Consider the following 128,799-nt stretch of genomic DNA (forward strand, 5'->3'; position numbering starts at 1 on the left):
TTTGAGCTATCACATTTCTGGCACCTTAAAAAGTATTTCTTTTACTGTTCTATCTGTGTTTAACAATCTATTTAATCAATACAAAGTTTGTATTTCGGTAATATATTAATAAAGTGTAAATATTTGATTCATTTAAAAATATATGTGCAGTTTTAAAATGCTTTTTATTTAAATGTGCATTCTGTTTATATAGCATTTTACTGCAATGGATTTCTTCAGCACCCACTGGAAACACCAGACACCACACGTATGTCGCGTCTTCCCCAATTTAAAATAGATGGATTTCTTCTAGAGCTGTTGTTTAAGATACTAAAGAGCTTGAACTGGTTTAGAATGTGTTTTACTTGTGTTTTAAAAATGTGTGAAAACCGTAAGATTTTACTTCACCTCAGTGAAATAGTTTACCTTTAATTGCATTGTAAAGTGTTTCAGATGATCAAGAAACCAGTTTTCTGTGCTCTCAACAGCAGTCCCTGTAGCTGGATTTTTCCTTTCTATTATGTGTTTGGGCTTTTTGCCTCTTTCAGTTTATTAAAATCAACTGTTGTTATATAAGCAGGCCCTGGAGGCCTGAGGTCTGATAAAAACAATCATCGCATGGATTCCTTCAGAAAGCATGTTTTAAGTAGATAAATCAGCAAGTTTCATCATAAGATTATAGCATTATTTATTATACCATTAAAGTATAGAAGTTGTTAAATCTAGATGGCCACACACATGAGGTCTTTTTAGAGAATTATTACAAGCTCCTCAGTTCTAAATAAACTATTTCTAGAAGACAGTAGGGAACTCCACAATTCAGATATGTTTAGTACAGTCAATGTCACATCTGTGGAAAGTCTGTAGGAATGCTGACTGTCCTCCTGGGGAGCTGAAGGTCTGTATCCAGGTATCCTCCTGGGATCTTCCTTCCAGTCTTCATGGAGCCCCAGAAGGGACAGTACAGCCCAAGGAGCTGATAAAACCAGCTGCAGTGGGTCCCTGGGCTGTGACAGAAGCCAGATGACTCTCCAGGGATCCTACAAGCGCACAAACTGGACAGACAAAAACAGTTGGAAGAAAGAACAAGAAATATGATCTTGCTTGGACAAAAAAAGTGGAGGAGACAGACTGACCTAAACTGGTATTTGTTTACAAGTGACATTTTATGTAAATTACTTATCCAATTTGCACATAGACCAATTATCAGACAACGGAAACTTCAACATTCCCCCAGGGGTTTATGCTTGTGTAGACCCAGTAAGAGGCCTTTTCTCTTTTATTGCTCCCCAGATTTTCACTGCCCTATGAGAAAGCCTGGTGAGAGTCTGTGTTCTTCCCTCTTGGTGAGAGAGCCCATCCTCCCACAGTCCTGTCAAGTTTGGGTTCTGCGGAGTCAGTCCATTAAGTAAGGCAAGGTGACATATTAATGCTTAGGTCATCAGAGACAACCCATGCCAAAACCTGATTCCCACAGCTTTGGAGTTGTCTTTGCCAAGGATTTTGCTTTCCATCATGACTTGCATGACAAAAAAACAAAAAAAGCAAAAACGAACAAACAAACAAAATTGAATTTCAAGCCTATAATAGCTTATGAGGTTCAGCAGAGTTTTCCCATTAGATGTAATGTGATAATGATCCAATAGGTACAAATAAGGTTTATTCAGTCTCAGTCATCTGCTATGAGACATGCTATAAATCTTTATGTTTTAGTACACCTAGAGCGTACCCTTCCAGACACAATGGCTCCTTCTACAGCCAGAGATGTCAACTATATGCTAATTATTCATGCGTACTTACATTCTTTGTTAAATATATTGCTTCTACATGACAGAGTCTGTGCCTCAAAGGTTCAAAAGTAAAGCACAAACATTCCAATCTGGAGAGCTCTGTCAGCTCTGCCTTGGAATCGATAATACTGGTCCTTCCTTTCAGGACACAGCTTCTTCTTTTCATTTACTTCTGGAATTTTATCACTTTTTCCTATGAGTCTCAGCTCTCAGTAAAGGAAATCCTATGATCTGTAAAATTCTTCCTGATGTTAGTAACTTTTTTTTTCTTTTAATCAAGTATATTTTACTGACATCATAATTTTTCAGCTTTCATAGCAACAACAGTTCTGCATTTTTAACTATTTCTTTTCAACCTGCCATTCAAAATCTCACAAACTCCCTGCTGAGCTAAAATGTCATCTTGTGTTTAGGTATCTCTGCAGTCATTCCTGGAGCCACACAGAACTACAGTGAGAAGCAGCTGCTTGTGAATTGTGTCATTGCAATTAGCTCCAGGAAATTAAAGCTCAGCTGCCACATAACCAGTCCTCAAAGTCTCGAAGGCTCGGTTCCCTTGTGCATTGTGTTCATCACATTGTAATAATTATTTTCTCCCATCACAGCTAAATACTTTCCTTGTTTGCTGTTCAGCTTGTTTCTTTGCCTTCTCTGGAGTCAGATCTGATTTTAAGCCCAGCATCACCCCTGCAGGCAGTGCCCAGTAGAGCCCTTGGGCTGCTCACTCACTCCCAGAGCCTGGCCTCTTCCCTGTGTGCATCTGAGTCCCTCATTGACAGCCCTGCCCACCCAGCATTTCATCTCTGCCCCAGATGCCATAATCCTGATGATTTTACCCTGTTCCACATGGGCCCTTTCCTCTCAGGGCCCTAGTTTCCCTGCCTGGAGGACCGTATGATTTCCAGAAAATGGTTGGATTTGGAGGGAGTATGGTTTGCTGCCATGTGGAGACCTGACTCCATGTGATGTGTACCCTAAACCAGAGACACCACATGGGTCACATCCACAGCAGTGATGATGAGGCCAATTGAATGCTCCTGGCTTCCTCTCCTCCTTTGAGCCAGACCTAAGCACTACCCCTTAAAGACAGTGTACTGCTCTGGGGTTGCAGTGTGCCCTGCTGCAGTCCCTTCCTCAGGCAGACAGCAAGGCTGAGCAAAGACAGTGTAAAACACTACCTAGAAGAACCTAAGGAAAGCAGTGACAACAACAAAAAAGCACTGTGGGAATTCTTTAGCTTTTTCCATTCTTCTTTGTCTCTCAGAGAAGGAAACAGGTGGATTTATTGAACTTTATTTGATAAAGGTATCACAGAAGATCATTATCTATCTATCATCTATCTATCTGTTTATCTGGTAACTCGAGTATAGTCAGAACATTATGCTGCCTAGAGCACATTAAATGTGGAAATCCCTGAGGTGCCCAGGAAAGACCGATGTTCTGCCTGGGTGCTGCTGCAGCTCACACACAGAGGGATAGTCCTATAAGGAGGTAGTGAAAGTCAGCACAGAAACAGCAGCAGTGGTAGATAAGAGTGATGAAGTCTGGTGGAAATGAAGAAAGTGGATTTGCGGACAGGACTTATGGAATTGAACACTGCCAGGAACAAGAAAGGATGTTGCAGGATAACAAAGCAGACACACCATTTAGAGGGAAAGGGTGCAGAGTGGAGAGGGAGACAGTAACTGTAGGAACTCAGGGAATAACCATTATGAACTGCATCAGCAATCCGGGTGGGAGAAGAGCTGGCTGGAGAAGTACCTGGATGAGAAGATGCCCTTGGATGACATAATGTGTGGTGGGAGAGCAAGTAGGAAAAAATGGGGAGGTCAAAAGGAGAATCATTTACTGGAGGCATAGTGGGAAGTTAAGGGTTTGACTCTGAAATGAGGCAATGAGATAGAGGAGTGTGTATGGTCAAGGCAGGAACTGAGGGACCTCAAGGAAGTGCTTGTGTCCAAGGGTAAAGGGGAGATGCTGTCTTTGCTGGATGAGCAACAGGTAGGTGTGATTGTAAAAAAAAAAAAGCACAGGTCAAAAGCAGCAAAGGCAGCATCTGTGCAAGAAAACCATTTAAACCATTTGCGCTTGGAGCCATTGCCTATTGCCATTGCCGATACTTCAGTGATTACTGATAGCTCCACACATGGATTGTAGAGACGACTTGGTATTTTCACTGTTGTAACCACCTCATTTGTAAACCAAGCCTGTGCCCAAACTGCTTCTCTAGGTCTTCTCTCCTGTACCATGCCATAGAGGTAATGCTATGGGAAGGTTATATGAGTTCCAAAAACTCATGGGAGACAAAAAAATCTGTCAAGTGCTGTTTAACTACAACACTGACACTGCTGGGGAAGAGAGTACCTCATCAGAGGGTCAAAGTGTAATCTAGGGATTACATCACAATGTATTTCATGTGTTCCTTACAAAGCTTTCTTCTCCCGCCCTTCTCTAAGAATCTGGTGCGTACTGGTCACTGGCATGCCAGGACACTGGACTATATGGACCTTTGTTCTAATCCAGATTTTTACTTTTCACAGACTTGGGAGGTAAGAAATGAGTTTGCTTCAACAATAGAGAAGACTGAGGAAAAGCATAAAGCAACAAAGACCAAAAAGGCATTGAGCACACATCTGCCTGTGATATATGTAAGCACCACAGCAACCAGACTGTTAACTATGCTCTTAAGCACACAGCTGCACACATTTGCAGGCATTTTCGTGATAATGTGAGCCAACATGAAGGATCCCTGGGAACTGTGAGCAGTGCTAAGACGGCATCCTGACTAAACTCTCACATTTTCACATTTCATCAGTGTCATCCAGCAGCCTTGCTTCCTTTTACATGGAGAAATTGAAAGGGCAGTGGGAAGAGCCCCTGAAGCCTGTACCTGTGATCAGAGCCATGACTGGTACTGAAGAACTCAGCTTAAAGAAAGACATCCAAGAAGCTGATATAAAAAAAGAGTCCCGGTCTCTGAACAAACAAGCAGACAAATGATACAGTCTTGAAGCATTTGCTAAGTCTACCAAAAAAAAAAAAAAAAAATCATAGCTCTGTAAATAAAAAGACTGTAACTTCTGCTGTAGCTCACAGACACTTGAGTGTTTGGTTTTCTACTTTAGAAAACAGTAAGTCAAAATCAAATCAGAGATGGATGTTTTCATCCTCTGCTGTCAGGGACTTGTGAACAAACCAGTGCAAACAGCCTGGAGCACAGACCAGTGAGGCTGGACTGTTTGTGCCTACAATAAATACTTCACTAGAGCATGTTTGTAATTTTTTTTTCATTTGTATAAGGACTGAGACAGTAATTTCCAGAAGTGAGATTGAGTAAGAAATGTGACATGAGTATTTCTGTGGTTTGAGTCGAGCTAGAAAATTCTGACTGCTGAAACCTTCCCTGTGCATGAGGTTAGTTCAATATAAGATGTGCAAACAGCATTCCTTGGGCCATTTGGTCTCAACCATCAGTTCAGAAATTGCCATATATAATGAAACCAGATGACAGAAATGGTGGTTGGAACCTGTGTAGCAAACCAGGAAAGATTACAAGAGTTGGGTTAAACCAATTGCTTTAACTTTGCGCATAGCTTTACTTTTTAAGGGCCTCATGCAGGACACAGGTCACATTGACCTCTAAGGGTTCAAAACCACTTTCAGCCCATTCAGCTTGTAGAATAAGTTTAACTTCTTCAACTGACTCACAGTAGTAGCTATGACTTCTCCTATGCCATGACCTTGTGTGAATCCTTCCATGAGCACTGCAAATCATCATAAGCATCTGTGACCTTCCGCAGCCTGGTTCTCTGTCCATCCTAAGCCCTGCAAGGCAGTTGTCTCTTCTTGTGTTTGCACAGTGGCCAACACAGATAAAGACAGGCCCAACAGATCATTGTTAGACCTCTAAATGCACCAACAGGACTTACCTGCTCTATGGCTGCCACCCATACTCTCTGCCCACGGTTCCAGGAGCACTGCTTAACTTCAGCCTGAGCCATGTTGTAGGTGTCTCAGGTATGTTGTAGGTGCAGTTACCTGCAGCTTTTCCTCTTGAATGGACCTCAGACCTTGCTTGTAGCCTTGTTTCTCAGTCCTGTCTCTGTCTCCCCCTGACAAAATTCCATGGATGAACCATGGATGAATTCTTTGTCTTGGGATGCCGATGAACCCAGTTAACAGCACCCTGTTTTTTCCACACTTTTCAGACCTGTGTGCCTGATCAGTGAGGGCTCTGCCTGTGCTGTGGTCACTGAGCTCCTAGTTTGTTCCACCCTCACAGAGCAACCCTGACTCTTGCTGCTTCCTGACACCATTGCTGAGCACATTTTTCATCAGGAAACATGACGATCTGCAATGGTTATATAAATGAAACATCAGAAGATGTGAGAAGGAACTGCATTGGGTTCCATCAGAGAATTGTCCAGCATAGGATTAGGTGGCCCCTTTCCAGGCTCGTCATCCTGTCATCCATCTGGCAGACATGCTGGTTGCCTTGGTGCTTCCAAAATTGCAGTCTTCCATAGTAAAAAACTTCAGCATTACTTCTTTCTAACTTCAGGTTATGCCTTGCTCTTTAAGCAAGGTGTCATGTGGTGCCTAACCTCTGTTTTGCCCTAGAAAAATGCTGTAAGTGCAAGGCTTTTCCCTGAAATCCCATCAAAGGTTTCAGGTTAGGGTTAAGAAGTAATGATTGAAGTAAGGTAAGTAATGTGGCTGCAAGTGTCATGTTGCCCTCTGATGACCATACATCAAGGTCATATATGAAGAAAATGATGCAGTTAGAAATATGTCACGTGGCACATCACAGGACATGGCCTGTCACCTCCTCTTTCCTGGCCCTGTTCTGAATTGGGCCACATTGAGGCACTGTAGACTGACAATGATTAAGAATGAGTCAATTGTGGCAACAAAGCCGGATTTGAAAAAGCAGACGGCTTTCACTTTTGTGGCTGAGGGGATGATCTCTCTGCTGTTGGCTCCATCACCATTCCTGGTAATACACCTTGCTATTTTCAACTGCCACAGATGCAGTTCTCTAACATCCTAATCTGGAGCCCTCTTAAGGCAAAGAACGAGGCACACTGACATCTGCTGTAGAAGTTTGTCACTTGCACTCCAAAAACTGCACTGTGAGGCTTTGAAGTGTAGGGGAGTGAAAGGGCACTGGACACATAACCTCAGGGTTTCTTCTCAGGGAGCAAGTTGCTTAAAAAAAAATTCATTAAGCTATGCCTGACATAACATCATAACATCTATGTTCTGACATAACACAGAATCACAGAATCTGCTGATTTGGAAGGGACCCACAAGGACCATCCAGTCCAACCCTTAGCCCTGCACAGGACCATCCCCAAGAGTCACCCCCTGTGCCCCAGAGGATCAGACAAACCCTCCTGGAGCTCTGGCAGCCTTGGGGCTGTGCCCACTGCCCTGGGGAGCCTGGTCAGTGCCCAACCAGCCTCTGGGGGAAGAACCTTTGCCTGAGATCCAACCTGAGCCTGCCCTGACACAGCTCCAGCCATTCCCTGGCTGCTGTCCCTGGTCCCCCCAGAGCAGAGCTCAGGGCCTGCCCCTCCTCTGCCCCTCCCCAGGCAGATGGAACTGCAGTGAGATCTCCCCTCAGTCTCCTCTGCTCCAGCTGAACACACCAAGTGCCCTCAGCCGCTCCTCAAGGCTCTTCCCCATCTTCATTGCCCTCCTTTGGAGACTCCCTAAGAGCTTAATATCTTTTTTATATTCAGTGCCCAAAACTGCCCCAATATTGCAGGTGAGGGCCGCCTCAGGGCAGAGTTGGCCCTCCTGGCTGCCAGGGCACTGCTGACTCAGGGTCAACTGGCACCCATCAGGACCCCCAGGGCCCTTTCCCAGCGCTGCTTTCCAGCATCTCATTCCCCAGCCTGTCCGTACATCCCAGGAGCAGAATCCGGCACTTCCCCTTGTTGAACTTCCTATGGTTGGTGATTCCCAACACTCTGATTTGTCGAGGTCTCTCTGCAGGGTCTCCCTGCTCTCGAGGGACTCAGCAGCTCCTCCCAGTTTGGGGTCATCTGCAGACTTGCTCAGTGTCCCTTCCAGTCCTGTGTCCAAGTCATTTATGAAGACGTTGAAGAGCACAGGGCCCTGTGGAACCCCCCCTAGTGACAGGTCCCCAGTCTGATGTCATCCCAGTCACTGTCACCCTCTGTGCTTGACCCATGAGCCAATTGCTCACCCACCACATGATGTGTTTATCCACCCATGGGCTGGACAGCTTGTCCAGAAGGATCTGAGAGAGACTGTATTGAAAGCTCTACTGAAATCCAAAAAGATCACATCAACCAGCTTCCCTTGATCCAGGTGGGTTACCCTGTCATACAAGGAAATCAGGTTGGATAAGCAGGACTTTCCTCTCATGAAGCCGTGCTGGTTGTGACCAATGACTTCATTGTCTTTCAGGTGTTTTTCAATACCTCCAAGGATAACCTTCTCCATAACTTTACCAGGCACTGAAGTGAGACTGACAGGTCTGCATGTTCCAGGGTCCTCCTTCTTGCCCTTTTTGAAAACTGGGACAATGTTCACCAGCTTCCAGTCTGCCAGGACCTCTCTGGATTCCCAAGACCACTCAAAAATCATCAAGAGAGATTTTGCAATGAAATCAGTAGATCTTTGAGAATTCTTGGATGAGTCCCATCAGGCCCCAGAGATTTGGCGGGATCCAGCTGGAGCAGCAGTTCCCACACAGTTTCAGGGTTGACTGGGAGCTGACCATTCTGGTAGTCATATTCCTCCAGCTCAGGGCACTAAGACTCCCTTGGCCCATCATCTGTGTTGAAGACAGAGGCCAAGAAAGCATTAAACACGTCTGTCTTGTCTCTGTCCCTGTTTGTAAGGTGACCATTCTCATCCTGTAACAGGATGATGATATTTCTATACTGCCTATTTCCATTAACGTATTTGAAAAAACTCTTTTTATTGTCCCCCATATTTCTGGCAGCTTCAACTCCAGTTGAGCTTTGGCCGCATGAATTTTCTCCCTGCAGTGGCCAGCAGCATCTCTGTGTTCCCAGGCCACTTGACTTCGCTTCCACTGGGCACACACCTTCCTTTTTTGCCTTATTTACAAGAGAAGATCCCTATTCAGCCAAATCGGCCTTCTGCCTCCCCTGCTTGACTTCCGACTTTTTTGTTGCTCCTGTGCCCTTAGGAGGCGATGTTTAAAAAGTGGCTGGCGGTGATGGACCCCAGCACCTGCAAAAAAATTTTCCCAGAGGGCCTTACTTACTACTTACCTGAGCAGCCTGAAGTCTGCTTTCCTCATGCCCAGAGCTGAGGTTTTGCTGGCACTTTTCCTCCTGTCAAGAGATTTTAAACTCGATCGCTTCGTGGTCGCTGTGGCCAAGATGGCCCCCAACCTCCACTTTGCTCACAGGATCCGATCTGTGGACAAGCAGCAGATCAAGGGGAGTGTCTTTCTGAGTCGGCTCCCTTAGGACCTGTTCCATAAAGTTGTCATCCAGGTTCTGTTTAGGAATCTTCTGGCCTGGGTTGTACCAGTTGTGTGGTGCTCCCAGTTAATTTCTGGCAAGTCTCTCATAAGGACAAGGGTAGTTGACTTGGAAGCGTCTCATAGTTCCTCAAAGAATAATTCATTGGCATCATCATCCTGGCTGGGAGGTTTATACCAGACTCCCACAGTGACATCTGCGTTATTTGTTTGCCTCTTGATTTTCACCAGAGGCTCCCAACTGTGCCATGGTCAACTGTGAGCTCCAGAGATTCTAACCCTTTTATTACACACAGTGCCACCCCTTCACCTCTTCTGCCCTGCCCATCCTTCCTGAAGAGCCTGTAACCGTCCAACAGAGCACTTCACCCATGGGACTCATCCCACCAGGGCTCACCTATGCCAGTGATGTCAAATCTCTGGGATTGGGCCAAAGCTTGGAGCTCCTCTTGTTTGTTCCTCATGCTGCTGCAGTGGTGTAGAAACATTTCGGGTGTGGTACATTGTAGCCAACACCTCAGGAGGTAGATTGAGGATCCCATTAGTGCTCGTTTTCTCAAGTTTTGACATCCCAGTGCTCATCACTGGCGAGCCTGGTTTTGCCCCTTTCCCCCTTCCAAGTTAGTTTAAAGCTCTATCAACAAGCCCTGCTAGCTCCTGTGGTAGAACTCTTTTTCCCCTCTGAGAACGGTGCGTCCTGTCCTCTCGCCATGATGTTTTTTCTGAGCACTGGCACTATACCAGCACAGCAAATGGCTTGTTCAGTAACTCCCCAACCTGCATTTCAAAGTCATATCAAAGACCTCTACAACAGAAAGTGCTGGTAAATTGCAGTTTAATGTACCACAGCATGTGGAGAGTATTGACCAAGCTGGTCTATACCATGCACCAGAATTTGAAACAGCAATCCGAGATTTTTTTAACAGATCTGGGCTACTCTGGGCAAGGTGCAAAGACTGCCGTGAAAACCAAGCTTCTACCTGGAATTTTTACAACGTCTTGCCTTCAGTGTCTTCTTCTTTCTGAGAAGAGTGTGCAATACCTCTGCCACTCTTCCTACCTCTGTGCACAAGCACGCTGAGTGCTGCGGGATGCCCTTCTGCAGGGGGTTGCAGAAACAAAATTTTTACATGAGTTCAGAACTGGAAAAATTCTTAGAAGGAATCTCCACTGAGGTTTACGAGATGTGTGGATGGGCTCTCTCCAAGGTGCCCGAGTCACACTTTGCTGGAGGGTGGACTTGTGTTCTGCAGAACTGCAACTCCGTGCTCTGAGCTCTGTTTCCACAGCGCAGCACAGCAGGCTGCCCATGTCGGTCACTGCTGCAGGCAGTTGTAGGATTAGACGGGATTTTGGCAGGGCCAATTTTGACTTTGTCAGAAAACCTGTCAGCATTCATGTTAATTCAAATATTCAAAGGAGAACAATTTTTAGTAACAACATTTTATATCAGTGTTTTCAACTAAGTTTCAAGCTGCACGTGAAACTTGCAGGTAAAGGACTGACTGGTTGAGGAAGACTTGCAGATCACTTAAAGCATGAAAGCATGCCCATTCCATGGCAGCTGCTATCAGGCTGCTCATGGTCAGCTTGCCTTGCTTGTTTAAGAACCATTTAACTGAAGGTCGTTTCCGAAATTGTACGGACAGGAGGGACCAAATGCATCTGACTATCATGCAAAGATCTGAAAAGGATAAGTAAAAGTAGATTACACCCAGTGATGTGATTGCAAATTCAAGTTGTGCTAAACTGGTATCAACAAAGTTGTCCATATGCATGTGGCACCCCACACAGTGTCTTTGATCAAACTGCACTCACAAAGTGCAGGGCTCTGGTAGAAGAAAAAGCAATTGGGTAAAGACAATTCCATGCTCAATGTGTCTCTGTACAGTTTATTTTACAGGAGATGAGATGAGCACTATGATGCATATAAACTTGCAGAACAATATAGGAAAATACAGTTTAACCATATGAAATTGTTTTACAGTAAGACAGAAAAATTACATATAGAAAATGCCTTCAACACTGAAGGACAAGATCCACAGCTGACATCAAGTAGCTTCACTGAACTCTGGCAGTTTACCCAAGCTGAAGATCTGCCCCTTAAATCTTTTCTTCATTCAATTTAAGTTCAGTAAGTGATTCCTTCATGTATCCTTAGGGAACAAAAGCCATCCTATCATTTCCACAATGATCCAAGGTTTACTACTTACTCAGACAGAGGTTGCATGATAAATAAACTATTTAAGGGGTCTATTCAGCCAAAATTTATGGGAAGTTATAAAATTTTGGTTAAGCATCTTTAAAAATAAGTCATTAGTACTGGCAAAAGACAATTTTCCTAGAAATTTAGAAGTATTTAGGAAAACTTACACAAAAGGGACCAAATAAGCAACTTTATTTTAGTAGAAAACTCTGATTTAGTGTATGACTGGTGATCTGGCCTGCCTGTGAATCCCTGCTGTTACAATGTCTGCAGAACCGCCCAGTGGAATTCTCACTGTCTTGGGTTGCAGAAAACATGGAAATCATCTAAGGAGGAGAAGAAAATATTTGTCCAGTACTAGTACCTGCTGTTCTCGTAACAGATAGAGGTTTGTTGTCAATGTTTTTGACCTGCCAGAGTGGTAAATGGACATCCAAATTCCTTAGGCTATTCTGATAATCTTAGCCATTCAATCAAAAAACTCCAAAGGAATATGGGACTTCAGGTCAAGCATTCCCAAATTCACACGACTAAGATTATCATGTCAGCAGATATGAGATCCCTGAAATCACTATTCAGCTTTAGAGTTCCAGGACCAGAACATTTCTTCTCAGCAACAGGTGTAAAAAAAAATGTGGTGGCTTTTTTAATTCTTTTCTTTATAATTACTATTTTTATTTATTTATTTTACACAATAAAGTGGATAACTACTCAACTCTTTTATTCAGAATTATCACTGCATCCTATTTTTATGCAGAATTTCCTGCTTAGTCTACTGAGATCCCTACACTGAAGGATGGGCTCGAAGATTAGCCCATCTAATGGGCTAATGCAGTTGCCCATCTAATGCAGTTGCTTTTAAGTCTACATTTTCCTATTCTATTTTCAGCATCGAGAATTTAGGATGCCTGTGCTGGACAGTAAAGTATCAGTGAGACAAAGGCAGGTGTCCTGGAGATGTGGATGTCTGAAAAGAGTGAACGACTCAGAGCAAGGAAGGGGGCTGAGAATCCTGCACAGATTTGTACACACTGGCTGCTCCTGAGATTTGGAAATTTGTAGTGTGAATCTGTGTATTTTACATGCTTGTAGCAGATACTATTTAGAGAGGCACTTCAAGGGGATCTAGTAGCAGAATTTTAATTTCTGATACAAGCCATTACTCAATTACTTGTTACATCAGTAGCCCTAAAAGACTGCGTATACTCAAAACTATAGTCCAATCCAGTCACTGAACCTGAATACAGCAGCTGGAAAGCTTTTGTTCTGAATATCCACTGAGTTTGTTTCTTATGAGACACCTGAAATAGTTCAACTTAATGTAAGTTGAGGGAGTTAAATTTGAATATTTCAAATTTATACATATTTTTCTATAATTATTATTATGTGGTTAACCTAAGACTTATTTTTTTAATGGTCTATGAAAGATTTTATCCATGTACAGTTCTTAGATTCAGATGCATCATTAGGCACAGAAGGTTTCTGCCTTGAGGAATGCCTGGGATTAGAAATTTAAGTCAAATTGTGCTATGTGTTGGTCCCTTCAGAAAACAATGTCCAGGAATAAAAAAGAAACTGTGGCTAGCACAAAAAAGAGTCATTACTTTCAAACCCGGTGGCTGATAGGAAAAATCCAAATTAAAAGACAAAATAACCTCTCCAAAAAGCACTTACAACTCCCAGAAAATACCCAAAAGCATGAAGTTTGGTCAGCATGATGAAACAACAGACATGTTCTATGAAAATTCAAAATTAAAGAAAAGGTTCTGAAAAGTGATGAAGGGCTTGCTACAGTAACAATGGAGAGGGAAAAATAAGAGTTGAAAGATGCACCATTCACATGAATAAAATCTACTGTAAGACAAAGTAATGGATATTATTTACACAATAACGCTTCTCAGGAAAAGACAAGGATTTACTGCAAGGAAAGACTTCCTCACCATTGTGGAACAGCAAGGCTGTGTGCTCCAAGCTCCTGGAGCACAGCAGGCTCGGCACACTTGAGCCTGGTGTATGAGCAGTGCAGTGCGAGGGTGCCGGATGTCACGGTGCTGCTAAATGACAGACCCGCTCTGCGGTTCCCAGGGTGGCATTGGTAAGTACTGGTCTCCCACTGGCACAACCAGGTGCAAGTTGGAAAGCTCTGTATGAAGCTATAGATACAAGGGAATATTTCATCACTGATTTTCATGTGCTAAGCAAAACTGGGAGAGTGATGGGACTCTTACTAGATCCATCGAGGTCTGAGAGAGAGGTCACCCGGGAAGCTAAATATCTTCCTGCCCTATGTGTCTGTTTTTAATCTGAATTAATCCTGTGACTATTGCCCACCTGGTTAAGGTAAATGTGACCAGTAGGCTCCTCTGGTGACATGTTAGACACCTCTGCTGCACACAGGATGCCTGTCGGCCATTCCCCATCCTTGTGCAAGGACGGGAGGAATGTTCACACACCAAGAACCCCTCAGAGCCATGGTTCAGCAATCTCTTGGACCTCATTCTCCTACTTCAACACACACTGGGGAGCAAAAAGCCTACAGGCTTTCTGAAAAGGTCTGTGATCAGAAAAGCTCGTTATTTTGAAAACTGCCTTTTTGACATTGTCTTTTGAAGGCATAGTTCTCGCCAAATAAGAAATGTCAGGGTGACCAGGATTGACCCCAGGACACCAGACTGTGCCTGGATCTCCAGGAACAGACACAGCCAGCTGCACTAGTGCACAAGAACATATGAGATACTATGAAACAGCAAATCTGTTTTCAGTTCAGAAGGAAACGATCAAATAATCACACCAAGAAGTCACTACTCATTCCAGGGGGACCTTCAAGGTGCTGGTCTGGATTTCTTAAGGTGCTTGGTAGTGAAGGACCAACCTGGGTAAGCAATGCCTTTTCTCTCTGCGTGTGACTGAAGAAATAGATGGGCAGAGCTACTTTGTCACTGAATTTTGGATTTGGGTTTTCACAGCTGCATCGGCGGGTGAGCCGTGCGGTGTGCTCTGACCACAGCCTGCACGGGGACACTCCTAGAGCTGCAGTGAGCTGCACAGACAGCAGCAACGTCTTATCTATTAAGTACTTGAGGTTCGCGTTTCTTAATGTTTACTTTATCCATGTATTGAGTACAACTAAGGAAAAAAGAGGCTTGTCCATTTCTGTTTGTTAGCCTGATTTTCAAAGACTTATCACCTAACAGCTCCCTGTTATATTCCAAGAAATCTCTGAGTGTTGAGCGGTTCCAAAGAAGAGGTGAAGAGTGCTCATTTCTATATAACAAGCCTAACTTGCAGTGAATAGTTAAATAATGACATTAAAAACAGGGGCAAATTTAAGGCAGTTCTGACAAAGCTCGAGAAACTACGACTGCTACTGAGCATGTGAAAGTTTCCTGAACAAAAAATTCCAGTTAGGAAAAAAAAAAAAAACAACAACCCAATTGAAAAAAAAAAGCTGCATAAAGGGTAAAGAGAAGCAGAACAAAGTTTGCATGCTGCCTGTTAAAAACTCAAGAAAAAATGCTTCCAGTGCTTACTGTCCCTGTGCAACACAAGGGGGAACACAGTTGCCCCCCAGCAGCTCAGACAGGCCTGCAGAGGGGGAAAGGGAGTCTAGAAACATAACAGGAATTTCCATATGATTTTCACTGCTGTTACAGTACTTTCACATTAAAAAAAAAAAAAAAAGTGAAGGTATCTCTAAAGATTCCAGCATGCAATAATGAAATAACATTCCTATAAGGGAACAAATAAAGTCTTTCAAAAGATGTTCAAAAGATTTCAAAACAGAGAAGTGATGTGAGTGAACAAATGTGAGTGAAAGACATGACTGAACCTGGAGCAGACTGGAAATCTGCATTAGGCCTTTTTGGATATTGCTCCATGAAAGCAACTGGAATCTTGCTGCTGAAGGACGAAGGGTGCATTTGGTCCACATGGTAAAGGACTGACTGCTTTCAGTTCATTAACTCCAAAAAGAATCAGACAACAGCACTGGAACCAGAATGAGTTCTGGTAGGAAATAAGCTGAAAGAATACCACGGAGAAAGAAATCCAACTGTGCCAGAAGATGGCTTTGAAGATGCAGGCAGGTTGGTATGGATGATGAATAAAAAGTTTTCATTCTGTATGGCAGCTGAAGGTACAGCTGGCAAGCACCTCACCAGCTCTGGCACTGGTGTCAGGACATCCAGCAGATCCAAAGCCACAGGAATTCAGGAAGTCCTTTCGTTGAGACAAGGGCCAAGAGAGTCTGGCTGGAGATCACCAGAGAGCCATACAGCATGGAACAAGTGTGTGACAGCATTGCTCAGACAAAGAGGGAGCTCCACAGGGGCAGCAGGACAACACCCAAAATACAGGTGGCCTCAATAGACCTGGGCAAGCAGAGCTACCAGAGCTACAAGGACCAGAGGTAAATTGCCACTTGTACCTCTGCAGGTGAAACCACACAGTACTAATCGAGCACTCACCTTCTGCTCTGTGACCCCAGAGCCTATGAAGATGCAAGACAGTCCTGTAAATCTGATACCCATAGTGACTAAACCAGCAAAAACTCACACCGAGTGTGTGAGCGCCCATCTGCCAGATGAAACAAGATGATGCTTAAGCTCAGTACGTATGCAGGTAAGAGACTTACTCTGCTATTCTATTAACAGTGACGTTGCAGCATCGTCATGCAACATCAACACATGCTAGTTATTTTAACTTAACGCAAAGCTTGATCTTGCTCTGGAGAAGCAGCTGTTTAGGATAAGAACAAGGAAAGACTGGGTTCCACTGCATTTTTGAAACTAGATGAAAGATGAACAGAGCACTGCTGAAACTCCCAACGTTACATCTTTACCTTCTTAGGAATGAACACGAAGGCAAACACCCATGTTTTCCTTCAAACATGCCACTACCTTCTTTGAAGATGCTGTCAGTTCAGAAGCACAGGGGCTCCAGCATTCCCCAATCTCTAAGGTGCAGGATCCATCAGCCAAAGAACAAAGCCAGATAACACTGATCCCACTGTCTACAGTGTTGAGTGTTGTATCATGAAGGAATATCATCTTTTGAAAGAAATATGCTAGAAATTGTCTAGAAGCAACAGCAAAACTTCCTTATCACTTCCACCAATTACAGATAGAAGTGTTGCTGCAGAGGAAGCATCTCACCTGTCACAGAGCAGCACCGTGCATGAGTCTCCTGGAGCTGGGAAAGATCAAGAACCAGGTACCAGTGCCCTCCTCTGGTTATTGAAGTGGAGATACAGACTCCATTAAGAGAATTACTGTTCTGTGCAACTCACACATCCCTAAAACATTTCAAATGGACCAAAAACTAGAATCAGGAAAACTGTCTGGAAAAAAAAAAAAAAAAAAGGTAAAAAAAATTACCAGAAAATACAACTAGGAATTGAGAGCGGCTTAAACACACCTTAGCAGAGGAACCAAAACACATTTCGGTCCTCAGAGAAAGAAACCTGTGCTAATGGACAGCATTTCCAGTCCAAAATAACATACATCTTTATGTATAACATACATCTTTAAAGAAAGAGGAAAAATAAAGTGTAATTGATAACAGATTATTTCAGGTATTTATTAAGGAGAATACTGTATAAAGTGCACAACTAGTTTGGTTTTGCAATCGAAACAAGAATGTGCTTGGGTGTTGTCAAGATTGCTCATTTCAATTTACAATACAGCCTAGAACACTGGGGCAACCTGAGATGCAGCTCTGATGTACTCCCATTATATTGGGCCATTGAAGTTTTAAAAGCTCACCCTGCACCTTGTGGTTTAAAAAATAAAAAAGTGCCTGTCCTCCAAAGTGCAAGGTAAGAGTTAGGAAAAGTATACACTGGTATGCCCAAAAATTAATAGGACAGCAAGTGAATCAGTAGGAAGACTGAAAATGAGAGCTCATCTGGAAACTACCCTGCTCGAGATAAGAAGGCAGAATGAAAAGAGGAGTCTAGGGAAGCATATGTACTCTGAGCTCAAGGACTAAATGATGCTCAGGCAAACCAAACACTTCACTGCTGTTGCAGTGGTCTCTGCAACAAGCTCTTCCAACACCAAGAATAAAATATCAGTCCAAATTCTGAAGCGTGCAGTGGAAATGGTGTCACACCAGGAACAGTGATCCTGAGCATGCAGTAGTCATGACACTACACCTGCCAACGTGCAAAGGTTTATAAAGGTTAATGAGGCAGCAGAGAAGCGGGTAGCAGGAGCACTTGCAAGACAGGAATGAACCTGTACTGATAAAGAGATGGTTGAGAAAAAGGGAACAATAGGAAGAAGCAAGAGAATTCAGTTTGATATAACAAACCAGAAAAATAACCACTGCAGCAATATTATAAACGTGCCTCAGATAAAATTTTACTGATTCCCAGTGATCTAATCACAGCGCTTTGAGGCCGGTGAACAAAAAGTTGGAATAGTAGTGGAACAAAAGAAGGATATAATTCTGGTGCTGGGGAGAAAAAGACAATAACAGTGAAATAAAGTGGAGCATAACTGTGGATCAAATGAAAGACTATGGTTTAGGAAATTGCAGCTAACACCACATTAAACACTGAGTAAAGGCCACAGTGGTGAGAATCAAGGTTTCTGCTGAATCTATATCAAGAATCTGAAGAATCTTTGCATTGTATGAAATGCTGAAAAAAAGATATTAACACCAACACTGAATAATCAATCAGAAATAACAGCAGGAGAATAAAATAAGTGTCTGTTCAAAACCAGTCTCCAAACTACATAACACTATTTGCCAAGAGCAGTATTGAATTCTTGGTGGTTTGCAGTAAGGGTAACATAGAAAAAACCTCAGGTTAAGACTGATAGTACAGAAGTGCTGGCCACCTACATCTAGACTGAGTGCAATCTAGCAGTCACAGATTCATGGCACCTTTGAAAATCAGGCTTCAAAAAGATAAAAGCCAAAATTTAGCTGGACAAACTTGGTAATTAAGGATAGCTACGTCCGTGATATTCACCTGAAGGAACCAACAAAGGGAAGTTTAAACCTAGATCCCAAGTAAACTATAAGGACTGCCTTTAAGAAGATTCTGTGAAAAAAACACCTTGCATGAGCAGGAAAGGTTTTGAACATCTCACTAATTCCTTGGTATATAACCTCCCGTCATTGAGGGCACTCCAACAGCTAATGAGGTAGGTATAGCACAACCAAGTCTTTCCTGATAAAAAAATTGTGATGGTAACACTTTCAACCTTATCGATTGGCCTACAACAGAAATCATAATAATGGGTTTATGTATCCCTGAGAGGGAGTATAAAACAGGAAGAACAGGAGTCTTCTCCACAGATTTTGGGAGAAGGGCCATCACTTCACTGCCATGGTGAAAAACAGTGTTATATGAAATCAATGTATTCACACAACATTGCTGTGAGATACATGTATTTTATAGATAGGGCAGCCAGGAAAGTTAGTTGACTTGCCTGTGGCCATGAAAGCAGCCAGTGATAGACCTGGGATTCATGATCAGGACTTCCTTGCCTCCTGCATCATGTTCAGTTATCTAATCGCTGGCCAGAGGCTCACTGCATGGTTGTTCTAACATACTGTATAAAGATAGTCATGCAAGGGGTGGAGAACAAAGTCACTGAAGAACAGAGCACTTTCTGTACCAGAAAGCAGATTTCTTCTCGAAGCTGCGTGCAATTGGGAACCTCTGGTGGGAAGCACACATCTGGTTTCTTCACCCTGGAATGTCTGGTGCTTAAGGCTTAGCACAATGAGGACCATTGTAATGACTAAATGGAACAGAGATAGCCCATAGAGGCATAAATTACAAGGTGTCTGGTAGTAAAACAACCTCTTCCCTATGCTCTTCTGAACCTTAAAAAACAAACATTAGCCTGGTTAATGCAGTGGACTCATCACATACAACTACAGATCAGTCTATATTTCCATGTCCACGGGTCGGATATCTCCAGTTTTGTGTTCTTTTACCCACAGTTCCCTGTCTTTGGCAGGATCCACTTTCCGAAGCAACTGATCCACAAGTTCTACTGTCTAAAATGAAGAAAACAAGAATCCAAATGTCAAGGGCACATTTCAAGCGGAGTCATTGCTCTTACACGTAGAGCAGCTATAGGCATGCCAACACCGCATTCACAGACAAGTGAGAGCTGCACATACATGAGACTTGGCGGACAACAGCCAGATCTGAATGTGCAGCCTTGTAGTGGGAAGCAGAGAAGAAGGAGATTTAACATCAAGCAGAGACAGGTTTCCTGTGTCAGACATTGGCCAGTCGGTCTATGACTCCTGTCCTGCAATCTGTGCCTTACACCAGATACAACTGTATTGAGGTCAGCATGCATTTCCCATATTTTAATATTTGATAAGTAGCCAGTTTTTAATAAGAAAAATATATCTACTTCCATCTCAGTGAAATTATTTACCATCCTCCTTGCACAAACAGAAGACCTCAAGCAGCAGTGCTTCATGCTGGGAGAGCTAATAATGGCTCATACTGGCCAAATGTACTTCAAGCAGTTGTATCTCTCCCAGCAGAGCTGTGATCCAGCAGTATGAACTGTGACAAGGATCAGAGTCCTGGAGGAGCAGGACTGCAGGGAGGCAGCACAGTACTGCTGCAGACTAACAAGCTGACTGCAGATGCTTCTCACCTGTCCTTCGACACAGGTCAGTTAGGTCAGGAGGGGCTGTCCTGCTCAGCTGAAGGGCAGTGAAGACCACAGAAACGGAACAAAAAGCAGACTTACACTTTGGTTGAACATGTCTGTCTCATGCCGCAGCTGTGTGTACTGGCACAGATGCTGCCGAATCATCTCCACCCTCTCAACTTCTAGTCTCTCAAGCTCCTGGACACGAAGAAAAACAAGTCCATATTTTTACTTGAACCTGAGCTTGAAGACCTGGAGAAAGGATGTCACACAAAAGGCTGCCACTGAGTTCAATACTGCCCCAGGGTCATGTTTTGGAGCTGGACTCTGTGGTCGCACATTCCTCTGCTCTGCAGAGAATCAGAAACAGCAAGCAACAGCAGTCATCTCAGCCTGAACCTAATGACAGGTAAAAAAAGGTCGAAACCTTTCCAAAAGGCTCAAAAACTGAGACAACCAAGGCAGAGAGCGCAGCCACTGCCTTCAGAGAGGGAAGCAAGAGGGAATCTGTTTCTTGCAAGAGGTTCTGCATGCTGCGTTGCTAGCTCTAAAAGTTACAGTGATTCCTTGGGGAAGCAGGAAGCACATTGGGGTGCATGGGTCAGACTGCCCCCAGGCCAACCAGATATTGGTCAGAGCACTTTTATCTGTTCACCAGGTGATGAACCGGGACAAATTTCTCCCTTGCCCAGCTGGCAGTAAGCAGACCCCAGCAACACTTTAGTTGGAAAGGTAGGTGATTTCTATCTTCTGATATTTTTTGCCTCCCTCTTCTGGATTCTGATTATACTATGATTATACCCCAAAATCTGCATTTAGTCCCTCTGGTGTGGCCTCACCTTGAGTACTGTGTGCAGTTTTGGGCACCACAACATAAAAAAGACATTAAGCCATTAGAGAGCGTCCAAAGGAGGGCCAAGAAGATGGCAGAGGGCCTTGAGGGGAAGCCGTATGGGGAGGGGCTGAGGACACTTGGTTTGTTCAGCCTGGAGAAGAGATTGAGGTCAGACCTCATTGTGGTCTTCAACATCCTCACGAGGGGCAGCAGAGGGGCAGGCACTGATCTCTTCACTCTTGTGACTAGCACAGGACTCAAGGAAATGGCTGGAGCTGTGTCTGGAGAGGTTTAGGTTGGATATCAGGAAAAGGTTTTTCACCCAGAGGGTGGTTGAGCACTGGAACAGGCTACATAGGAAAGTGGTCACAGCACTGACTCAGTCGGAGTTCAAGAAGCATTTGGATAGGCACATGGTGGGATTCTTGGGGTGCCCTATGCAAGGCCAGGAGTTGGACTTGATGATCCTGATAGGTCTGTTTCAACTCAGCATATTCTATGGTTTTATGATGGTTCTATGGTTCTATGATTCTGTGATCTAAGCAGCAGCAGCGGAAGGGAGATGCTATGGAAGTCTGCCTTTGGGGACAGACACTGTGGGGCCAAATCCTACAAACCCCGCCTTCAGAGGGCATTTCTGGTGTCCACTTACTGAGCATTACAGCAGAGTGCAACTGAAACATACAAGCAGGCAGGCTGCTACATGGCCTTCCCAGTGCTATCCGCAACTTGTTAAACTTGGGAAACATTCTTCATTACAGCACAAAAATCTCAGGTGGCAGACTATCTGCTTGGGGACAAAGATGAGCAAAGGAGCTTATGGAATGGATGGGCTCCTATTGCTGTTGCAGCTGATGTACTGCTGTTATGGAAAAAAAATAGCCCACTTTAAACTCAGACTCCCTTTTTTAGGGCACAGATATGCAGGACCATAACACCAAACCCAGTATGCTGGTGCCATATGCAGACCATGCACTGTATCTCCACCAGAAACTTCAGCGAGGAAGCAGAAATCTTAAGACCTTGACACTCTCAACTTGGTATTATTCCATATGAACTAATCTGTGTCTTGGCTGATCAGACAAAGACTGTTTTCAATATAGATTTTATATTCATGTGTATCAAGAGTTGCCTTCGAATGCTTGTCAGCCTGAGTTCCACAAATGACAAACCTGCTGTGCAGCTGCAGGCTATGGCTGCCCACTTGAGCCATCTACTAGTGCACCTGCAAGTTGTGCCTTCTCTGGGAGCAAATACGGAGCTCACATATACAGTGGAGGGAGGTGATCCTCCCATTCTGCTCTGCTCTAGTGAGACCCCACCTGGAGCACTGCACACAGGTCAGGGGGCCGCAGCACAAGAAGGATGTGGAGCTGCTGGACTGAGTCCAGAGGAGGCCACGAAGATGCCTCCTCTGGTAGCTTGTAGTAAGTTAGGCTGAGAGAGCTGGGGCTGTTCACCTGGAGAAGAGAAGGCTCCAGGGAGACCTTAGAGCCCCTTCCAGTGCCCAAAAGGGCTCCAGGAGAGCTGGAGAGGGACTTTGGACAAGGGCCTGGAGTGACAGAACAAGAGGGGGTGGCTTTAAGCTGAAGGAGGGTTAGGTTAGACATTAGGAAGAAATTCTTCCCTGTGAGGGTGGGGAGGCCCTGGCACAGGCTGCCCAGAGAAGCTGTGGCTGCCCCATTCCTGGAAGTGTTCAAGGCCAGGCTGGATGGGGCTTGGAGCTACCTGGTCTAGTGGAAGGTGTCCTTGCACATGGCAGGGGGGTAAGAATGAGATCGTCTCTAAGGTCCTTCCAACCCAAACCATTCTCTGATTCTATGACGTATCTGGCCACAGTGGCACAGATGGTCGGTGTCATTTGCATCAGTGAGAAAATGCCAGTGAAGGTAAAGAGGAAATCAGGTCCCTTATGTACAGGAACAGCCAATTTTTTCTCTCTTCTTCTGTTTTTGGGAAAATATCTGCCTCCTGGCACAACAAAGCTGTATCTTGGTGCCTAAACCCAAAGGTCTATGACAAAGGTCTGTGAAGTGTGTTACCTTCAAAAAAGCAAAATAATAACCAAATGGAGAGCCAAGCATGCCTTGTCTGAGGTGGCAATACTGCACAAGAAATTGTAAAATCATGGAATACAAAAATTTATTAAGTGAATTCAGTGATTTATTATGTGTTTTTCCATGTTTTTCTTGTGCATTACTTCATCCTTCCTGAGGACAATTCTAGTGTCCTGGCCCCTAAGCAGTCCTGAACTGGTTTAATGCCTTCTGCAAAGAAACAATTATTTCTTCCTTCCCCTAATAATGAGTTTTTCTTAGCACTGAGAATGGAAAATACAATGGGAGAGATATCACCCAGTTTTCCCCACTGCATTGCACTGAACTAGCTGTGAATGAGGAATGCTGTAGGCCATTACAATTTTGCAGTGTTACAGTGTTAGATGCTATGTACCAGAGTGGTGGTCACCATCTCCTCAAACCACTTTGACTGGGCTTGATTGTAAAGATCCACACAGCGCATCAGGTCATCTCCTGAAAGAGTCAAGATAGCAACACGTTAGCCTTCTCTAGCCAGACCTTAGAAGGAAACTGCAGGTCAGGTTTTGTAGAACAGACCCCGAGGGTTTGAAGATCAGCCCTGGTGGAGCTCACGGTAGTTCTGTCAAATGACATTTGTTACATGCACCAGAATTTCAACTTGCATGCGCTTGATGTGAGGCAAAAAAGCAGGTGATTGGGGTGAGAAAGAATGAGGGGGAAAGACAAACAAATATGAGCATTAAGTAGTATTTTACAGAATGCCCAGAAATAGGAAAGCAAGTTACTTCAGTTAAAAAAAAAAAAGTCACAGACAGAAAGTTATATCTGAAAAATAAAGTAATTAAAATGGGAAATCAATAATAACATAAGTTATGGAGCTGAAGGGTAGCACTCCGTAGGTGAGACTGTATTCTAAGAGGTCTCTGTTTCAAAGGGAAGCAATGCATCAGGCTCCAGCTGTTAGATGAAGTGATGCTTATTTGCAGCCTCATGCATTCTCCAGCCTCTGGAGATGCCCGATTCCAGCCGAGCTTTGGCTGCCTCCTGCGTTCAGGGTAGTAACACAAGAAGTTGTTGTTCTTTCCATTTTTTTCTTTGTTGCAGGACTCTGCTCTGACAGAGGGAAAGGTGGGTGGAAAATCTGGAAGGCGTGTCTCAGAGATTGCTGCTTTTCAGCTAGGAAATTCTCTTGGTTCTTTAAATGAGGTTCAGTTTCGCTTTTCCTAATGGTTTGACGTCTATGTCCAGGGCTCAAATACATCTTACTATTTTAGGTGCAAAATGGTCTTTATACATAAACTGAGGACGAACCAAGCTTTAAGAACAGGACTCCATAGACCAATCAGAGCCAACAATGTAAATGCATCTGGAAGTTTCTCCTGGGCTTAGAACTTCGGGTGGCAACCAAACTCTATGAAGAAGCCAGGATTCAGGGCTCAGAGCTTGGCAATAAGCTCATCCACCCAGGAAGGGGGTGCAAAGTCCAACATGACTAGGTCCAGCGGAAAGTGTCCCTGCACATGGCAGAGAGGTTGGAATGAGATGACCTTTAAGGTCCCTTCCAACCCAAACCATTCTGTGATTCTATGACAAGTCTGAACTAATGGCTCCCACACTCTAGGAGGCTCCTCAGGGGCTCTTTGACATGGGGTTACCCTCCACTCGCTCGAGTGAATCTGAGCCACTGAACAGTCAGGAACAAGAAAGCCATGAAACACATGAACAGTCCATGGGAGCAGAAAGGAACACCACCTATCAGTAACCCATGGGATCATAGAAGGGCTCTGCTCTAGAGCTTTCTCTAGTCCTATCACCCACTTGCCAACAGGGCTCCTTTCAAAGCCAAATGACCACATGCTGCTTCTGGGAACCACCACCTGTGGGGGTGGGACAAGACCTCATCTGCCATGTACCAGAACGGTGGCACCAAGTGGAGAGCAGCAATGGGAAGACTCACAGCAAACTTTGATCCTCAGCTCTCTCTTGCTTGTTCAATAAGTATCCATTATAACCAATTTCTAAGGATGCAAGGAACACAGCGTCTGTGAATCTGCAGGTGAATAAAGAACATCTCTCACGGAGCCTCCTGTCATGAACTCGTAACTTTTATTTCTCCTCAAATGACTGCCTATACACATGGTCACACTGCCAGTGACTCTCCTCAAAACCCAGACATGCTATCCTGAAGTTTTAAAAACCTCAGAACTCTGAAGGACCACTCTACCAAGGAATAGGTCTATGAAGGGATGAAACATGGAAGCCCTAGTTAAAACCTATTTTCAGCAAAGGTACTAATGGAGCTGCACGTATCAGCTTTGCAGATCTCAAAAATGTTCCTGAAGGATCATGCAGATGTGGCTTGAGCCTCTGTAAAATATGCATAGGTCACAGCAAGTAGCTGTGTCCTCAGTGCAACACAGCACACACTACTATCTCCTCAGTATTCCTACAACAGAAATTATTTTAATCACTGAGTAGCAGTGGAAAAAAAGACAAAAAATTCACTTTCAAGGAAAAAGACGGCAATGGCAAGTATAATAGGCACTCACACAGTTGTGGGTGACTGTGATTTAGGAAAGAACCAAGGAACAAACTATGATTTAAGAAAGAAACATCCTCAGCTGAGCTTCTCTGAATCTGACTTGGAAAGTCACACAAACATTCCGTAATCTAAGGAACTTTCACAAAACAGAAGGAAAACTCATCCTGCTTTTACTGTTCTCACCCCAGTTATCAACAATTTGTGACATGTGAGTTGGAAAAACTAGGTTTGTTTCTTCAGAGGATTTAGTATCACAGATTTGTAGCATGGTTCACTTTGTCTTTGTAGCTACAATATTAAAAAACAAGAACCACGTGGAGGGATGGGCAGTTGCATCCCATCTTGTTCTCATGGGGCCATGCTCATTCCCACCGCGGACGGACATAGGTTACTCACCTGCCTGAGTGGACTTTCGTCTCGCCTTCTTGATTTCTTCTTCTGTCTTGTTGCTGAGCTTCACCTCTAGCTGCTGTGTTTTCATTTCCAGGTCCTTCTGTCTCTCTGTCAAGGCTTTCCGGGCCTTGGAGTAATTAAAGAAGAGCCACGTGTTTTAAAGGAAAAAAACTGCCAGCTGCTTTCAGCCATCTAGGACTCCTTCACACAAGTATTTGTCAGTAAAGTCAGTGACTTTGCCTGAAATTGGATCCTAACTGGGATTCAGGTTCTTACAGCATCATGTGGTGCTCAAAGAAGTGTCCTATGACCACAGAGAAGTCGGCACCAACAAATCACAAAAGCACCTGAACTCATTGTAGATTCTTAGAAAGGTACAGGACAAATGGCATCATCAGACTCTCATGTTTCCTAACAGCTTTCTCACTATTTCTGGAAGAAAGGAGAGCTGGAGCTTCTTCCCAATGTCTTAAACAGCATCATCACCAAGACACCTCTTCCATTCACTTTTCTTAGGACTTGAATTGTTGAAATAATTTCAAGTATCTTACAAAATTAGTCTTTAAGCAAGTTCTGGATTCATTATACATCTATCAGAACCTCTAACAATAGGAACTTATTTAGAAAAACTTATTCAGGTTCAGGCCAACAGTTCATGCTGTAGAAATCAAGACCCTGAGGTCTAGTTACAACTGATTACTTGAATTACCTTACTTAAAAGTTCTTCAGGCTGTTAAACATTACAAGCCTTTTAAGGCATTACTGGATTTTTTTCCATTTGCAGTTCTGCAGGGAGAGGGAGCTGCAGGACAGCAATTGGTGAGGGGCTGAGCTCTTCTCATGCACTGCAGGCACGGCTCCTCCCTGCTCTAATTCTTTCTCCTCAAGGCTACTCTAATTCACTCTTCCCAGTGTCACTACTGAGTTTCTTTGCACATATGAGTGTGAAGAACTTACTGTTTCACAGAAAAATGTCTTCCCTGCATACACACAGCCTAATGACCTTGTGTATCCTGCAACAATTCTGCCCCTGGGCGAACTCCTGCTGATCTTTAATGAAAGCACAAGCAACCTTTGGTTTGACTGAGAATGGTATGTTCCTTTCCAACTTACACCCAAGAGCAAACCACATGAGGATACAATTTGGCAGTCGAGGTAGAAGCATCCCAATTCCCGCCAGCTGCTGCTGAGAGATCTTTTGTGGGTCAAACTCCCTACACCACAACCTCAGCCACCTCCTGGTTCATGTTGCTACATTACGCAGCCTATTACTGTGTGCTGCTGCTGTTTGGATTTTCCGGGTGAGGATGTTTCCTGCGAAGGATTTGTGATTTGCTGGGCAGGGTTCGAGCTGCCTTCACCAGCCATCTGCTTTTAGCCACTGCATGAGAGGATGTAGAGCCAGGTGAGCATTTTGCCTGACTCTGCTGCCATTCTAAGGCAAGGTATTTTAAATTTTGAGGGCAATAGATGTGACTTCCAAATGTACACAAACAAGAAGTATTTGCATCAAATGTATTAGAAATATATCGTCCCAAATTGGAAAGGGGAGGATGAAACAAAAAGCCAGTTCAGCAGTAAGATGGTAGCCCTGCTGTAGCCCCCCATTTCCCAGATCTCAGCTAAGCAGTGAACTACGTCTGGGGCCCAGCAAAGCACAGCTAACAGCAGAAAGCCCTCAGCAGGAACAGCTGTGGTTCTTTGTGGCAGAACAGAAACTTTTCACGGGCAGCTGCTTTTCTGCCCAAACCAGCAGTGTCTCAGAAACCCTCCAGTTTGTTCCCTGCTCCCACCTTTTCAACTGCTGTGTAGCGGCTGGACAGGTGCTTCCGTAAGTCTGCAATGTGGTGATCACACTTCTTCATGTCTTTCTTAAAGTTCTCTCTGAAGTTGAGCAGGGGTTTCTCTACCTCACTTTGAAGCTGGTAATGAAAATAAAGGAAGAAATGGCAGTAATGAGGAGCTGGGCAGTTAGTCCTGGCTCTTCACAGAATCACAGAATTGTTAAGGTTGGAAAATACCTTCAAGATCATCAAGTCCAACTATGAACCACCATGTTCACCCCTAAACCATATCCTCAAGTGCCATATCCACATGATTTTTGAAAACTTCCAGGGACAGTGACTCCACCACTGTCCTGGGCAGCCTGTTGCAATGCTTTTAAAACCCTTTCTGTGAATTTTTTTTCCCCCTAATATCTAATCTTAACCTCCCCTGGTACAACTTGAGGCCATTTCCTTCTGCTGAGCAGAGCTCAAGACAAAGAGGAAACAATACACACTCTGCAGCTAAAGACAGACAGTAACACTCCTCTTCCCCAAGAGTGCTCTGAATTAAGCTACTACAAAACTCATCCCTTTTTAGGAGACCTCTGTTAAGGGAATATTAACTGAAGGGAGCAAAAGGACAGAAATTTTGTCTTGCCCCCTCTCCAATAGATTTTTACACAGAACATCAAACAACAGGTAATATCCAGAGCACTGCTTTAGGTGCTTCGATTCTGGCCTAACTGATATAACTTGCTTTAAAAAACCCAACGTACCCGAACTAAAGCCACTAACCCTGGCTGCAGTGAGGCAAGTCCATGGGCAGCGGTGCCACACCTGCATTTCTCGTATGGTGAACTGAGATCCAAGAAGGCCACATTTTATTTATTTCTGTCAAGTATAAGGGAGCCTAAAGAAAAGCCTGATTATTTAGTTGAAGCTTTTTAAGTAGTGGCAAGAAACCACTGGAATGAACTGCATCAAGACCAGACACATGACTTATCTTGACAGCCAGTAATACCCAGCTCTGATAGAGTTTGCATAATTTTCCTCTTTGGCCTTCTGATATACAGTTTTGACAGCTAGAAAACGTGCTCTGGAGGGATTCAGACATTTCATCTCCTGTCACAGTTCAGTACAGTCTTTTATTGGACGGAGGCTACAAAGTCAGCCAAGACACTACAGCACACATTCTAGAAAGGTTAAACAAGTGGAGTCTGTTTAGGCAGATGAAGACTGGCACCTTGGTGATCTAATATGGTCTACAGCTACCTGAAGGTCAGATACAAGGGTTACTGAGCCAAATTCTTCTTCATAGCGCCAGGCAAAGTCACAACAGAAAATTGAGCTTTGGGACGTACAGGAAGAATACAATTTAAAAAAAAACCAAAAAACAAAAAACATCACCAGAATGGTGGCTGGGCACTGGAGAAGGCTGACCAGAGAGATTATGAAATCTCTGTCCTTAGAGATACTCAAATCTCAGGTAGACAGAGATGTAGCTGACTTGATCCATTGTGGGTGACAGTCCTGCTCTGACTGGGAGTGCTGGACTAGAAAATTCTGGACAAGGTTTTTCTGACAGTATCATCAGCATGGCCCCAGGCAAAAAAATAAAGACCTGAAGCGGTCATTGCCATGACAGCCTTCTTGAAGGTCTCCTCGTGTGCCTGTATGTATAGCTGGCATGCCAGGCTGTATAGGCAGCAGTAGTGCAATAATATTTTATGTTCCAAGTACTGTGAGAGTGCTGTCACCTTCTCTGCTCTGTTCCTGACTCTCCATGTAGCAGTGGTATGAAGGACTGTCACAGAGGCTGTTCAGTGTCTTCAAGGCTGGTGTTTGTGTCTGAATGCTCTCAGTGTGCTCTGCATTGCAATGCCTGCTTGTGCCAGCACTGACTGGGTTTGGTCGACTATCAATGCGAAACAGAACTACTGCTTCTAAGAATAGCTCCTCTGAAAGTAATACCAAAAATCAATATGTTTAAAAACATATTATGTTAATAAAGGGAAGCCAAAGCTAGGAACTCCCAAACAGGTATGGGAATATAGAATCATAGGATTGCTAAGGTTGGACAAAACCTCCAAGACCAACCATTAACCCAGCACTGCCAGGTCCAACACTAAACCATGTGCCACATCCACATGTTTTTTGCACACAAACGGTGGGGAGGGTTTAGAGGATGCTATTAGAGTTTCTGTGCAAGGTTTAAACAAAAGTAAAATAATGAAAGAGCTCCTCTACATGGCCTGCCCACATGTAAACACCACACCAGGGTGCATTTCTTCCTCTTGGAAAACAATACAGGAGGACAATGGGGAGCAAAAAGTATTTCACTAATTACAGCCCTGATGTCGAAGTTTGAGGCACAGCAGCAGGTTACCAAGGCAGCAGCTAGTTGCCTGAGTAACCTCTGCAGAATCACTTATGAACAGTGCAGAGCTATAATTTTCCTCCAGAACATGGCTGTTGTGCTGAGATATCTGCCACTGTATTGAACTTGACCACCCACAGAGGTTAACATAATGTAACAGGATTCAAGAGCGTGTCACGTGATGGAAAAAACCCAGATAAATACCATAATTTGTAAAAGAAATCTCCTTGGGCATCACTTGAGAGAAAACCCAAAAATAACATGACATTCCCAGCGTGCTTTTCAGAAAGGCTAACGATACAAAGAAGTCAGAGTTCTGGTTCTCTTAGAGAACTTAGAGCTCTGGTGAACAACCTTTAGAATCAGTTTTTCTCCTTTTTTTATGAAAAATTAAGGTTAGATGTGTTTTAATTTTCTCATCAGATAGATTAAATACACTGATTTGGGGAGCAGTAATAGACAGAGTTTCAGTAAGATTGTTCGCCAACTTACTAATTCTTCTAAATTTGTACCATATGCATGGTGTATGCATATGCAAATGTATTTCCCCCACTACATAAACTGAAGGGAGATCCATATCAATTCAGGGCAAAAATCTTTGGAAAAGAAAGAACTACTTACCTTAGAAGAAAATTTGAGATGAACTTCTGCTTCATCAGCTAGACTCTTCTTGAGCTGAGCCCAAGCCTCTCCCAGTGTGCTGGAAGAACAGAGGGACAGCAATCAATGCCCTGTCTCTTACCCATCCTTCCCATGAGATCTGTCAGACAGATCTGGCACAACGCTTCGTACTATGTCTTGCTGAGCAAAATCATGGAAAAGGGATAACAGAAACCTGAGAAGACAACCAACCCTTGTGACCAAGGCAGAACTGTATTGGCATTGTATGTAGCAGATTTTTGAAAACACTGTTCATAATGATCTGCAGTTACAGAGATGCCACAGCCTCCACAAGCAAGATCCTTCAGTATCTTATCCCTACCATAACAAAGTTTTCACCAACGCCGTTTGTCCATTGCCTCTTCTACTTTACACCCTACTTTTGATGAACAGATTATTCTACTCCTCCTCAGAGAAGCTTTTCAGTATTTGAAAATTTCTGAATTGTCTTTTTCTTTTGGACAGATTATTTCCGAGATGATGGCAGCTGAGGTACACTCCTTCAAACCCTCTACAACAGCCTAGACTCCTCTTAAAGCATCATTACCAAAACTACACTGTCTTCCAGTACAGGTCTTCCGGTTGCTAAACTGGTAACAGATTATTTTGTATCAGACACTCTTTCTTCTACATATCTCAATATGATTGCTTTTTTTAGACAACAGCATGAAGTTGTTGATGAATAAGCTTGTGATTCACTATAGCCAGACCCTTCTCCCACAAACTGTTATGTAACTGTATCTTTCACATCCTGTGAAAGTATAAAACCTGGTGCTTTATCCTCATTAAAATGCATTATTTTTTTTTCCAGTTATTTACTCCAGTTTAACAAAATAATTCTGAGTTGCAATTTTTTCTTCGAACTATACATACTAACCCTCCTAGCTTTGTCTCATCTCTGATTACAGTCAAGCCATTATTTATTCCACCATAGGCCATTCATTAACAAAAACATTGAAAAAAAACCCTGGACTTGGGACAAACCTTATTTGATCTCAGTCCATAGCTACTTTCTCTACTTTACTTTTTGTAAATAGTGGATATATCTTACCTAGTTTTTTTTACTAGGCTTTATTTAGGCCACCATTTCTCGTCTGCCTACAAGAATCTCCCACTGCAAAAATTTACACTAAATTAAGGGCTGTGATGCTTGAGTTACTCTTTTATTCCATCACTGAAGGAATTTAGGTTGGTTTGGCATTGTTCTGTATGCATCTACAACAACTGCTCATCACCTTAGTTTTCCAATAAGTGCTTCTAGGAAGTTTGACGGTTTATTCTACCACTTTGCAAAGGTTAAATAAAGCTGAGTGATCTACAATTCCTGGCTCCTTTTATCTCCTCCCCACACCCCTTTCAACAACAATGACATCTGACCCTTCCTGATAGCCTGAAAAATTGCCTGTCATGTGCAATTTCAAAATAATGGTCTGTCATCTCTGAAATTGCTCCAAGGAGTTGAGTTCTCAAGTATGGTGTTCATCAGCTAAACAACTTAGATTCACCTACAGAAGTGCTCCCAACATTTCCCCTAGACCCACCCTGAGATCTCCTCCCACTGCCCAGTTATCACTGACAATAACCATTTTATCTGATCTATTTAAGAAAAAGGTGGTATTTCAGCCTGATGAGCATCTTCTACATCTCCTGTCCAGCTCCAGTGACTTCAATGACCATGGATTGTATCACCTCCTGTGCACTGTGCTCACAGCAACCCAGACAGAACCACCCTAGTACCACCAATGGGTCCCATCTCGTCACCCATCACACACATGATGGAGAGTCTGCTTATCATCAGAGGAGGGCAGAGGACCCTGGAGGGACAGCCCATACTTTGTGTCAATTCCACAGACTGCTGCACAGAAAAGCTGGAAAATGCTCAGTGAAGTGTGAAACCAGCAGTGGTAACTGCTGCTTGCACAGAGCAGCGCATGGGGTCCCCCGACTCATACCTTCTTGTGAATGAGAAGACTTTGGTGAATGTTTACTGAGTATACAAGGCTGCAGTCTCACTTTTGGCTCCTTCAAATCCTCCTGTTGGCTGACCTCCCTCCCTCAAATTTTTAAGTGGAACTTTTCCATTTCCTGGGCCTCATCAATTCCCACAATCTTCTCACTAGCCTCTTCCTGGCCCTAGCCAGTTTGGCCAGGAGGAGAAATTTCAGCACAACCTCCTTCCATTCTATCACCTTACAACCCCTCCAGGCAGAGCACGACTGGACAGTGCTCTCAGCACCCTGCACTCTGCACAGTGTCCTCTCCAATTCCCTACTTCAACATTTCTTATGATTTGGTCCTCATTTGCTCTCTTTTCATCTATTCTCACCTAGTTTCCTTCCCCTTAATTTTTTCAGGCACTCCCTTCTTCTCCTATTAGTGCTAGGAGAAAGTAAGAGGAAGATGTGAAAGAAAGTGGTTTTAGCTTTGCTCGGATCAAGTGAGCATCCACCCCTAAGGGGAAAGGACAGAAACCATTGTCACTGTAGGTGCTTAGAGCAGTAACAGTCTAGTTAGCCTTCAGCAATTTCTGTCCTTGTATCCTGGAAGCTGAGCAAATACCTTGTGGAGCTTCAGTGCCAGCAGAAACACACTGTGTCAAAGCTATGGTGAGGACAGTAATTTCCAGCCTTGGCTTTCAGTGCTTAGAGGGTTTGTGTTGGAACAGATAGAGCTAACAGTCTCTGATCCTTCAGAAGTGTCTTTTCATTATTACTGAGAACTGCAATCTAGGCTGAATTGCATTGTCTAATACCTTCTTAAGAACTTCCAAAGTGTGAAAATGTTGTAAATAAGGGACAATCTGCTGCTTTTCTTGAAGGGTCAGACCTCCAATGAGAAGAGACTTTCTGTCCTTCCTCTGTCTGTGCTGCTTGATTGTACTGGCATTGACCTTACAGATCTACTCTCAGCAGTATATGTATTCTACATATTCTTCCATTTTCTAAGTAATTTAGCATGTATACATGCCAATCCTGAAAGGACCTAGTCCTGGCTACAACAAGGACAGCATAAATACGATTGGAAATGCAATGTTTCATACATATACTCCTAAAAAATTTATCATTAACAACTCGAAATAATAAAACCAATTCTGAAGCAATTCCACCTTCCCCAACACATCCGGGGTGCTAATCTAAACAAACCTCTACTCGGTGAGAGAGCTGGGGGAAATTATATGTACCTGCGTGGGAGAAATGCCTTTTATGTTAAAATTCATCTTCTGTGAAAGTCACAGAGACACACTTACCCTTCTTCCTGAGCAGCCAAGGAATTCTGAGACAGTTTGGACAGGTTCTTAGCATATTCCTCCTCAATCTTTATCCTACACTCACATACACACAGAGAGAAAATAAAAAGACAGAAGTAAGTAAGCTTTAAGGCAGAAACCCACACACAGAATTTGAAGAAATTCTCTGCATTTTAACAGATTTTGCCACAGGATTTTTTCTTTCAGTCTCCAGGGCTTGGCAGCTGTCTTCTCTCCTCCATATGCTAAAATGCAGTGGCAAGAGCAGGGCTATATGCAGGACAGCATGTGCGATAAAATTAGAATAAGCAGCTACAGTTCTGGAGAGCAAATAACAAGGACAGAGTGTTTCTGCTGTGGAACATGGACTGTCTGCAGAACCAGAAGCATGTGGTTCAGTCTGCTGTGAAACGTGAGGCTGCACATCCTTGAAGAAAAGATGAAGGAATGCAGTGATCCAGGAAAAATCCAAATGAGGTTTGGGGTGCTGGATCGCGCCTTTCTTAGGGACACAAAATGCTTCCTGCTCTGTTACAGGTGACAAAGCTGGAGAAGACGTGGCAGGGTCTTCTGTCATCAGCACGTGGTGGTACAGCCCCTTCCCCTCATTCATTCCACTCACTGCCCTGTCCTTGTCTCCACTCACTCAGAGGCACCACACCAGGAACAGGACCTGAGCTCACCAGTGGCAAGGGTGCAGAAGAGGAAAGGTATTGACACACAACCACTGTGGGAGTGGCTGCAGAGAGAATGAGTGCAGCTGTGGAGTGCGGGGACAAGGGTATATGCTGATGGCCCAGCAGGGTGAAAAGAGCAACTGCTGGTCCAGAGATGATGTGCATCGTGTCTGAAACCATGTTCATCTCCTCTGAGTTCTTCTTACAGTGAAACAGTTGCAAGGCACACATGCTCCCAGGCAAAGCAAACATTTGTCTGTTCACTGGTTCTTGACCCAGCTTGCTCAATATAGCATTTTGAGAGAGCTGTGTGGCCCCTAGGTGGAACAACTCCTGATTATATGCCAATTATGTTTGAAATCCATTTCTGTCCAGTGAGAAGTCAGGAGGTGAGATATTTTTGGCATGTCTGTTTGCAGTAACCAGTTGAGCAAGTGCTCTTTTGCGGAGCACATTTGAGATAAAAGGGGTCCCCCGAGATACCTAAGAGGGATGTGATATTGTGGGCTGCTGAAATATTCTGGTGGATGGTGTGGGAGTGAAAGTGCCACTCTGTTGTTATGCTCACAGATGTTCAGGAGAGGGAGCAGGTATGTGTCCTGCAGCTTCCAGCTCCACAGCAAAGCAGCTGACCGGGCAGGCACTCTGGGGGATGCAGCTGGCTGAGGCCCAAGATGATACTGAGCTTGGTATGGCACAGTACAACTACAGACCTTACTCAGGAGCTGGGGGTCCTCTTCTTCCCCCTCCCATGAGGACAAAACCAACCAGCTCCCCATGCCTGCTCTAACAAGACCAACAAACTGTCTAGTACCCAAGGCTACACTGGGTTAGGACCTACGGAAAGAGCTTTATCCAGACACATTTCACCTGACACACTCTAAATATGCTCCTCACTGGTCCCGGCCTTGGCCTAGGCTTCAAGTTTTTCTAGGGATTTCAAGTGTTACTTGTACTGCAAGTGGATGGCACTACTAAAAGGGTAGACTGCCTGGCAAGGAGAAATAACAATAAAAAATAACAATAAAAAGGTGAATTGTCTATTGCTTAAGAGCCCCAATTATAAGACATAAATTATTCTACCCCAGCCTGGAGTCCTGTCACCATCTGTGGCCAGAAGAGGCTAAAAACCATGATAAACCTCAAAGAGGGGAAAAGAAAATCTGCCTCTTGGCCCTGCCCAATATAAATACTCTGCAAACTCTGGATTGTGGTGACTGTGAAACACCAACATGCCATGACTCCTGAGTCCTGTGAGCCCACCTCCAGAAACTCATGTGGTTGTTTGGCAGTTATCCCACCTTCCCACCAAAAAAGCTCCAAGTTCTTGTTTCCACTAACTTGTTTGAAAACCTTCAGAATTGCACTCCCTGCATAGTCAGAATCGTTACAGGTTATAAATGCATTTTGACCCATACTGTTCTTACTTTATTAGTTCTAGTTGCTATTTGGATGTTTATTTCCTGTTCTCTTATGCTTTTTTTTTTTTTTAAATAAAGTGCTTTGTTTTCCCCCACTCAAACAATTTCAGTCATGCCATGTTATAGTGGATAAAGAAAAATGAGAGAACTACAAAGGGAGGCAAAGATGATCTGATGTGACTGCCATGCAAGAAGAAACTAAATAAATTAAGACAACAGGGGGAACAGGGAGAAAAGGTGGTAGAGGATATATGACAGACAGCTACACAACTGTCGCTGTGGGAAGACCGTGATGATGAGTCTTTTTACACTATTTCTCCAGATTAGAAGGGAACAATGAAATTTTCAGACAACAGAAGCATAATTACTTTTCCTGTAGTGCATAGCCTGCAGAAGTATTCCACAAACTGTTGCAGACAAACAGTGAAAGATGTATACAAGTATCTGCTGAACATGGCAGAAGTTAAATAATCTGCTATTTATTTTGCATTTTCTAAACATAGCACAGCATAATTAAAAGTGAGTGGCCAAAAGCCTAAGACAGTGATTCTTTGCTAATAAAACCACTACTTCTTATACTTGGAGAGACTGGTGCTTCTCAGGGCAGTCTGCAGATTTTCTTGGCTGTTTTGGAGTGCTTCCTTGCATGCAAATACTGGACCTTATTTTCACTTTAGATTTAAGTAATTCTTTCCTTCTTTCATACCCACACTCTTGATCTTTTAGTTCAGTCAATTTATTAATTACTTTCCTCTCTTTCTTAAGGTCTGTCATTAAAATTCAAAGTCTGTATTATAACCCTAACTTTGTCAACAAGAACTGAATGAACATATAATTGCTCAGTCTATGATTGCTATTTACAAGAAGCTCCTGTAAAGCATCTATTTGATAAACTAAATTTCAGTTAGCTTGCCTCTTGTTGTATATTTGATGAAGAAATCTGGTTATCAAGTCGTATTCCAGCTTCCCATTGAAGGGCTGTTTTTATTAGCTGGTTGAATCTCATCTCCAGCAGGTTGATTGTACAGATGAAGAGAATTTTTCTGGTCAGGAAAACCCCTAGTTTAAATGTGGGTCTTGTGTTCCCCAAGGCATCATGAAAATCTTATCAATAGTTCTGCCCTCTTAGCTGGAGATACAGATGGCCTGAGCTCTATTTCCATGACTAACCTCTCCAGCTCAACAGCATCCTCCTCCTTTTCCACACAGAACAATCCTGATCCTTTGTTTCAAACAGATGAAAAATATATTCATCTTTCTATAACTCCCATCTAGACCCTCTTCATACTCAATTCCAAACCTTCTTTGTTTCCAGCACATAGTGAATCTTTTCTGTCTCTCCTCTCTAACATGTCTGCCAAGGACACAGACATGCCCCTCCCCAGAGTCAGAGCTGCTCTCCTTGCTCTCTCTAATTTTACACCAACTTTCCTTCCTCTTGAATGCGCTTTGCTTTTATTTCTGTCAAATTTCATTATATATTACTTTCTTTGGAGCAGCTTTCCCCCTATTTTCCCTGGCCGCAGCTATCATAATTCTGCTTGCCTTCTCATCTTCTCCCTTAGCAAGCCTATTTCTCAATTGTATTTTTAATGTGCCAGGTAGTTCTTTCTTCTACCTCTGGTCACACTTTCTCATGGATTACAGAGGTAACTGTCTTTCGGACTGTCTTACGTCAAAGGCTGCAGAAACCACACATGAATGCTCAGCCGCGTATGTGACCACCTTTATTGCCTGTGCTACTTTCCATTTTCCCACTGCTGCCATATCCCTAGTATGAAAAAAAAGACACGAGGGAGAAAGAAAACAAACCACAAATGAAGCAACTATGTGCAAGTTCTTCCCAATCGAACTGCACACCAAACGCCAACAGAGGGGCCTGTTTTGTGGCCTAGTTCTGTTCTTGCACCAGTGTTTATTCTCATCAGCACAATCACACCATGTCTGCAGCAGCAGAGTGGGAAGGCAACACCAACTCAGCACCGAGTGTCAACAGAGAGACAATAACAGAGGGCAGCAGCTCCTTCAACTGGTGCAACTGCCTCCAGGAGAGAACATCCATCAGCGTCAATGCCCTCCTCCAGAGAGCGAACGCTGTTTGTTCCCTATGGAGTGTTCTCAGGTTTTGAAAAGTCATTCTCAGGATGACTTACACTGGCCTGAACAAATGACAAACCATTTCAAATAACAGTGACTATATTTATGAGTAATGATGTCACATCACCTGCTGTACGTCTCTGAACTGAGCATCTATGCTTGTTTGGTGTTCAGTGCAATTCCCATGTCAGCAGAGCAACAGCCCACTAACAGCACTCCAGCATCTTCTGGTAGCAACATCTGTCTTTATGATTGTGGGTTCAATCTAAGTGGATCTGTTTTAGTGAGTCCAGAGGAGGCCACTAAGTTGATCACAGGGCTGGAGCACCTCTGCTCTGGAGACAAGCTGAGAGACAGACTGGAAAAGCGAAGGCTTCAGGAACACCTTAGAGCCCCTTCCAGTGCCTAAAGGGGCTCCAAGAGAGCTTGAGAGGGTCTTTGGACAAGGGTCTGGAGTGACAGGAGAAGGGCGGGCAGGATTAGATTAGATGCTAGAAAAAAATTCATGGCTGTGAGGGTGGTGAGGCCCTGACACAGGTTGTCCAGAGGAGCAGGGGGGGCCTGGAACAAGATGATCTTGAAGCTCCCTTCCAACCCAAACCATTCTGTGATTCTGCAACTAGCTTAAGTCCCAGGTGATGTCTTTTTACATCTTCCTCTAGGAAACTGTGTCTATGCTCCACGTGAACAAATTGCTTCCCTATTTTTCAGACAAAATACTTCCCTTCTAAATATCATGACCACTCTGGTTCTTCCATGTTCACGTTTTTTCCTTGAAGCTGCAGCTTAAAACCTCGGTTCCCTCTAAACAGACAGCCTGTGTGCAATACAACTGAGACAGACAGAGCAGGAGAGACAAGTGAGAGCTGGGGAAGGCTGGAGAGTGTGGATAGACACTAAAGAAGTATTAAATGTTCATTAAGAATTGGTAGCATACCTTTTATGCAGTTCAAGCGATATCATTAATGTACTGAAGGAATATCTAAATCAGGAAAAAACAACTGCCATAAATATTTGGTAACAAAGTGCTAGTTACCTTTCTCGAACAAACTCTGCCATTTCTTTCTGCATTTGTTTCCCTTTAAGTTGCTTTTGAAGAAGAATTTCAAATCCCGACACCGTATTGTTCCCTTGTGAGTCCTTCTTATCTGCCTGAAAGAAATAAAAGGAGGTTCAACAAAAAGCTATGGGGACTAAACCCAGAAAGACGTGGTTCCCAGCAGCAGCTGCCCAGCAGTGGGGCCTGAGGAACCCTCCTATGAGACCAGCTGACGGCCACAGCACCTCAGTCCCTCTGAAAGGAGTAGCCCAACACTTTCTCTTTCCCCCTCCTCCTATTCCTTTTTTTTTTTTTTTTTTTTTTTATTTCAACAGGGAAGTTTACAGTTATTTTTAGCTAGCATAAAATGATGTGGGGGCCAAAGCAGCAGCACTGCTGTCCTTTCTGCCCATGACCCTTCATAGCTGGTAATGTCACTGGGCAAGTGTCAGCCCCGAGGGCTCAGCTTGCAAAAGAAGGGATCTTGGAGCCAGCCCAGGGGAACTGTTGGGGCAGAGGGGGGACACCGCTGCTCCTTCCAGGGGGAATGCAGCCCTAAATGACCTTTAACGACTGCCAAGTTCGACCCTGATTTGTACTCAGAAAAATACAGCCAGTCTGCATAGATCTGCTGTAGAACAGGGTAAACCAGCAACTTGTCCCATAGATTACCATCACACACCCCATCCTTCACCATTTGTTTCCTACACAGCCCAGTAGACCCTTTGCTCCACTGACTTCAGTGTTGCTACAAGGACCAACAGAGTTTTCTCTCTGCTGCCTCTTTTCTCTCTCCTCTCTATGTTCATATTTCAGTATTTCATTTCCTACCCCCTTCCCAACAAACAAATTCTCAGAGAACATTTCCCTAAGTACTACAGTTTTGCTGCAATCCCTTAGGTGCTGCACAATTGCCTAGAGAAAAATGCCACACTAATCAAAGCTTGAGACTGGTAGGACGCCCCACTGGTGACCAGCCAGCTGAGACAGCAGGAGGAGTGGAGCTGATGGAACAAGGAGGGTGAGCTGTGGGCATACCATGGATGACAAGGCCAAAGCAGAGGGAAGTCCTGGGAGTGGAGTTATGGGAGGATAAAAGTCTGCTGAAGAAAGGCAGTTTTAAGTAGAGTTTCACTGAGAGTGAGATTAACCAACCCAAAGAGCCAAGCAGTGGCTGAGCCCTAATAAAGGCAACCAAGAAAGAGAGGGACTTCTGTAAGAGACGTGCATAAAATCAGTCTGTATGCCATTAATGATTTAGGGTTCACTGGGATCAGAAGATTGGAAGGAACCGAGGAAGTTTTGTGATAATGTGACCATTTGCAAGTATGACAGTGTATTGTAGCAAGTCCCTGATATCAGCCGTCACGCCAGCATTGGGGAAAGCCCAACAGGACGTGCTGCTGGGCATCCAACACCGACACTTTTTTTTTAAGATGGAAACGCTTCAATAACTTATAACAGAAAACACACAAGGAATTCCTAAAATCTTCATTGTTGAATTCTTTTGTAATATTTGTTTACTTGTAGTATTCTTCCCACCCCAAAAAAATATTTTCCAGTAGAAGAAAAGTTTTCCAGTAGAAGCCTTTTTCTATCAGCTCCACACTCCAAGGATTATTGCATCATTTTAATCTGATTTAGGAACCTGAAAGCAGAGCTGAGCATGAGAGGGCACACTCAGAACCAGACACTGAAGACTTCTCATGCTGCAGGCTGTCTTAAAATTACTCAACTTAAGTTACAAATAGGCCTGTCCTTCACAAACCTCATCCTTTAAAAACCTCATTTCTTATCTGACCTCCAGAATATCCCATGGGAGGGAGTTTTAGAATTTAAAATACAGTTTGTAACGATCTCCTTGTTTTAGAAGGGACATCCCCTGCTTCCTTGTGTATCCGTAGCTCTTGTGCTCTGGGAAACACTGAAATAATATTCCCTGTCAGCCACCTTGCTATCCTATGGACCTATGGATCTGTTGGAGCAAGTCCGGAGGAGGCCACTAAGTCGGTCACAGGGCTGGAGAACCTCTACTATGGAGACAGGCTGGGAGAGTTTGGGGTGTTCAGCCTGGAGAACAGAAGGCTCCAGGGAGACATTACAGTTCCTTCCAGTGCCCAAAGGGGTCCTAAGAGAGCTGGAGAGAGACTTTGGACAAGGGCCTGGAGTGACAGGACAAAGAAGAATGGCTTCAAACTGACAGAGGGCAGGGTTAGATCAGATATCGGGGAGAAATTCTTCCCTGCGAGGGTGGTGAGGTCCTGGTACAGGCTGCCCAGAGAAGTTGTGGCTGCCCCATCCCTGGAAGTGTCCAAGGCCAGGTTGGATGGGGCTTGGAGCAACCTGGTCTAGTGGAAGGTGACCCTGGCCATGGCAGAGGTTTGGAACTAGACAAGCTTTACAGTCCCTACCAATCCAAACTATTCTGAGATTCTGTGATTCCATCCCCTTCCTGATGCACAACCCTTCTGCCTGAGGTGTTTTGAGATGTGTGGTTTGTCCTATATCCTCCCCGTTTCCTGACCCAATCCATCTCCTGACAGATGTGCTTGCCTTTCTGAACACTTCTCTGATGATCGCCCACATCTCAGACTGGTCAGATGGTTTCCACAAGATCTTCACTGGCATCGCCAGTCTCCCTGGTACTGCCCTTACACACTGTATCTCAGCCCAAATTCTCCTTTACCTTGTGCCACAAATCAAGCTGTTTGTTCCACTTTTTTGGAAGCTCTGGAGCTTCAATATGGCATGTGGCTGGCTGCCTACTTACCCAGAAATAATCACAGTAGCTCCACTCTGAAGGTTTCAGCAACTGCTGCTCTGGCATTACGTCAGGGTGGGGGAAAGTCACACAGTTGATCTGTTAAAAAAAAAATAAATAAAAAAAGGGAGTTAGACAGCAATGAAATTTAGCTGTTGATGAGAAATATGCAAGTGAAAGTTTATATCCATGCACTTCCCATCAGAAAATCTGCAGTGAATGCATGCCAGTGAAGAAAAATTCCTTGTTGCATGGAAACAGCAGCTAAGTATTCCCAGAAAGCTCTTCTATGCAAGCAGGAGCGTCAGCTCAGAGGAAAATAAACTACCCGTTTCACATGAGGGAAACCTACTGGATTTGGAAAGCACCATGTGGGGAGTTCTCCCAGATCCCTAAGAACTGTGGTAAAAAACTTGGATGTGAAACACCCTGAGCACACCCTCAACAGAGACAGAGTGAGCATCAGAAAGCACTGCAGGCACGAACAGCGTATCTCAGCAAAAAACCTCGGCTATGCCAGTCTCCTATAGGATTACAAAAAACAGGTTATTTTTTCAGTGCACAGCCCTTCCATCTATCTCAGAGACTTTTCAGATGAAAGTGATGGTCCCTGCTACAAGGAACAGGGGTTCTCTGAGGTCAGCGAGCCTTCAGTGTGCAAAAACCACAGCAATCCGTGAGGCAGGACTCATCACATGGTCATTAAACAATGGCATAAAAAAGCCCAAGTGCTCATTAAGTTATCGCAGTGGAACATGCAGCCTGATAAAAGCACAGTGAAGGCTAAGAGCATGACAGCTACTGCAGAACATGCTGCAGAACAACTCTGGACACAGCCAAGCCCTTCAGAGGATGCACCAGTAAGAGTCAGAGCTCACTGCCAGTTTATAATGCTTGCCCCAATTCCCTGCTGAGCAGGTCCCTAAGATCAGTCCCTCTCAGTGCACCCACAGGGTCACAGGACACTAAGAGTACTTGGGTATTAATCAAGGAGATACTGGGGATGGGAGACTCACAGATATAATTGTATGGGTGTGGGGTTTTGTTTTGGATCAGTTAATGCTCACAGGAAATCCATACACAAAGCTGTGGGCAGGGTTAGCACAGTTGCATAGGCAGACCCAAAGGCAGTGCTTACAGGCAGTGAGTCTGCCTTTGGGCTATTGAGAGAGGATCAGAAAGGATGCGGGTGCTGACACAGTGCAAACCCCCCATGCCAGAGCAAAGCAGACAAAGTCTTTAGCTGATACAAGGCTGTTCCTACAAACCCACACTGGCTCTGCTGCCATCTGCCCAGGTTGGAGGTTCAGCAGTTTTCCTGTAAGTGATGCAAGAGCTTGCTCTACATAAATCACTCTGCCCAGAGCACGCCAAGTCCACTTCAAAGCAGGCCGAGGACCCTGTACCTACACTGTCTTTGGTTGTCACCTCAGCTAGATCCTAAACCATGAGTCTTCCCTTCCAGCTTCCATCAGGCTTCAAAACTGATCTGCAGGAGGTCAGAGATCAAGGCTTTGCAGGCAGCAGCCACGCACTAGTGACCCTGCACCTCCAACCAGAGCCAGCCTCTCCAGCCAGAGCCTGTATCATCTCCAGCCAGAGTCAGCCTCTCCAGACAGCACCAGCCTCCACTGGCCACGAGGTCTCAGCAACAGACAACGCTGCAAATGCCCTCCCTGCTCCCACATGTTCCCTGTCAGAAGAGTTACATCAGGAGTTACAGAACATCAGCTCAGTTCAGAGTGGGATGGCCACGCAACAGCAGTGCCAGTGCTCCCCATCACCCAGACATCTCCCTGAAGACAAGCCAGGGGACATACCACTGTAGTCACACTCAGCTGGGCTTGCCTGTGCTGCTGCAATGAGCCTCTCAGCCCCCATGCTGACTTCTGTCACCACTGCAGCCTCCATGAGAGATGTTTCACTGAGGACACCTTCTATCTCTGCTGAAGTTTTCCTCTCCTGTCCCTTCCCTGCCAGCAAAGTTCTCTCAGGAAAACTGCAAGCCCATCTTGCCCTTGCCCTGTTTTTTTTAGATAGGTAGGGTTACCTTCCCTTCTCCATTCAGGGATATCATGGCCAGTCTTTGCGAACGAAGATTTGGGAAAGGTCATTACCCTTCGAGCCTGCGCAGTGGATTTTTTAGGTGAGACACAGTGTGCGCTGAACTGAGCCCACCCTTTAATCCTGAGGTTCATCTGCCGGGGCCGAGCGAGCTTGGACAGTGGCAGCGAGGTCCTCAGGACGTAGGTTTGTTTAGAGTGACCTTCTCTTAGATGGATGGCCTTACAGGGCTGACGAGCTCCATCTGCCCGGGGAAGTCCCCTGACCGGGAATCGAACCTGGGCTGCGGCGGCGAGAGCGCCCCATCCTAACCACTAGACCACCAGGGGGCCCCATTCAGGGATAACCAAAAAACTAAAAGCCCATGAGCAGATCTCCCCCAGGAGAGGAGCTGACATCTGTCCCCCGGGCACAGCTGGCGCAAGCAGGGGGTTGCAGAGATGCCTGCAGGCTCTGCAAAGCTCTGGCATGAGCCAGTAAGCACTGGCTCAACACGCCATTAGGGGACTCCTCTCTCCCCTGCCAGGAAGCTTCAAACTGATCATCCCAAATGTCTTAAAAATACTGTCTGGAAACCTTCAGCAAAACTATTCCTTTCAGGCAGTGTCTGATAAACATTGGCCTGGACCACTACTGGGCTGGTGAACAAGGCCTGACAGAACACAGGCTTCACCTCGCTTCAGAGATCATCAGATCCAGAGAAGCTGTGACTGTCCCATTGCTGGAATTGTTCAAGGCCAAGTCGGATGGGGCTTGGAGCAACCTGGTCTATGTCCCTGCCAAGGGAGGACAGAGAAGTGGAACAAGATAAGCTTTAAGGTCCCTTCTAACCCAAGTCTTTCTATGACTCCTCTTATGATCCTATGAAATCCAGTGCCACTGCTGAGCATGGGCTGCACTGGTACTTGGTCATGCCTCTGTGCTGGCACAACCACACACCAGTTCTCAAATAATACCACATACTGCAGTTAGTTTTGCCTCAAAAAAATGAGATGGCGTCCAGAACCCCTGCACAATCACTGTCACATATCACAGAAGGCAAACTGACTCCCGTGAGTGAGTAATGTTGCAGCTCATCCTCATGGAGAAGGGGAGATGCAGCATTGTCAGCAATGGCAATGTTACAAGGAACCACATTAAGGTACATGGTGTCAAGACAGGTTTATGCAGCTTCTGGATTTGAGGATTTCTGTCTTTGATGCTGTATTTCATATTCACTGAATAAAAATCTGTATGATCTCATGACATCTGCATGCCAGCACTTTCAGCCACTCCAGTCCCTCCTACCTGGCAGCCTGCACGAAACACTGCCCTGAGCACAGCCATTCTGTATGCTTACAGAATACACCTCATGAGCACCCAGGACAAGATGCTGACTCTCGAGAGCAGACTGCCAAGCTGCAGGAACTCAGGATTTAGCTCAAGTTAAAAACAGTTAGCAGCACAAGGCAAAAGAGTTAAGGAGACTGCATGAAGTTTTAGGATGCTGGAAGTGATTCACATCTCCCCACTAGAAGCACCAATACAGCACTGGTGAAAGAACAGCTATTCTGGTTTCCACTATCCTCATACCGGTGGTCTCACAAAGAATGGCTGGGATGTCCACTGTGGAAACACAGTGCTGAGTGTGCTTTGTGTTGTCCAAGATGACTTATTTCAACTGGGAAATGACCAAATGCTTCCCGTGAAGACAGCAGTGTTTTCAAGGCAGATTTCTAGGGCCCAACATTTTCACACTGGATATTGAGAAGGGGAAAACAAGCACCTCCTAAGTGTATTTTGCAAAAGACCAGAAGACAAGGCATCACAGAATCATAGAAACATAAAATATCCTGAGTTGGATCACTGCATCATGGCACTGTGCACCAGGACAGGGAGGTAATGTGCAGTGGGGAGCGCATACAGTGGCACACAAGTTGTTCCCTACAGTGTAAAAATCTGCATAGACAAACAGCAAGGGAAATTCCTATTCTCTGCTGAAGGCAGTGCTTGTTTCACAAAAAAATAAATCTGTGTCAGTTGGAAACTGCTGATTAGTGATATCACAGTGAGTTTTAAAGTTAATTTCCTGAAGCACTAACCACAGAGTCATTGGAAATGCCCAGGCTGGGACTCGTGACGGTGCCCCACTGCAGTGGACTGAACTCCACGCATGCAGCAGGAAGAGGAACAGTGAGTATGCACATCAACAGGTGATGAGAGTAGGATTAATTCATATGTTTCTCAAAGAATGTCATCAGACTCAAAGATTCAGGAATAAATCAAACATTCTTCACTTCTCAGAAGACTATCTAGAAATGATGCTGAATTGTCTGGACAGAGTCATGAGGCCATTTGGGTCTAGTATCACTTTTAAAAGGGAACTGATGTCAGAATTAGAAAACTAAAATGCAGAAGCTTTTGCAGTCTTACAAAAAAAAAAAGAAAGAATTATTTGTGTGGTAAACAGAACTTAACCAAACTTATACCTTTCTACACTAAGTCCTAGCAGGGGCATGGAAAGTTTCAAAACTCTAGAAATATTACTAAAAACTATATATGACTGCATAGGAAATCTCGTGATCTTTCTCTCCTTTCATCATCACAGATTTGTTATATTTAAACAAGAGCTCTTGGATTTGTATTTCCTAACAGTTCTTAAACCTCTCAGGATTTCCCAGCAGGAGGGGAACACCAGGTTGGTAGTGAGCAAGACACAGCCACACACCAGTAGTGGTGAGAGGGCATGGCATTCCCCCTCTCTCTGTTCTCCCTCTGAAATGCTACTTTTCTTTTTTCTAAAAGCAAAGAGAGCTGAAAAAAGCACTCTATTTCACCAGCTTAGTCCCACTGATGAGCTTTTTGACTGATGGTAAAGACAGCCAAAGCATCTCACGATGATGTCCCCATGTCTGACAGCACTAAAAAGCTTGATCAGTCCCACGAACAGTGACGTTCCCTCCACGAGGGACCACTGCCCTTACTAATCGTGAGGGACCACACTCTCACTAGTCACATCCCTGACAGCTGGGCAGGCGCTGTGCAAGGTCCAAACTCAAACCCATGGCAGTGCTAATCTCTCAACAATGCTGACTCACCAGCAAGGCCTAACAAAAGCTTGCAGAAGTTGACTATTGCAGGTGTAATTGCCAGTAAAAAAACAAAACAAATTAAAACACATATCCTCAGGTAATGATGGAGTCACAGAACATGAAGAGAAAACAAGGTGTGATGACCTGCATTACATTCTCACAGACTCCACCGGGACAGCCAAGGTGATAATCAGCTCCACCATGATATTAAGTTCTCATCCAGCCTCTTCACTAATAAAAATAATGGCTGTTGTCAGCTTGCAGCAAAGGGAAATTAAGCAGGGCTAATTCCCAAATATGAGCTGAGCAAATCTTCCCAGCAGCTTGTCCTTCCAGCTGCCCCTGGCCATGCTTGGCACCAGAAAATCTGTGAAAGAGCCACTGGATCATGAGGACAGAAAAAGGTACAGAGTTAGAGAAGACATCCTGATAAAAACATGGTGACAACAAAGCTTGGTGGGACACACACACATATACACACACAGGATCAGAGAAGCAGCACAAATTGATACATTTCTCTTGACAAGCTGTATGCCAAACTCAATGGATTAAAATACTTTTGCCTGTGTACTGATCGTAATCAAATGCAATTATACTCTTAATAGCTAAATATTCCAGCTCCTATTCCCATGAGCACGTTGGCAGTCATGGTAAAATGAGCTGTTTACATTGTAGGTGACTCTTCATTATGTTTGAGACACAAAAGGGTGACAGAAGAGGAAAAGACACAGGGAGCCAGGTGAACGCACAGGGTTTGCACAGAAGCAACAAACTTTTTTGGGTTGGACATGCACATTAATCTCCTGGATTTCAAAGTCTCTGGAGGCTTTGAAGTTGCTACCAGCACTCACCAGTAAATGATACATTGCCAAGCAACATGAATAAAACAATAATAATTTGATCAAGGCCTAGATAATCAACTACATGTTTATTACATAAGATACTACATAAATAAATTAGTAGACAGCGGGTAAGCTTACTGTGCCATGGTGAACTGACTAAAGCAGGGCAACATTTTTGCTCATTTCTTCAGCTTAAAAATGCACATTATTTTTCCTGATTTCTGCACATTCACAGCACCTTAACACAGCAAAGCTGTGCCAGACTGCCTCACTTCCGTATCTTCTTTACAATGTCATCTGAGACCCCAAAAGTACAACATCCAACTCCACTAAGTCAGTTCATATTGCAAATGGAACCGTTTGGGTAAAACAACCAAATGCAAAGACTGGAAGAGATCTCATAAGAGCTTGGGCACAGATAGAGGCTTGGGCAGTTTGAACTCTCCCCAGACAGGGAAGCCCAGGAATGCCTGCCTAGGCTGTGTCTAGGTAGCTTCAACATCATTATTTTGCCTGTGGTTTCAGCGCTGGCAGGGTGATGCTGCAGCTACGGTACAACAGGAGGGAAGAACAGACAACCAAAGTCCTCATTGTTAACAAATGCGTTGATTCCTTCCCATCTCAAAGGGAAGATTCTGCCAAAAGTGTTCAGGAACCCTCTTTACTTGGTCTGTCTGTAGAAAGGTTCAGAGGTGATTCATCCCCCTGCCAAGCCAAGGGGTTTCTGACAGTATCTACCATGCAGTCAGCCCCAGGGCAGAGGGGAGAACCGTGCTGAATGTGCAGCCTCACCCTGCGCTCATCACAACCTTGCATTCATTAACGTTGTGTCAGATGCAGAGCACAGCAGCAGGAAATCCAAAGTTCCTGCACGTAGGCTGCCCCTCTTCCCATCTGCAGCACGTGTTCATTGATGTGTCCAACACATGCAATCCGAACACCAGCACTTTCCAAGTCTTGCACTATCTTGACAAGGTACTAGAGAATTCTTCAGAAAGAAACCCACACTCGGGAACACCTTATAATCAGGCAAGTTTCTTGCTCTTCAAGTGATACGTAGATCTGTTCCTGAGTTGATATCCCCCTGCATATTCTCCATTTAACTCTCCCTCGCCTATCATAAATGATCTCTTCTTCAGAAATCAGCTAGCAAACCATCCAGCCTAAAAGTAGTGAGTGCACCTTGAAACTCACTGCAAAACCAGCAGACCACACATCTGCACTGCTGCTTCTTAAGTAAGCAGCCATATTCTGTGCAACCAGCAGCTTCCTAACACCTCTGATACACCCTGTTGGGGTTTCCCTTCCAAAAAAATGGAAGACTGTGTTGGTAACATTCACTCACCAAAGAGGAAACACCAGATTATTCTTCTTATTGGGTGCACGTAGATGGGAAATACTCCAGTTCACACCTGCCTTCAGGATTTCCAGAAGCTGTGCTCCTAAATGCTGGTTGGATGTAGAAGAGCGAGATGCATTCTGAAGAAGACGGGAACGAGCTCCCACTCCTCCGCTGAAGGCAATGACGCAGCGACAGCTTGGCTGCAGCCGCTGCTCAGAGTGAACATCACCTGATGTCCACAGCTTGTGTGCCAAAGGATTCCAGTTTGGAGGGAGGTTTGATGGACCAAGAGCCTCAAAGCTAACCATAAAATTCCCCTCTACAAGAAGAGGTTCTGCCTGAGCACAGCTACAGACCAAGGAAAAGCATCTAACAGCATGCTAAGGACATGCCCTGCAGCTCTGCTAACTAGATCATCCACACATCAGCTCGAGAGGCGCTGAGCAAACAGAACCTCCTAGGAGACAGGGGAAAACCTTATATTGTTTTACAGAGATTGGTTTTTCACAATGCTGTCTTGATGGAGGCAATGGCTTGGAGCAAACAGCTGTTAAAATTAGCTTATTTTTTGTCTGTCTGATGCATTCTACTTGAAAGCTTTGGACTTCTGCTGGAGAAATGCACGCTCAGTGACCCTGACATAACACACACTTTCTTGCTTTGCAGATGTTACCTGATGGCACGTGGGCTAGCAAATATGAAAAACCACCCTCAATGAACAGCCTTGGAAACAATGGGGATTGCAAAAAACCAAGCACTCCTGCTCTTGTGCTGTGCCCTGCAGCCCAGTGTAACCCACCCTGTAATGATGTCTAGTCCCTCTGGTCACCATGTTCAGCCTATGATTTGCTCCTACCCCACTGATTTGAGCAGGCAAGGGCTGCATTTGGGGGCTTGGACATGCCTCCTCCTCCAGCCACTGTAGCCCCAGGAGGAGCTGATTCCCCAGGACACCTGCGAAAATGCCCAAACCAACAGATTTATACTTATTTCAAACCATACCACTCTCCCAATACGCTAATTACAGTAATAACATTTACAACAACTGATTTTGATAATCAAGTATCAAAATCACTCAAGGGGTTTTTTCAAAAACTGTTCAAGATTTTTTCTCCCTGTAGAAAACTGTACCTGCATGGCAGTGACTGACCCACTCTGCAGTCAGAGACACCTGCATGTGCACCTTTCAAATCCTGGTCTCTGTCACCAGCAACCCAGCCTACTGATGAATAAATCCACAGGCTGCGTGCGATAATATAGACAATTATCTCCTCCTTGTAGTAACGTTAACAGGGATGTATAATACTGAATTATTCCTTTTGCTCCTGTGGATCTGATATCCTGACAATGCTTGCAGCTGTAAGTATGGTTATTGCCTCACCTTTATCACTGTAATTAATTTATCTATTCATTTCTTTCGATTTCCATTTAAATAAAACTTTCTTTTCCCAGCCACTTTCATTCATCTATTTTGTTTTCCTTTCTGTTTTTAATTGTTTGTCCTACATTGAGGGGCCCAGAAGTGCAAACTGTGTTCCAGATGAGGTCACCAAGCACAGAAAAGATATTAATGTCTGCAATCATGATGCTGAGAACATCTTTATTCATAACATAGAATCACAGAATGGTTTGGGTTGGAAAGGACCTTAAAGGTCACCTTGCTCCAACTTCCCTGCCCTGGGCAGGGACACCTTCCACTAGACAGGTTGCTACAAGCCCCATCCAGCCTGGCCTTGAACACTTTCAGGAATGGGGCAGCCTCAGCTTCTCTGGGCAACCCGTGCTAGTGCCTCACCGCTCTCACAGGGAAGAATTTCTTCCTAGTATCTAATCTAAACCTACTCTCTTGCAGTTTAAAACCATTGTCCCTTGTCTTGTCACTATGTGTTCTTGTGCAAAGTCTCTTCATTGAGTCAATTATATTTAATCAAATATTAAAAGCAAATGTAAGATTAACTTCATACTGAAACTTAAAACCTTTGCCTATACTACCTATCAGAAATCTTCATTTGGACACTGGCACAAGAAACCTTCTGACACCTCTTTGAGAAAAAAATACAGATTCTTTGAGAAAAAAAATAAACCTCCTGCCCTGGCAGAGCAACGATCAACCTCCGCTGTCTGTATTTCTCCAACCTTTCAGTGCTTTTCCCGATACAGAAGCTGTTGTTGGGGGGGAGGTGATCAGATGAAGTTTTTTCAGGACACCTGGTTCACAGTCTGAGGTACCGCGTTCCCTCCCGCTCATCCTAGAACCAACGAAATCAACGGGAAAATGCGCCTGGACTCCTGCCTAGGACAGCGATCCCAAAGCCTCCCTGGGTTTCTTTAGGGTTTAAACACCAAAATGCCGAGTGAAGGATGCTCTCCCCGCCCGCCTCCCCCAGCCCCACTGCTCGGGGAGCCGCACGGAGCCCCCGGCGGTTCCCCCCGGCCCGGTCCCCCGCACTCACCGTCAGGCTGCTCTCCTTGCTCTGCCGCCGCGGTGCCGCCGGGGACCCCGGGCTCTGCGAAGAGAACCGGAGCGCATCATCACGGCCGCTCTCGGAGCCCAGCATGGCTGCGCGGGGCGGGGGAGAGGCGGGTCCCATGGCACGGCACGGCTCGGCACGGCCCGGGAGGGGGAGCTGGAGGAGGCACCGGCCGGCGCTCCGCCCCCCGCCCCCGCCCCCGCCGCGCGGGGCTGCGGGCGGCCCGGGCTGAAGCGCCGTGGGGACGGAAACCGGTTCTGCTGTGCCGTGCGACGATGGCACCCGCTGTCGGGGACAGGGATGGAGACAGTGTCCTCCTCTGCCATGGGATGAGGCGGGGACATCACACACCCCTGAGGACAGGGACAGGGGTCCTGGTGTCCCGTGGGGTGGCACTTTGCCCTCCTGGATATGGGGCCAGGAACAGGAATGGTGGCAGGGTCTTGCCATGCTGTGGGATGGTGACATCCACTGCTAGGGACAGGAATGGTCACAGTGTCCTGCTGTCTCGTGGGATGCCATCGTGCCCCCCCTGGAGATGAGGACAAGGATCCTGGGGTCCACAGGGTGCCATTGTGCCCCAGTGGGGACAGGGATGGTGGCAGTGTCCTGCCATCAGACAGTTCCTGCCTGCCTGTGGAATAGTGGCATTGTGCCCCCCCTGGGGACAGGGACACAAAAGTGCCCTGCAGTTCCCCTAGGCTGACAGTGCCCTCTGTCCCTGTTGCAGGGTACATGCTGGGATCCCTGGTGGAGCTCAGATGCTGTGACAGCTGATCTGCAGCACACGAGTCGCTCCTGGCATCATCACTGGGCTGTGTCGGGGACTCCCACCCCATATCCTACTGCCCAGGCACCCAGTGCTCATCCTGGGACTTGATGCCCAGCAGCAGCATCATGCCCAGCACCGCACACATGCAGTTCCATGGCTGTTCTGCTGTTCCCTTGGTGGCAGCTGTGACAACCTGAACAGGCAGCACTTAGCTGCTCTCTAGGAAGCCATAAACAAGGGCTGGCCCTGCGCCCAGCACAGCACAGCTCTGCGTTGTTCTCAGTTGTGGCTTTTTCCCCCCTTGACCTGTTTCCAAGAAATGTAGCTGAGCTTGCCAGAGGGATCTTGCCAGCGTTTGTTTGCATGGTGGCTGCTACCCAGGTCTAAGAAAGCACCCCAGCGAATGCCTGGGAGCTGCTCCACAGTGGGAAACAGCCTGTACTGGGAACACACAAGGAGGCAGTCAAAGTAAAGCAGTTTGGGATGGCCCAAGATACACAAGGAGAGGGACGGGCCAAAAAGACTTTGAGGGTGTAGAGCACAGCTTCTTGCAAGCAAGAGTTTATGATCAGATGTTTTCCCTACTAAGGACTCTTCTGCAAAAGCTGCCACAGCTTCCAGGAAAAGCAGGTTCCCAAGTGGGCGTGGACACAAGCTGTTCTGAGAATTAATGACACCAACAGCCAGTTAAAGATTCAAAACTAGTTCAAAGCAGGTTCAAAGTAGGGATGAAGCCAGGACTTCCATTTGGAAAAACCTGTAATAAAGGACCAATGGAAAGAAAATATCATGGAGACGATGAAGGGAATGAAAAAAGTCATGAAAGGGATTTTTGACAGGCTGGTGGTTGAGTCATTTGAGCAAAGCAGTGCATAGCACTGAAGGGCTGAGAGCTGGAGTTGTTCGGCCTGGAGAAGGCTCTGGGGAGATCTTAGTGTGAACTTTCAGTACCTGAAAGCAGCGTACAAAAAGCTGGAGAGGGGCTTTGGATGAGGGACTGGAGTGATAGAACAAGGGAGAATGGCTTCATACTGACAGAGGGCAGGCTTAGATTAGTTATTAGGAAGAAATTCTTCCCTGTGAGGCCCTGGCACAGGTTGCCCAGAGAAGCTGTCGCTGCCCCTCGATCCCTGGAAGTGTTCAAGGACAGGTTGGACAGGGCTTGGAACAACCTGGGATAGTGGAAGGTGTCCCTGCCCATGGCAGGGAGTTGGCACCGGATGGTCTTTAGACTCCCTTCCAACCGAAACCATTCTGTGACTCTGTGACTCCCCACGTATCTCAGATGTGAATTTGACTAAAAAGATGTCTATGAATTTGAGTGAGACTCAGCATTGTAAAAACAGAAGGTGGCAAATGTTGCTACAAAGGAAGTTCTGGAGGAGTCAGTTAATCTGACCTGTGTTTCAAGCCTACTAAAAAACCATGAGGGTTGGATACCATGAGATTTTTTTTTTTTTTGCACAAGGATTAACAAGGGTTTTTTGAAGGAAGTCACACCCTCCAAGTTTATTTGGGTTCTCTGAGGGAGTCACAGCAGACATGCGGACAGGGTGTCTGGTAAGTTTATAAAATGCTTTTGCCCTAGTTAAGGTGCTCACTCTGTCTCCAGCCTGGGCAAAGTGCTGAGAGAAGCAGCAACATGGGCAATTAAGTGCAAGATGTTTGATGTGGAACAATCAGGGTAGTCAAAGTGCTGGACTGTATCATGAGAGATGCCATTAACCTAAACCAGAAATACTGACCTAGATGACACAGACCACCTGAGGGCCAGGCTGAAGGCCACCGGTTAGAAGGCAGTGTTCGAGAAAGGGGGTTGAGGCAAAGAGGGGCATTTGGCAGACAACACACGAAACAGGGAACATCAGAAAGACACTGACAGCACCAAAGCCACACCCACATGGCAGCAGCACACCAGTCAAACATGCATTTCCCCGTGGGTATTTAAGGAGTTGCACTGCAAAGGAACTGGGGGACTGAGTGGGTGAGGAAGCACAACCCAACTGGAGTGCAACCCACCAGCTGTGGTAGTCACATGGTAATACGGTGATGGCAGAGAGCGAAAAGTTTCATGGGAGGAGCTGGAAGAGGGCCCTGTGCTGCATCTGCAGACCTGCTGGGAAGACTCTCGCAGGGACATGATGTGGTGCAAGAAAAAGTGCAGAAATATTTATTGGAAATTTGGACAAACAGGCTGGGGGAGGCTGGCTGTCCACGGGTTGTAGGTTAGCCCAGGGTGATGTGGTGGGTGAGGCACTGAGGAGGGGCTGTGAAAGGACAGGCCGGAGTAGATGAAGTCATTGAGAAAAAAGCTTTGGACAAATTCTTTCTGTATACTGTCTTTGGGACAGAAAGCTGGAGCTGCAAGAAAATACAATGAGGCACAGACATGGGCAGATGTGGGAGTGTAGAGAGAGGACTGTGCTGGACACAGGCCCAGGCTTCAGGCTGGAGCGGCAGGAAAATTCGTAGGGTTGTTCCTAGTGACTGAAGTGGCCTCGTGGATTTTTCAGAAAGGAGTCATGGGACAGAAAAATCCAAAGGGTCTTGGCATTTTTTACTGTTTTACCAGCTGGACACAAGGACTAACTATTCCACATGCAACAAATCTGTCTGATCTGACAGGTTCTAAAAGAAGATGGCTCTTGGCCACCTGCTCTGGGTGGATTCTTAAACTACTTAAGTGAAGACCCATTTATTCTTGGATACTGTTGTTTGGCTTTTTCCCAAAAACTTACCTGGGGATCCCCACTGGCTTTTCGGAGGCTCATATGACCAGAGTCAAGTTGGTGTACCGGAGACCCAGAAATGTAGTAGCCATTCACTGTAAGAACAGATGGAGAGTCATCAGGATTGCTGCTGGTAGCAAATAAAAAATTGCACATTTAAAAAACTAATCTCATAACTCAATATGCAGACCTAGATCACAGTGCCTTTTCTGATTCAACAGTGTTCACTGCCTCCAGCCTAAGAAACTACGGATGCTTCCCCCCCTCCCAACAGGCTGGCAATGTGAGCCAGACAGACCCCAGAACCAGACTCTGCAGAGGGACAAAACAGGCAGTTGCCCATGGGCCCACTCTGCACTCAGGACCCTGCAGTGGGCTCTTATCAGAAGTTATGACAGGAGTTACTGAGCCGGAAAAAGCCAAGAAAAAGACACCTCCAGACTCAAACCAGTTCCCATAGCACTGTTTGGTAAAATGATGTGTTTGAACAAATGGGATATGTTGCGCTGTTTTTGTGCAGCCATGTTTTGCTAGGGGGCATGCTACAGGGACAGTGTCTCTGAGGAGCTGAGGACCCATGGAGAGAGGAGTCCACACTGGAGATGGTTTGCTGGCAGGACTTGTGACCCATGGGAGACCAATGCTGGAGCAACTTGTTCCTGAAGGACTGACCCCATGGGAAGGACCTATGCTGGAGCAGCCTGTTGCTGGGGGACTGCACCCTGTGGGGACCAGTCTGTGAAGAACTGCAGCCTCTCACTTTGGAGAAGTTTGTGGAAGACTGTCTTCTGTGGGAGGGACCCCATGTTGGAGCAGGGAAGAGTGTGAGTCCTCCTCCCCCTGAGGCGGAAGGGGCAGCGGAGAAAATGTGTGATGAACACATCCCTCCATTCCCCAACTGCACCACTGAGAGGGGAGAAAGGAGAGAATTCAGGAGTGAGGTTGAGCCCAGGAAGCAAGGAGGGGTGTGAGTGAGGTGTTTTAAGATTTAGTTTTATTTCTCTTTACCCTACTCTGATTTGATTGGTAATAAATAAGATATATTCCTGAGTGGAATCTGTTTTGCCCGTGACAGTGATCAGTGAGTGATCTCTCTCTGGCCTTATCCTGACTGACAAGCCTTTTCTCATAGTTTTCTCCCCCATTCAGCTGAGGAGGAGAGTGACAGAGTAGTTTGGTGGGCACCTGGCATCCATAAAAGGCACTAGTTTAATGGATTTGGGTTTTCACATCAAGAAGGCAAACCTTGTAAGATGTTTATGTTTCATGTATGCAGCTGTAGGTTGCCATTTCTTTTTTAATATACTGAGCAAAGAATAATGCTCAAAGTACAGTTAAAACAAGATAGTCAACTACATTAGAGATCCTTTGTTTACAGCAAACTGCACAATTTTCAAGCAGATTTTCCACTCAGATCTGCTGATAAAGAGGGACATCGATTTGAAAATTTCTATGGAAAACATCCTCTTGCCTGCATTATTTACAGTCAGCTGGCAGCAATGGCCTTTACATATAATACTTTTTATTCTAGAGTAACTTTTGCTTTGCTCTGTCATTCTGCAGTACCCAGAGCTTTTCAGTACAGTTATGCACCTGATTCTGTTACTTGATTTCCTGCAATCTCAAGTCAGAACAGAGGTGATGTGGTCAGCCCTGTTGCTATCACATGCTAAAACACTTCTCTGTGTATGGAAGAGCATCAGCCAGCCCATCTGCTGCTATTTAATTTCCCTGCCCCATCAGAAAGCAGGACTGGGAAAGGGCTTGTTGGGCTACCTTTTGCCTCTGTGTTCTGAGGGGGAGCCACCTCAGCTCTTAAGCAGACACTTCAGACACCCAGCCAGAAGATGGACTGGCACGGAAACAGCAGTCAAGAAGACATATCAGAAGGGAAAGCCCCACCATGTTTGCTTTGCTACACTCTCATGACCATGTAGCCTGGTGAAGAGAAGGGTCCAGGGAGAACGTAGAGCCCCTTCCAATACAGGAAGAGGCTATAAGAGAGCTGGAGAGGGACTTTGGACAAGGGACTTTGGACAGTGATAGGACAAGGGAGAATGGCTTTAGGCTGAAGGAGGGTAGATTTAGATCGGATATTAGGAAAAAATTCTTGGCTGTGAGGGTGGTGAGGCCCTGGCACAGGTTGCCTAGAGACACTGAGGCTGCCCCATCCCTGGAAGTGTCCAAGGCCGGGTTGTACGGGACTCGAAGGAACTGGTCTAGTGATAGGTGTCCCTGCCCATGGCAGAGGGGTAGAACAAGATGGTCTTTAAGGTCTCTTTCAACCCAAACCAGTCAATGATTCTATATGTACATCAAGTCTACATCCCACTGTATCACAGCATTTTCTTTTGCTTCGTTGAGTAGCAGAGAAGCAGATTCACATATTGCATAGTGGTCAAGCACAGCATCAAACACTACCTGCAGAACTCTTCTGTGACACAGGGCTCTTTGGAGTCCCAGGCACACTGCTTGGCCGCTCCCAGGTTGTTTCTGTTGAAGGGAAACATCAGCGTAAGGGTGATGGAGGCCTTGCACACATACCAGAATTATGACAATTACATACATACCTGTGAATCTGACCCTTAGTGTCCTCTGAACCAGACTCTCACCCTGTGAGGAAGATGCCTGCACCTCCCTGCACTTCCTATCTCCTCTCATCTCTTCCTGCTGTAGCTGCCAGCTGGGATGGGTGGAGACAGAGCAGATTGGAAGCCACATCACTGGTTCTTCCAGAGCAGGAATGCCCAGGGCATCACTGCACTGACAGCCTTTCCAGGTGGCATTAAATCCAGCCCAGAGTGGGCCCTACCTGGGGCCCACAGCAGCATCGTGATGTGTGGCTACAGCAGCCGCAGCACAGCCAGCCTGGTCCTCAGCCTGGGCACAGGGACCAAGTAGTGGCACTGCCTCTGCCTGCTCTCCACGTGAAAGGCAGGTGTGAGTGACTCACAGATGTGGTTTCAGTGACATATACACATGCCGAGATGCTTTCCCCCCAAAAAAACTATTTCCTGTAGGAGGCGTGTCCAAGGCACAAGGGACGTGCCAGGGCAGAGAAGCCCAAAGGAGCATGTGTCTAAATGGATAACGCTACTGGTTAAGAAAGTCACATGATACCAGGGTATAAAGGGAAGCGCCAAATTTGAAATAAACCTCTTTGTTTCACCACCACCACGAAGAGTGTGTGTTTTCCTTATTACATAAGGACCCGTGCCCCTACCTATGGCGCACCCTAACTTGGGACTTTGAACTTATATTAAGTCAGTTTAGCATATCCTGAATCAGGCAAAAAACTCGGTAATTCTGGTATCGTCTCACTTATTTCAAGACGGGAATTTTCTCCGAAAAAAACACAGACGTCTTTAAGTCGTTGTCTCAGAGCGTCTGAGAAACGCAATCCTAGTTTAGTGAGCTCCAAAAATATTAGGAAAAGTCATCATCATGGCTAGGCTTCGCGAACGAAGATTTGGGAAGGCTCTATCCACATTTGCTGCAGGCACGCTGGTGGCTTATGAGGCCAATACGTGACAGACAAATCCGATTGCAAAAGGCACAGCAGAAAGGCTCCTTAGATGGTGTATTCTGCAATACACGGTTCTTTCTGCGTTGCCTTTTTTCCTCGAGGGTGATCCTGCGTGTGTTCTCAAAGGAGACAGCTGCGTTATAGATGGTGTGTCTCCAGGCCTCCCGATTTGAGGCCAGAGTAGACCAGTGATGGTGATCAATATGGCCAAGGCTGAGATGTTGTTTCAGGGAGTCCTTGTATTAGGAAAAGTGCACAGGAATGAAAAGAAAAGAAGAAAGAAGAAAAGAAAAAACCAACAGATCGAGGCAGTCGGAGAGGCGGAACGGGGTCCAACATACACTGGAGCGGTGAGTCACGCTGAGAGGCAGCGCCAACATCCCACGCCGCAAGGACTTTTCCCTAAGCGGTGCCGTGTCCGCAGCTCGGAGACCCGGGCGGCGGAGCACCTTAAAACTGACGGAGAAGCCCCACTACCCGCTGCTTGCCACGGCTCGGCCATGTGCGTAAAAGCGGCTCCGCCGCTGCCACCTTCTAACATCCTCAGCGCCACCGCCAGACCAGCAGAAACTGCTGCAGCTCACTGCCGCAGCCTGCCGCATCCTGCCGACCCCTGCCTGTCTGTGACGACAACGTAGACCCTCCAAGCCGAGGAAAAACCACTCAGAAGCTGCGGAGACCCCAAAGGAACTTTTTGCTGCTTTTCGCCGCTTTTTGCTGCCAGACCAGCGCTAGGACTGTCCGCCGCCGCCGCTCGCCTGCCGCCGCCACGCACCCGCCGCAGCCACCCGTCGCAGACGCCACGTGCCCACAGCCGCCGAGCCCGCTGCAGTCGCCAAGAAACAGCGCCTCTGCCACCCACGTGGACCCAGTCGACCAAGAACCGGGAGAAGCCAGCAAATAGACAAACACTTTCCAGCAGCGCACGTCTGCAGCGCCAAGACTTGAAGGTAAAATGGGAAATTTTTTCTCCACTGAGATATCACAGGACACAGATGCACTGGCTATCCTGCTAAAACCATATCATATACAAACCACAAGGGCGGAATTAACAGAACTTGTACGCTTTATTAAGGCAGCTGTCCCTGAACTGCCATTAGTTGAAGCCCTTCACATAGCAGTATGGGACAAAATAGGAAACCTTATAAAACTGAAAGCCCAGGGGGGAGACCCCCAAGCTAACAATGCTTTTCCAGCCTGGCAAGTCATAATGTCTGCACTAAGCAGAGCACACGAATGGACAACACATGCATCCAACGCCAACACACACCCCCCCCCCCGCTCACAGTGCTGGCAGCAGCCCGACTTTTAGGTGTAGGAGCTCAAACACACAAAGTCCAGTGGGGGGAGGGAGAAGAGCTGTTCGTGACTTAAGTTTCGGGTCAGGGACCGGGAGCCAAGGGGACGCAAATCGGCAGGAGGGGACAGGGCCTGTGATGTGAGATCCCAGCCCATGGGACCAGCGCAGAGGGCCCCGTAATAGGGATGGGGGGGGGTAACCCAGCATATTTGCTACCCCGCACCGTGGATGATCGCCGACCACGTGCCCAGGCATGGGTGCCACCATCTTGCCCGCCACATGGACCGGAAACTGACTCATCTCTCCCGACCCCAGCGCCTCCCCACCCATAGGCACAAAGGGGGAGGTAACCTCGCCTCCTCGCCGCCTCCACCACCCACCGCCACCCCCCCACAGGGAACCGGGTTCGCTGGGGCCACGGAGGGGAGGAATAGGGGGATGAGGAGGAGGAGGAATCCGGGATGGTTCTGCCGGGAGCGAGCGAAGTAGCAAACAGGGAAGGATCGGTTGATAAGTATGCCACACGATTGGAAGACAACGTGTGGCTAGCCGATTTTAGGGAGAATTGCTCTGCTTATGCCAGTGACCCACAGGCAGGTGTAACAGCACATCTGGGGAGGGCTTAGTTGCTTAGCAACCTTTGGTACCCCAAAGCAGATTAACACTAATAATAAATCGGCTTCACTTCCTATCAAATAGGAAAATTCTTACATCACAAGCATTCCACACTAACCCATAAGACAGGCGATTATTGCAAGAGCACATCACACACTGAAACACATGTTCAATGAACAACAAAAAAGGGGGAGAATCTGTATAGCCCGCAAGAACATCTGTAAAAAGCTATGTATGTTATCAGTTTTTTAAATTGTGACAGCACTGAAAGAAGCCGGTATGAAAAGCAACACAGGCCCCAGGCTTGTGCCTCTCCCAAACCACCGGTCATGGTAAGAAACTTGAATTCAGGGCAGTGGACAAGACCGTTAGATCTCGTCACTTGGGGACGAGGCTACACCTGCGTGGCTACAGGAAAAGAACTTAAGTGGATTCCTTCCAGGTGTGTAAAACACTATTTAGGTACACAATCCAGCAGCAAGAACCAGAGTAACGCAGAAGTTATAAAAGAGTTATATTTATGTTTCAGGTTTCAGGTTTACATTAAGGGATGACCAATGTGGTAAAAAGCAGTCTGTAAAAAATCTGTGAATGTGTGTGAGATGAATGAGTGGCAGCCGCCAATGAATGAGAAGAGTGAATGAATAAAGAGAGTTGTTTGACTGAACAAATATTAAAACACAAAACACCTCACAAAATAACATTACCCCCACCACAAGGTCACTTTAAGAAAATTTAGTTTTGCTAAGCTTATCCTGTTTCTTAAATAAAGTTGAACTCCCCAGTTATTTAAAAACCCTCAGATTAATAAAGGTTATAAGTTTAAACATAGTTGGGCTAAGGCCTTTAGGTAAATAAAGTTATTTCTCCAAGTTGCACTACCCTTTAGGAATATAAGAAGGTTTTATCAAGTTTACCATAGAGATATAAGAGGCCAAGCAAGCGATGTGCTGGGTCATTGCAAGCTTTGGTGGTTTACAATGTACTGTTCTAATTGTTTGCACTGTTGTTTTTGCACTGTTTTCATGACTTCCTTAGATAATTAAGAGGGGGGTGATGTAGGAGGCATGTCCAAGGCACGAGGGACGTGCCAGGGCAGAGAAGCCCCAAGGAGCATGCGTCTAAATGGATAACCCTACTGGTTAAGAAAGTCACATGATATCAGGGTATAAAGGGAAGTGCCGAATTTGAAATAAACCTCTTTGTTTCACCACCACCATGAAGAGCGTGTGTTTTCCTTATTATATAAGGACCTGTGCCCCTACAATTTCCCTGGCAAATTTCCTTTTTACCACACAGGTCATTTAGCAGCTGGGATATGCAAACGTCTGTCACACCAGTGAAACTCCAAAGACTGCTGCTGCTTCCCTCCCTCAGTTGCCTCTGTAGTTCAATCGTTCTGCTTGTTTGCTTACTGAATGGAAGGTTATTTTTGACCATATGCTAAAGACAGAATATTTAATTGCAAATCTTTGTAAAAGTTCTGAACAGCAGATGATGGAGTGAGAGCAGCAACTTCTGTAGAAGTCCAGCTAGAAAGCCCAAGCCGCCATTCCTTTTGAATTAACATATCAGTTCCAAATCAACTAAACAATACTGACTGTCAGATGGTATCAAATAAGAAAATAAGCAAGTCATTGTAATCAAGTCCAAGGACTACTTTGGCCACTTCATTTGAAACATTTGATTCCCCAAATCTGAACCAACAACCATATAACCCTGCCAACGCCTGAAATCTTGCATCTCTGTCAGTATTCCGGATGGCCGTGGTCAAGTGGTGATGGAGCAGGGGAGGCTGAGAGAGCTTTTGGTGGTAACAGTTTAGGACTGGCAGTCCGACCCTCCCTCAAGGCATATCAGGCCTCCTGTCCTGGGTCAGTGCTTATTTGGGCTCCAAAAAGGATGCTAACATGCTTCAAGAACCATAAAAGGCCTATTTTTACATATACATTCATGCACATATGTATATACATATATGTATATATATATATATATGCTTACGTATATCTATATATATATACATGTATGAATGTATATACACACATAGAGATGTCCTCAAGGGTTGCATTAGGTTCCTTATTTCAGGAAAGGAGTCAGGATATGGATTCCAAATGGAAGCAGGTGCCTTCCCCCCCCATCCATGATGCCCCTGGGATACATGCCCAGCCCTCCCCTCACCCTTTCCCCAGGTCACGGCACACACACAGAGCCACAGCTTGCAAAGAAAAATACTTTGAGCTTTTTTTTCCCCTGCAAGTGCATAACCTGGTGAACTAGAAGCTTTAATGAATCACGAGGGAACATTTAAATTTTAGTCTGTTTTTGTGAATTGGGTAGTAAGTAAATAAATTCCATGCTAGGTCAATGAGGAAGAATTGGAATGTGTTTTAACTAAACAGAAGCAAAATCAAATGCTAAGAATTGTCTTTTATGAGTCAGCTTGTCTTGCCTTAAAATCCACAAGTGCGTGGTTAAATAATGACAAATTCCACTTTACTTTTATTGTAATGCAAAGATAAACAATGCAGTATGCTACCCATGTTTCTTTTAAATTTTTTTCTAATGTAAATTGCTGATTAATGAGTAATAGCAATAAATGAGTTGACTTGAAGACAACTGTTTCAAAGACTGTTTTCTGGAGATCTATGGGGAAGGGCTGTGATGATCACTGATGCTGTGCCCCAGTGCAGTCAGTAAAGTAATGTGTTTTTGTCAGCACTAACTTTGACATTAGCAGTAAAGAAAGTTACTTTCATATTTGGCTTGGGGCTTTTATGCAAGCGTATCTGCCTACAGTATTTTTGTGACCATACAGATGAATGTACCTAAAAACCTACCAAATATATTTGAAATGTAATTAATCAGTTAAAATTACCAGCTGCTTCTTGTAACTGGTCTCTGTGTTGCCTGCTCGCTGCTGTGGAGCTGTGCAGTGCCTCACTCTTCCCCTCTGCCACACAGAAAGCCCAGATACATAACTTGAGGGCAGAAATTTCACACATCAAAGAGCAGTGCCCAGTGGTTAGCAGATTTGTGAATTCAGCGTCTTGACAAATTTTCCAAAATAAAGCGATCGTGGAGTTAAACACATCAAAAATAAAACAAGAAAGTGCTATAAAATGCATAAAATAGAAATAACATCTTTTATTGGGTAGGAAATGAAAAGAGCGAGAGCGTTTTAACTCTATTTATTTTGGGTGCTAGGAGAAAAAGAAGTCCACTTCTGCGCACAGAGTAACAGGATTATTTCAGCAGCCCAAGCAGGGATAGGAACTAATCTAGATCAGGACTGCACTGCTGGAATGCCATCTACTGGAAGCAGCTAAATTTACCAAGGTAGAACTGCAACATTACAAATTTCTCTGCAGCTTAGTCACAACTACAAGTGAGAGTGGAGATTAGAAGTGAGTGGGGGGATGACTTTCTTCCACAGCAACACAGGAAAGGCTTGTTGAGAGATAATGCACTGTCTGACACAACCAAGGCAGAGACTCATCTTGGAGCCTTTGATCCTGGTGCTTGGAAAATCTGAAGACTACTTGTAACCCTGTGGTAAAACAATGATCACAGCTATTAGGAATAGATTCAATATTGGCCTAGAATTTTATATCCCTCCCAATTTTCCAGAGAGCATGCTGGAGTCAAGCTAAAGCCTTGTACTCTAAGAGCGCAATTTAGCGCTGGCAGAACAACACCAACAAGTTCTGCCCTCTCTAATCAGCCACATGTTAATTAGTTAATTTAGTTGGTGAGGGAAAGGAATGACTAGTAGCTTCTTTGTCACCCTCTGGACTGGGAAGGAGGTTTGTCAACAAAAAGAAGTCCTACAGCCCTGGGAGATATTCAAGGCCAGGGCTTGGAGCCTTCTGGTCTAAGTGCAAGGTGTCCCTGCCCATGGGACACCTGAAGCTATCCCCTGCAGAGGCTGGTACAAGGTGCCTTCCAAACCAAACCATATGGAATTAGGTACTGAACAGCAAGGCAGAAGAAAACCACTTGTGCCAACTTGTGCCAACTGAAATGACGTAGTAAGAGTTAAAATGGTTACATGATCCAAGCTATACTTGCCAATGGAACCAGAGAGGGTTTTCACAGATGCGGTTAAACATTTCCTACCAAAGGAAAGTGAAAACCTCTGGTGTTTGGGGGAAGAAAGTTCACTTTGCATCTCTTTGGCACAATGAGAAATGACATGATGTGTCAGGCCTTCAGAGAGCCACGCATTTTGGGATGTCATGTTAGTCAAGAAACACAGTTCGTGAGGAGGTCTTGAGGCAGACGATTTTTGGGATCAAAGTGTAGCATATGAAGTGTGGCAATGGATTTGCCATATGCAGGATGGAAGAAGTCCTGTCAGAGATGGACTAGTGAAGAAAAAGAAGAAAACAGCTCAAATGTTATAGAAACAGAAGTTTTTAATGTGGTTTAAACATGTTTCAAAATGGCTTTTTGTATTTTCTGCAAGATCACTGCTTCTTCTTCCCGACACCCCCTCTGAGGGACTTGTCTCTCATACAGGAGTATCCTGGGAAGGTGTCCTGAGGTGTTTCTCATTGGTCCTTGTTAACCCCTTCCTATTGGCTGTTGACCCCTTACCTGATTGGTTTTTTCTGTGTGCCCTTGAACTTGTGATTGGTCCCCTTTTGACCCTCCTAAAAGCCTTATAAACCCCTTCCCCGCAATAAACTTCCTCTTTCGTCCGTCCCTCCCAGGTGGTCTGTGTGGGCTCCTTGCGGGGTCGCCGGCCACGTGTGGGGGCGAGGGGAAGGGCATTCACCTCGCAGGTAATGGGGCTGGCACTCTAAGGCCTGGAGGTCTCCCCCATCCAACTAATCCGCCGTAATGAAGAAGAAATTTTTTGACCTCTTTCCATGAATCCAGTAGGACTGAGGTCAAAGCAGCTGCTTTCCAGTCTGAACATACAACATCAGTCAAACATCAAGGCTTTATGTTCTAGCACAATCCCTCACAAGTGTGCTTATATTGCTTTCAGGAATGGATTTAGTACCTCTTCCATAGTGTCATGTGTAGTTCTATTTTAGGAGCTAAATGCTCCACAGTTTCATTGTCTAAACTACGAGAATGGGGCAGATCAAGCCAGAGGACCTCTGAGTCTCCTTACTGTGCAGACCTTTCCTGGTCTTAAGGATCCGTAGCAGCTGCCATGTGTCTCCCAACTACTGGTGCTAACTCATGTCTTTGTAAATAGGTTTGGAGCTTGTTTTGGCTTTAAGAGCAATAAATTTGTGATGCTGAGCAGCTCCAAACCCAGTTTCTGCCCTGAATAACCCGAAGCTATGCAGGCTGCACAGGCCAAGGATGAACATGCACAGACAAGGATGAATAACAGCAACAGAACATGTCCCTCATCTATGCCACAAGAAGAAACCCTGCAAACTTCTCCCAAACTGTTCCTGAAAACAGGAAGAACTAGAAGTCACGTTTGCAGAAGGGTAGAACAAGTCCCCACAGCCTTACATCATCTCTTTTGGATTCACTTTGCTCTTGCCAATGGCAGAGAGGAAACACCTCTCTGTGCAATTTGCAAACCTTCCATAGCCCTCCTCTGCTTCTCCACTGCATCTCCATAGGCTCTCAGCAAGGTCTGGGGCCTGCCTGATTGGTTGGCCTTGTGAGTCAGAGGGGAGGGCAAATAGCCCTGCTTTGGAAAGGTTTCCTTTAACAGCACAGTACCACACTCCCAGCCCAAACCTCCCATTTGCCTAGAGCCATGACACTCCCAACCTCACCTCACCAGCCAGGAGCAGAGACCTGTCAGGGGTCCTGCACCTCATATCCCCTTTCTGGCTAAGATCTTCCTGACATTTGTGATAAACTGGGGTTTCAGGACACTTCATCTCTTGACACTGTGTGTGGGAGAAAAGAGCCCAAAGGAATGGCCAGTGGAGTGTGGGGGTTTGGACATGTAAGGAGGGAACAGGGCGCTTGCAGTGCCCTGAGACTGGTGTGAACCATACAAAACTTTTGAAGCAGAGGAGAGTACAATGAAAATGTTTTCCTCTTGTTCCAGACGATGAGTAGCACAAGGAGATTTTGTTTCTTGGAATGAGGAGGCCTCACCTCTGCATCAGTTCACAGAACTGACTCAGACCAGACCTGACCTCCTGCAGACCCTATAATATACCATATGGGATTCAGTACTGCAGGGCTCACTGAACCAAAATGTGGGAGCACATTTTTGTCTCACAGCTTCTATGCAATGCCACAGCTGAGAGCACTGGAACATTATGATGTTGCAAGCTCAACTATTCTTTCCTAAGACACATAATATTTAAGCATTGTAATCACATAAAAAGGATTAAATTGAGAAGCACCAGGTGCAAAGGAAACCTCCCTACTGCACCACTGCAAGCTAGACCTCAATCAAGAATATGAAAGCAATTTTCATAATGCTGCATTTCACTGGAGGATTGGAGGAAGATGACAGACTAAGTAGGAGAATTTTCTGCTCTGTGATCACTCAGTGATATTTGCATTTTCACTGGTGCTATTGTGAATGGGGAAGGCAATTGGGTGAATGGTCAGAGAGTGGTCAGTTCTCCAGAGGAAGTACATCCATCCTGACAGCCCAAGCACAGCCTGGAACAGTTCTAGCTAAGGATGGCACTAAGGCTATTCATTACAGTTGGTCATTTTGTAACTAATTCCAACCTTTACCAACCAAATCTTGAGCTCTTTATTTTCAGAGAATAAACAAGAAATTTTATCTTTGCTTGGTTAGAAAGTGACCTCAAAGTGAACTGAAAGCTATTTCATTGAGAGAGATGACCCAGTAATTTGGCTAGACTGGCAAGTTCCTGGAGCTCCTGCCCAGCACACCTGAGAGCTGGGGTGCAGGTGTCAGCCCGGGGCTCAGCATCCGCCTTACAGGGACTCTCTCTGTGAAGAAAACCAGTGCCGTAGTGCTGAAAAGCAGTGAGGAATTTCACGACTTGCAGACAATTCTTGACTCTTTTGGATTACTTGCTGGACCCAATGTGGGAGATCAGTGGATGGAAGGAATACAACCACAGCCTACTCTCTGTCTAATATTTTCTATCTCTCTGAGTTAGTTAAGAAGCTTGGAAGGATTTGGTCTGTGTGCTGATGGGTTTTTTTCATGCCTCACCAGCTACAGTCAACCCCTACTCCAACTAAACTTGTGAATTGCAGCTCAGAGTAGGTCATCTATGCAGACACAAAAGAGATGTCAAGCATTTTTATTACATGTTTTTTCTCATACAGATAAAACTTCTAGTGATGGTTTCCCTCAGCTACAGGATGCCCTAGCTAAAAGGTGATATAATAACCTGTCCTGGTAAAGTGGCCCAAAACCTAGAAGAACAAAGTGTGTCTCACAAAGTGCTGGAAATAGCATTATTATCTCTGCTAAGCCTGCAATGAAAGCCTTGCTTTTGTCACATGGTGTTTGTAAAAAGAAGGGCATGGCACAGGTCCCAGTAATCATTTTGAAAGATCAAGTGAGGGCTCTTGCCAGCAACTTTTCCCGTGCAACAAGCACCTCTATGTTCAACACACAGACAGAAGAATTCAAGAATTCTTGGATGGTGCCTGTCTCCATGGTGTGTCTTTCAGGACTGAGGTTAAAAGCTGTATGGCAGCCTCAGTCTCTTTTTTACTGAACTGCCTGTGGGATGGAACTGCATTTCAGTTCTGACACCGCAACTCCTGCTGAACCAGTTCATGCAGTACCCGGTACTTTGCTTTCAGCACTTGTGAGCTTGACTCTCATGTTCGACGCAGGTGCAGAGAGATTTGCATCTGTCACTTCTGCCCACTTTTCTTGTCTCTTTTCATTAGGTATAAGGATGGAGGTAAAGGCCAGGGTCCTGGGAGGCCCATGTGTGTGAGGCCACTGTGCAGATGACCGTGTTGTAGTTCAGAGACTCATGCATGAGCTGGTTGTTTGGGCCTTTTGAGATGATACAGCTATAGGTGACCCATATGGGATTCACTACTGCAAGGCTCACTGGACCAAAATGTGGGAGCACAAGGACGAAGGAGCTGCTGTCCTGAATCAGGAGGGCCCTCGGCCTCTAATGGAGAACCTCAAAACATGCAGAAGTCCCTCTGAGTCTCCGTGCCAATTCTCTGACCCAGTGAGTGTCCTAATGGCAACAGTGTCACATACGAGCTGACCACAACCACTGTTACCTGCCCAAGCGGTGCCAGGCACTGCTCATGACAGCAGCCATGGACGAGGAAGAAGAAGGATGAAGATTGGTGGAGTTTCCAGCTGTGGATTCCAGGGGGCCTTCGACGTGTTAGGGCTTAACCACTCAGACCTGCATGTTTTAGCAGATACTGGTTTGGGAAATTTACTTGCAAGACAAAGACAGCACCATGCTGAATGGAAAGAACGTCCCTGGAAGTGTTTAAGGCCAGGCTGGATGTGGTCCTAAGCAAGCTGGTGTAGTGGGTGGCATCCCTGGCCATGGCAGGGGATTTGGAACGAGATCCCTTTAAGGTCCCTTCAAACCCACACCATTCTGTGATTCTATGACGATGCTAACCCAGATGCTCACCAGCCATAGGACGTTAGGAACTTCAGTGAAGAAAGGTGAAGGGTAAATTAGGATATGATGGAAAGGGCACCCAGGAGAGCAGAAACAGAAAAGCTGACTGGTGATACCAGGAGGATACTATGTAATACATATTTTCAGGCAGATCACGAAAATTTTCCTAAAACTCTGAAGTGCTGGACTTAAGATTCTTTTCAAGGAAATGACCACTTTTAGCTACACATTTCAGGACTGCGCCAGAACTTACTGTTGCAGGTGGCATTTTACTAGTGATATTTGTCATTATAAGAATATATGGACCTTAATTAGAATCAAGGCAACGTAAAAGTAGAATTCCTGCTTTACAGGAGACAGGAAACTGTTTAGTAAATGGGAAGGACCTAACACCACAGACAAGAAAAGGCTGGAAATAAGAACACATCATCTAAGGTTAACCTCAGCTGTGAAAGCAAGGTGGCAGCAAGCCACACACACACTAGTGTCATAAGTACATAAGTCATCTTTAATGTGACAGACAAGGTAGCTGGAGTGCTATTGTTTGACTAATGCAAGAGGTATTACAGCTGCAGCCCATCACAGAATTTCTTCAGCATAATCAAATATTTTCCTGATGAATCTACCACCCACACACAATTGTAAACCCCTCCCACAGACACTGAGCAACTTGTTAACCACATAGTAGCTGTGCATTCTGGGCACGTGGTGCTTTGAACTCAGCACGGCAGTGTTCCTAGGGTTCCCCTTTCAGAAAACATACAAAGGGTACCCCTGCCAAGCAGGCTTGAAGCTTTTTCTTGTTCTCTTACAATCCAGGTTATGTGAGGTATCATCTGCTCTGTCCGCTCCCTTCAGCGTTACAACAGTCTCATATCTGAAAAGAGGATTAACGGGGGTGTCAAAGCAGAGGAGATTGCTCACCCCAGCTGTCTTAAAGATGGGTAAGTATTGTCCATGCTCAGAAGATGGTTTTAAGAGGCTATGTGAAGCACACAATTCTTTACACCTTTCAGAAACTGGAGAGCATCTTCACCTTTCCACCTTGCCTGCTTCCCACCTTCTCTGCCCCTCTACTTGTCCTACCCGAGGTCTTTACGTCCTTCCCCATCACTTGTGCCCATGCATTCATGTCTCCTCTCAGTTTCAGTCACTACAAAGAACTACAACTATTGTCAATGAGAAAATGTCATACTAGGGAGTTACTTCCGAAATATGTTTCAGATGATCTCAGTGTAACCCTGGGAAAGGGGAGAGGCTCTGCAGGAAGTTGCCAGCAGTTCTGACACTACCTGAACCAAATATGAAGCCCTGTAAGGAAATGCAGGCAGGGGAGAGCAGTGCTATTTTTCTTGCTTTGGGTTAGAAGCCCACTGCCAAACCCTCAAAACAGCAGCAGGCAAATAAACATAGTTATTTCACAGGAACTGGCAGATAAGAGATTTCCAGGGCGGAAATGATTTCACCTTACCAGCACCTACCTCCAAAAGACCCACAGATTGTCCAGATGTGCTCAGGGTTGAATGCAGATGTCCACACTCTCTCTATCTGCCCCCTCTCCCAGATAGGATTTCTTCCTGTTCACAATCTTCCCATCAGCTCACTACATGAAAGGTTTTGAAAACTTCCCACATAGTGATTTTGCAACACAGAGCAGCCTGAGGACATTTATTTCTTGAAATTCCAGCAGAACAACAAAGCTTCTCACTGACTTGCTGCAATGGTACCTGTCTTGGAAGGGGACAGACAGGGACACCCCTTTACACAGCCAGACACAGGCAATCTCAGCTGGATGGTGACAGGGACACAGGCCCTGAGGGGCCCGCAGCACTTCACATAAACACCAGTTGGCTTTTCTTTAGGAAGATCACACACAACATCACCTCACCAGAGTCACAGGTGGAGATGGAGGAGTGTGCAGAAAGCACTGGGACATTTATCAAGGACTCAAGACAGCTCACCTGAAATATGAAGGTCACAAGAAAAGTGGCAGCTTCTGGAGGCATTATTTCACAATTGTTCAAACAGGTCAACATCAGGCCTGACCTGAAAGCCCAAGGAGAGGGTGGTGGGCAGCTGGCCTCAAGGGATGAAGCCCACCACTGTCTGCTGGGGTAAAGCCAACACAAAGGGCAGCAAAGTTCTGGTGAGGGAGGAATAACAAATAGCCTGTGTTCATATTTTTCCTGAGGCAAATAGGGGAATTAAATGGGCAGCCAGGCTGGCTCAAAGGAAGCATGGGAGCTGTGCATAAGGGTGACTTACATTCTCTCCAATCTGTCTGTGCTTTTCTTCCCCTTGCCTGCAAACAGGACCCCTAACCCACCCCTGTCAGGATGTACAAACCCCCTTCTCCCTCAGTCCATCAGCTGCCATTACGTCCAGCTGCCAACATGCTCCCCCAACCTTGGGAAGCAGGAGCAGCCACCCCTAAAAACCCCTCTTGGCCACGGGAAGGAGTCAGCCAGGGAAGGGTGGGCTGCACACCATGCTCCTCTTACCCAGAGTCACCAGCACCATGGCTACAGCCCCGGATTCCTCTGCAGGACAGCGGGAGCTTCAGGAGATGGGGACAAGGGGGTCAAGCTGCTTACACACTTCAAACAACCAATTCCTTTTCCCTTGGCTATGCAGTGGATGTGGGAAAACATGGACTGAGCACATGTCCTAGAGGGCTTATGGTAGTGCAAGGTGCTGTGTGCCTGTGGGTGATGCTGTGACTGGAGAAAGAACGGAAGCACGGGCTTGGAGAGAGCCAAACACTGGCTAGGAGGAGATTTTAACATCTAAAACTTGATGGGTAAAATAGCTAAGGCAGAGTAGTATTGTTCCCTCCTCAGAGTAACTACTGGTCTCCCATTCGTTGCTATAGGAGCAGAAAAGTATCACCCCCCTCTCTCTGCTCTCTGCTCAAACAAACTGCACACAAAATGCATTTTGGCATTTTGGCATAGCTCAGACCTAGTAGTTTCTATCACGTAGAGAAGCTTTCTGTAGGGTTGACAGCTTTGTAACAATGAGCTGCAGCTCTGGCCAGCTCTAAGCCATATGCTGTGGCTACCTTGAATGAGGTCAAATGTGCTATGGGGAAGGTGGTCTCCTCCCTGGGACATCCCCGAGGCTGTACTGGCAGAGCCTGCCTCTCCTTTCCATTGCCTCCCTCCAGGCTCCATGGAGGCTCCTGGGTTATTATTAGGACTTATGCAATGCAGGTATCTAACCACATATTTCTTTCCTCAATCATTAGGATGCCAGCAGGTCATATTTCTTGTATTTCCTACACCTGTCAAGACTTCCTGCTTCTGGATAAATACTTTTGCCTTGGTCTTTATGGTGTAAAACAGAAACTTTTGCCTGTGAGGGTGGTGAGGCCCTGGCACAGGTTGCCCAAAGAAGCTGTGGCTGCCCCATCCCTGGAAGGGTTCGAGGCCAGGTTGCACAGGGCTTGGAGCAATCTGGTCTACTGGAAGTTGTCCCTGCCCATGACAGGGGATTGGAATGAGATGTTCTTTATGGTCTCTTCCAACTGAAACCATCCTGTGATTCTATGACTCTGTGATTTGCAGAGCTGTAGGCCTGGCCTTCCAGCTCCTGCTATTCAGGTAGCCCCCCAGGAACACTGCAGCTTTCCAGACACTGAACCTCCCCCAAAGAGATGCCCCTCTTCTGAAGTAGGAGTACATGTGCAGATGTGTGGATGCATGAACATACAGCTGGAAGTGTAGAAATGAGGTGTGGTATTTTACAGGTGTCCTATTCATCCTACACACTGATGTGAAAGAAAGCCAGGGCGGATATTTTGGATGTGAAGGGAGGCGTGTTCACCATATGACCTGACACAAAGAGGCTGTTTGTTCAGCCCTGTCTGTGCCTGCTGACACCATCACAGCTTACTTCTCTGGAGCAGTAAGGGGCAATAATCCCATACAGGGAAACTGAGGAAATGTCTTAAGTTCTCCTTCAGTTCTTGGCTGTGAGCTCAGGTCTTTGTTGAGGTTCATGCCAGAGCCAGCTTTACCTGTCTGGGGAGTAGGTATTGTCACTGAGGCTCTCCCTAAAGTCAATGAAGAGAGATTGGCACTTATAGGGCAAAGTTCATGTTAGCTATAGTAGACACCTACATCAGGAAAACAATTGAGAGGTAAAGCTAACTGTTTCTTTTCATGGATAAATGGTAAGACTGGAAGATCCTGTTCAAATGGAGTTGTCTACCCTGCAGTTGGTACCTTGTCGGTGAATCAAACTCCACCCTGCTCAGATAGCAACAGAGACGGTGGAACCTATCTACGGGCAGTGAGTATCCAAGAGGCCAGTCAGTGCTCTGGACTCCGGTGGCAGAAGCCTGACAGCTCATTATCCTTGCTTGATGTAGTGCCAGTTCTCAAAAGAGAGTGCAAACAGGCACTTAACCCTCCAAATCCCAGTAGAGGGATCCCAACTCTTCTGGATGGCAGAATTAATGATGCACGGCAGAAACTCCTTGCAGAATTAATGATGCACAATGAGGACCATAAGTGCTACAGGGAAGGATCTGCCAGACGTTTGAGAGTGGCTTGCCATCTCACTCCTCTTTCTTATGTTTTGACATGACAAGCTGGGATGTCTCTAGATGTTGCACAAGACAGATGCCAGGCATTCAACTATAATGTAACTGGTGCAGACTCAAACTTCCTCAGCAAGGTCATACTGAGAAAACCTAAAGTATATTGAAATTGTCTTGGGATTCATTGTGCAGATCGTATACAGGTCAGAGGTCTTCACAATGGTTTCAGGATTGAACCTGTTTCAAAGGATAATAAATGTGGAGTGCTTATCTGGTGGGACCACCAAGTGGAGACAGACAGGAAAGTGCTGTTTGTCATCTGGCTTATTTACCTATGGAAATCTGTTTGTTTCACAGTCACCCCAATTCTTTCATTACTGATTTTTTTTAATGTCTTTTTCACACATACGAACACTGTCTCATAAATTCTTTTTCTTTCTTATTAAAAACCAATTCCTTATGTTTTCCATGTAAAGACAATGAAAATTAGACCACACAACGACTCACATGGTGGAAATATTATTATGGTCAGGTAAGATGTATGGATAACACAGGCAGATAATCATAATGTGGAAAGACACTAACTGCTGGAAACAGCTGACAATAATAGCAATGCCTCACAAGAAGGGAGGGTTCTGTTGTATTTTGAAGGCTCAGAAGAATCAAAATGTTACTTGGTCCTAAAATCCCATTTCCCTCCCTAGGAAAGGGAGCACATACTTGAGTTCAGATTTATGAATAGCTCAAGCACAAAGAGAAAAAAACCAAAACCTATTTCATTCAAAAAAAAGGATTCTGCACTGCGTGACGAAGAAAGGAAATGGTGAGGTAGAGATGATGCAGCACCAGGCATGGTCCAAAAGGTGAGTCGTTGGACAGACAGGTCCCCCAACACCTCTTGTCTATAGGAGGAGGGAGCAGAACTACACACTGAGCTGCTGGGGAGCAGCTCAGAGCTCCACCAAAACTTGTACAGCTTTTGCTTGCTGACCTTCTTCAAAGACTGTGTCCCCTCCCTGCTCCCAGCCACACTCCCATCCCAGCCGTTGGGATTGCGTGGTGTGGAGCCTGTCTGCTGCTGCATTCCTGGCTGATCCTGCCTTTCCTTGGAAAGCTCGAGGGCAGGACTGTCCAGGGAGGAGCAGGACCTGTCCCAAAACATAGTGGGAATATTCAACAGAGCTGCACATGAAAAGAAGCAAACTAAATGTTCCTCTGAACTCATTAAGATTCTTCGACTTAGACAACCAGAAAAAGCAAACCAGCAGATGAGTGACAAGAGCCTAGTTAGATGTGCTGAATGTAAAAATTGGGGAAATATAAAGATACCAAATAAAGAACAACTCCCATGTGAGTCCCAGACATTTGTCATTCTCTACATTGATAAATATTTTTCATATAGTTTAGGCTTTACGGACTGAAAAAACAGGCTCAACAGGGATTTCTGTCCCTGCTGTGTGCCCCAGAGCAAGGCAAACGTGAATTTTCATGGTTTTGCGTAACCTGCTCTTAGAGACCTCCAGTGATACGGACTCCCAGGCAACTCCCTACTCCCACACTCTGCTATCTCAGAGAGCTTGGAAGGGTTAGTTGTTGCAATTGAAGTGTGTTACTGCATCTTCTAGTGATGACAGGCATTGCATACAGTCTTCTCCCTGACGGCATTTTATGCACTGAAAGCCTACCTTCACATTCCCATCCGCATCTTTGCTTTCCCAGGGCAGACACCCCCAGTCTCTCAGCATTTGCCCACAGGCTATGTATTCCACATTTCCCATAATTTTTCTACTCCCTTCTGGGCTTTATCCAACTGACTACCATCTTTCCTGAAGTGTAGAGTCCAAACAAGATAAAATATTCCAGCTGAGGCTTTATAATTTCCTTGTAAAGTTGGAGGCTTACTTCATGCCTCACAGACAACACTCCTATTTATATAATGGAAAATGCTAGCTGGTTTGTACTAGAACAACACTGCTGGCTTGCACTCAGCTTTAGATCCTCCAGAGCCCTGACATCTTTGTAAACTGTTCCATTGCCTGTCTTTGTCACTTAATTATTTCCGATGAAATCTCTGATCTTAAGTGCATCTTTACTGAACAGCATCCTATTCCAGTGTGATTGTGAATTCTGAGCCTGTTCTGTGCAGCACACCATGTTCTTCCCAGCTCCAGCTAAAAGTTATTGTTTGAGTAAGTGCTCTCAATGTCAACATGCCATTCATTACTGGAAATACTGACTAGAACGAATTCTCAGGCAGATCACTGCAGGATTCCCTTCAGTACCAACTACCCTTTGACAAGGGACCATTGATAACTATGCTCTGAGAATGATCTGCCAAACAGTTTTGCATGAGCTTACTATAATTTAACTATGGTCCCCTTTTTGTTTTCCCTCCAGCCAGCTTTCAAACTGCCTTTGCTGATTTTAAGACCTGTTTTCCTAATCAATGAATTGTCTTTCCTTCATGCAGGGCCCTGCTCACAGACCCTGCCCAGAGGCTGGATAAATGTTTAGCCACAGTCCTGCCCCATGAGAAGGCCCATACCTCCTCTCACCCTTGCTTTTCAACGATGGAAGTGCTAAAACTACCACGGACCTGCCAAGAAAGGCTGCTGATAGCATCCCCCCCTTAGAAAGGCAGTGGGTGCCAGCAAGGCCCCAGAGTGGGGCAAAAGGATGTTGTGCTGTGCTCTCACCCAACCCAGGGCTCCACCACAGTCCAGAGCTGGATGAATCCCCTCACTCTGCACTGGAATATGCCTCCCACTGACTGGCAAGGCAACTGGTTGGGCACCCAGGACAGCTGGAGTGCTGCATGTGAAGGACATGGCACTCTGAGGATGTCCAAATACATCATTTACATGAACAGACAGTGAACCCAATGCCTGGAGCTTCCACATATGCTTACCAAACCGCTGTGTGACTGTCTTCCACCTCACGCATGAGAGACCTATGACGGAAGGGACAACCAAAGAGAGGATGCATGATAGCAATGCCTAAGGGATATGTATAAAAAGAAAGCAAGAGTATGGATCTGTGGGTTCTAGGAGACCTTGCAGAGTGCTGTTCAACCTAAAATGCAGTGCTATGTTTGCTGTCTAACAGTAGCCCTAAAGGAAAAGCCAGACTGGAACACTCCAGCATTTACTGCACTAACTGCATTTAGTGGCAGGTCCAGACTGAGGCCGTGCCTCCGGACTCTAGAAAAAGTGGGATCAGAAACAGTGGGCAGTAGGACGCTGTTAGTGGGGGCTCAGCAGCTGCATCCATGGATGGAAGCAGCTGGACAGGATCCCCAGGGTGCACACAGCACATGCGCAAGGCAGAGCACGAAGGAACTTCTGGGGAGGCTCCAGCTGAGCGCTGAGGATACTGCTGGATGCTCTGTCATGGAGAGGAATTCCTTCCTTCCTTCCTTCCTTCCTGCCTGCCTCCCTCCCTCCCCCTCAGTCCACTGGACAGCTCTGTGCTGCTTCTAATTATTATTAGTTTCTCCTCTCAAATTTCCGCATGTTAGAGTAGAAGTAGAGCGCCTCCTACCTCTACTTCAGCTCCACTGCCTGGCTTAGCCTCAGTAGGGAGGAGAAGCACAGAGAAAACAATACAGAAAAGCTTTGATAGGAAGGATATTCTAAGTTATTTAAAATAAGAAGAGAAAAATGCATAAAACCAGTCTCCACAGCAGCTAGAGAGACTTGCTGTAAGCTAGAAGAATAAACAGTCATATTTATTAAAAAAAGAGGCTACTTAAAGTACAAGCCACTGTAACAAAAGCTGAAGTTGTACAGTCTCTTTGGACAATTTGGTACTTCAGCACCTGGAGAAGACACCCTTGATTTGGCAGTGATTCTGATCCACATTCAGATTCTGCACCTGGAAATGGATGCAAACTCCGTAGAGCATTTCAGAGGAGCCTGGGAGGAGCTTTGGTCGATGACAGATACAGGACCCTTCCAGGACAGTTTCACGTCTCTTCTTGCTGAATAGGAAGTTTTCTAGATCCTGACAATGGGAGCCAAGATATACACAGGGACATGCCTAATCTGCTCTGAAGTCAGAACCTCCTTCCACTTTGGAACTGAAAACCAAAGTCCTCTTTGACAGAAGGCTCCAAATGGAGAAGAAGAAAACCTCATTTTTCAGTGTACAGCAGTGTAAGAGGGTCCCTGGAAACCCTTACAGCCCAGTGTGTCCCAGTGTTTTGTGATATGTCAAAGTGTTCACCCCTCTGAGCCACTGCTCCTGCTACTCAACGCAGCAGAAGGCCCTGGTAGGGATGAGCAGACAGTGAACTGTCTGAGGTCCCTCCACTGAAACATCTACCCTAACCTTCAAGAAACAGTGCCTTGCTGTTATCTAAGTTGCCCTGAACTCACCTTCCAGTGCAGCTATGTTACTGTACAATTCTAATAAAATACTTTATACGCAACATCTGTTTTCAGCAAAGCAGATACAGATGCTTGTGGAAGCCAGAAGTGAAAAAAAAATAAGAGAACCACAATTAAACAACTTACACTGAAAATAACCAGAAAGTTCTTTCTCGTTCCCTTACTGCTCTGAAGTGCAATCATCTCCTGGCAAGGTGTTACACAGAGCTTTCTTCTCCGAGCACACCTTGTGCCTTGTTGCATCTGCTAAGGGGAGCCCTTGCATGAGAACACATATTCGACAGGGAAGCTTCTTGGCTGGAGAAGGATACTTCTCAAACACTTTTAAGGGGCTTCAGACAGATTTAATCTTTCACTTTGAATCTCACAGTATTCATTCCTTATCTAAGAGACAGTCTGGTCATTTGTCTTCATTAAAATAAGGATGCCTTCACTCCCTTGGAGATGCAAATACTTCTTCCTCAGATAGGAGGAGAAGGTCTAGAAACACTTTTTGATCAACCCTCTCAGTAAAAGAGTTGCCTGGTTCCTCGGAGATCTGAGAAGTGGTTGTGACCTTACAAACCGAGAGTTTTGCATCAACTGCTGTTGGTGGGTAATGATGAGCAGCAGACCTTTAACTGCATGGATCACACTGAAGGCTAGCCAACTGGCTTCACCTGACCTCTGAGTGTCACTAGACAGTGATACCTCTCTAAAATGCTTCAGCATACTTTCATCATCTGGTGATAGCTATGGTAAAGAGAAAGCATCCTAGGAGTACATCTGCACCTTGAAGGAGAAGAGACCTGGCTCCTGCTGCTGAAACAATGGTGCTATGGAGGCAAAGCAGGATGGAGGTCCATGGAACCCTGTGACAGAGATGTCTGCTGGCACCATATCCTCGTGACAAACGTTGCCACTGTTTATCTTGGTACTCCCAGCAGCAGCTGCAGCAGTGACAGGACAAATAAGCAGTTCAGACAAGTCAGCAGGTGCAGTCAGAGAGCTGTCCAGTCTTTGAGACTGGCAATAAACATTACCCATGCCAATGCAGCTCTACCACAGGAAAAATGGGGACTGCAGGTTTATAGTGTATTGTCTTTGACTTAGAATACATCTTGAGTGTCAAAGTGATAATCCCACTGTTAGCCTCACATGCCAAACTTGACTTTAAGGTGACTGCATGTCTCAGTAGGTCCAACTCTGCAGCACAGTCAAGGAAGAAAGTGCATCAACATGAGATTTGACCAACATGAGCCTACAGATAGTCCTGAACTACAAGTTTTGCAGGATCAAAAGTCAAAGCCAATTAGTCAGATTAAATCAAAACAGTGTCCAGACAGCTGCCCATGGCAGGACTGGATAAGGCTTCATCACACACTTCAGCAGAGAGGTCTGAAGGTTGCATTCTGCTTTGTCTGAAGCCTAGATGACACCACAGGTGATACTTTTTTGGCATATAATCCACTTTGAGGAAGCACAGGCATTTGAGATCCGTCTGATCATGCCATACAGCCCAACTAGAGCAAAAATACTCTCAAGTGATATCACCAAGCCGATAAACTAGCACAAAGCAGTCTCTACACAGCTAGAAGACTTTGAGGCAGCAGCATATTCTAACTGAACAGGCTGAGAGCAACTGAGCTTGCCAGGAACGCTAACTAAGCTGGAAGTAGTCAGAGGGGTCAGAGTGCCCCTGTACATGCTGCAGGAGATTCCTATTGTCTCACGAAATGCTACAGCCCTCATGGAAGTATGGGAGGCTCAGAAATGCTCGGAAATTCCCTATGCCCAGAATAGGAAACAAGAGCACGCGATAACTCCAAAGCCAGTTGGGCTGAGGATTACTCTAGTGAGGAGATTCTCATCTAAACAGGATTTGAATAGGTGCTCCCTAAAGCAAAGATCAGAATACAGAAATCCCATTTCTACCCTCTCTTACATGCTGTTATTCTGAGAACCATATTTCCTGCTGCACAACAATTCCACTGTAGTAGCTGAGACCACAACCAAAGGTTTGGGCATTCTCCAGAGAAAGACTGGTTGGAAGTGATCTCTGGAAGTCTTCAGCCCATCTTTTCACTCTGAGCAGGTTCACTGCTAACAACAGATCAGCCACAGCTCTGTCCAGGCAGTTTCTGAGATTTCCCAAAGATGGAGATTCCACCACCTCCCTAGTCAGCCTGTGCCAGAGTTATCATCCCTTCCTAGAGAAAATTGCTCTCCGGATTCCTGGCCTGGAGCTCCCAAGCACAATGTGGCTATTGGCCCTTGTTACATTTCTTGTAACTTTTATGAGGAAAGTACAAAGCTGCCTGACGTTATGGAGAAACTTAGTCCAGGCCACCCACCTTTCTGGGGTAGGGTCCCTGTGGCAAGAGCTCTTATCACATAAAAAAGTCTCTGCCTCTCACTGCTTTTATCTGGCCTCAACCCAGTGAGTAAGGGTCCATTCCCATGATGTCTTAGGACTGAGTTTAATCACCTCCTCACCCACCTCTGGATTGCAGTGGGGACGGGGTATCTAACTCCTGCTGATCTCCTCAGCTGTGCAGAGGATGCTGCCCATCAGCCAGAGCAGACTGCGCTTGAAAACAAAGGCAGGGTTAAATTGAAATGTGCCTTCTGGAGGGAGGGTCCTACAAGATGTTCATGCATTGAAATCTGGTAAATAATGACTTGGCCAAGTTCCAGGCCAAGGGCTTCTGAAATGAAACACAGTCCCAGAACAGACCATGAGGTGCATTGGGACAGCCCATGGATCTCCTTGTAAGTCAGGAAGAGTAATGTGAATGTCATTTCTGATGGCTGCAACTCCGTTGTTAACAACTGTCCTCTTCTTCCTTGTCATTCTGGCATTCTTTTTGCTAAAGAAACCTGGTTTTGCTGGTCACAAGTCCCTGTTTTGCAATGCTGCTTTGAGCTCATGATGAGAAAAGCAGGTAGACACAGAGTCTTAGGTAAGCCAGAGGTGGTACAAGTTTGACAGGTCTTGAGCAGCTGATAAGATCGTGAGTTAACTCTGCTTCTCTACCAACATGACAGTGAATAAAACACACAAGTACAGAACTGAAGATTCTGTCTGTGCTGTCCCATTACATGTGTTTTTCTTCCCTTGTCTTCATGGGCAAGCTGAGTCTGACCAGTTCACTATTTCTGTTTTCCTCAGTGGTGCTTTAGTGCTAGTGCTTTAGTTCTATCAAACTACTTCACATGTATGTATCTATAGACACAGAAATATCTCCAGCTAAAGGGAAAGGAAATAGGGAATGTGGTAAAAATTATATCCTCAACAGTGTTTCAAATTCTAAAACATTAATGATGGGGGTATTTCTACTTTACATTCTCTGTCTTTTGTAAATGCTTCAGATGTCTTCTGATGGTCAAAATTAAGATGACAGATGATCATAAAACTAGATCTTATAATTATTTTCTTTCACATGGTGCCAGGGTCATATTAATTCCTTTGGCTCTGGGCCTACTTTGTCATCAAAATCAACTTGAAAGACGATTTCCTGCAGCAGATTTGTCCTGCTAGACTGAAACATTTACTGAACCCCCACCCTCACTTACCATTTGTGAAGGTGTTCACATAGTACCTGCGGCCCTGGGGAGACATGTAGCTCTGCCAGCCGGGGGGAAGGTGGCCATTCAAGGTATCTTCTCCTGGCTGAGGAGTTGCCTTTCCGGGTTTCTGATGAGAAATGAAAAAACCCAACCATTAAGTCAATATGAAGATAATGTAAAGTCTAACCAGACACGCATCTGGAAAGGGACCACGTGGTTTGGCATTCTAGAGATTCCAATACATTCAAAGACTTTCAGTCCATTTCTCCCCTCATCTGTCTTAGCTTCACCCAGAACATGAAGCAACACTCTCCTGAAGCACTGACTACACAGACCACCCTTTGGGACAAAAATGAACCCCTCTGTATTTGATGTCCCAAGAGCACCTGGACTTGTCCAAGAGAATGGCTCTCATTAAGCAGTAAAATGCAAAGCATAAAATGATCAAGTGTCTGAGAGAGAGAGGCAGGCACCTGGTCCTCATTTACCTTCATGTGGATATACCGGTGGGTCAAAGCACTGGTCATGGAAGTGCATTCCCAATTTATTTTACAGGGCCGCCATCACCTTCAGACAGTTCCAAGACTGCAGAGCCATTCAGCCTATAGGAGTGCTGAAGTAAATTTATCAGGATGCTGATTGTATACTAATAATGCATGTAATTAGCAATGATCTACATGTAATCTGGATCCATATCATCCAGATACAAGATCATTAGGATCCAGATTACTAAGAGTGATCCGTATAATTAGGAACAGCAGGAGATGAGCACCAGGCTGCCACCTGTTCTCCAGGCACACGCACACTGCTACAAGGGTTCAGGTGCCACATCTCAGCTGTACACCTCTTCATCAACTCAGCTTCAAGTTTCAGTGCAGCTTCAGGGTGCGGGAAAAGAAAGAGGTGAAGCTGAAGTGCAGGTAATCGTCTGCACTACATCGCATCACTTGGATTATTCCCTTTTCCAAGTAATTCTACTGGTTCCTTGGTAGCTTGGGATTTAAAGCAGCTGCTTGATATGAGACTAGCAAAGAGGGCTTCATTACAGAGAAAGTGTGAACCCGGTCTCTTCACCCAGGAGACAAAGTGGATGGCCAAAGATTGCCAATTGCAACCCCATAGGGCTGCAGCTATGGAGACAACAGCCTGCTCCTGGCTCACACCCAGGGAGCTCCAGTTCACCTTTCTATATTCCCTACGGCACACCAGGCATGTGAGGCACTCTTTTGTCTCTCTGTTTGTTTCCATTGTCTTCAAAGGAAGAAATGCAAAATAACAAGGAAAAATATGTTAAATTGAATATTTATCCCACAGAAGCTAGTCTCTATCCAGGAAATGCCTTCTGACATGGTGGGGGGCAGGTCTGAAGCAACTGCATTACATTCACAGTCTCTCTCCATCTTTCTTGCAGGTTCCCTTCAGTTACTGGAAGGCCACAATTAGGTCACCCCAAAGCTTCTCTTCTCCAGGCTGCTAAGATATGCAGAGAAAGTAATATCAGAGGGAACAGGGTAGCCCCAAGCTACTTTTTGAGCCACAAAACTAGTCTCTCTCCTAGCATGTTCCATTGGATAGCAGAGTGCTGGAACAAATCCTGAACTCCTGAACTCTCTCCATCACAGGGTTAATGGTCCTCTGTTATTGTCTGCTAAAGCACACTGAAGAAAAGTAAACTCTGCAGTAGCAGTATACCAGCTCTTGAAGGATATGGCAGCAGGTTGGGTCCCTTATATTCCCTGCGTGGATCTCTGGCCTTGAAAATAACAAAGTTATTCCAGAATATCTCTGTTCTGCATGAAAGCCTCATAAAGAAGAATTTGGGATAATCCAACCCTGGGTTCTGTTTCAGAAGATCTAGATTTCACACATTTTTGCTGCACACTCACCATTTCTGTACTTAAAACATATTTTCCCTTCTGGAACTGAAGTCCCTCCATTCCCACTACCCTTACTTCTTAATGTGATCCTACAGCAATCCCATGTGCCCAGGAGGTCACAGCTAGGCTCAGCTCACTTTAGGGGCCCATGGTATTCCTCCATTTTGCACGGTCAGCACCAGTGTCCTGCAAGGACAGACACTACCAGTATGCTTAAGGGAAGCTCTAAATTGCCCCTACATCCTTTGAGTCACATTTTCAGTGTTGCTTCATGTCTCCCTGACCGACTGCAGGAAAAGCAGAGGTCTTTCACAGACAGGTGCCATGGCTACAAATGTTGGATGGAAATAGTATAAAGAGCAATGTTTTAGCTGTAGTCCCTGCCAAAATGTGTATCACTTCAAAAAGCACACAAAACATTATGTTTTGCAATTGATAATACTATATTTTTTAGTTACTAATACTTTTACCTTTACTTCTGATTCACCAGTCAAGAAGTGCCATGAGCACAGCGATCTCTATCAATGATGGTCAAGAGGACTGAATATAAGGGAAATACCAGCACTGCCAAATGCTGAAGCTCTTGAAAGCAATGGGGAAATAGTTTGCTTGTATGTGCGTGTGCTGTGGTTTAACTCCAGCCAGCAACTCAGCACCACGCAGCCACCCACTCACTGCCTCTCATCCCTGGGATAGGGAGGAGAATCAGAAAAAAAAGTAAAATTCATAGGTTGGGATAAGAACAATTTAATCATTAAAATAAAAGATGATAATGAAAAACATAATAATAATAATAACAATGATGATGATAATAACAAAGAACAGACAGATAAGAAAAAGAGAGAGGAATCAAAACCTAAGAAAGACATGTGATGCACGGTACAATTGCTCACCATTTGGTGACCCGTGCCCACCCTGCCTGCCAGCAGCGTTCAGCCCCTCCCAGCTAACCCCCTCATTTTATACATTGGGTATGATGTGCCCAGTGTGGAATATCTATGGAGTGGAATATCCCTTTGGCCATTTTGGGTCAGCTGTCCCAGCCACGCTCCCTCCTGACTCCTTGTGCAGCTCCTTGCTGGCACAGTATGGGACACTGGAAAGCCCTTGACTTAGGAGTCATCACTACTGAGCACCAACTAAAACTGATCAGTGTGTTATCAACATTATTCTCATACTAAATCCAAAACCCAGCTACTAGGAAGAAAACTAACTTAGCTGAAATCAAGACAGCATGGAGTATGGATGTGTGAATCTCTTCTCTTTGATTTAGAAAGGAATGTGATCCTAAATACCAGCTCACTATTAGATTGGACTTTATCATCCCATGGAGACTGCAGAGGAAGATCCACTGAATGCTGGGACCACTTCTGTGTTAGAGCCCCTAACTTGTCCCAGTGCAATCCTCTCTCAACAGCAGTTGAACTCCGATTCCTATAGCAGCTCTGGGGAGGAAAGAGGAACTGAAAATGGCATAGGGGAGAAACTGAAGAAGAAACAAAACTTGGCTTCATTCAGGTCTTCCCACCACTCTGCCTGTGGACAATCATAGAATCATAGAATGGTTTGGGTTGGAAGGGACCTTAAAGATCATCCCATTCCAACTCTCTGCCATGGGCGAGGACACCTTCCACTATCCCAGGTTGCTTCAAGCCATGTCCAATCTGGCTTTGTCCACAACTTCTCTGGGCAACCTGTACCAGTGCCTCACCACCCCCACAGTAAAGAATTTCTTCCTAATATCCAATTTAAATCTAAGTTTAAAGCCATTCCCCCTTGTCATATCACTATAAGCTCTACGTTCATTGCGTAGGAGCCCAGGGGATAGATAATGTGGGATGATGGGATTTGGGATAGATGCATGTAGGACTGGGCTCTATAATGCATCACAGATTAAGTACCTCATAGTTATGGCACACGCATGCATCCTTTCAGGCGTGAGAGTGCCACAGAGGCCATAGAGGCAGCACACTGTCCCTTCTCTGCCAAAAGAGGAGATCGGAGGAAAAGGGGAGACTTTCTTGCTCTGTTTTCCTCGGTAGATACAATCATCCCAGTCAGACTATCTGCAGTTCCTTCTTCTTATATCAGCACAGTTAAACTGGAACCATGTTTGTACACCCATATGGGAAAAGTTTTGACTAAGCTGGCATGTGATAACAGGCAATCCTGTTGCTGGGACACACCAAGGACAGAGGCCATGAGACTGCACAGGGAGGGGAGGTAACTGGGAGATGGTGTTCAAGAGCCCGGCTCCACATCTGGCACAGCTCCACATCCAGCACAGCTCCACAGCTGGCACAGCACCACCAGACAGGCTTCAGAGCTCTACCAAACCCAGCTCCTACCAGGGTACACCCTGTGCCCAGCCATATATAACAAGAAAGTGCTTAGAGGGACCTGTGCATAGAGACATCTCTTCCTTAGACAGATCAGCAAGACTGGGCTATCACTTCTATTTATTGCTCCTATTTTAGGAGAATTATTGCCAGGATAGTTTATGAGAACAGTAAATCCCAACAGAGGACATCTGTATGGAGAAGAGGTTCCCTATCAGCAGAGAGCATTGTGAACCAGCAAAGAGAGACCAGCAGACAGGCACTGGAAGTTGAAACTAGACAGGGTTGGACTGAAAAGAATCTGCTGATCATGAGGGTAAGTATCAAGTGGAAGAGTTTACCAGGGAGTTGTGCACTTCTAGTTCCTCCATCGAGATTAAGTGACTCTTTCTGTACGTTCTTCTCTATTACAATAAGAGAAAAAGCCAGGACCCTGAAACCCCTGCCCCAGCTCAGGCTGGGTGAGCTTGCAATCTCTTCTGCTTTCCAAACCTTCCAACTCCCACAGTGCCTTTGAGCTGAGAAATGCTCAGAGCACTCCCCTCACTGTCACTTCTGGGAGTGTCACCAGCTGCTGTCACCATGGTGGTGGACAGGCAGATCTGGACACAAAAAGGATGTCTGCAATACACTGTTGAGAAAACAGGAAACCTGAACAACGTGAGAGCAGAGGATATGCAAACCCAGTGAAATCCTCCTGCATCTGTGTTTGATGCCTGGAAAAGGGATCAAAGTGTCTCTCAAAACATTCAAATCCAACAACACAAGCACTTCCCTCCTACAAGATTTCCTAGAATCAGAATTCCATGTATCAGGGGTAAATGCAGGGGTAGACAAGAGCCAGCCACCCAACAGGCTGCATTCTATATGACAAACAATGGTTTTAATTTGCTGTCTTCAGAAACACAGGCATAGGATTCTTCTGATAAATGCACAGTGGAGAGGAAACACAAATGAGCAGCAAATGCAAAAGACATCTCAAAGCAGAAAGGCACTGGAGCTCTTCAGCACGAAACCATGCAACAGAGAGGTGGCAAAGGTAAGCATGTGGAATAAGAACAGATCTGTGGGATTAACTCACCTAGTCCAAGTCAGCAGCACTGACAAGAGGCAGAAGGATGGGCTGCTTAGGGCAGGGCACATGAATCTGGCCACTATCTGTGCCCCTTCCCTTGCATCCATGGGTACTGGATTAGGATGTCAGGAAGAGGAGGACAACCCATGTGGGCAGGAGAGCCACCCCACAGCATCCCAACCCTGACCAGGGAACAGCGTTTCATCTCTGGGCTGCTAAACACAGACGGTCTAGAAGCATATCTGAAGAGAAGGACAACTGAATCAGACATCCCAGATGTTCCATGCAAAGAAGAGTAGCAGCCAGGGCCTGCCTGTAGGAGCCCTGACACCTGCTGTCTGGCTGGGCTGGCTCAGAAGAGGGCAGAATGGCCAGTAGGGAGGCAGTGGGGTGCCTCTCCCACTCCTCCTCTTCTGACTTTCTGACTGTTTTCTTTTTCTTCTCTTTCTTGGTCTTCTTAAACAAGTTTATAGCAGCCCAACTCATCCTGTTCCTTTGGAAGACCACCTGGCAGTGTGATCCCCTCCCAATGGTGGAAAAAAGCCAAACAAGATTTTATGCAGCAAAGTGAGGCAACAGGGGATTCCACACATCAGTTCAATGCAGGCTGACTTGACCCCCTGAGGCAAGTTCTGCCTTGCTCAACAGAGGAAAATGACTTCCCATTTTCAAACTGCAGGAAATCCCCCTTCTCCTTCAAAGAGGGGTCCTGGGGAGGAAACATCTGTGCTAAGCTCCCTTGAAGATGTGTCAGCTTTCACTGTGCTCCAGCAGAGCTCAGCCCAGGGTCACTTTCCAACACGCAACCCAAGGAAAAGTAAAACAATCCCAAACCCAAATATTCAGGCCCTGAGCAGTCTGATCAAACTCTGAACAAGGGGTTGGACCAGAGACCTCCAAAAGTCCTTCCAATTTAAATACTCCTACGATTTTATGATCCTGTTTCAGCAGAGCATGCAGCCTTGGAGCAACTGAAGAGGAGTATCTGGCTGTGGGAAAGGACTGGAGTGCAGTGTCAGCACACTCACCTGCTGCTGGCACCGGCTCAGACACACTTGCTTCTGCTGAAGACCCAGAAGCACAAGGAAAGGCCACATAGCCCAACTGAGCAGCTGCCCTGCAGTATCCTGCCCAGTGCTGGAGGATCATCTTGGACAGAAAGCTGGGCAAAATATGCAGGGGAAACTCCCTCTAAGGAGCGATACAAGGACACAGAAGGTAAAAACGACCACAGCATGAACCTAGCCCAGGACAGCCTCTGTCCTGTGGGGAAAGGCTTGCTCTGCACTGATATTACTGAGCTTATGTTTCTGTCTAACTGCCATTTGTATGAACACTGAACCTGGAAAAGGTGTGTGTCAGTCCCAGGGTATGGAAAGGCAGACATAGAATCATAGAATCACAGAATGGTTTGGGTTGGAAAGGACCTTAAACCAACCTCATTCCATCCCCCTCCCATGGGCAGGGACACCTTCCACTATCCCAGGTTGCTCCAAGCCCCGTCCAACCTGGCCTTGGACACTTCCAAGGATGGGGCAGCCACAGCTTCTTTGGGTAACCTGTGCCAGGGCCTCACCACCCTCATAGGGAAGAGTTTCTTTCTAATAATTAATATCTGTCAGTTTGAAGCCATTACCCCTTGTTAATCCAGGCCCTTGTCCAAAGTCCCTCTGCAGCTGCCCGGGAATCCCTTCAGGTACTGGGATGTGCTGTATGGTACAGTAGGGTCTGTCTTTGACCTCAGCTGATGCTGCAAACAGGATTTGCTAAGTGAAAGATGTGCACGAAGACCTTTGGTGGCAGGGATGCCAACACCAACACTCATATCCATCCCAAGTCTGGCATAAAGATCTCAGCACTGAGAAGTTCTCAGAGACCCTTCCGAGGCCGGGCACGGGCATGCCCCCACCAGCCTGTGTCCTGGCTCAGGGGAAGGCCCAGGGCCCCTCACAAACCCCTCAGCACTACCCGCAGCCTCTCTCTCCCTCATACTTTGAGTCATTCTGTATTTTTTTCATTTTTATGCAATCTTTCTTGCTCAACATTTGGTTTCCATGGAGTCATATAAACTGTGAAAGAGATTTATATATAGAAAGTGGAACAGGCCATATGACCAGTCTCTGTTGTCATGGCAACCAGCACAGCTCCCCTTGGGCTGAATTGGATGGCACAGGGCTGATGGGGACAAGTCACCCACCCTGGGTGGCCCTGCGGGCACCACACTGCCTGTGCCATTGCCCTCCAGCCCTGCTGTGCCATTCCTCTGCTCCAGGCACTGGCCTTGGCTCCAGCCTCCTGTGACACCAGCCCTTGTCCCCACAGAGGACAGTGCCCGTGCCTGTGCCAAGCATCAGGGCATCTCAGAGCACTGCCAGGCTGAAGCTGTGGGCTGAGCTATGCCCAGCACATACCAGTCTAGCAGGACAGCTCTCATATTTCCCAGTCTTAAAAATCTCCTTGCCCTAATAAGTCTCCTCTGTGCCATGCAAGTCTTCTTCACTCCTTCTTCCTCCTAAAAAACTTCAGCATCTCCATGCAGCTGCTGTTTCCTTGGATGCCATCTCAGCCACTTTTCTACCAACCCACTGTGGCTGTGACCAGGAGAACCTGATGGCCAGCTGTCCCATAGCTTGCACCCCTTTCTCTTCCGTTTAGTTCTGGAATACAGTGTGTATGCTTCCCACCCAGCTCTGCCTGCTCTCCAGCCAGATGCACAGCTGCCAAAACCCTCCCTCCTCTCCAGCCCAGGTCCCTGGTTGTGGTGCAGGCATGTGTCCAGGACTTTGCTTTAAGGTAATATCCATGAATAGCGCCGTGTTAGCAGAGCATAAGCCTTCTAGGACTTGTATACTTTTCTCTGCCAGTATCCTAAATGAGAGAAAAACAAACTGTTTCTGAAGCATACGTGACCCAGGGAGACAGACTGGGTGATGTTTTCTGCCTTGGTGCTGTGTGAGAGACCAAAATGGGTGGGAAGAGAAATTCTCTGACCTGTGAATCCCACCTAGACCCCTTCAAAACAGGGGCTGTCAAGCCAGAAATTAAAAATCTGAGTAACTCCAGTGCAGCTCAGTCCTCTCCCTTCCTTCCCAACGCATGCCTGGTACACAGAGTCATGTGCCAGACTGGGAGAACCCACAGCGCTGAGTTGCAGCTGAGCCTGGCCCATGTAGTGGCTAGTGTGGGACTCGTGGTATCAGGTCTGGTCCAGATCCTACCCAGATGATGCTCACTCCCTGGCAAAGCAGCAGCTCAGGGAGTGCTTGGCAATGGCTACCAGTGGGTTTTGGCTGAGGAGGGAAGGTATAAGAAGTAGGAAGGGTAAGAAAGATGGGCGAGTTTTTAGATTCAGTGTGGGGAAAGAGCATGGGAGTAGGGCCCTGATGAGTGGTTAGCAAGAAAGAGAATAAAAAGCCTTTGACAGCAGGGATTTGCGGAGTGGCAGCTGTGCAGCAGGGTGAGAACAGTCTGCAAAGGACAGCCCAGCTGCCAGCCTTCTTACCTCTCACTCTGCCTGAGCTCTGCATGGTCCCAGTGAGTTTACCCCTTTCCTGTGCTCCCTCCTCTGTGTGCTCTCAGGGGTGTGCAATCCTGTGACAGCATTCAGCACTATCTGACAAGGGTGCAGAGACCTGGTGCTGAAAGAGCAACCAAGAAAGGGGAAATGAAATACCACCCTCCCAGCAGGTACCAAAGACCGTGGGCAGCCAGCTGGAAGTAGTGTCTGTTCTGAGTGAGAAAGTCCATCTAGAACACATGGCTGCATGCACATGAGCATACCTACAAGGACAATGCACCCGCAGGGAGCCCAAGAATCACCCTCAGAAAAACACACATTTGTTTTCCCTTTCTGTGCTAGTAGACAACAAGTCATTTAATGTACAAATCTGTCTAGTTCCCTTTGAGCAGCCCCTCTCCTGTTATCCAGTTGAGCCATGCATGGACAGGTGATGGCCAAAGTGAGACTGGACAGGAAAGAAGGTGCAGGTGACAATATATGGCAGCAGCAAGGAGCTGGCACTGCTGGGTGGATCTTCTACAGTATGGCCTGGGAAGGCCAAGGAGAGGTCAACTAGAGAGATTGCTGTGATATTAGGAAAATTTTCTTCACTGAAAGGGTGGTCAGGCATTGCAACAGGTTGCCCAGGGAAATGCTGGAATCACTGTCCCTGGAAGCGGTCAAAAAATGTGTAGATGTGGTGCTTAGGGAGATGGTTTAGTATTGGACTTGGCAGTACAGGTTGGACTTACAGGGCTTTTCCATTCTTAAGGAATCTGTGATTCTACGAAGGGCCCAACCCAAAGGAGCACAGAGGAACAGTAACAGAACACAGAGGGAGGATGGGAATTGAGATATCCTAATCCCCCAAACACAGCACTCTGCCTGGAGCCACCCCTGTGATGAGAGCCATCAGCCCCATTGTCTGGGGTGAAAATCATCACAGTGAGTCACAGGAAAAGCTCTCTAGAACGTGCAACAGACTGATACTGGAATGCAGGGTAAGAGTGTTTTGGTATTGTACAAGACAAGAGATGGTTAGGGGTAAAAACAAAGGCAAGGGAAGGGAGGAAACCAGTGAAGGGTAAGAGGATTCAAGGAGCCAGTCACATGTAAATAGGTAGCTGGTGATCACATTCCTCTGTCCATGCCCTGACTGATGACTGTGGTCCGTCCTGTCTAAGGCACCATGTACTGAGAAAAGGCAGATCTCAGCATCAACACCTGGCCTTGGAGATCTCTGTGGGATGCCAGCATATGAACCATACAGAAGTTAAGGGACCAGTGCAAGAATGCCAGGAAGGACTGGGCTGGTACCTTTTACCCGTTCCCAAGCACATCTGTGTCCAAATGCCCCCCTCAAACCTGGAGCAATCCCTCCCAGCAGCCAGTTTCTCTGTAGCAGTCAAGGAGTTTTTTCTGAATTCTCTTCCCAAAGAGAAATACAGGAGTTAGCACTCTCCCATTCCTCTGTTTTCCTTTCAGCACCACTGTTTCTTGCTGTTCAGAAAGTTAACATTTGGAATCTGATTTGCTAACTAGCAGAGCAGGTATAGGCTCTGGAAGCCTAGGAAGGTTCATGTGCCAGAACACAGTCAGCTTGGGTTACCAACAAGCAGCACACTGAGTGCCCTGCCCTGCTACCTTTCTATCATCAGAAAATGAAGCCGTGCTGTCTCCCTACCACAATGTCTTGAAATAACAGGATGTGGCCAGCTGGGACAAAACTGATTTCTCAAGAGATCCAGAGCTGCCACGAGCACAGTTTCGTGTTTCTATGCCAAAGCTCTGCATGCTGCTCTGTACAGCCCACTCGGATATGACAGTTTGACATTAACTACATGAGTCATAGCCCCAACCCCTCAACAGGAACGGAGACCCAGAGCTCTGTCACAGGCTGCCATGAGCTGGCTCTCCTGGACACTAAGAATTCCCCAAGTAGGACTTATCACGTCATGGTTTGGTAGGGTAGGAATGGGCAGAAGAAGGTGAAAGGCTGGGGATGAGGCAGCACCAGGCCTCCAAGAACCCTAGGCTGGATGTGCCCTGTGCCAGGGCAGCCTGGGAGCAGGCAGGAGCCTCCTCCCCTTGTTGTGGGACCCCTGTGCTCCAGCTCAGGGGGCAACTGCAGTGTGAGATGCAGGTTGTGCCCAGGGAGGGGAATGGTTGAAGGCCCTGGCAAGGGGGACCCTGAGACTCTGCTGGAGCCAGAGAACAGCAAGAAATCCTGGACCCAAAAAAATAACCATGGGGTATGCGGATTGTAAGGCAATAAAAGCCCAGGGATTCCTTTGTTCAGGGTCCCTCCCCAGATCTGTTCCTGTTGCTGTACCCCACCCAATTATAAAGTTATTTTTTTCCCCGAAATCACATGCTTGGGACTCTGCTGTGGAGAACCCGGGGTAGAGAAATTTCTTTACAAGCCTCAGCCTGCTCAGAGGGAATGTCTCTGACACCAGCATCTGGTACGAGGCAGAGCACCAGGGCCAAGCACTCTGAAGGGCTGTGTTGTGCTGGGCATCTGGGGACAACAGGGCCATTGTTGAGCAAACCTTGTACTGTCAGAGTCACCCACAGAAGCACAGAGAGTCACAAGGCCAGATCAGGCCAGCTGCAGCATTACTGCTTGTCTCCAGTTTGAAATGACCTGCTGTGGGGACAAATTCCTCCCTAAGTGACTGTGGAGTGTGGCACACTAGCAAGATGGGTCAGAGGCCCGAGAGGCAGCCAAGAAGCTGGGGGCATGCTGCTTGCTCTAGGTGCTCTGCCCTGGAAGGGCGACAGGAAGCAGTTAAAAAAAGAAACTTCCCACAGACACTTAAATTCACTGTCTGACCCCTCTCCCTGGGCTGTGGCATGGAAAAGGTGGGCAGAAAAGTCACCCACAAAAGGTTTGAGGGCAGGCAAAGAGCTGGGCAGCACTGCTGCCTTCTGGAATCCTCACGTCTATGAGTACAGCTGGGTTTGCAGAAATGGAACATCTGGGAATAATGCCAAATGTTTTTCTGTGGGGCCTCCAGCCCGTGCGCTGCAGGAAGCTGGGCCTAGCTAAGTGCTCTCTCTACCTGCGCTGACACAACACACTCTCACTAGCCCAGGACGAAGACCAAGGCCCCCCACGCTCACCTGCATGCAGGAACGTGTCCCCTCCCTCTGGCCAGGGCCAAGAAGCACTGATGGTTTCTTGGGATTAGATGCAGTGTCAGGCTTGGGTATTTCACGAGTCATTGCAGTGAGCTACCAATCACATGCACAAAGAACTGCAAGGGAGCCCCAAGCCACTCTGGAAAAATTTCTTCGCTGAAAGAGTGGTTAAGCACTGAAACAGGCTGCCCGGGGCAGTGGTGGAGTCACCATCCCTGGAAGGATTCAAAAAATGAGTAGACATGACACTTCACGATACGGTTTAGTGGGTACGGGGGTATTAGGTCAAAGGTTGGACTTGATGATCTTGGACGTCTTTTCCAACTTTAATGACTCTGTGATTCTAAGCATCTGTTTAAATAGGACAAAACTTGAACAGAAGCCTAGCAGAAATGAAAGAACGGTAAAGAAACCTGCGCCTTGCTTGCTTTGCAGGTCTTTCAAGTCCACTCATGATCTCATGCATGGATCTTCTGTGTTGTACCACACCGCGCATTGCTCTCCTGATCCCTAGAATAAATCCCTCCTGGACGTGTGGCCAGGGGGCCCTTGGCCCCCCGTGAGCTCCTGTGGGCTGCCTAGCTGTTTGCTGACCCCTTTGCCAGCCCTGGCACTCCTGGCAACATGGCAGCCTCCGGCATTCTCCACAACTCCCAGGAATCACAGTATCTCTTTCTGCAGCATGCTCTGCAATTCCAGCAATTGGATGCAATTCCAAACAATGCAATTCCAGAATCCTCTCTTCCTGGCTATGCCAGTGCGTGCCTTTACGTGCCTTATTTCTCATACATCACTGTGGTTTTAAAAAGCCCGGTTCTACTGATGTGTTCTGCAGTTTCCCAGACACAATAAAATCACTTTATAACAACTAATAATTAGTATTCTTTTAGGAAGGAAGGGATTCTCCCTCAAATTATAGAGACTCTCCCACATGCACACACATGCACACATAGCAGAGCTAAGGCGCAGCAACCTCCACCCTGCTGCAGACATCTGCAAAAAATGTCTATTTACAGAAACATTCTGGAGCAAGTAACATATCTATAAGTTAGAAAAGCAAGTAAAAGCATAATAGATAAGTTTCTGGTCACCTCTCTAGAGCTACTGTGTTCTCCTTCTCAAGAGAATTTAATGAAAGTACATTCTGAGATTGTCCAAATAATGATCTCGGTTTCTTGTCTGTACTTATCATTGCTTTGGGTTGGAAGGGGCCTTAAAGCTCATTCCATTCTAACACTGCTATGGGCAGGGACACCTTCCACTAAACCAGTCCGCTCCAAGCCCTGTCCAGCCTGGCCTTGGACACTTCCAGGGATGGGGCATTTAATTATTTATCTTTAACTACTTTTAATATTACTTTAAATATCCTTCTATCTTTTAGGAAGAATGTTAGGACAAGGTGCCTGAGAATCTTATGTTCAATGATCTGTATTTATGATAAGATAATTTTATTATAAATATTATCTCAAAACCTATGCAATTAAAAAAACTGGAGTAGTTAACTCAGATTCTGTTTCTGGTCCCAGGCCCTAAGCAAAGCAATTAACGTCTTGGCGTATTACAGCTACATTTTCCTCTACTTTAAAATGAAATTTGCTTCCCCCTGTTGCTGTTGTAGGGCAGATTCTCAAATAACACTCCTTGCTGCTTTTGCAGGCAGCCTGGATGGGAACCTTTTACTTACAACCACCCTCAGTTTTTCCTGAATGATGTTTTCCTGCAGAGGAAATCTGTTCTGCAGCCCCCAACCTGATATTCCCTGGATTCAGTGGCCCTCCATGACCAAAACTTTGGGAATGTCAGATGCAGAGAAAGCAATGAAACAGCCAAGATACAAAGTGCTGCCAGATGCACATTCTTGCGCCCTCCCTCATAATCTCTCTCAGGCGTGGGGAATGTGACTGTTGTGCCTGTAACTCCGCAGCACAGCATACTCACACAGACATACCACCGTTATTTTCTAGTTTTGCTGCTGCTACAAATCTTAATAAATGAGCAAAAAAACCAAACAACAAAAGGAAGCATGGGCAGAAGGCTATTCCCACAAGTTGGCAAGGCTGAACAAGGCTGCAGGAGCCCCTGTGTGGAGCCATGGCTCACCCTGGATCTCCCCCCGCCCGCTGCTGTGGCCAGATGGACAGACAGTCAGATGGACAGGCAGATGGACAGACAGCCACCACTGGTCCAAAAGCAGGGCCATGTGCCCATCCCCCCTGGCAGGACAGGGTGGCACGGGAAGGACTGTGGGCTTTAGGAGCAGTGCAGAACACTTGCTCCCCCTTGCAGCTGGGACACAGACTCCTGTCAGGCTCAGCATCCTGCAGGGTGAGCTCTGCTGACACCTACACTTACTGCGTGTGCAGTATTTTTCCAGTGGTCCCTTCCGTAAAAATGCCTTTGTACCCCAACAGAGGACTGAGATGTTGCTAAGGAAAATCCTCCTTCTGCACCAGGCTCAGCAACTCTGGAGGTTGCTCAGGCAGGACATATTGAGCATGACCACAAGCATCTTTGCTTGGCTGCCCCAACCCTCTCCGACTGGAAGGAATGGAGAGCCACACCAGAGCTGCCTGCTGGCACCATTGAGACCAACTGGAATGCGACATACAAGTAATGCAGCACCCTGAAGATGCCCTTAGTGGGCAGAGCAGCAGACGGTCTCCAATGCTCTGCAAGAGCCACATGGTCCCCTCTCCCCCCTGCTCCTGGAAAGGACCAAACTGGTTCACATCAATCCAGCAGCACCAAGTGCTGTCTGCAGCTGCTGCTCCCTCTTCAGCACTCCTGCACAATGGGTCTGCTCCTTTTTCTGGTCTTTCTGTCTTGGAGGACACCTGCAGAGGACACCTGTGTGTTTCTCCCTCATGGAACCTTCCCAGGACTGTAATGTGAGCAGTCATTTCACAAGACAGGCAGTCCTCGGTGAAGTGGATGCCTCTTATCTCTGGTGTACATTAAAGGGTATGTTCATTTTTACCTTCTAATTAGTGGCCTACCTCTGAGCATTTGAAAAACTTCCATTTCTTGTCCTCGTAGCTACTGCTCCCGGCACTCTGCATGCTGAAGGGAGCTCAGGTCTCATTTGCCCAGTTTACCTCTTTTTAATGAAACTCCACCATACAAACATTTCATCTGAGAAGAAGAATATCCAGGTCACTACATCTGTGCCGTGAAATTCATTCAGTCCTGGGATGCCCCATATACAAGAATAACACCTAAAGCAGCACACTGCCAGTGGTGAGCAGGACTGAGACAAGGGATGGCAAAGGCAGACCTCAAGGAAAGTGGTGGGAGACAGTGGCAGCTGAGCAGGTCCAGGTTAGGGAGACCTACTGGTGGGAGATGATCAGCTGCAAATGGGACAGACACGTGCAGAAAAATGGAGCAGTCAGAAACATACAGGAAGTATCAATTCAATATTCAGCTTGGAAAAAATGCAAGTAGGAGAAAACAGCCAAAAAAACACCAGAGAGCAGGGGCAAAATCCCTGGTAACAGTTATTGATGGATTTTAATTTACTCCATGCGGTAACTGAGCATCCTCGGAAGAACACAATGAGTGTCACTGGGTCCTCTCCATCCCCTCTCTTTTCCCAGTCCGCCCCCTATCCCACTAACAGTGGTTTAAGGAAAACAAATAAATTGGCCATTTTAAAACTGCCACATTTCCCTTCTAGATCCTCTGTTCTCTTCTGGACTTTACTAGACTTCAAACTCCCAATTGGATGTTTATGAGGATGCATTTTTGCATCACCTCAAATTTGTTTATGCAGCAAAAAAGGATGGAGGAAGTTTTATTAAAAAGTTCAGTGTCAAAGCATGGTTATACCAACGGTCAGTTAGTAGCTGAGTGGTGTGCCCAGTAATGTGGAAGTTTTGCTAGGAGGTGGTGGTTGCTCCTGACATGACTTCCATGGGCCCCGGGAACAGCAGCCCAGGTTGTAAACTGCAATGTGGACACATCACCTGAGGTTGCCTTTCTTTCTCAAGCCCAGCTTTTCTGTTGGTGACCTGCTAGTCAGTGATGTGCACCACTGATGAAATATGTGACTACGCTATCACCCTTTGACACAGGATGAGACACACAAGTACAGAACTCAGTGCTGAACTCACCTCCAAATATCATGTTTTCTGTGCAATTCACAACTTTTGCTGTTAGAAGATAAAGTGAGCTCCAGCCTAAGCGCGCTACCTACAAAACCAACAAGCAAAGAAACTGCCTATTACCATAACAACAAAGCAGAAATGTAATTCTAGCTTTGAGTTTCTGCAGCTATACCAAGGGCACTAGAGACACCAAGGCTGTGGGACTTAATTTCCATTAGAGATAAAGCTCATCACAGAGCAGAGACCAGAGTGTACTCGTTTGGAGGAAGGCTGGCAATTGAATCCCTGGGACTATCCTGCCGTGAAGATGCATTTCCAACATGGTCCAGACACTGTGACCTGCTGTATACTCCAGACTCATCAAGCCACACTGTCTCTCAAAGCAGATAATCTATTTGTTTGATTGCTCTACATCTAGCAAGTAAATCTTGTTTATGGAATTGGGCATTTCAATATCTATCTTCCTCTTACATCCATTACAGGACATTCCTTCAGCACTGAATTTGAATAATTATAATATGGAAACATCAGAATTCATTGGGACCGGGAAGCCCTTGTGTCTGGTGCTATGCATGTAATGGAATGAACCTTTTAGATTGTTTTCAAATTAAAAAAAGCTGTCAGTTATTCTTATAACAAGTACGGAAGTGTAGGTACAAATGCAGACAAAAATCAGCAGAAAAGCATTAACAGTAACAGGAAATATTCTGTAAATGTGCATTAAGAGGAAGACCAAGTAAAGGAACCAGTTGTAGCTCAGCAGAGAAGGAGAGTACCCATAAATGTTCAGGATATTAAAAAAAAAGTTGTCCGTTAATAAAGAAGTCATCCATCCATCATCAAGTGGCTGTCACAGTTAATATCATCAACTAAGATCTTAGCCTGCAATAGGGAAGGAATAAGTTGGAGAAGCCTGAGATTGATAGATTCACTCTAAGACTTGTGAAGAATTGGCTAACAAATCTCAGAGCATTTGCTCATCATCTCTGAGAATTCATAGAAAATCGGAGAGGGAGAATTCTGGCAACACGGATATTGTCTAGCTTGGAAAAATGGGAAAAGAAGGACACAGTTGTGGAACAACTACTTGAACTCCAGTTCCTAGAAAAATAACTGAATAAATTATTTAACAATATTTTTAAGGACCCACAGCAGGTAACAAGGATATAATTAAAAGCCTACATCATTTTGTCCAGAATATGTGTATTAAACCAATCTGATCACCTGCATGTGGCTGAACACCAGTCCCCAGGTGAAAATGGGGCTGTAGAGGTGTCAGTAGTCGTACACTCTCCTAAGGAGACACAACTTACTGGGCAGGAAAACAAGGCAGCAGCCCGAGAAACATGGACTGGGTGAGACCTCAGCTGGAGCTACCTGTCAAGTTTTGAGTTTCACTCTATAAGATATGAAAAAACTGTCTGGTCCAGATGAGAGTGAAAACCAGAGATCTAGAAAAAATACCTGAAAGGAAAAAGTTGTTTAGTACAGGCCAGGAACGAGTAAGAGGGGAGTATCTCAGATATGTCATCAATCTGCTGAAAAGAAAAAGGGTGGTTTATTTTCCCATCCCTCATAGGAGAGAGAAGAATGGCTTTAACTTGCAGGAGGGAAGGTTCAGGATGGAGGTGATACTGAAGCCACGCTATAGGTTGAACTTCCTTAAGAAAATACCAGATAACTACTTATAAGAAATGATCTAAGTATTATTGAGCCTTTCTGGAGCAAAGGAGTGAGCCTGGGACTATGGTATGAAGTACATATATGTTCCCTAGGCAGTTGTTCCCAAAGATCACACTATGCTGACATTCCACTGTGAGGTGCTTGGAATAGATGCATTTGATATGAAAATAGAAATGTCATTTAATATATGACATCTTGTATTAGAAAGAAAACAAAATCTAATCTGAGAAAATGCTACTTAGCAAGGGTCAACACCTGGAGCTGTAAGTTAAGAAGAATTGGGGTGGGGATGATGCAATCTTTCTGAAGGCATTCCCAATTAAATCTTTAATAACAGTATCACAAATCATTTTCATCCACAGGTCTCTGATGTTTGACTTATACGATTACTGAGAAACGGCTTAACTCTACCTCATTTCTGCTCTATTGAGGCGAATTTCTTACGATGGTAATGGGCTCCGATGTCAGAGCAACAACTTAGACTGGCAGTGATTGGGAATAAGGTTCTAGAGACCCCCATGATGTGGTGATCCTGGTATTTAAGAACAAATACAAGTGATTCAATTACCACCAACTAAATCAGTAACAGCTCCCTGCAGACACCCAAACCAGACTATTTCCAAACGGGTGTGGAAGACCTGTGTTTGGTTTTGTTCATCAATCAGTTCTCAGATCAGCCATGTTTCCCTTGCATCCAGACAATTTTCCATACATAACACAAATGCAAGAGGGTTTTTCCAACTCACTCTAAATCATGAAGTCAGACAACCTTCTGGGCTTGTCCTGCAGCCCTTCAGAAATGCCAGTACTTGACTCACACAGACGCAACGATACTGTTTTTGAAAAGACCTGACAGAACTCAGACAGAGGTCGATGGGGTCACAGATAGAAGCCTGTGCTGGATTATTCAAAGGATTCTGTGGATGAATGACCTTGGATCCACACTAAGTATGCTGGGCAGAGAGGTCTCTGTCAAAGCCCTCAGGTACTGCGGCACACATGTGCCTGCAACATCTGAGGGTTTCTGCAAGAGGCTGAGATGTGGAGCTGCCCATGTCCCCTCCAGCCCAGCAAAGGCACTGTCCTGCTGCCCTGCACTCCCCCATCATGCTCCTCATCTCAGCACTTGGCACTGCCTCTGGCCTCACATGCACTTACCTGGACATCATCACCTCAAAGAGTCATAAAGAAATCATTCCTAGACTAAAAACCCTCTCCACATGAACTGCTGCAAACTTTCACATGTGAAGAACAGCAGCATTTGCAGTTGAGGTATTTTGCAGTCTGGGACTGCAAAAAAAAAATTAAACCTAGGCAAAACAAGAAAGTTCGATCGAGTCTGCTGATTACATCCCACTGCTTTAGATGGGATTTTTAAGGCCATGGGATTTTTAGTTCATGTGCTTTGGTGAAAAAACTAGAAGCCCATTTTTAACCTAGATTTGATGCAGAAATACATGGTCAGAAATTTCCTAGTAACAAACTGCTACCCTGTGGAGAGCAGAACAAAAACAGAGTATTGCAGCACAGCTTTTGGTACGGCTAATCCAGGAGTCATGGAAACACCCTCTCAGTATTATCCAATGCACCAAACTCCTATGGGGTCCCCTCTGTCAGGAGCCTGTCCTGCTCACGACACCTCACCCTCTGTACCACTTCCCTTCCGAGACTTCCTGCAAAGTCCCCAGGCCAACCTCTCTATGGCATCCGTGGCACCCTACTGCCTGAACACTTGTGTTGGGCTCAAGCTGGGGAAAAAAAAGCTTTTAATTCTGGGAAAATCATTTTAATTCAAACCCAAGAGCCACTTTCTGTCTTGTAAAAATGTATTTGCACCTTCCTGCTCTGCTGCAACAGTGTTGTTTGTGGAGGAAGGAATGGGGAGCCTGAGCACAGCCTTGCATTTGCAAGCAGGTCCCACCTCCTGGACACCAAACCTTGGCCTCATGCCTAGGAAAGCAGCAGGATGACGCAGAACAGATGCTGGATTCAAACTACAGATTGATAACAACACCCCCAGGCTCCTGCTCTCTGACTTAGCAAGAGAAGAACGGTTTGGCAAGACATGAAAACTGTATCTCAGTGCAGCTCCTTGTGAGGATTGCCATACAGCCTGTTTGAGCACAAGTACATCCACAGGCAGAGCTGCTATGCTCTTGCCTCCACTCAGGACTGCAGACCTCACCTGAGCAGATGCCCACAGCCAAGCCAGATGGGCTGGTGCTCTGATCACTGAGGAGAAAAAAAGGACCCATCTCCTTCAGCCTGGATATCTGAAAAAGCATTGGGAGAGTCTGATCTCAGAAGTTCCTCCTCCTCAGTTGGCTACAAAGGAATCGAGTGTTTTGTCTTTTTGAAATAAAGATGAACTTGTTCTTCAGAGTTTGCATGTTGGACTGAGAAGTTCCTGCTCACCTGTCCACACTGGACCATCACAGCGGAAACAACCCTTGAAGCTTATGGGAAACCTGCTGTCCCCCTGGACACTCTGTGCTGGCTCTTCCGCTCTCTGACAGCTCCCCAAAGCAGCAGGACAGTCATGGCACAGCCCAGCAGTTCCCATGCTCCCTGAAGAACGGAGAGGTGGTGCTCGACTCCACTCAAAGGAAGAGAAAACTGAAGCCATGTCTATCAGCCTTTGAGCTGCTCACCTGCCCCAGGAGGTTGGTGGTTAATCCTTCTTTCCCATTAACTATAAACGAGTTGGTGGACATCAAACACATACAGCCCTCCTACACAGCCCCGTCAGGGACAGCCATCTGCAACACCTTCCGATCTGTGTGTCCAAACTGCTTCAGCCCCCACCCAGAGAAGAACAGGACATATTCAGCATCCTGGCTGCTGTAGCCACAGGGGAAAAAATCCCAGGGGAGTCACTGAGGTAGCTGACAGCAGTTCCTGTCCCCACCCTCAGCGTTCACTCTGAACAGGCTCTGGTGCTTGGTGTCCCCACGAGCTCATCCCACACAGAAGCCACCCCAGGAAAACATCAGTGCTGAGAGCTGGACTGGTGCCCAAAGGGAGGTTCGAAAGGGCCTTCATGGGGCTGCTGCTGAGTGCAGATGGGGTTAAGGAGGCACAGGAGGGTTGAAGGGGAGGCCAGAGCAGCTCAGCTCTCCACCATCACCATAGGCCTTCATCTGTCACATCCCAAACACCCTTCACATGGCTCTAAATATCACTGTGCCTGTTGCTGAACGGTAAAAGTGAAAGCTTCCTGACAGCCTGGGATCTGCAGGATCACTGTGTCTGGGGTATCTGTACATGAGCTGCCCTCCTGTGCAGTCCCCACAGACCAGTGCCTGTCTCCCCCACCCTCACTGGCACTTCAAAGGTGTCAGCAGTGCAGCGGTGCTTCTGCCACAGAAGCTTTGTGTTGTTCATTCCAAGTTTCTGTAATTGACTGGATTAAGGAAAAAAAGTTGATCTCATTGCAGAAGTAATTTTTTTGGTGAATTTTGCACAGCTGCAGGATCTCACTATGTGAAGAAAAATAAAACCTGCTTTATGTGTGGGAAATGTGGGAGGTTATCCTGGTTTTGGCCTGATTCTAGTAAGTTGCCGTGCATACTTAAACGTATTGAATCTATGGCCTAACTACTCAGCATGTTCTGAGTACAATAATGAATGTAACATTTCATGATCTCAAATGAAAGAGAAAAGTCTTTAGACACGAAACAGGGCTGAGATCAAAATTAGTGTTACAGGAACAACTTCCAGATCTTGCTTGCTCTTTTCAGGGGTGATATATTTAACTCCTTCAGCTGAAGATATTGCCTTCCTACTGCTGGAGCTGCAGCCTAGCAGAGACAGGGGAAAAAATAAACAACAATGAAGATTTATAAAGTTTATATACTTTATTTAGTTATTAATACGTTTCTCACCTTGAGAATAAAATGTGGAAGTTGTCAAGGAAGGCATCATCATAAATAAAGGAAAAAGCTTACAAAAGAGGAAAAAATTGTGTCCTACATTGTGATGATCAGTAACTCAATCATACTCCTTGGAAATACTCTCACAATCACCACTCCCTGTGGAGCAGAATAAGACAGAGGTACAGGCTATCAAAGGCCAAGCTGCAACCTTATTTGTTAAAATTAGTAAGAAGAAGGAAAAAGTAAGCATTTTTAAGGATTTTAGCTGCACTGCATTTCAGATCATAAGAAGCTGGAGGATGTCTGCCCTTCGAGCTGCATGCCACCCAAACACAGAGACAACGACAAACTGTTACCTAAAAACATGCTATGACCCGTCCCTGGCAGGCAGAACCCCTCATGGCAGCTGTCTGAAGCATCTAAGCCAAACAGTCGTGGTGCTATAATGCTGCGTTTCTCTGGGAGGGTACAGGTGTGCACTCCGGGCAGGTACCACCAAGAGGTGCACTGCTAAAACGAGCAATGCAAGAACCTCCAAGGTCTCCCTCACTGAGAGCAAGGCAGAGGTCAGTAGCTAGCATCGCTGCTATTTCCAAGCAAAGGACTAATGACTCAGATTCATTTTGACTCTTCCAACGGCGGGATGTGTTGGCGGATGAAGGTGCACAGTGGTTATAGTGTGAATCCTCCAAGATAAGACAAAACCAGCAGAAGACTGTACGAGGCTCTCACTTGGTCGTGAGGAGGAACCATCCCATCCCAGAACAGGGAGCAGAAAGCCTGGACTCAGTAAGTCACATCAACCTCCCCAAAACACTTCCCTCCCATGGGGAGGAAGGAGTAAAGAAAGGGCTTTCAAACTCTCTTTAACCATAGCTGAACACTGGATCCTCCAACACTGAAAGCAAAAGCAGAAGTGAATGTTGGGATTTGTTTGTTCCAGGGCCTGACTCTGGGCTGGAAACAGGCTGGAGATTATGAGCATCTCTGTAAAGGCTGCCAGGACACACACTCTGACCCCAGTGAGGAAATTGGAGCTTGGAGTAGTCTTGCCCCTAGAAGGCAGCAGAAGAGCCCTCTGGCTCTAACAACATTGCATAAATCAGGAACACACACACACAGAGCACTAATCAGTGCTAACACAGAGACTACAGCTATCCCTGCTAGAGTGTTTCTGATCCTAGAGTCACAAAAGAGGCATTTCCAGAGATCCACATCTTGCCTAGCAAAAAGCCACTTTGTTCAGTGCAGCTAGCTTTGTTCCACATGTCACCAAAATCACTGTCTTTCCGCTGTAAGTCTGAGAGCTGTGATGCTGCACTAGACCCAATGCCTGCCACTCAGTGTTCCCCTCCCACCAGCCCTTCTGGCCAGTACCAGCAGAAAATCCCACCTCTGAGATGTCCCACCTCCAAATTGACAAGATTCTCGAGTGGGCTATCATGGACATGGTGGAAGATGCCCTGTTCTATCCTACCTCCTATGATGAGGCAGGCAGTATCCTGCTTGGTTCGCAGCGGGCAGCACAGAGCACTGGTCACAGTGATCACAACATCCTGGGAATGGTGGTTTGCACCAGCAAAATCTCCTCACCAACATTTTCAGCACTGCCAGCAAGATGCACAGCAGAAGAATTTGCTATGGTCCCATCCCTGAGATGAATTAGAGCCCATGATTATGTTTCTGGCAAGCACCGAGAGAAAGCTTTGTCCTTCGCCAAAGATTCATATTCAGCCTTGGTAAATGGTGCTGGCCAAGAGCAGAGGAGCGAGTTGGATTGAGGCAGTCCCCCAACCCTGGGGCAACGCAGCTCAGAAGAACTGTGCACGGGGGCTCACTGACTCATAGTCATTGCAAAATTATTTTTCAAACGAGACCCATTGATAATTTACACATGATTTCTTTTTGGAAATATCTGAAGTTCTATTTTTCATCCCATAACAGACCGAGGTTCAAGTCCAGTCTTCATCTGGTGCCAGTTATCACTGTGATCATCAGCAGTGGCAGTGCAATGCGACAAGTCACAGGCTCTCCTCTAAATCTTGCTATTGAGAGTGATTACTTGGTCTTGGGTAATGAATTAGTCCTATTATACAGCAGCTGGCACAGGAGAAGCAAATCTGCTGCTCAGGCAGCTCATTACATGGGCAGGGCTGGAACTGCTCAGCCGTGTGCTGCACACACAGACCGCAGCAGCATTTTTAAACTGAATTCTGCACACAGTTCTCCAGGACTGCAAAACAAACTACATCCATCAACCCAGTTTCTGTCTGTTACTTTCTGAGTTAAGCATTTGCTCACCCCTTGGAAATACAATTTCTGTTCTGTGCAATTTCTGCACAGCACTTTGCCATATCCATATCAAATCCAAACTCTGTTAATTCTTCATTTGCTGTCACCCTTTGCAAACTCCATCACTTCTCATCTACATTTTTTCTCCTCCAAACTCCTCCGTACCAATTATTCCTTCTACCCCACTACCAAAATCTTGCCAGATCTTGACACTGCCTCTTCTATGACCGAACCTCACTTCTGTAGCAACTGGAACTGCTCCTGTGCTGCACCAGCTTGTTGCTGTGGGTCAGGCTTTGTGGCAATGGCTCAAGGAGGAGCATGTGGGCACACAGCAGCTGCAGGGTTTTGTTTTGGAAACATGACTAAAGTGCTAAATAAGTGAATTAGAAAGGATCAGGAAGACAAAGCAGATCCAGTCAGCCAATTTAAAAGAACATTCTGAAAGTGCTAATAGAGACCACAGTAAAACTAAGCAGAATGACAGAATATACTCAATTAGCAATGCTATAGCCGTGGTGGCATAAGCATCTGTGTTCTGTACTCTTGGGAGTGCTGGTGATACCTGCTGTTACACCAACTATCACAGGTATGCTTGTGAAAGTATAAACTCCTTTCTGTGAAGACTGTCAGGAGAAAAGAAGTAGTCAAGGAGTGAGAAAACTACTGTGCAAAATAAGAAATAGGTAAGCCAGAAGACAAGGAGCAGAAGCAAAAAAGAGTGAGTCTTCCTCTAATCAAAGGTCAGCCACAAAGGTCAGATGCTCCTCAGTTTAAATTCAGGAAAAGGAAAGTGAGGTGTGTTGAATATATGTTCAAGTTATACATGACTATTTACGTGAACTCTGGTAAGTCTTCAAAGAAGAGGTAACAACACAAGAAACAAAATACACTAGTAATAAATGTGAAATATTACATATGGAGGTAATAGTTGGAATCTGACAGGTACTTTTTATGTCCCAAACAATATCCACCAGCCCAAAGATTCTTGTTCCTTCCCTCAGTCTTCCATAAAAGCCAGTCTCTTGTAGCCCAGGTTGCTGCTCCACATTAATCCCTTCCATGTTCCCCATTCCACTGCTGCATTTTCTCAAGCAGTCTCAGGCCTGTCCCTGGCTGAAGGGCTCTGAGGACCAGGAGCAGTGCCGAACTGCCAGAACTACACTGCTAGTGCAGTAAGCAACTGCATTTAATCCTGAGCTAACAGATATTAAGGAAGTTTTTATCGGGATTCCAAGTAAAAGATAGGGGCAAATCTTGGAAGATGAAAGGAGCGGCTTGGGACTTTTAATTGTGTTGTGATGTGCCTCTGATCCCTCCTCACCCTCACACCTTTCTACCTTTTTCTCATTGCTGGGCTCCCCGAGAGTGAAAGAGCATTTCAAAGACCAAGATTCAGTGCTAATGGGACAGCCTGACAATTCCAGGCTGCATATCCAGCCCAGAGGAGCTCCTGCTCCTGCTTTTCCTCTCTGTGATGGGCTAAAGCCTTGCAAATTGTCCCTGCTCTGGCAGCATCACCACCAGCGATTCAGCAGCTGGGCTGGGCAGATGCTCTGCAGCTTTACATCAGCTGCGCCCCTTCCTTGCTTAAAATCATAGAACATCTCATCAGAGCACACTGTAGAACAGCCATGGAAAACTCGCATACCTTCATTACAGACCTTGGTCTGATCTATTCTATGACACAAAATCCCAGGTGCTCCCAAGACTCATTATTTCTAATTACCTATTACTGAGGGTTTTTTCCTCCATGGAAAACCAACTTACAGGGCAGAAGAGAGGCACAGAACTGATCAATAGGGCATAAGAAGTGATAGCAGGCAAAAGAGCTAATGTTGAAATGATTCTGTTCCCAGGGACTGCAGCAGCAGAGGTCCAGGAGGCCATTGCAAGTGCCATAGAGCTGGGAAAGCCCCGGGAGATCTGTGCAATAAACAAACACGGTGCTCAAACAAACACTGGAAGATCACAGTGCTTTTGCTGCCAGCATCGCAGTGGGAATATCTGTGGCTCAAGAATAGTCTGCACAGTCTACTCTTACCAACTATGAATGTAGGAAAAGTGCCAGATAGGTCTCAAACGATGTCAAAGACAGATTTTTCAACCTTTGGGTCTGCACTTGTTGAGGACCTCAAAGATCAGTGACCAAAGACATCTGTCAGTCAACCTAAATGAACTCCAAAGTGCCTCTACTGATGACTGAGTACTGAGGGGACTGCTCACAAATGCTGACAAAGGTGTATGTGAAAAGACACTGGCCTGTTCCACTACCAGATATGTTCTACAAAATGCAGAGTGGCAGATTCTGAGCAAGCCATGGCACCCCTTTCCAGAATTTACCAGCAAAAAAGTAAACCACAACTGTACTAGGCTAATACAAAAGCTATTTTGATAACACGATGTGGAAAACTGGATTACTAGTACAAGCAAAAAGCTTTCTCTGCTATTCCATACACCTGTAAAAGGAGTGCCTCCCAGGGTGGTCACCGTAGCGGGTACAGAGAAGGTACCATGGCAGGCAGTGCTGCCAGGGAGTCTACATCCCAGGGAGCATACAGCCTGCTCTCCCTCTCAGTCACAAGTGCACTTTTGCAGGTATGGCAGGTATGCAAGGTGCTCTCCCTAACCTCTGGCTGCAGGAGCTCCGTAGGTACAGTGCAAACCTGCTTACAGCCCTGCCACATACCAACCCTGTACAGCAGGTCCTCTCAAAAGGTAATGTTTTACACAGTGGCGTGACATAAAAAATTCCAAATACACTAAAGCATACTTATATTTTTCAAGATAAACACTCGTTGAAGCACACTGTTCTTGGAAAACAGTGGCTGAGCAAACAGTTGCCCCTGGTTTCACGCTGTTCTGCACACTAAGGGGCTCATACCAATAAAAGGAGTGTGACATGTAATTAAATACGGCCAATGACACTTTCAAGTAACATGAACTGATGACAGCATGCAAAGCACAGTGTGGGGACCACCAAATCCATTATGCTGTTTTCAGGTTTCCCCAGGTCCTCTGTCCCTGCCTGCTAACACGAGCCATGCAGGGTTACTTGAAATGAGCACACAGGGAGCAGCCACCATGCCACAGCCCCAAATTTTGGGAAGCTTCCAGCAAACCTGCTGTGTGTGCTCAGGGAGCGAGGCACAGCTCAAAAGTGCTGGATGCTGAAAAAGCTGCCCAGAATGAGTGCTCCCTGGAAGCACCAGAAATCAAAGACAGAAATATCAGTGCCGTATGTCAAATATTCCAAGACACAAGTTAGCAGTGCCTGGCTCCCTGCGCTCTGCTGAGAGTGGGAACAGGGTGAACACAGGTAACGTGAGAAACTTCCACGGCCCCAACTTGTAGTGTGGCCACAGTGAAAACAACCGCAACAGTCCCAAACACTTCCAAAGACAGATACTATCTGCAATGCTGCAGCACCACATACTTGCTGCTGTTGTTGTGGGACTTCTCCAAAACAGAAGAATGTCCTATCTTCGGGATTGCACTTGGTGTCAGCAGTCAGTGAAGTAACGAAACCAACTCCTGAGCCCATACTCAGACACTTCAGATTCTGAAAATGCAGCACCAGGGTGCATTACCAATAATAATGGGCTCCATATGCATAAGCAATCATGGAAGATAAGGTATCATAGAAAATAAAACAAAGGTTTAATCTGGTTAGTTAAATGACCAATTAATTCTATCTGATCATTTATTATCACAAAAGTAAAAGTGAAATAAATAAGTAGAAAAAATCAAATCCCATCAAACAGCCAGAACCTTCTGGTCTTGTTTCAAAGTCAAATTTTCCATACTGGACCCCTAAATAAAGTTTTGTTTTTAGAAAATAACAAGTATCTGGCATCTTCTCATTATTCCTATTGTGTCTTTTTAAACTACATTTAGTATAAAGTGCTGTGTTTGTGGCACAATACTCAAGGCACTAAAGGTGCACTTTGCACCCAAGCTGGAAAGGGAGACTAGAATTTCGTGCACGCATCGCTGTGTGTTTTTCTACGGGACATGTGCCCCATTCAGAGCACAGAATGAGCTGGGAATTCTTTAGGAAACTGAGAAATCCTCAGGTAAGTCTTCAATGATCCACATTTTTCACTGTCGCTCTATATCCACCCTTTCCATGCAGGTGCACAGTAACTCAATCTTTCACATTAGAAGGCAGTCATTTGCAGGAAGATTGTGTTTAGACTCTCTTTGTAACCACCAGGCTGTAAGATATCCTCCAGTTTAAGCCTCCCATGAGGATATCTTTTAGCTAAGGATAAAGAAAAAACATCTTTATAAATTCTGTCCTGTGCAGTTTCTGTAAGGCCAACAGTGTGACTGTTCTCACCTGCTACAGGTGCAGCATCCAAGAGTCCAGCTTCTGCAACACCCCAACTTGTGCAGCAGACAGAAAAGCTCACAGAAAGTGCCACAACTATCTTTGCAAGACCCTTCCCTTCACAAATTTTGGCTATTTATGGCACTACTCAGTTTTTATATTCTATCTATAACTTCAACAGTTTGAGACAATTATCACCAGACACATAACAGACATCACTCTTATAGGAGAGGGATTGTGAACTGCAGCATCACATCTCCTTCACATTCTCCTGGGGCTTTAAATTCCCCCAGAAAACTTGATTGAAGAGTGATTTTCTGGCAGCACAACATAATTTCCTCCCCCTTTTATATTTGATTTCATTCACATTTGCCAGAAATGTCAATGGTCAGATGACCACAAGTTTCAAACTCTGAAAAATACAGTTACAGAAAGTCAGAGATACAAAAAAGACATTGTAAAATTAAACCACAAGGCAATCCCACAGGATTTTCACTGTCACTCCTGTCTCACAAACGTCTCACTTTAGACAAAGATTTGCTTTTAAATCAGGCAGAGCAAACCACCTTCAGCACCTTTGAGTACTGAACTTTGAAAACTTCGCCTTTCCCTTGAGACAAAACCCACAGCAGCCTGCATCTATAACAATGCCAATCTCCCCCTCTGCCTTCCTTAGGGAGTCATCCCTGCACCAAAAGAACAAAAACCATCCTTCTGCACCCACGGGAGATGCCATCCCCACTTCAGCCATGGTTGCTGCCCCAGCACCATCTCTCAGGGGCAGCAAAATGGCCAGAACACTCAGGAGGGTGCCACAAGCGTCCCTGGGCAGGAGACAGAAGTACCAGTCCTACCCTAGCAGTGATGCTCCTCCCCAGTGCCACCTCTCAGGGACAGCAGAACAGCCAGGATGCTCAGGATGGTGCCACAAGCATCCCTGGGCAGGGAACACCAGTTCCAGGCAGCACCAGCTGCTCAGCTTGTAGCACCAGAACGGGTGTCCTGAGCACAACACTGTGTGCACTCCCTGGCTGCAAAGAAGGGTTCAGCACCCACAGCCTTATCCCACTGGATTAAAGACCAGATTTCCCTCCCATCAAACAAGACTACAGATATGAACATTACTTCCTCCATGGAGTATCCTTAAAAAAAAACATCCCCTTGGTCCTTGTGGTTCTCCATGAATTTTATGTTAAGCTGATTTTTGAGTGGGGAGATGAAGGAATGAGAGAGCCTGAGATAACAAACTCCAAGAATGTAGAAGAACCTTCTGAGAAAGCAAAGTACCATCACTGTGTGCAGAGGATACGGGCATCCAGGTGCTCTCCATACACAACCTTACTGTCCTTTGTACAGTCACCAGGAAAAGCTGTTTCAGCAGGTACCAACATCTCCTCCCTTTCAAGTGTATTACACACATTATACAGCTCCCATGATGGCAGACCAGCTCCAGCAGCTGCCTGTTCCAGCACTTGCTGTGGCAGCACAGCCATCCCATCACAACACTGGTGCAGCGATGCTTGCTTCTGGGACTGGCTGGATATTTTCAGACAAAATGGTTTGGGTTTTTTCTTCGTGAAAATATGCTCCATCACTAAGGTGAAGAAAAAAATCTCTCTAAAAATAGGGCTTTCTTCATAACAGTGTTTCACAGAAATGTTCAGAATGTTGTCATGAAATGGAATTCTCCCTGCTCATCAGCTGGCAGGTTCTTGTTTCTCCCTTAGGACACTGTCTCCTTGGATCCTATCAGCATATGACAAGATACAGTTTGGCACAGAAATCCTCTACACATTATCTGCTTTTACAAAATAAATTAGAGGCATTATAATTTCTATGTATTCCCATCACCCTTTTTCTCTATGACTCCCTGGGCACAATGAAGGAAGCAGTCTGTGTGCTATGGCAGGCCATGCCTCCTGCAGCTGGATGTGCCTCAGCCTCCAGGTTCAAATGTTTGCGCATCTGCGTGTCCATGTGGCAGCTGTCCCAGGCTGGGTTAGGTGAGGTGCATTACCCCTCGAGCATTACACAGCCGTGGAAGCAATGAACACTCTGTAGGACACGCACAGGTGAAGCACAGCCCAGGGAGAAGGGCACAATTCCTTCCTTCCTAAGTGCCTCACGGTTCTGGTAAATCAAGTTGTGTAAAGTGCAGACAAGATCAGTGGTAGCTTGCAGTCCTACTCAGTCCAGCTTGTCCAGTCAGATTCCAAAGCCACCTCCATCCATGCTGGAAGTGCACGCTGTGCTTCGTACAGAGACTTACATCTGTGGGATGACTGAAGCTATAAAAAGTGCTGACAATTTCCAGCAAATTTGCATGTGTTCCTGCTGCTGCTTATGTAAGTGATTTCTAGCTAACTGCAAATACAAAAAGCAAAGCCCAAAATAGCTTTTAAACAAACCACTTGCAAATGTGACTGAATGACACATCTCCCCAGCCCTCCAAAAATCACTTGTCTAGAAAAGGCAGCCGCAACAGAGATTTCTCCAGAGGGTCCCATGCTGGTCCTCCTGTAATACACACCCCGGAGGTCTAACACCACTTCACTCTCTTGACATCTATGTTGCCCATAAAGTTTGTCACAAACTGAAACAACTGAGCCTTGCCCTAGGTTGCTCTTAGGTCTGGATCTTTCTACACGTATCATCATCCCAAGCATCTGTGATGCAGGTGGGGTAAGGAGGCAGCCAGTCTTAGGGTAGGAAGCATGAGCTGTCAAAAAATCTCTCAGTGTATTATGCACCACACTCCATTGGCTCTACATCAGTGTTCATCACGGCAGTGCTGGCTTCTCACCTGCATCTGCACAGATTCCCTCTTGCACCAGGCTGGGAAGAGCAACTACTTAACCTGGGACTGCTGACAGTCTGTAGCTGTTAATCACCAAAGGAGGGGTGAGGGTTGAAACTGATGGTATCTACTCAATGGGATTCCGAGCATTGCAGATCAGCTTGCACAGACCAAGATCAGTCAAAGCAAAACCAGCTGAATTTGGCAGCAGTCTTCAGGATTCCTCTGGTGTCCACGGATTCTCATGCTCAGGAAATACTGGTTAGGGACCATTTCTCCATTAACCTACTATCTCCAAGAGCACAACAGTATAAGGAACAGTTACTTGGTTTCCCAACACAAGAAAGACAAGGATATACTGGAGAGAGTCTGGCAAGGGGTCACAATGATGATTAAGGGACTTGGAGCATCTGTCATACAAGGAAAGGCTGAAAGAACTGGGACTGTTTAGCATGAAGACAAGAAGGTTCAAGAGGGATATTTTGAATGTGAATAAAAACCTATAGGGGGACACCAAAGAAAGCAGAGACTGACTGTTCTCAGTGATATCCAGTGAAAGGATGAGATTCAATGGGCACAAATTAAAACACAGAAAATCCCTTTAGAGGGACACAAGAAAAAACTGTGAGGGTAGTCAAACACTGGAACACATTATCCAGAACAGTTGTGGTGTCCACCTTTGCACACATTCAAAACCTGACAGACATGTCCAGGGAAGCCAGACTAGCTGATCTCTGAGGTTCTTCCAATCCAGTGATTCTGTGAACAAAACCACAGCAGCCTCCCCAACTTCTCCCAACCAGCCCAGCCTCAGGGAATCCATTCGGAACCCCACCATGGAGCTGATACCCTCCCTTGCTCACTTTGCTCTCTGTTTTTGATAGTCTTTTGGTTTATGCTAGCCCTTTTGCTTCATGACAACAGTATCCTCTCCAGAGCTCACAGAGACATGTCGTTTCTGGCTCATCCTTACCACACGGTCCTCCAGCTCTCATTGTTTCCATCACTGCCCTGAGCATGAACCTCCAGGCATCATTATTTTCCTATAACCCATCATTTGTGGGCTTGCAGCAGCCACAGGAGCGGGAACCAAAGGATGCCAAATGTCTTTACCTCTCTGTGTCTTGCTTGCAGCCCACTTCCAACATTTTTGGTTCTTTTCTTGATCTTCTGTGATGAATGAATTGAAAACACAGTTTTGATAGCAAGAGAACTCAGGAGGTGGCAAAGGCAACAGCCCTCAGGAACACCCATCTCCGGCACTGGGTTTTGTTTCCTGCAAGCCATCTTCATGGTTTTCTCAGAGCTGCCCAACTCTTCATTTGCCATTACAGCCTCTTCAGGTTACCCACCAGCCATGCCTATCCAGTTTTCTTTGCAAGAGCCAAGAGCTACCACTCACCGTGAGGGTACACAAGGCGGGAGAGCTGCCCCATCCTCAGCTCCTGGAGGAGCCAGCTGGATGATCAGTGCTGGCAGCTCCAAAGCCTGGCTGCCTGTGAGGAGACGCGGGTGCTGTTGGTGCATCGGGTTCCTCCCAAATCAGTGATAGCATCGGGAACAGTCATTTCTCCTCCTTCATCCGGCAGGAACCAGCACGCCTCAGACTGGCTGCTGAGCCACCACTCGAGGGTGGGAGAGATTCTGCTCTCTGCTGTTCTTCACACCTTTCTCACTTCCCTCTTTCAGCTCCGGACCAAAACTCAGCACAGACTTTAGACCAGCTTTGTCAGAGGAGATGCCAGTGCTGATAAATGTGAAGACCTATGAATGAGAATATCCAGCCTTTCTGTCTAAACGCAATGCACACTTCAAGTCACAAAGGCTCCAGAAGGCCACCTCCTTTTGGTAGCTCCCAGTCACTCAACAGACTTTGCTGAGAGTAGAAAGGGTGTGTGCCATGTAGGGCAAACACTATCAGCCCTGGCAAGCCTTGGACAATGCCGCAAGCCACATTCAGTCACTGCTGTGGCAGAAAATGCAGCTAGTTCTCCTTTGGGCTCCAGAGAGAGCACAGGTACCTTCTGGAGTGAACTGGGTGTGGGGAAATGATGGCAGGACAAAGGGAGGGAGTAACATCTTCCTCTTTCAACAACAATGTGTGGTTAAGTTCAGCTCAGGACATAGCACGGAACCTTACTGAAGGGCCAGGGCCACCCAAAGCCAATGCAAGGGCTGGCTGGTACAGAAGGGAGACTCATGGCCATGGCCCCATCTGAACATGCACTGTCATCACCTCCCTGAAGCCAACTCCAATGTCAATGTGACTGGGTAGGGACTCGGATCAGAGAACAGAGAAGAACAGTATTTCTATTGTGGCGTCTTTCAGCTGGATCAGGTCCCTGAGGAAGCTGCATACCTGCACACAAGGGAAAGGCCACCTGTACACAAGGGAAAGGCTACCTGTACTCAAGGGAAAGGCTACCTGCACAGAGCCATGACAGACAGACATACACAGAGCTGCCTTCTTCTATGTGCCAAGTACCTGTGATCTACTGTGATGTGTGCCAAGCACCTCTGATCCCATAAATTTGATAAATTTGGTTAATTAGCTGTCATTTGACAAATTTATTAACTCTAGTTTTTACTCCTTATTAGGTACCATCTCTGGAGTAGAGGAAAACATGACAGAGCGAACATACTCAGCACTTGTCATCTTTCTTGCCTTCTTCCTGAAGGTTTGCTCAAGAGAAAAGAGGCCAGGCTGTATAGACAACTGGTCTTCAGTAACGTTTTCACTGGTACCTGAGCCAAGGGTCAGAAGGGCACATGTGCGGGACTGCAGGCACTGATCTGAGAACAGTAGAACTTGCTCAGACTTAAGCAGGGAAAGGGGAATTTCCGAGAAGATGACAAGAAAGCAAAGTTACGGTGTTTGCAGAAGTGATTCCTCCCTGCCTTTGCTTAGCAGAGTTTGTCACATCTCATGATACACTTTGCCTCAAACAATTCCTAAATTCCTGGTTAGATGTGCAAATATTTCATCATGGCCAGGCTTCGCGAACGAAGATTTGGGAAGGGTCTCTACCCACGTTTGTTACAAGCACGCTGGTGGCTAAAAAGGCCAATACGAGACAGGCACATTCGGTTGCAAAAGGCACAGCAGAAAGACTCCTTAGGTGGTAAATTCTGCAGGGCACGATTCTTTCTGCGTTGTCTTTTCTCCTCAAGGGTGATCCTGCGTGCGTTCTCAAAGGAAGCAGCAGCGTTATAGACGGTGTATCTCCAGACCTCCCGGTTGGAGGCCAGAGTAGACCAGTTATGTTGATCAATATGGCCAAGGCTGAGATGTTGTTTCAGGGAGTCCTTGTATCTTTTCTTTGGGGCTCCTCTGTTGCGGCAGCCGGTGGCAAGTTCACCATAAAGCAGGACCTTCGGGAGGCGGTGGTTGGTCCTTCATCCTGGAGACGTGCCCTGCCCAGCGCAGCTGCGTTCTCAGTAACACGGCCTCAATGCTTGTGACTGCTGCTTGTTCTAGAACAGATGTATTGGTCACATCATCTGACCAGTGGATGTTTAGGATTGTACGGAGGCAGCGTTGTGAATTTGTGAAACTACAAACATTCACATATCTCAGTAAATGATCTTGTAGGTGGCAAAACTGCCAAACAAAAGGACTCCCGCATTCTAAAACTAACAAAAGAAATCCCAAGTGCTTCAGTGGCACGGGAAAGTCCCTGGACTCACTCTTGTAGCACTAAGTGGGCAAGTTTTACTCCTGCTTTCCTGTCTGTCCAGGTAATAATGACAAACAGGAACTCAACAGAAACATCACAGATTTTTTAATTTATTCAGACATGAGAAACCAAAAGACAATGCCAGATCTGTGGGCAAAACGTCCTTTTGCACAGAATCTTTTACTCACAGAACATTGCTCTACATGCAACTGGTGGGCAGGTTCCTGCCCCTCTGGATTCCCTGGAAGGTATGCATGGAAAATCTGGGATGGGCACTGCCAGCCTTGCATACAAGCAAAGCAGGCTGGTCCTTAGGAACCTGGAGGACAAACAGAAGCTGACCTGAGAAACGCTGTGCTGCTAATGGTTTCAGTCCAGTCACTGCATGGAGATGCTCCCAGAGACTGTTGCCATACCCATATCCTCCAAATGACAACAGGGCATGGCCAGTGAGGGAAGGACTGAGGGGGTCATGGCAGGTTCTTGCTTTGGTGCACAAGATGTTTCAGATTTCACATGCAGAGATCGTGAAGGCACCCTTCATGGACATATATTTTACACTCTCATTGTGTCTTGTTTGCATGGGACAGAAAACAATACATATGTTCAGGTCCAAGCAGTCCTGAGGTGAGAATCCAACTGTCACCCCAACTGTTAGGGCCCTGAAAACAACTAAAACCAATAGAACTTCTCAGCATTGTGACAGAAAGTCCATGACTTTTGGGTCTGGGTGACTGACCCTAACTCTGCTGGGGCTCCCTGAGCCATGCCACATATATGGTAGCAAGGTTTCTGCAGCCAGCTGGGGAACTGTTGCAACAGAAGGGGAGAAGAGAATAAGAAGACTCCACAGAGACCTTAGAGCATCTTCCAGTACCTAAAAGGGCTCCAAGAGAGCTGGAGAAGAACTTCAGACAGGGGCATGGAGCGACAGGACAAGGTGGAATGGCTTTCAACCGAAGAAGGGTAGATTTAGATTAGATATTAGGAAGAAATTCTTTCCCATGAGGATGGTGAGGCCGTGGCACAGGTTGCCCAGACAAGTTGTGGCTGCCCCATCCCTGGAAGTGTTCAAGGCCAGGTTGGATGGGGCTGGGAGCAACCTGGTCTAGTGGAAGGTGTCCCTGCCCATGGCAAGCAGGGTGTAATGGGATGATCTTTAGAGTCCCTTCCAACCCAAACCATCTTGTGATTCTATGATTCTATATCTGAATTACCTCTTCCACAACATAAAGCCATGAGACTTTCAGTGAAAAGAAATGAAAGGGAGAGGGCGGGGGAGAGAGAGGGAGTGTAACTTGCCCAGCATCTGGCCCTCGTGAGTGACTGGCAGGGGCTGCCTCACCGCAGCCACTGACTTCTGCTGCTCTTTACCGATTGTGAAAACCCAAGTGTCCGGACCATCCCACAGCTCGCCACGCACCTGAGCCCTGCTCACGGCTACGACTGCGGGTACCAAATGCTCTACCTGCCGGAGCGGGGCCGGGCAGGCGGCTCCCCCTCCGAGCGCCGCAGATTCTTACAGCACCCAGCAGCCTCAGCCGGGGCACCTGCCCGGGGCACAGGGCACAGCGATGCCGAGGGGATCCCCAAGAGCAGCGCCGTGTGGGCCGCGAGGGCCCCCCCCAGCACTGCCGGCACCCCCGCGGGACATCCCCGGGCCGCCGCTCCCCGCCGCCCGCTCGGCGCGGCCCCGGTCCCGGCCCCGGTCCTACCTCCAGCAGCTGGACGTAGCTGGCCGGGAACCAGCCTCGCAGCCCGTCCTCCTTCTGTCCTTCCCACCAGCCGCCGTCTGGCACCTGCAGCACCGTGATCAGCTCCCCCGCGGCGAAGTGCAGCCCTTGCCGGTGCCGCTCCCCGGAGAAGGGGTACAGCGCTTGGCAGCGGGTCCCCGACATCCCGCCGGGACGCGCCCGCCGCCCGTACCCCGCAGGGCTGCGGGAGGGTCCGGCCCCTCCGCTCCGGGGGCCCCGCTCCGCCTGGGGCCGCGGCGGGCGCGGGCAGCGCGGGCAGCGGGAGCGGAGCAGCCTCGGCGCCCACGGGCACCGCCGGCTCGGGGTGGGGCGGGAGAGGCGGGACGGGAGGAGGGGGAGAGGGGGAGGAGAAGAGAGAGAGAAGGGGGAGGAGGGGAGAGGGGGAGGAAGCAGGGGGAGGAGAGGCCACGCGGGTGCGCAGAGCGATCCGCGGTTGTGACAGTCGTGTCGGCGGGACAGAGAGAGAAACCGTGTATGACCTGAGAGACAAGGGAGAGACACCGTGTGTGTGCGAGTGCACGGGAAAAACCTCATGCGTGTGTCTGTGTGTGACAGATACTGTCCGAGGACCACTCTGTGTGTCACCGGTGTGCTCGACACACCTCTTGTGTGTGTGCGCACGCGTGTGTGAGGTGTGTAAGGGACAGACGCTGTTTCATCCCGTGGGTGCGTTGATGATACCCACGTGTCTGTGAGAGGCACCCGTGTGTATGACAGTCACCATATCTGTAACAGTAAGACACCTGTGTGTCCATGAAAGGTGCCATGTGAGACACTGTGTCTGAAGAGTGTGAGACACTGTGTCTGAAGAGTGTGAGACATTGTGTGCCTGTCTCCTGTCTGTGAGAGACGGTGTGTGAGGCACCATGTGTGTCGTAACACCAGCGGTTATGACCCCCTGCGTCTGAGACACCGTGTCTGGATTTGTAGAGACTCATGTCTGTGTGAGACATCTCTGAATGTCTGAGACACTGTGTGTGCATTTGTTACATGCACCCAAAGGTGTGAAATCTGTTTTGCCTGAAAGACATTGTGTGACACACCCAAGCATGTATGAATTGTGTGTGTGACACATCCTCAAGTGCATGTGTCTCTGCAACGCTCGGTTGAGTGCACAACTTGCTTCATGTGTGCATCTGACTGCAGCACATGAGACACCTCTGTGTGGCACTTCTGTGTCTGTGAGAAATGCATTGTTGGGGTATGTGTGACATCCTCATCTGGGTGACACTTGTACATATGTGTGTGTGAGTCATCATCCTGTGTGAATTTGTTTATGAACACCCACTGTGCACAACCTGCTCTGGGTGTACCTGCCTGCCTCACTCTGCAGCATGCGTGACTTGTGTGTTTGTCTGGGTAAGTCACATCTGTGTGCTTTCACGCCCTGATTTTGCTCTTTACCAGTCCTGTGTTTAGGTGTGTATGAACACGTGTGTGTGTCTGTCCAGGTATGCACACGTGACTTACTGCATAGATGTAATCTATACCTGTACGAGGACAGGTATAGATGCGTGTGTATGAAGCCCAGGCACATATGCATGTGTGACCTGCTGCAGGCTGGGCTGCCTGACCCACTACACTTCCTTGTGTGTGTGAGAGAACATGTGCATGTTGCGAAACTTGCCCACAGAGTTCTTGAGGTCTCCATGTGCGCAAAGGCATACCTGCAAGGCAGAGTGCCTGGGCTACATCTGGTGTGTTCTTTATGGGATATGTACCTGTGTGTCTGTGTATGAGAGTCTCGCAAAACTTTATGTGAGAAACTCAACCTTGTATGAAAGTGTAGAGATGTTTGCTTGTGCAGGAGACACCTGTGTGCACGTGAGAGACTCCTTTGTGAGTGTGACTCACAGGGGTGCATGTAAGCACACACCTTGAGGCTGAGCTGCCTGTGCCATCTATGTGTGGCTTTCCCTGAATGGGTAGGATTTGCTCACACAGGAGACTGACCTTTATGTGTGCTTATGGGACAGCCATGTGAGATCCAGCTGCATGTGTGCATCTGTGTGGTTGTGTGTAAGCTGGCGGTATGTGTGTCTGTGTACACCTGTGCACAAGACACTTGCCCCTGATCTGTGAGAATCAGTGACTGGTGTGACTCACTGCACCACGAGTGTATATGAGGGTCTTATCCATGTTAGTGCAACCTGCTGCACAGTGACCCATCAGTAGTATGTGTAGCATGTGGAGGACAGGGAGAGTCTTGCTTCAGTATGTGCAAGAGTCACACCAGCATACGTGTGGCAGGGATGGATCTGCCTGTCTGACAACCTGCCACCCATCATCCTTTTGTAGTCAGTTAATGGAGAGGGGAACAAACCTTATGTTGAGTTCCAACATCAGTGAGATGAATGGGTCCTTCTCTCTGCTGACTGATGGGAGCCAGCCATGCCCCGCGATAAGTCCATGTCTCCTCTAAAGCTCACTCTGTAGATTGCCTCCAGGCACTGTGTGTCTGTGGAGGAGCAGGAAAACACGTGTCTCCTTCCAGTGCATTTATGAGACCCTTTGGAGCATCACAAGTGCGTGAGCACTGAACTCAGTGTGCATGTGTTTGAGAACCTTGTTGGTCCACAGGAGAGGCTGACTGCAGTGCAGGGGTTGTGACTGACTCCAGAATACACACGTGTAGGACGACACTTGTCTGTGTACACATCACTCACTTCACTGTGTGTGTGACAGTCCACTGGAAATGTGACAAAACCTAACAATGTGTGCAGCTCACGAAACTTGGGATGCATCATTTGCCTCAGTCCAGTGTGTGTACCTCCTGACAATAGCAGGCACTTCTCTGCAGGCTGGGGAGATCCTCCATTTGACAATGTGTGCTCCTGTACAAGCTACAGTGTATTCATGCATGCTGCTCTGGAGAGTGTGAGGTCTGTGCCAGGTATTCTCCCTGTGTACATTACAAAACAGTTTCCATATTCCATCATGGAAACCGTTCGGTTGTTGTCCTGTTCTACTACCTGAGAGTCCTGTTTGTATGCTGCACATTTGGGTGTACAGCTGGTCACGTGACTGCAACCTCTGTGTGATGCTCCTTGCCCGTCTGTAACTGTCACCTTACACGTGTCCATGACCTACTGCAGTGCGTGACAGTCAGGTGTTCACCTGCCTGTGGCTGTCTGTGTCTGTGCAACTCACTTCAGGGAGCAGGTGCTGGGGCAGGTCCTGCATTTCGAGGCACCTGCATCAGCTTCTGTCCCAGTGGAAAGGTCACAGGTGCCTCTGTGAGCCACTCCACAAGTTCTGCAAAATTTTGTGGTGTTGTGCTGGGAGATCAGTCCTTTTCACAGACCCCATCTGGCCACTAACTGCTGTTCCTAAGATTCAGATTTGTTTCTCTTTCATCTTTTTTTTTTTTTTTTTCCGTGGAGGAAGAGCCTCCAGTTTCTCCTTTTGATTTGTTCTTGCTTTGCAATCACTAATGAGGTGTGAGTTCAGAATTACCATCTTTGTGCCCATAATGTATTATCATGTGTGTATCTCCTGGCTTGGGGCTGTACAAGCTTTTTATTAATGTAACACTTTAATGAAGTATTTTTATCTCTATCTCCTTCTGGAATTTTAGAAATTCACAATACCTGTTTCTCTGAAATGAGCACTCAGGTAGCCTGACTGTAGCCTTTCTCCTATACCTTTCAAAAGGTGACTTTCAATGTAGCTGTCCTTCATTTAGACAGCAGCAATCTGAGCTGAGCTCTTCAAGGTTTTTTCTTTCAACAATTTTCAGACAACTTTCCACAGTTCTATTTTTGATTCTCTGAATTGTGGTAAATTGTTTAAATCATCCCCTTTTGATAAGCATTTAAGCTGATAATTGCTGATCTATGATCCATTATGTGGTATTATCATACCAGCTGTGCCTTGCTTGGCAAAACCTCACAGACCTGATATCATGGCACACATCCAGGTACATCTATCAGCGGTATTCTTAACAATGCCATTTACAGAAGGCAAGAACTGAAACCAAAACAAAATCCCATATTTTTCTTCAGCATATACAAACCCAGCTTTGTTATATTGCAACTCGGATCCAAATAGGTTAGAGCTTTCATGTAAAATAATGAAGTTTAGTTTAAATTTCACTTTTCTTATGTTTGATGTTAACAGAATACTTCAACGATGTTTTCTTCGGTTTATTCTCTGATATTTTTTCCTCTGCTTCCAACTTGTTGTTTTTTCTTACTGTCTCCCTTTCTGATATCTTTGCAGGCTCCTGTCCTGCTTTGCTTAAACTTTCTTGTTGAGAAAGCCTCTAGCAGAGTTGCAGTCCTAGTCCACTCCCTGAAGCAACTACAAACTTCAGCTTTTCAGTAGGCAAGCCCAAATGTAAACACTAACTTAATTTTTATTCTAAAATTTCTTTCTAAACCTGTTACTACAACTTCACTTTGGCTTGTGTATGAATGTCCTGTCTGTAGGAAGAAGTGCTCTGTTCCTCTCAGAGGACGCCTTTTAGCCACTGGAGGTAAATATCTCTTGAACAGATCCTTATTTCATTGTGCAGATAATTACAGCTGTTGGTTTCTCTTGAGTCACGTCTGGTCCTTCTCCTCAACTTGCAGGATGGCTTTACTTCCTGCAAGAAGACCAGCTCTTGCCAAAGGCTTGGATCCACGTTTGCTTCTGCAACATGAAATGTCTGTATTGTGCAGGATGTTAGAGGGGGAGAAGTTTGCTATCTATGAGGAAAATTATTTCTGAGCATAGGCAGCTTTTTTATCTAGCATAAGATACCAGAGCCAGAGTCATGATGGGATGTAGAAGCCATCCCAGAAATATGGAGATTTACCACTTCAAGGGTACCAGGCACTGGGACGGACTGGTCTCCTTTCAGTCTCAGCCTTGTTTCCTACCTTCTGTTTCAGCTCAGCTAAAGCATTCAGTGGGATGCAGGTGTTCCCTGGGCAGTACACAGCAGGTCTGACTGGATATTCAAAACAATCCCTCTGTCTGCAAAATCTTTCTGAATTTATTTCCTGAGCTATCACAACTGTCATACTCACTCTGCCATCTGTTCTAGGAGGGTATTCCACTTAGCAATAAGAAACCAGTTCTAAATTATTATCATGTGAACATATTCTGTTTTAGGGTGAGATCTTGAAAGGGCCATTTTCTTCCTGTCTATCACCAAAGAGCCCTGGGTGAAGACCTCAGTCTTGGCCATCTAACTTTTTAACAAACCTTAGTGTCAAGAAATGGTATCTGTGAATGAGAAAGAGCCAACTTCATATAACACTGCAGAGAGCCTCTGCTATGGTCATCCAGTCAGAGAGAGCCTATTCCATGATTTCACAGCTCGTACCTGGGGCTTAAAATGACACCACTAAAACAAACCCTGTACAGATGGGCAGATTCCCTGAAGAGGGACCTAAGAACATCTTGGGAGTACCAGAAGAAGGTTCACACCTGACAGCTGTAGGAAAAGCGTGGTCTATGTTTTTTTTTGTTTAAAGCAACATTTGACAATCTGTCTAGCCCATGAAAAAGATCTGAATTACTCCAGCTGTCTCCACTGAACAGATCCTGCAGAGTGCACAATGAGAGAGGGTTAGCATAGGTGCATGGAAAAACTTTTTAACCATGATGAACTGGAGATTCGCATGAATAATTGATAGGCTATACCTGTTTGCAAGAGACAGCAGCTTCAGGTCTCATGAGGCCAGCAACAAGGAAAGAAAGAGACTAAAAAGAAACCACATGTAGCACTGGATCTTTAAATTACCTTAAAAGTCTAAATGAGTAGCAGAAATTAGTTCCATTGTTGGAGAGGAAATGTTCTGAGCCTGTACACAAAGCATACTTTCAGTTGTTAAAATTCTTAAAAGCTCTAGCTTTTGGTGGAAGGGGCCATTTCGATGCTCTGAACGGCCAAGATACAAGAACGGATACAGGAGCTCAGAAGGAAATTTCATCTGGTGTCCAGTCAGCGACTCCTAGAGAATGCATGGGCTGAATGAGAGAGCAGGACAGCACACAGCAGTGCTTCCTGTGGATACTTGCCAATCATCCACAAATTGCAGGTCAGGGATTTCCTAAACAGATATCTCGGGTATCACACTTGGAAATTTAGGCATCCAGGACCTCAAATATTCCAAGTAGAGGACTCATATTTATGAGTCATGTTCATATGATCAAATATGTGATTCAAACATGAATTTTAAAAAGGACTAAAGGATACAGAATGGCTTTACCTTTGACTTCTGCCTTCAGAAGTTTTTCAAGTGGCTTTGCTGAACTTGGAACTCCCCTAGTACACAATCAACTCTGAAAATGAGATCAGATGCGCGGCATCCTGCCTGGCTGCGGCCGTAGTAAAACTTTGTGGTATTCCAGGGCAGATTTAGTCATCTTTGTCTTAACAGTGCCCAGAGCTGTATCAACTATTTTAGAGTCAGACATAAACGTAGTCTCTGTCTATAAATGGACAGTGATATTACATGAACAGCTTGTGGTGATTCACCTGAGAATAAACTGGATTTGCCTGCCAGGATAATTCACCTGGAGAGATGACTGCTTCCATTCACTTCCTTTCTTGGAAGCAGGCTGAGAATAACAAACCGTTCCAATAACATCAGCCTACTTCCAGTCAACATATTTCCTACTGAGAGGCAGGGCAGGTCCCACCCTGTTACGTGACAGGCACATACTTGGTCATAGAAATGTGACTCATAACTCTGACACTTCGCCTCAGAGTTAGGCGTCAGCAGCAGCCAGTTGCCACAAAACCCTGTTTGAAAGGGTGATGCCAAGCCTTCTCTCCAGCAGTTCAGTGTTCATCTCTCTTTCCTTGGGGCTCTGAACAGCCTCAGTTACAGCTGTTACAGCTCCTATTAGCTGCCTACAGAATTTCAAATGAGAGCTTCCCTCTGTCCATCTCACTGCTATTCCTCTTGCTGCAAACTAAACATGCAGGGCACTTCATGGTGGTCAGGATGCTCGCAAAGAAGAGGATAAGCCTGACTTTAGACCACCTCAATGATTCCTAAACATTTATTTTTGTTAGAGCAGATGCTGTGGCCTTGTCATCTCTTCTTCCAGATCTATAAACAGTAGGCCATTGAATGTTTAAGGTTTTTGGGTTTATTGAACGTTTAACTTTTTCATGCTAAATGGAAAAGTCATTGAAAGGAAGAAATTATCTATAAATTGTATAATTACAGTATAAAATAACAAGCAAACCGTGACCACTTGGATTTCAGCTTCTAAGTGTTATACACCAGTGTAAGACAAATAGTTCTGGATAGGACTGTTGTATCGGGACGAAGTTGGGATGTTTTTTCTTTTGGCCTGTGTTTGGCCCTAGCCACCTGCAGTTAGTTTATGTTTTCTCCTGCCAAGCCTTCTGATAAAGCAGTGAACTTGGCCTTGGAGGGAGAGCTTCTGTGTAAACTGTTTTAATTGGTCTGTTGTGATTGGTCAATTGCTCGTCAGGGGCAGTTGGAGGACAAAGTGATGAGGAGGGTGATGAAGTAAGCCCACAGACCCAATTGGGAAGACCCCCCCCCCCCCAAATCACTGCGCCTGCGTCAGGGGATTTCCAAGGTGCTCACGCAGGCGCAGGAGGGGGGCACTTACATAACCAAGGGGGTGGGATTGAGAGCCCCTGACGGGGCGGTGCTGGCCACACCTCTCCGGGGCAGGTGCTCTCAAAAAACTTTATAAAGGCAGAGACGCTTCTTGGGGGGCGGCTCTTCACGATGGACCAAGTTGCTTTCAGCGGGGACGCCTGCTTGAAGTGGGAGCCTGCCACCCCCCATGAACCCGCAGCTGCTGCAGAGAGACTTCATTATTGGTTAGGATGGGTAAGACTTGTTTACAGGTGACACCTGGGTGAGTATGGGGGGGAAAGGCCCTCTTCCTAGGGTCTTTCATGCACTTTTTCCTCCGCCCCAATCCTTTCCCCTCAGGTGCCTGTTTTGTTTTCTCCCCTTTTCCTTGTTTGCCACCTTTTCCTAATAAATAGCTATTATTTTTGCCAACTAGCAATGGTGTTTGGTTTATTCACGTTCCAGAATCTCTCGAACCTGTGTTTTTTCCCTTGGCTTAGTCCCTTCCCTGTTACAGACTGTACAGTTTATTATCCTGTTTCCAGCAATATCTTATAGCAGAAGTCTAGGGACAAGGACAGTTGCAGAGACACATTTCTGAGAACATCCTCTTTATTTGCAGCAAATGATAGCTCAGGTCTTCCCCCATTAGAGGAGGTATCATTTGCACTATTTAGGGTAGTTATTTTAGGTTTTGAGCCCATGCAAAATTTTGGCACCCATAAAATTCTGTAGCAAGGGTTTCCAGTGCAGGTACTATATTTTAGAACCTGTCCCTTGCCTGTTTTATCTGTTCAACCCACCCCCAATGACCTAAGAGTTGCGTTGATGTCCAAACCTAAACCATTGAACTGAAAATTACGTGCATATGAAGATGTGGGCATGACCTACTTTCAGGTCCCTTTTGACCTGTCCAAGATTACATGGAGAGGCACTGGAAAAGCAGGAAAACATCCTAAGAGGACTCTGATGAAAGCACCCAAACCTTTTTTCAAACATCCTTCTCTCTGGCTTAATATCAGTCTTAGTGGTATGATCTGGGCTTGCCATATAATCTGCAACAGCTCGCTGGGTCCAGAGCATCTGATCTTCTCTTTTGATCTCATGGAGAACTAGGCTTCTGGCCATTTAAGAAGAGCAATCCAACCAGGCAGCCCTCCGGCCAAACTCCTTCAGCGTGTGCTAGTTTGGACATTGGTATTTCCCTGACACTAAGCTTTCCTCTTCGGCATGAATTGCTCATTACTTGAATTCCATCAGGGATTTCTTATGTCATGAAAGAGTAGAGATTCTGCCTGACCGCACTGAGCAGGACTGACTGCTTTCTGTGGATAAAGTTGTTGATCTGTGTGTGTGTGTGCGCCTGTATCTGCAGGACATAGATGTCTCCATGTTTGCCTCTCAATGGTGTCTCTGTTCTACAACCATCTGTGTATAAAGCTGCTATTCTCTCATGAACAATAACTCATACAGGAAAGTCTCTAAGAATTAGGCAAGAACTATGTTCATCCCAAGTAGTACTGAAGATGAGGATCCAATCTCATAAAGTCTTGGAAACTCAGCATTAGTTTTCCCTTGAAAGCTTTAATCTTTAAAGTCTGCTGTTGCTGACACACACTTAGAATCAACAGATTGGCAGCAAACTGTCTCTGTAAAGGGTGCTGCACATCCACCGCTTGCCTCAGACAAAGACCCAGCAGAGCCCTGCTCACTGTGGCCAACCTTTTCCTCACTCCATTTTCCAATGAGGATCCAACTAGCAACTCGTCCATCTCCCACATTCTTCTCAGCCCACACAGAGGACTCTCTCCAGTCCCTTTGCTTATATTTCCAGTATACTCCTCTGCCAAGAGCAGTGGGTCAGTGGGAAAAAGTAAGGTCACTATTCCTGACCCCCTGCAAGCTACACCTGGACCTTGGGCTGCCCAGAAGACTCTGAAGTTGGCTGCAGGGAATATCTGAGGCAGGGATCCATACTGGTATCAAAAAATCACAATGATATTCACTTCAAATATCTAGTGAGGTTTGGGTACTCAGCTGAGAGGAAGGAAGTATCCAGAGGATTTTATCAGACAGTCTCCTGTGGTCGGAATAAGTGCAGAAAGAAGAGTTTCTAAAAATTAGGTGTGTTTCTCTGACTAATAGGGATGGTTCTAATTTGTGGCCCCTTGTCCAACATCATGGAAAGAAAAGATAACAGGGTTCTCATACTCCAGTGCCTCAGAAGGGCAACAATCTGGGGCTGAAGATGACCAAGAAAATTTAAAACAAATGGTGACATATCCTAATAATGTAATTGTAAGAAAACTCCAGATATGTAAACCATACATAGAAAAAAATACATAAAATAAACAGTTTTTCAATTGGATTAAAATTTATTAGAAATTTTATTATCAGATATTGAAATTTCTCAAGGATTTTGGGTGTTTAAGCAAGGGTCAGAAGTACCAATAGATGAAAGGAAGCATGCTCCTGTGAGTGAAGCTGAGTGGCTGGAGATGGACAGAATATTAAAATTAACAGATAAAATAAGAATCACAGAGTGGTTGAGGTTAGAAGGGAATGCTGGAGATGACACTGCAGGTGATCTGGTACAAATACCCTGGACAAGCATGGCCTCCTAGAGCAAGTTAGCCAGGATCATGTCCAGACAGCTTTCGAATGTCTCCAGTGATGGAGATTACAAATCTGTGCTGTAAAAATGTAACAGAAAACAGACATTGACACTGGAATCACCACTTTGAGGACTTACAGGCTGAAGTAGGTGATTTGAAGTAGGTGGCTCACTTGGACAGTGTGTGAGACAGAGGCTTCATTCCCATGCTGTCCTTCCCTGACCACCACCCTCCCCGCTCCCTGCATGGTCCTGACCTTCATGTGCCTTGTACCACATCAGTGCTTCTGGCCTTTCCAGTGAATTGATCAGTCCCTAAACAGCAGAATGCAACTTGCTTCCTGCTACATTAGTGAGTCCAGCTGAATGAGTGAAAAATGTACATTGAGGTCCCATCTCCTACTCCAAGCAGGGCTGACTTCAAAGCTGGCTGAAGTCACTCAGGGCTTTGTCCACATGTATCCTGGAAATC

The 128,799-nt window shown here is 46.0% G+C and overlaps 1 protein-coding gene across 1 annotated transcript; it reads right to left on the reverse strand.

Moving 5' to 3' along the window:
* Nucleotides 1-11,122: 11,122 nt before the first annotated feature.
* On the reverse strand, nt 11,123-118,426 carry GAS7 (growth arrest specific 7). Its single transcript, XM_027748623.2, has 14 exons — nt 118,116-118,426; nt 81,710-81,830; nt 57,667-57,738; nt 55,255-55,340; nt 51,727-51,780; nt 41,964-42,053; nt 39,191-39,306; nt 33,960-34,034; nt 30,674-30,752; nt 27,703-27,831; nt 25,913-26,036; nt 23,387-23,466; nt 20,200-20,298; nt 11,123-19,483 (listed from the first exon to the last, which is right to left on the reverse strand). Exons 1-14 carry the CDS (start codon nt 118,296-118,298, stop codon nt 19,370-19,372), a joined length of 1,422 nt encoding a protein of 473 aa, XP_027604424.1. The 5' UTR covers nt 118,299-118,426; the 3' UTR covers nt 11,123-19,369.
* Between the last annotated feature and the right edge of the window lie 10,373 nt (nt 118,427-128,799).

Source organism: Pipra filicauda, unplaced genomic scaffold, assembly GCF_003945595.2.
Source record: "Pipra filicauda isolate LSUMZ 115617 unplaced genomic scaffold, ASM394559v2 scaffold401_size638136_pilon, whole genome shotgun sequence".
NCBI classification, from domain to species: Eukaryota; Metazoa; Chordata; class Aves; order Passeriformes; family Pipridae; genus Pipra; species Pipra filicauda.

What these genes read in the sequence shown, in the direction of transcription:
- GAS7 (XM_027748623.2), bottom strand. Translation starts at nt 118,298, where the DNA reads ATGTCGGGGACCCGCTGCCAAGCGCTGTACCCCTTCTCCGGGGAGCGG. An exon ending in TGTGAACACCTTCACAAATG is followed by an intron (nt 57,739 to 81,709) that starts GTAAGTGAGGGT and finishes TCCCTTCAACAG; the next exon opens with AAACAACCTGGGAGCGGCCA. An exon ending in GTCACAGAAGAGTTCTGCAG is followed by an intron (nt 55,341 to 57,666) that starts GTAGTGTTTGAT and finishes CTGTTCTTACAG; the next exon opens with TGAATGGCTACTACATTTCT.